At 46.5% G+C, this 144,179-nt stretch overlaps 1 protein-coding gene and 1 pseudogene across 1 annotated transcript; one reads left to right on the forward strand and one right to left on the reverse strand.

The window, feature by feature from the left end:
* Window positions 1-12,555: 12,555 nt before the first annotated feature.
* On the reverse strand, window positions 12,556-96,805 carry LOC149458201 (pulmonary surfactant-associated protein D-like). Its single transcript, XM_089682491.1, has 6 exons — window positions 96,735-96,805; window positions 96,466-96,626; window positions 94,846-94,953; window positions 55,461-55,538; window positions 32,726-32,806; window positions 12,556-13,037 (listed from the first exon to the last, which is right to left on the reverse strand). Exons 2-6 carry the CDS (start codon window positions 96,608-96,610, stop codon window positions 12,652-12,654), a joined length of 798 nt encoding a protein of 265 aa, XP_089538617.1. The 5' UTR covers window positions 96,611-96,626; window positions 96,735-96,805; the 3' UTR covers window positions 12,556-12,651.
* Window positions 96,806-99,056: 2,251 nt separating this feature from the next.
* LOC149458202 (zinc finger protein 862-like) lies at window positions 99,057-100,176 on the forward strand (annotated as a pseudogene).
* The last annotated feature ends 44,003 nt before the right edge of the window (window positions 100,177-144,179 follow it).

Genomic DNA, 144,179 nt, shown 5'->3' on the forward strand with positions numbered 1-144,179 from the left:
TTCTATCTACCTAAGTCTCTATGACAGAGATTTGTGTTCAGGGGTTACCACATCCATTTACCTGTCATAATCATTACTCTGCAGATGATTTCTGTAGGAGAAGTGAGACTTCCTGAGTTTAAGCAGTAGAAGCAAAATTCCTTGGTGGCACTGGAGTATTGGTAACTCTGATAGGCAGATCTCACTGATGGATTCTCTGAGAGACACATGACATTAGTGATTTAGCCTTTATGCTAAAGTATATGTAAACCTTAGCAATAAACCTCTCTTATTTGCTCTATTTCATCTGTTTATTATACAATTGGAAGTATTTTCTTATACAGTATATCTGTTTGATAAGTGCAAAAAGCCTGTTGTTCTGTTGTCAGAAATTCTTAGATGTCCTGTGTCCTGTCCATACTTCCTGTTTTATCTCTATGGTCTTACTGTGGACTACAGAATAATTAACCTTTATGGTGTAGAGCAGCCTTTTCCAACCAGGATGACAAGGCACCCTGAGGTGCCTTCAGGTTTCCTAAGGGATGCCTTGGCAAAATGCCTAAAAATTGCCCAAAAAATTGAATACAAGCTAGTAGATGGATCAAGCCTGCCTTTTATTTACTCAAAGCCACAGTTTTTCATTGCACATCATCACACCTTTCTAGCCACTGGTGACATAACAATCAATTATGTCATCAGTTGATACGAAGGACATTGGGCAACTGCACAACATCCTTGCTTGCCCCTCTCTGTCAGTGCTGGGGTCACATTAGTTGACTGAGAGAGAAACTAAGACAGAAGAATAAAGAATAAATCATCTCTAATGTTGGGATTTATATATTTTGTAACGGGTGCCTCAAAATTGTGGAGAAGTCCAAAGGTTGCCTAGAGATTGTGGAGATTTTGAAAGGGTGCCTCAAGATTGTGCAGAATTTTTAAGGGTGCCTTGAGATTGTACAGGTGTCTTGACTGAAAATAGATTGGGAAACACTGGTGTAGAGTACTAGGAATAGGAGGGGCTGAGTGGTTAATCCAAAAACGCTAAGCAGAGCTGACAACACGCAGTCTACAGCCCACATGCGCAAAAGCTGAGTGCATTTCAGGCAGACCAAAAAGTAAATTTCTGTACATGCAGGGTCTTTAACCACTTGCCTACTGAGCACTTTTACCCCCTTCGTGCCCAGGCCAATTTTCAGCTTTCACTGCAGTTGCACTTTGAATGAGAATTGTGCGGTCATGCAACATTGTACCCGTATGAAATTTTTATGTTTTCACACAAATAGAGCTTTCTTTTGGTGGTATTTAATCTCCACTGGGGTTTTTATTTTTTTGCACTATAAACAAAAAAAGATTAAAAGAATTTGGAAAAAACGTTTTTTCTTTTGTTTCTATTATAAAATGGTGCAAACAGGTAATTTTTCTCCTTCACTGATGTGCGTTGATGAGGCTGCACTGATAGGCGGCACTGATAGGCAGCACTGATGAGGTAGTATGGATAGGCAGCACTGATGGGCACTGATAGGCTGCACTAATGAGGTGGCACTAATGAGGTGGCACTAGTGGACATTGATGAGGAGGCACTGATGATGCTGCACTGATATGCAGCAATGATGGGAACTGATAAGCAGCACTGATGAGCACTGATAAACGGTAATTATGGGCACTGATGGGCGGCACTGACTGACAACACTGACTGGCAGCACTGACAGCACTAATGGGTGGCACTGCTGGGCACCATGGATGGGCACTGATGGGCACAACTGCTGGGTGGCACTGCTGGGCACTGATGGGTGGCACTGCTGTGCACTGGTGGGTGGAACTGCCAGGCACTGGTGGGTGGCACTGCTGGGCACTGTTGGGTGACACTGATGATCGACAGTTTCGACAGTGTTTAACGGATGTTGGTTTGGATGCATCTTTGTATGCTTCACACTCGTTTCGGATAGGGGCTGCTACGGAGGCTGCACAGTGGGGTTTGTCGGATGAGGTGGTAAAACGTATTGGTAGGTGGGATTCACAGAGATTTTGCTTGTACGTTCGTCCGCATCTGTTGGGGGACTAGTGAGTGGGTCCCGTGTTTGTCTCTGGGCTGGGGAGGGGGATTCTGTCCCGTCTCTGTGCTGTTTTGTTCTGGTTGTAGTGATTGTCCTTTTCTTTCAGATGGATCGGTGTGCCTGGTGTGGATCCTGGGTCACTCCTACGTGTTTTGGGGGGCCGGGTTGGCTAATGTGAGGCCTAATGGCAGGCAGCTGGGGTTGGCTAGGCAGGAGGCTTGTGTCCGCTGGATAGGTGTGCCGGGCATGTTGAGGGGTTGGGTGCTACTTGAGGTACAGCGTTTTGCTTGCCTGGATAGACCACCGGATGTTCTGATGCTTCATGCGGGTAGCAACGACTTAGGGGCTAGGTCCATGCGGGAGCTGGTGCGGGATGTAAAGCTGGACTTTCTTCAATTACAAAGGAATTATCCAGGGATAGTAGTGGTGTGGTCAGACATGGTTGCCCGCACCTCTTGGCGTTTGGCGTGGTTGGTGGAGCGGCTCAACAAGGCTCGGATCAAGGTCAACAAGGAGGTGGGGTGCTTTTTTATTTGCAATGGGGGGTTGGTGGTCCGGCACTTGGAGTTGGAGGTAGATACTTGGCGGTATCTTCGGATTGATGGGGTGCATCTGAATGCGGTTGGGACGGATTTATGGTCTCTGGGTCTACAGGACGGAGTTCAGAGGGCAGTTCGTTTGTGGCATGGCACGCATGGGTAAAGGCTTACCCAGCGTGCTGTGGCGGTTGTTGGTCTTTGGAGGCGGTTCTTATCTTGGAGGCACAAATAATGGTGTGGGACCCATCGTTGGTATGGTATGCCCGGGGACATTCCAGTTAACCAAGGTTTAACTGGAAGGTGGTGGTGCTGCGCTGCGGATGGTATGGTTGTCTCCAAGCTGGTTGGTTGCGGCTGGAGGCCTAGTGTTATATGGTTGTCCGCAGGTGCATTTCGGATCGTTTTTGGGGTGCCTTCGAAGACCAACAACAACTCTTTATGTTTCTGTTATAAGGAATGGTTGATGTGTTTAAACTTGATTTGTTAATAAAAGGCCGTGTTGGCCATTTTTACTCCAAAATTGGTATTATGTTTTTTGTAAGTATAATAAGTAAAGGGGATTGCTATGGAAGGGTAATGGTGGTGTAGTGGGGGTTCTGGATGAACCTATCTCGGGTGTACTAGTCAAGACCTTGTAAACGTTCTAATAATTTCCACAGAATGTAACATAGAATCCACATGGAATTAGAGAAGAGCTCTCTATTAAAACAATTGCTAAAAAAAACCATAAAACATGACAAAAAAACATAAAAGTGTTACATTAATAAAAATCAAATAATGAAAAATAAAAAACAAAAAAAAAGATCATGTATTAAATAAAATTATTAATATAGAGGAGCGGTAATGAAAATGCTCATCTAGTGTAATCATAGTGGTACGACAATTAAAAATCCATAATGAACAATACCTCCATCTAGGTAGTAAGATATAGTGAATGCAAGGTCCCGGGTTTAGTATCACTTTAAATAAAAGACATGATGGTATGATCAGTGATATTTTCAATATTAATAGCAAATTTTCACTATTTCTGGTAGTTTATGCAAACTTTGGAGCACAACTATATGATATAAAATTCAGCTATTTTAAAGCCCTGCCTTATCTGATTTTCTTTATTTAGGAGTGTTTTCATATTAACGCTGGTATAGACAAGCAGTTTAAGGGGTTTATTTTACACATTAAAAATGGGTGTGTTTTTCATTTGCTATAAAAATGGACCAAAATAGGTTTTAGTAAGATTTCATTACAGATATGAAAATAACTTATTCTCTTATGTTTGTAGTTCACCTTCTTGTAAAGCTTAGGTTTACTACTTCTTTACTACCACAGTGGCAGAGGGACTGTGCAGAGTGTGCCAGCCTTCACTCTTTCCTCTTCATCACGTGACTCCGCTTTGTAGTTCAGCCACACTTCCTCCAGAACCATAGATCTATGCTGCGGGAAAATACTGAAAAATCCACTATGCACTGATCACGGGACCAACGCTTCATTAGAAAAAAAATGCAATAAATACACATTAAATATAAAAATATATAATCCCCCTGGGCTCCACTGGTATGAACAAACACAACCCCAAATATATACAAGCTGCTACCACATATTCCCAATACCACAGGATGACATAAAAAAACAATATGCACTTTATTGTGGATGCACTTTATTGTGGATTTTACTTTTTACCATTATTCTTACTCATACTGAGTACCTGTCACTTTCAGTTAGAGTGTGCTATGTTATTGTGTATTATTTCTCTGTGCATATATTGTATTTTGGCACGATTTAGTCAGCAAATGCATGACCTGTTTTGCACTTTATTGTGGATTTTACTTTAACCAATATTCATACTCATACTGAGCACTTTTTACTTTCAGTTAGAGTGTGCAATGTTATTGTGTATTATGTATACTGTGCATATATTGCATTTTGGCACGGTCTAGTCAGCAAACGCTTTTTGGGGGATTATTTAGCATTAGTTATCAATACCTTTCAATGCAGTGTGGTCACTTTATATGTATTTTTATATCATTGAACCTACTTATTTAGTTTTTCATGTGAAGCGCTTCACCAATATTGTTGTTTTAATAAATACACATTGATCATGAGAGCAGTGTTGATACATTTTCTACTTTTTTTTTGCAAAAGGCACACTAAGTCTTTAAGAAAGCATACATTTTCAGGTAATCCTATGATATTCCCTTACAAGAGCATTATCTTTACCTCCAAAGTTGACATATTCTGTTCACATTTCTCCCTTCCCAATCTTCTCCCTATAGGTTGACATCCTTTGAGGCTATATGCAAGTCCCGTCCACACTCGCCAGTCTCTTTTATTATATTCTTCTATACTTTCCTTTTAAAATCACCAGTGCAACCATACCAACAGCAGTGGGAGAGTGAGCTAGGGGTGGTGTTGGACCCAGAGGACTGCCAATGCTGTGATGCTTCAGACTGCAATAAAATGTTCTAAAAATGTTTTATGGATAACGCTCGTAAGGTGTTGTACCGTTGGTAAAAATACTACACACCAGCCAGACTGGCTTGATTAGTTTCGAATTACCCTTCCACTTGTTTTATGGGATATCCCTAAGCAAGGGTTATGGCCCACCTATGGTAGACTTGCTCAAAGGTGAGCAGACTATGGATCCAGGTGTATAACATGCTACGTAAGCGTTTCCATTCTAACATCTGGAAAAACCCCTCTGAACCACTACTTTTTAAATCTATTGATTCCCTCCTCTGTTTTGAGCACCAGGGCTGGGACAAGGACAGGGCTGAGTGGGCACCTTCCCAGAAAGGGGATGCTCTAGCGATGCAACTGCTGGTACTGCTCCTCAATAACAGGAGTGATTGCCTTGTCATTCCTAACAGAAGGAGCAGCAGGTGAACTTCTCAAACAACACGAAAGATATAGAACACCCCATGGGTAAGCACTTATCAACGTAAAACGAGCCCTGCCAATGACAACCCAAAAAACGAAAACTGTCCGGATGGACCGGCAACAGCCGGAATGCCGACTCAATATCCGATTTCGCCATGAGCGCTCCGTGCCCATTCCGACGAACCCAGAAAACTGCCGCATCAAAGGATGTGTATGACACTGAACAACTTAGCTGAAACCACCTCAGCATGCTGCAAGGCCGACCGTAAATTCCGAGCTAAAGGAGGAATTAAAGTCAAAGTACACGGGATGCGGAAACCCTCCGAAAACCCTGCCGCCAGCAGCACTGCCGCTGCCCAATCAGGATATCTAGTTAAGAAAGGCCCCATCCTTTCAACCCTCACCGGTGTTGTCCCTCTTACCCGCATGCTCTCTGGGAAGGCCTCTACCCCGCTTGAAACAGCGCGACAAAGGATGGGAGCCACCGCACCCGGAACAGTCGTGCTTAAAATGGCAGGACTATCCAAAACTACAAGTGCCCTCTTGGAACTGCCAGCAGAAACCCCTACGCCTGGAGGCCGATTGTCCCGAGGAGAACGAACCACTGGCCCCGCCCTGAAAAAACGGACCAGGGGCCCTCGCCGGCATCATGAGTCGCATCCAAAGGCCAATGTCCTTATGGTCCCAACTCAATGACGGGCGAACAGCCTTCTGCTGCCTAAACTGCTCATCGTATCAGAGCCACGCGGTCCCCCCGTAAACCCTGTGAGCCTCACTAATGGCGTCAAGGTAACAGAACAGTGCCGAGCAATGTTCAGGAGCCTTCTCCCCAATTACACTGGCCATGATCGCGAACGCCTGCAACCAATTTGCAAAGGTACGCGGGATAAAATGAAAATGCCGCTTCTCCGCTTCCTCCTGCCTGCTCTCGTCAACCCGTGACCCATCGAAAGGAAAATGCTCCAAAGGCAAGAGCGTGAATATATCTACGTACTCCCCTTTCCAAATTTTCTCCCATACGTCCTACTGTAAGTGCGCACCCAAAGGGCCCTCGAAACACACATACACTTTGCCCTTGGCCGAGTCTGCCATGCCGACAGGCCCGGACACCCCCGAACCCTCCCCCAAAACCGCGGAGGGGACCATAGAACCCATAGCACCTGTCTCCGCCGTAACCACCCCTGGCCCATAACCAGGCTGCGAAGAGACCCCCAGGCCCCGCACAACCCCGCTGTCCTGTCCAGGAACCCCGAGCCCGTCTCCACCAGCCAGCGGGAGCCACGCAGAAGCAGGCCCAGGGGCCCAACCACAGCCCCCCTCCAAACGCCGCAACAAGTCCCGCAGACCTGAAATCACATCACAGAGACCCCCACCTATACCCGATGGGGGGACGCTGACATCTGACGCCGCAGAGGCCGCGCCCACAGGGGCAGCCTGACCACCCCCCAACAGGTTCCGTAACGCAGAAGAAAAGGAGACAGACTCAGGAACAGATAACTCACCAGGCTGCCCAGGAGATGCCCCATCAGCCGTGCGCCCCCACTCCACCATTGCAGAGCGGCCAGCCGTCACCCCCGCACCGGGTTCTGACAGCTCGCCCTCCAACCTGTCTTCCTCCTCTCGACGTCTGGATGGCCTCCCGGTCCCAGGAGCCATGGGTCCCGCAGGGCCGTGCCGCTCCCGACTCCGCCTCCTGGCACCAGCCACGCCAGTCGCCGTCCCTGGGCTCCGACCTGCAGCACTCCCAGCTGCACTCCGCCCAGCGCTGATCTTCTTCCTCTGCTGCCGTGGAGCCAGAGCTCCCGACTTCCCAGGGGGCCCACCGGCTGCAGCAGGAGACAGCCCGGCAGCCGCAGCAGTGCGCATCCCACACTGGGCTCCCTCCCTGACCGGCACCTCATCAGCGGAGGAGCCGTTGACATCTCTTCTTCCTCCTCGCCGCGTGGGCAGGGGGGAGGGGCTTCCTCACCGCGAGACCCCGCCCGCCGAGCTCCGCCGGTGACGGGGATTCCTCCCGGCTTCCCCGCGAGCAGAGGCAAGGGAGCGCCCTGCCAGCGGGGCCGGAGGGTCCCGAGTGGGGCTCCCATCTTGGCGCTGAGCTCTCAAAGGGGTTGGGGCTGGGCTAAAGCGCTCCGAAGGCCTAGACCTCCGAGCACGTAGGCGCTCCCGCCCCCCTGCCGCTGGTGACAGGCCCGGGTCCCGCAACAGATCAGAGACCCGGCTCTGCAGCCAGTCCATCCCTCTGTCCTCTGCTGCCTCCTGCAGCCGTGCCAAGAGTCCCTCCATGCCAGCACAACAGGTCCGCTGTAAGGGCAGTCTGTAGCAGGACAAGCTCTTTTTCCCCTCAAGCTCTTTTCCTTCCTAACGTCCAGCTCCAACTGATGCCCCCTCAACAGAACCCCCCACCCTAAGTTGCCGCAGACCCCACCTACACTCAACCTCTGCCAACAAAATACCCCCTCTATCAAATCCCAACCCCCTGGAGCTAATTTTACCCCTTTCCGTTCCCCTTCACCACTCTGGGCCTAGTCATGCATGCCTTGCGCTATTTCCTTCTTTATTTCTGCTACGGGCATTTCTTTTATGGCTGTTTAAAGTGGAACAAAACTGTATATTTTTCCACTGTTTATGGCTATTTAAAGTGGAACAAAATTGTATATGAGCACTACAACTGAAAACACTATTTTATTTGTTTTAATATTCAAAGCAAATTCACCCAGCCATTCATGTCTCCATTATTTTTTTGAGGAGAAGTCACTTTGCAAAACATCGCCCTAGCATTTCTGGCTGTGGCAATCTTGATTATGAGCACGATTCATGGAGCATTTACTTCCTAGTATCCATCTGCCCTTAGCTTAGGCATGTAGGCTGGAGAGTGTGCTTAGCTGGAAAAGCCCCTCCTTCCCTCCTCCAGATGAAAGAAAAAAAAATGCCCATGAAGATTCCTGGGATGTATGACAATTTTGGCCTAGGCCAGAAACCAAGAAGCAACTAAAGAAATATGTAAAAAGATTAAAACAAGAGAATATACTTGTAATATACCATCCATCCTATTTACTAATGTTAGCAGCATAAGGATTAAATATAGTTAATGTTGATTAAGAGAGTTTAGTTCCACTTTAATGTTATTCTTTGTGTCTCAATTGACTCTGTGGACTTTTTTGTAAAGGGACTCATTCACCTCTACTATATGCTTTGGTTTTTTATCTCATATCACAAAGTATGTTACCAATCATTGAATATGCACAGTGGATGTTTTTACAGTGGGTGCTTTTGGCGTATTTTTCTACAGCCAGTAAACTCCCCAGCATGTTATCCTATGTGTTCATGCACACAAAGGCTTTAATCATTTTTTTCGGCAGGGGCTTTTTTTGGCTGGAAAAAAAGCCCAGAACTAGTGGGTTTCTAGAGAAGTTTTTTTAGCTGTAAAAATGCTCTAACACTGAAAAACATGGTAAAACACGGCAAACCAGTGTTTTGGGGGGTTTTTGAGCTAATTTTATTTTTTTGTGTATAGCACGGAAACACGCAGAAAAAAGTGGCTAAACGCTGACTTTTAACGCGACTTTACACAGCTAACAGTACCACAGTTATTAAAATGCCCAGTGTGCATGGAACCTCTAAGGTTATGTAGGTTTAGTACAGCCCACTGAAACTTTGCTGCAAGTCTTTTTAAGGGGACCCCACATAGTTTTGTTAGCCTTGGTTAGAATAGATGAAAACATCCATGATAAAATAACCCTCAGATCATTGGTCGTTGAGCCTGCTATTAAAGCAGGGTAGGGTTGTTCAACATTTATTTTTGATCATCTTAAGCAGTTAAGTATATTCAATGAATGCATCTTTAATAATTTCTTTATCTAGTTATCTATAAAGAATAATCTATGCTTTATTCCCATGCTGCCAATTTTTTGAAAATTCAAACCCCAAGAAATATGCCAAGTGAGGCAATGTCACCAGCATACCATGGATTCCTCAAAATGGGTCCAAATCTTTAATACGTGCTCACATGTTAAACGTAAGGCAACATTTTGGAACCACACAAGGCCCCTTCGTCAGGCAAGTGGCCCTCAAGAAATATTCCAAGACAATATTAAATCCCTAAATGATAGTGAGCGGCTGTAAAAATAAATCTCTGTTCCCAAAATGAACAAACAATATTACAAAAAATAAATATGCTGCGCCATCTCTTATGTCTTATGCAACCTAATATAAATTAAATTAATGAATGCATTGATTACTTCGTGGAGGATATAAGTGAGCAATGTGTGAAGAATTCACAGAACTGCATATTCATTTTGTTTGAAACATTTATGAGCACTTTTTAGAATACCGAAATAACTGCTGGGCACGCTTATGTGAAAATGCATGAAATTTTGTGGGCATGTGGAGAGCAACAATTTCAGATTTTTTAACCTATAACACATTTGTTTATTTCAAAATATATGTATATTTGATTAATTTATATTAGCAGGGACATAAGAGGTGGCACAACATTTTTGTTTTTTGGAATATCTAATTATCTGAGATCTTGTTTATTTCAATAATCACAACAACACCCACAATTTTCCTGAAAAATGATATACATTATAATACATTTAGAAAGTGTTACTATATACACACACTGTGTGGGTGATTGGAACAAAAATCATGTATACACTATATTGCCAAATGTATTTGGGACACCAGTCCAAATCATTGGATTCAGGTGTTCCAATCACCTCCATGGCCACAGATGTATGTAAAATCAAGCACCTAGGCATGCAGACTGCTTCTCCAAAGATTTGTGAAAGAATGGGTCGCTCTCAGGAGCTCAGTGAATTCAAGCGTGGTACCGTAATAGGTTGCCAACTGTGCAATAAGTCCATCCTTGAAATTTCCTTGGTACTAAATATTCCACAGTAAGCTGTTAGTGGTATTATAACAAAGTGGAAGCAACTGGGAATAACAGCAACTCAGCCATGAAGTGGTAGACCATGTAAAATGACAGAACGGGTTCAGCGCATGCTGAAGAGCACAGTGCACAGAAGTTGCCAACTGTCTGCAGCGTCAATAGCTAAAGACCTCCAAACTTCATGCGGCCTTCAGATTAGCACAACAACACTGCATAGAGAGTTTCATGGAATGAGTTTCCATGGCCGAGCAGCTTCATCCAAGCTTTACATTATCAAAAACAATGCAAAGTATAGGATGCAGTGGTGTAAAGCACACCACCACTGGACTCTAGAGCAGTGGAAATGTGTTCTCTGGAGTGAAGAATCGCGGTTCTTTGTCTGGCAATTCAATGGATGTGCCTGGGTTTGGCAGTTGCCAGGAGAACGGTACATGCCTGACTGCATTGTGCCAAGTGTAAAGTTTGGTGAGGGGGGATTATTGTGTGGGGTTGGGCTTGGCCCCTCAGTTCCAGTGAAAAAACTCTTAAGGTGTCAGCATACCAAGACATTTTGGACAATTTTATGCTCCCTACTTTGTGGGAACAATTTAGGGATGGCCCCTTCGTGTTCCAACATGACTGCGCACCAGTGCACAAAGCAAGGACCATAAAGATATGAATAAGTGAGTTTGGCATGGAGGAACTTGACTGGCCTTCTCAGAGTCCTGACTTCAACCTGATAGAACACCTTTGTGATCAATTAGATCGGAGACTGCGAGCCAGGCCTTCTTGTCCAACCTCAGTGCCTGACCTCACAAATGCGCTTCTGCAAGAATGGTCAAACATTCTCATAGACACACTCCTTAACCTTGTGGACGGCCTTCCCAGAATAGTTGAACCTGTTATAGCTGCAAAGGGTGGGCCATCTCAATATTGAACCCTACAGACTGGGATGCCATTAAGGTTCATGTAAAGGCAGGCATCCCAATACTTTTGGCAATATAGTGTATATCTATTTCTTTGCAATTAGAACATTTGTGAATTATTGGGTTGTGTTGACTCAGCAATCTCTAGAAGATACAAGCCATAATTTTCCTGCAGTTGGATGGAATTGATGAATCTCTTAACTATTGGCATTGGTATGGACATGTATAGTTGGATGCAGGACAACTGTTGTTACCATTGTTTATTACGGACAAGCCCATGTATTTATGTTGGACCAGGAACAGGGACTATTTATAGATGGTAGTCAATCTTGAGATGTGTGTTGCTGCAGCAAATCAAAGCACTGAAGTTGGATTGCATCCTCAAAAGAACATTTGTTTAACGCACAAAGTATCACACAAAGCAAGCTATTTTAAATGGTAGTAAACCGCACCAAAGAAGAATAAAAATGGCCCCCCCGGACATACTAGCACATTACAACAGACTTACCTGAAACTGAAGCCTTTCAGCAGTGTGCTGTCACAGGTCACTGCGCTTCCATCTTAACCTGGTCTTCCTTCCGTGTTTGCAGGTTTCAGCCTGAATGACTGAGCCGCGATGACGTCACTCTTGCACATGCATGTGGGAATCACGGCTGTGGCATAGAGCTCTAAAGGAACAGCACAAGTTGCTGCAAAAGTAATTATCTCCTAAACGGTGCACATTTAGGAGATATTTACTATACTTATAAGCAAGCCATATTATAAGCTTACCTATTGGCAATTTTAGGGTAATGATCAAACTACTGTAAAAAAGGCATGGGACTATAAGCATTATAATGGGGTACATGTGCCATTGCAAAAACATTTTTAATAACATACCGTACATACTGGAGAAAGGATCTTTCCATGTGACCTTAAGGGCAACCTTGAATATACATAGATCCTTTAATACCATGCTTAGTGATGCCTTAAAGCTGTACATGGTGTTATGGCACAGTACAATTTTCAAAGACAGTCTCAGCAACAGCATACACACAGCACATGTTTGGCTGTTGAATCGATTTGTTTCTTTTACAATAAGAAGCAGGACAACAATTTCAGTTCAGCAACTGTACAACTTTTTTTCATCAAATGGTAGTAGACCTGATTACTGTATACTGCATCTTAAAAAATAATAGTACCCTAAACGTTCAGCAAACTGGGATGAAAAAACATAATAACTTTAAGGTTAGTTCCTGAAGTGTCCCTATGCAGATAAATGCACTGTACACATGACAGTTTCATTTTTAAAAATCTGTATATGCAGAATCTAATCGTTGATTGTTTTTCTTTTATTTATTTTTCAATTTCTTTAGAAGATGAACATATAGCAATAAAGCTTTTGGATGTCACAGTTTTAATCTGGTTTACTGAAATTCACAGATAACTAGGTGCTTCTCACTGCATGGCATGTCATTCCATTCACCCTTATGATTCATCTCCACGCAGTCTTCATTGTCTTTATAGTTATCTGGCTGTTGGGGCCACCAGTTGGTAAAAATAACCATTTCTCCTGTTGAGTACTTAAATGTCCCTTCTACTTGTGAATCTGATATACCTAGAACAGGATTGGTCCATCCTTTCTTACTGGTTATTATCTCTTTTATCGCATGGTTTTCTTCTGCATTTCTTGGAGCAGCCAAGTTTCCTCCAACTTCTTTACATATATTCTGGGCATTGTCAAAGTTTTCTTCCTGACCATTAGTCACAAATACTTTACCACCAACTTCTGTAAAGCTGTGGAGCAGCAGAACTGAAAAAAACAAACTGAATTAAATGCATGACAAAAATTGTGAAATAGGTATTTGTAGAATACAGATTCTTGTAGAAACCAGCAGATGAAATGAACCCATAAACAAAGTAATGTATGGAATTGTGACTATATTCGCCTTCCAATAGCTTGGTTAAGATGTGCCCCCTCTTTGCTGGAGCCATATATAATTGTGGATAGCAAAGGAGATTCATGGCTATGGTCTTATACTGACACTGGTTTCAGGGATGACCAATGAAAAAATATTTTAAAAACTAAATATACATAGACAGATTTTTTTTTCTGACATTAAGGTGCCCTGGATAGCCAATAGTGATATCTGAACTGATCTGAACCTCATTGAAATCAATGGGTGCCCAACATTCATTTTCAAATGGTATGATATGAACCAGTTCCTGCCCGGCCTATAGTAAAATAATGGCCGGGCAGGACTTTTTTCGATGCAGGTGGATGTCATATGACATCCTCGCGGACCGCCAACTCACACGTGCCCGCAGGGCTGCGCTGTGGTGAGATCTGTCACCGACTGTTTCCAACAGACACAGCTGACGACTGATCTGTGTAATGGCCCCTTGCTGGTACCATGTGACCACTGTGACCAATCACAGCAGGTCACATAACAATTGTAAAGAATGGATGGCTTCCTTTCATGCCATCCATTGTTTAAAATTGTGTTGCTGGCTGTGATTGGTCAAAGTGATCACATGGTACAGACAGGGCCAATCACAGCCCACCTGTGTCATGTGTTTAGCTGTGGCCAATCACAGCTAATCACAACAAAACAAACTGAATGAATCAATTTCATTCAGTAAAATGCTTGCTTATAGCAATGAAATGCATTGCTATAAACAATCATAATGTGTAAAAAAAAAATACTGATCACTTCTCCAGAGTAGTACAATGTTACTATGGTAACATTACACTCATGGGGCCAAACTGTTGGCACTATATAAATCCTATATAATAATAATAATAATTTTATTAGGTACACCTTGCTAGTGCCCAGAAAATATCCTCCACACCGTTATACCACCAACCTGAACCATTGATACAAGGCAGGATGGAGGCATGCTTTCCTTTTGTTTATGCCAAATCCTGACCCTACTGTCTGAATGTTGCAGCTGAAATCGAATGTCCATTCTCCTCTAACCTCTGACATCAACAAGGCATTTTCATCCACACAACTACTACTCACTGGATATTTTCTTTTTTTCGGACCATTCTCTGCAAAACCTAGAGATGGTTGTGCATGGAAGTCCCACTAAATCCACCAATAACCATGCCACACCCAAAGTTAATCCAGAGGGAGGCAAAACAGCAAAGCATGATCCAATTTGGTCCTGCAGGGGAAAAAAATCCTTCCTGATCCCCCAAGAGGCAGTAGGATATTCCCTGGATCAACTTTACCTTTAAATATAAGCAATCCCGTTATATTCTGCGTATCCAAGAAATAATCCAGGCCTTTTTTTAAAACAATCCATTGAGCTGGCCAGAACCAACTCTTGAGGGAGTCTATTTCACATTTTCACAGCTCTTACTTTGAAGAAACCTTTCCATATTTGGAGATTAAATTTCTTTTCCTCCAGACGTAAAGAGTGCCACCTTGTCCTCCGTGAATAACTCTACACCGAGGTCACTATATGAGCCACTAATGTATCCCCCCTTAATCTCCTCTTCTCAAGAGAGAATAAATTCAGTTCCTCTAATCTTTCCTCATAGATGATCTCCTCCATGCCTCGTATCCGTTTAGTTGCCCTTCTTTGTTCTTTCTCCAGTTCCCCAATGTTCTTTTTGTGAATTGGTGCCCAAAATTGAACTGCATATTCCAGATGAGGTATTACTAATGATTTGTACAGGGATAATATGATATCGCTCTCTCTGGAGTCTATAACTCTTTTAATACAAGAGAGGATTTTGCTTGCTTTAGAAACCGCAGCTTTGCATTGCATGCCTTTATTAAGCTTTAATCTACCAGAACCCTCAGATTCTTCTCCACCATTGATTCCCCCAGTTATACTCCTCCTAGTATGTATGATGCATGCATATTCTTTGCCCCCAAGTGCATAACCTTACATTTATCAACATTAAACCTCATTTGCCACATAGTTGCCCAATTAAACAGTGCATTGAGGTCGGCTTGTAAGTTGAAGACATCCTGTAAGGACTTTATTCCACTACAAAGCTTGGTATCATCTGCAAAGACTGAAATGGGATTTATAATCCCAGACCCTATATTGTTTATAAATATATTAAAAAGTAAGGGTCCCAACACTGAACCTTTGGGTACACCACTGACAACCCTAGACCATTCAGAGTATGAATCATTGACCACTACTCTCTGAATACGATCTTTTAGCCAGTTTTCTATCCATTTACTTACTGATTTTCCCAAGCCTGTAGACTTTACCTTACACATTAGCCATGTGTGGGGAACTGTGTTAAACGCTTTTGCAAAATCCAAGTATACCATGTCCACTGCCACCCCTCTGTCCAAGGTTTTGCTCACCTCCTCATAAAAAGAAATCAGATTTGTTTGCCAACTTCTGTCTTTCATGAATCTATGCTGTCTGTTGCTTCAAATATTTTTTTTCAGCAAGAACTCTTCTATGTGGTCTTTTATTAACTCTCCAGTATCTTCCCAACTATAGATTTTAAACTAACAGGTCTATAATTACTTGGTAAAGATTTTGACCCCTTTTTAAATATAGGCACCACATTGGCCTTATGCCAATCCAGTGGTACTATGCCAGTCATTAAAAAGTCCCTAAAAATTAGAAACAATGGCTTTGAATGACAGAGCTTAATTCTTTAAAGGACCCATGGGTGTATGCCATCCAGTCCAGGTGATTTATTCACCTTTATTCTGTCTAAATATTTCTGGATCATATCAATTGTGAGCCAATGTGGATCATCTGGAGCTGAGTCACTACCATGCCCATTATGGACAAGAGCTCCCCATGCTCCTTTGTATACACAGAGCTGAAGAAGGTATTAAATACATTTGCCTTCTCTTTGTCCCCAGTCACCCACTTTAGATTATTTTATAAAGGGCCTACATGCTCGAACCAAACCTTTTTACTATTAATATATTTGAAGAATTTTTGGGGGTTTGTCCTGCTATCTTTTGCAATCTGTCATTTGTTTTCAATTTTTACTGCCTTTATTTCTTTTTTTCATATTCTGTTATATTCTTTGTAATGTTTAAACGATGATAGCGTTCCTTAATTTTTATATTTAATAAAAGCTCTTTTCCTATCTATAGCATTTTTAACTTTGGCCATAAGCCACATAGGTTTGATTTTTAGCCTTTTAAACCTGTTCCCCATGGGAATATATTTTGCAGTGTGTTCACATAAAGTCTTTTTGAAGAACTCTATTTCTGTGTTGTGTTCATTGATGCCAGTATTTCCTCCCAGTCTATGTCTTGGAGAGCAGCTCTCAGCTTTGGAAAGTTAGCTCTCCTAAAGTTGAGCGTTTTTATTTTTCCCGTATGTGCTTGATGTTTACAGCTAACAATAAATTAAATGTTATGATCACTGCTACCCAGATGTTCTTTTATGTGGACATTTGTAATAAGCTCTGCATGGTTTGAGATTAGAAGGTCCAACAGAGCATCATTCCTAGTTGGGGCCTCTATGAACTGTACCATAAAATTGTCCTGTAGTAGGTTTATACATTTTTGCCCTTTAACTGTTCCTGCAGTACCATTACCCCAGTCAGATTCCAAGTAGTTAAAATCCCCCATTATTATCACTGTCCCAGCTCTTGCAGCCCTTTCGATCTGTGCATGGAGTTGAGTCTCCACCTTCTCATGAACACTGGGAGGCCTACAACAAACTCCAATGATTACCTTTGTAGTACGCACCCCCATGTGCAGTTCCACCCATAATGCTTCAGCCTCATCACACTCTCCATCAACTACATACTGGTGACAGTATGTAATAAAAAACATTTGTGAAAAAATATTTAATTTCTTAATTTTCCACAAAATTATGACAAAAAATTACAACTTAAAAAACCTCTCCATGCCTCTTACTAAATACCTCAGACTGTCTACTTTTCAAAAAAGTGGTCATTGGGGGTATTTGTACTGTCCTGGCGTTTTCGGGCCTCAAGAAATGAGATAGGCCATCAGTACAGTTGGATTGATCAATTTTCAGATATATACCATAGTTTGTGGACTTTCCTACACACTAAATAATATACTCTGATTTGGGTTATTTTCACCAAGTAAATATAGCAGAATACAGTTGTGGCCAAAATTATTCAACCCCCAATGCTGTAAAGGGGTTTAGGGACTATAGTGTACATTTGGAATTGTATTCAGAATCAAATCCTACAAGGACGTTGTAACTACCCAAATGCAACTAAAATGACATCAATTGTTTATGTAATACAGTAGTAAATGGTTCTTATGTGGTTTCTTCATTGCCACAATTATTCAACCCCTTAAAGACTACCACTCTGAAGAACAGAGGTTCATACAGGTGCTTTCCATCAGGTATTGAAAACACCTGTGGATGTCACCGAGCAGCAATCAAGCATAATAAGCACCAATTAGGCAGCTTTAAAATGACTGTGATACTCAGCTCCTTCTAGACATTTACTGGTGTGGTTACAAACATGGTGAAGGCAAGAGAATGGTCCAGGAAGACAAGAGAAGAGGTGATTTCTCTTCACAGGAAGGGCAATGGCTATAAGAAGATTGCAAAGATGTTAAACATACCAAGAGACACCTTAGGAAGCATCATTCGCAAATTCAAGGCAAAGGGCACTGTTGAAACGCTACCTGGTCGTGGCAGAAAGAAGATGCTGACTTCGACTGCTGTGCGCTACCTGAAGCGTAGAGTGGAGAGAAGTCCCCGTGTGACTGCTGAGGAACTGAGAAAAGATTTGTCAGATGTGGGTACAGAAGTTTCAGCCCAGACAATAAGACGCACACTGCGTAATGAAGGCCTCCGTGCCAGAACTCCCAGGCGTACCCCCTTGCTGTCTCCAAAGAATAAGAAGAGTCGACTGCAGTATGCCAAAAGCCATGTGGACAAACCACAAAAGTTGTGGGATAGTGTTCTGTGGACTGATGAAACAAAATTAGAACTGTTTGGGCCCATGGATCAACGCTATGTTTGGAGGAGGAAGAACAAGGCCTATGATGAAAAGAACACCTTGCCTACTGTGAAGCATGGTGGAGGGTCAATCATGCTTTGGGGCTGTTTTGCTTCTGCAGGTACAGGGAAGCTTCAGCGTGTGCAAGGTACCATGAATTCTCTTCAGTACCAGGAGATATTGGATGGAAACGTGATGCAGTCCGTCACACACCTGAGGCTTGGGAGACGTTGGACCTTTCAACAGGACAATGATCCCAAGCATACCTCCAAGTCCACTAGAGCATGGTTGCAGAGGAAAGGCTGGAACATTTTGGAGTGGCCATCGCAGTCACCAGACTTAAATCCGATTGAGAACCTCTGGTGGGACTTAAAGAAAGCAGTTGCAGTGCGCAAGCCTAAGAATGTGACTGAACTGGAGGCCTTTGCCCATGAAGAATGGGCGAAGATACCCGTAGATCGCTGCAAGACACTTGTGTCAAGCTATGCTTCACGTTTAAAAGCTGTTATAACTGTAAAAGGATGCTGTACTAAGTACTAAGATTGAATGTCACTTGGGGGTTGAATAAAACTGATAATGCTGTGAGCACAGAAAAGACATTTGTGGTTATTTCATTATAACTGTTATGTTATATTTGTCTGACCTACAAGTGCCTCTTTAATGTAAATGTAAGCAAGATGACTGAATGATCAAAAGCAATGTCAAACTGGCCAAAACACTCAATTTCAGTGGGGGTTGAATAATTTTGGCCACAACTGTATATAATAAGTGAAAAAAATAAAAAAATATATATAATTTATAAAAAAAAGTCCTGTGATGAAAGATGAAAAAGAAATTAAAGTCCGGTGATGAAATAACTTCATGTGAAGAAAAAACTTTAAGGTATAGAAAACCTTGTGTAGTGCCCACTGTGCACCTCCACTCAGGTGTGCACTCACCAGATATTGACTTTATTATAGCATACTCAAGAAGATATCCACTAATATGACCAGGAGGTTCCTCCAAGGACAGCCCACTTAATGATTGATTGCCAGGATAATTCAAAACTTCAGTAGCCTCCCTGTCACACTCTTCTCCACTTCCGTTTCTGGATCCAGAACAGGAAGTGTGTGACAGGGAGGCTACTGAAGTTTTGAATTATCCTGGCAATCAATCATTAAGTGGGCTGTCCTTGGAGGAACCTCCTTGGGATAGAGATTGTAAAGTGTAAATCCAATAATTTCCCTCTCGCATAATCTTTTGAACCTCTCTGATACCGATAATTTGCTGGAAATAGATTTGAGAACCTAAATATGTAGACCATCAGAAGATTTTCCATGGGATTCTGCAGAGTATCTGCAAAGGCTGCATTTATATTACTGTCTTCTACAAACCTTCTATGCTCCCCAAACCTTACACAAAGTTCTCATGGTTCTACCGACATATAACAACCCACATGGGAATGTCAGGCAATATACCACAAATTCAGAGGAGCAATTTAGAAAATAAATTATGGTAAGTGTTTTGCCATTGCCTTGGAATATTTTCATCCTATGTGGCACATGCTTATATGTCAGGCATTTGCGTTTCTTACATTAGTACATGCCATTCAAATTGACCAAAACCAGACATGCAATCTGGCAACATGTTTAGCAGACAGTAATTTTGCTTGGTGTAGTTTTCCCTTTAATATTGAATGCTTTCCTGTAGGAAAACTTGCGCTTACTGGGAATAGTGGATTTTAGATGCCTGTCCTATAGAAGAATGGAGCAATGTTTGTGAAACACTCTTTCTATATACTGGAATTGAGCATGGTATTGGATGACATAATTGATATCTTTGTCATCTTTTTAATTTTTGTTAGCCATCTCCATGCATGATGTGACGAGATAATGTGAATAGGCATCTTGTACCAAATTCTGTGGATAGCTCTTTGTCAAAAAAAAAAACCTGTTTTCAAGAACCAAACTCTGTTCCATGTAATCCTCCCTGCGTGTGCAGTTATGATTGAGTCTACAAAACTGACTCTTCGGTATATTCTAGATACGCCTCGGACGGTGACAACTGGTAGAGTTAAGATATGTTTAAATACATACATTGCTTTAATCCTCAAACTGTGAATAGAAACCAAAAATACTGAACAAACATACATAAAACTGTGCAATATAAAAAACAAGTGCCTCAACACTTACAGTATGTGCAGTTGTCAAATTATAATAACATAAATAAATTAAATCAAGAAAGCAATTATTTAAAGTCTCCAGTACATAAAACAAAGTGCCACGTGCTTGTGCCACATCCACTGTTGTTACTCCCCACTACTGCTCAATAAATTCTAATCAGTGTTCCACTCAATGCCCAAGTTGTGGCTCCACCTCAGAAAACTCACCAGATGGTGTTGACCTTCTTATTGAACCGCTTGTGTGCAGTGGCCGGGTGGGAGCTTTCCTGTTCTGAGTGCACATTCCTGAACGTCCTGTCAGAACGAGGGCCGTGCAGCGGCATGATCCTGTGATGACTGTGTCCCTCGGACACAGCACATAACAGATTGGGACATGGGCGCTGTGATTGGCCCTCCGAATCATGTGATGGCTGTGTCCAATCACATCCATCACTCAGTGTAAAATTAAATCAAAAATTAAATCAAACTTTTGCGAGATGCATTTGTTATGTGAACTAAAGGTGAAAAACATTATTTGTGCTCAACCTGTTACGTGATGTAAAGTACCTAAAAAAACTGAAATAATAGTAAAGAGAAAAAAAGATTGCTGCCAACACCTATCTGTGTAACACACCACAGTATCAAATGTACAAGAAAGAATAGCGGTGTTGCGCAATCATACAAACATGAAAGAAAAGTATATATTGCTGAACAATAAATAACCCCAATGAGCACTTCTATTATCCCTTGAAGTGATCTACATCCCTACAGGTTTTTCTATGAAAAATCGCAATGCTGCAAACAGACCTGACAAAATTGCTAAGTGAAACTTCTTTAAATGATATGACCAAGAATCAAAATTGCATTAGCATATAAACCAATAACTTGCATTAGCATATAAACTGATAAAACGCAAATATATTATAACTCACAATTATGCATCATACACGTTTGTGAATAGGATGTCCACATCCACAGATTTTGTGAATTATGATCCAGGTTACATCAAATCTTCATATGCAAACCTTCACCATTGTCATTCAAAAAAAAAGCTGTGCTCCACCAATCTGTGAGAAGTGGCTGCTCACCTTAATCATTGACCCATATTTGCACACACTGTAGGTCCAAAATTGTTTTAATGCCAAACAACCTCAGGCTATATATTGTGGTCACTCCTCATGTAGACCTCTTCCATGATGTCTTTCTAAATTCTCCCACTGTACTAAAATTTACTCAAATGATGAAGAGACCGCACATGGTGTAGTATATTAAAATACATTTATTGGATAAAAAGAAGAAAGCCAATAAAAGCAATAGTAAAGCATATCTGTGTTCCAGATGCATGTGAATAACCTCCTTCCGGTCTCGGCCGCAACCAGATGTAACGTCACCCGGCTCTGTCCACCAACGCATTGCATCACAACCCATGTGACTTCCTCAGTCTAAACAGAGACACGTGTCTCTGTGTCAGAGCTTCCTGCTGAGCTCAGATAGAGCTCAGTGCGGAAGAGGGGAGAGGGGGATGCTGTACCCTGTGACAGCTCTCTAATAGCTGATGATTTTAGTGTTCAGATAAACAGAGAACATACAGATTGCAGCCATCCCCACACCTTACACCAAGCACCATCTGTCCCTGTCCAAGTGTCACATCAACATCTGTGCCAGTGCCACATCAACATCTGTGCAAGTGCCCCACCAATAAATAAATAAAAAAGATTTAAAGTGCTCTTGTCCCAAAGCTCGCATGCAAAGGTAAATGCACGCATTGGCCCTGTGCATATATGTAAACGGCGATCGCACCACACATGTGTGATATTGCTCCGAATGTCAGAGCAAGAGCAAACATTCTAGCACCAGACCTCCTCTGTAACTCTAAACTGGTAACCTGTAAAGACGATTTTTAAATACCAAAGTTTGGCACCGTTTCACAAGCGTGCTCAATTTTAAACCATGATATGCTTGGTATCTATTTACTCAACCCATCACCATAGTTTATATTTTACCAAATAATTGATTATTATATTGTGTTTGTATACATTAAAATATATTACAGTGTATTTTTGCATTAGTGTGTAAAATTGCATTCGAAAAACCGTTGCGCAAATACATGGCACAAAAATTTGCAAAACCCACCATTTTATTCTCTAGAACCTCTGCTAAAAAATATATAATGTTTGAGGGTTCTAAGTTCTAGCATAATACTGATTTTTACTTGTAAACAAAAAGTGTCAGAAGGCGGCCTGGTCTTAAAGTGGATAACGCTTGAAGGTTCTCTTTGGATGTTGGGCCTCTTTGTGGCTGGCTGTGAAAGTCCCACACATGTGATATTGCCATATTCAGGAGTAGTAGAAAGTGTTTTAGGGTGTAGTTGCAAGTATGCCTATGCCATGTGTGAGAAATAACTTGTTAATATGACATTTGTGGTTGAAAAAACATTTTGTTTCATTTATTTATTTTCCAAAGAATTGTGGAAAAAAATTACAACTTCAAAAAACTTGCCATGCCTTTACTAAATAGCTCAGACTATCTACTTTCCAAAAAGGGGTCATTTGGGAGGTATTTGTACTGTCCTGACATGTTAGGGCCTCATGAAATGAGATAGGCCATTGGTACATCTGGTGTGGTCAATTTTCAATGATTGGTACCATAGCTTAAAATTTTACAACAGAAATTAAGAAAAACACACTTTTTTTCAAAAGTTGTGGTCTTTTTTCGTTTATAGCACAAAAAAACAGTGGTGATTAAATACCACCAAAAAAAAGCTATATCTATCTAAAAAAAAGATAAAAATTTCATATGGGTACAGCATTGCATGACTGAGTAATTATCATTCAAAGTGCAACAGCCTGGGCACGAAGGGGTTGAAAGTGCTCAGTATTGAAATGGTTAAAGAGTGGGTCTACAGGATTGATCAATTTCCAGATATAAAGCATATTTTGTGGACTCTGTAACTTTCCTACCAACTAAATGCTAAACACTGATTTGGGTTATTTTCACCAAAGAAATGTAGCAGAATACATTTTGGCCTACATTTTTGAAGAAAGATTATTGATTTAAAACAGAAATGAAAAAAAGGGTTTTTTTCAACATTTTTGGTCTTTTTTGTTTATAGCGCAAAAGATAAAAAAAAAACCCAGGGGTGATTAAATGCCACCAATAGATATCTCTATTTGTGTGAAAAAAAAATTATACAGATTACATATGGGTACAGTGTTGCATGACCGCAAAAATTGGCCAATTGTGAAAATTGGCCTGGGTAAGAAGGGGGTAAAAGGTGGTTGAGGTGGTTGAGTGACTTCCACACACAGATTATAATTGTTATCTAATTAATTTTCATTAATATCACATGCCAGGGCCTTGAAACCTGTAGCCATTCTTCACACCCACAGGCGTCTGATGTCACACCTGGACTTTCCTCTAATTGTTTGGCTAATCTACACGTCTCCCAAAGCATTTCAAAGCTGGTGGATGCATAGAGCCTCTGGACTGGATTGGTCCCACTGCTATGTGCTATAGGGATCTGATGACAGCCCACAGTGGACGGAATCTGCATTATAGGTGCTTTACCTTTATTATTTTCATTAAACATGAGTTGCTTATTGTTTTACAAACAAATATAAATTTTACTGCACTTAGGTTCACTCTTCTTTTGTCAACTTAGAGATATTTTTGTGGCCTGCAATGAAGAAAGGAGTGGCTTTGGATGAAGCAAAAAAACTGAAGGGTGGTGGGATCTACCAAGTATTTCATCAAAAGCATCAGCTGCAGGAGCTTGGTAACTGCTACTAATCCAAGACTGGTTCATTTTCATGAATGTCAGCCGGTCAACAGTGTCTGTAGACAGATGCAATCAGTAATGGTCCCTCTACTTAATTCCACAAATCCTAGGCTCCTTTTGCAGGTTTTGGAGCAAGAGGGAGCCCATGCGCTGTAATCTACTGGAGACGAAGGGACCTGAGTCCTTGTGGTCACTAAGGATAACATGATCTTCACCTACCTCCCCCCTGCCACATAACACTTCTGCAGTTTGGGAGGCATGAAACCCACCCCAGAAGACCCCTGAAGACTGCCCCTTGTCATCTTCAGCCTCAATGTCCCCACAATCATACTCATTTCCTCCTCCTCTTCTCTGGTGCCTGCTGTGGTCTCATAGGGACAGAGTCTTGATAGAGCAGGCTCTGAGCTGCAAGGAAGTCCTCCTCTTTCACCTGCTGCTCTGCCTCAGGTGCTCTGTCCATGATGCCACACAGTCTGTGCTCCATCAGGAACATGATTTATACAATGTCACCAATGCATGCATTGCTTTTGCTCACCATTCATGTCGTCTTCTAAATGGTTACAATACAGTGCATGCATAATGTATCAGCAGCTGATGGCAAGTGGCTACAAACTTTCTCAAAAGATCTTGTAACCCTGGGTACATATCCAGGAGCTTCTGCTCTATAAGATGGAGAATGTGTGCCAGGAAATGCATGTGTATCAAATTTCCCTGCCGGGAAGGGAGGACATCAAGTTGGTGCAGTTGTTGCACACAACCATTCCTGGCACAAATTGTCATGGGATTATCCACATCTGGGCTTGTGTGGCAACTTTTAGCCTAGAACAGCTTCTTAAATGGTTAATGGAGACTGGTGGATCAGAGGACAATTCAGTAGAAGAGCGAATTGAGAAGGAAGAGGAGGAGGTGGAGGGGCAGCCCTGTTAATGTCACCAGCAGTTATAAGGATATGGCATGGCTGAAGAAGTTCCAGTGGTATACCCTGTCCTGCATCATCTCCAATTGCCAGCAGAGTCACTCAATGGGCCATAAACAATATATAGCACTTGTACCCATACTTGCTGTTCATGTGGACTGCTGTCTGCATGGTCCAGTGATGTGGAAATATTGCCCTCCACATGATGGTGAAGTACAGGAATAGCCTTATGGGCAAAGAAATAGTGGCCAGGAACCTGCCACTGCAATACAGCACAGTCAGAAAACTTCCAAAAGGTGGGGGGGAAGCCATCAACTGGAAAGGCAGAAGTTGTAAAGCCAGCAATTTGGCCAAGCTGGCACTTATGTGCTGGGCATGTGGTTGGCTAGGGGTGAATTTTTGTGTTCTAGCAGCAAAACTTGTTTGTTCAATGCTTCAGCTTGTTGGGAGGTGGTGGGATTGGCAAAATCAGAGCAAGGTTGCAGCCTACAATTGCCCCTAGTCTGCATTGTCACATGCATAAGGCTCTTCCCCTCTGGAGAAGCCATAGGGTAGGCTGACTCTCCTTGATTTGCCATCATCTCTGATACTGGAGGCTGCTGGGAGGGAATCGTGTATTCTGGAGGTAGAGGTGGAAATGGAGGAGCTGGAAGGAGCAGGATGAAAATTTCAGCCCATTTTCTGATGAACAGCATCCTGATGCTGTTCCCACAGAGATTCCTAGTGAGTGGTCAGATGAATCTTCATACAAATGCTAACCAAATTGCTGATAGCATTGCTATTCTTGGTAAGATGGAGGCTGAGACTACAAATAACAATATAAAAAAAAGGAGGGGAGGGGGCAGCAACACAGTAACAGAACCTGCCACTGACACACACACACACACACACACACGCTGGATGCAGGTGGGCTTACACTGTACTCTCCCTAGCCACACAAACTGCAATTCACTACAAAGTATCAGTATCGAATATACAGTATCATAAAAAGCACTGTATATAGCACTGATACCATAAGCACAAAGCAGTAGGACCACAGTACACTACACTATCCAAACCTCTCTCCTTAAAAGCAATAAAACAATGTCATCTGTCCCTCTTTCACTAAACACCCACACATTGACAAATGGCTTCTGAAAGAGCAGCCTTTTATAGAGTGTGAGCTGAAACAGTTCAAAACTTTCACTGGCCAAAGTTTTGCATGGGCAAGACTTTGGCCAATGATGCCTTTGGCAATGTATTATTGGATGTTTGTCAGAAGAATTCTTGCTGAACATCCTCAAAGCTTGAAGGTTTGGTTCAAACTTAGGTTGGTGCAGATGGGTCTGCCTATCCCCTTCTACTACCCTTGAATCTGCCATTACAGTATTTGAAGAGGGTTGGCGTTTCGCACATGGCTTAGGTGGACAAAACAAACAATGGTATGTGTCTTCGATACTGTCTTTGATACTCCTGGTGTTCTCCTGACAAATCAAGGCATTTATTGCCTGTAAAACATATAAGATACCTTTGATCCACTGACACAGTGGAGTTGATTTATTAAAACTGGAGAGTGCAAAATCTGGTCCAATCAGCTTTTAACTTTAGCTTCTTCTATTAAGCTTTGACAAAAAAAAAATTAAATCTGATTGGTTTCTTTGCAGAGCTGCAACAGATTTTGCACTCTCCAGTTTTAGAAAATTAACCCTAGTAATAATCATCAAATTCAAACTGTTCAAATGTAACAAATGTGGCATATAATGTGATATAAAACTAGGATTTATGACCAGTGGATATGTGAGATTTGGCATCTGAAGCTTTTCATCAATTGCTATACGCCTATAGTCAAAACTGTTGGATTGTAAGTGGAGTTTAATAGCGATGTGTTTTAATGTTACTAAATAAAAGTGATCATTTTTTATGACTTCTCATGTTCTGGTGATATTTCTCAATGCAACACAAATGTATAAGTTTCCTAGTGCCACATCCAATGTGTAATGCAAAAAATATCGGACAACATTTGTATGGCCAAGATAGCGGATTTTTTAGGCACACTGAGAGACAAAACAACGTATTAAAAAATAACTTTTCTCTATACAAAAATTATTAAAAAAAAAAATTGAAAAATTGAAATATCATTCAGGAATCCCTCCAAAGCCCGGCCGGGCTTGATTGGCAAGGTCATTCGGGATTGGTATATGGTACAGTTTGATGCAAGTGTTTGTTGTACTCTATTGGATTTTGTAGACATACATATCGGGTGTAAGTTCTGGTACCCCAGTTGGACTACTCCTTACCTGTCTCTATATATGAGGTGAGGTAATGCATTGCTATGTAGATAGTAATATATTGTACCACATAGGGAGGCTAAGGCATCACTCCTATGATTCACTATTCATTCAAGATATTGTAGGATAGACTGGGTCTATGCTCTGCAGGACAATTTTAGTTTTGTAGAAGATGGTGCATGGGATTACATGATATTAATACGTTCATTCACTCCTTTTTGCCTAGCTATCTAGGAAAGTAGATTAATATTTAATATTAACTATGCGCCCAGTTTGTTTGGCACACACATAATGATGATGTGTTGGACTTTTAGAGATATGATCCCCTTTTTGGCCACATCTCTTTTTCTTGTGATATCTTCTGATAGATTACTGCCTTTATAAATTTGGAACATTCTATGATCATCTGTAAGTATTGGCCCACATATTGGGTTGTTAGTATTGGTGCTGTTTTAGCCTTATATCTACCCTTTTTCATTTGAATATAATGTAGTATATAGGAGTCCATTAGTACTCTTGTTTTGATTTTTTTCTATCTATAGGATGACAGACAAATGTGGATCTGTCACTCTGTGCCCTCGTATGGGCAATCCATACTTAAGTCCCCTATGTTTGCCCTCTAGACTGGATTTTATTGGTCCCTGCCACATTTGTGTAAGCCCAATAGTTTCCTGAATATTATATGTATATGTGATATCATATTATGTTATATGAAATTGATATTGTATATTTTTTGTTTTTACATATATAGTAATACTATCTATCTCTACAAAGAATTTACAGTCCTGAAGAAGCCATAACACCGTTCTTAATTGTACAGGAATCTTTTGATTATACAATATTTTTATAATATGGCGATGTGCACTACATATGGTGTAGAGCAGGGGTTTCAAACTAGTGGTCCTCCAGCTGTTGCAAAACTACAAGTCCCATCATGCCTCTGCCTTTGGGAGTCATGCTTGTAACTGTCAGTCTTGCAATGGCTCATGGGATTTGTAGTTTGGCAACAGCTGTAGGGCCACCAGCTTGACACCCGTGGTGTAGAGGGTCAAACCAAGAGTCATCTCCCTCTTTGGAGGGATTCCTCAATGTTATCCCAATTTTAACGTTTTTTTTGTATAAATAAAATGTATTTTTAAATATGTTGTTTGGTCTCTCAGTGTTCATAAAAAATCCACTATATTGGCCATACAAATATTGTCTGGCATTTTTTGCATTTCTCAGTGCAGCTCACTTCAAGGAAGCTGATTTTCAACCTTTATATGTCTATAGTAATGCAATTGCTTAATAAAGTGTTTTTTTCTGATAATACATTTTCATATTGGCAAATGCATACAATTGACTATGAAAGTGCAATAAAAAGTGAATATAGCCCATCAGAGAAAAGGTTGGACAAGGATTGCCTGTGATTACTCTAAATTATTCCTATGCATCTATTTTTCCTGTGAAATAAAGAATAATGGCTAATAGGTATGCAATGTATTTTCCTCTGAATACTTTTGCTGAGAAATGTGTTGAGAAAGACCTTCTATAAGCACTTCTTTAAAATTAAGTTTTAAAAAGGAAAAATGGTTAAATGATCCAAATCACCCTTACAAAAGTGTAATCTGGCTGGCATTTGGAGGTTAATTACTATGTCTGCTAAATATGTGACTTATGCTTTTTAATACTTATTGTATTTTATTTAATTGAATAAAATATTGATAACTAAAATTATAACATGTATAATGTTGGATTACTGGTAAAGTATAATTTGATAGATAGATATATATATTTCTTTTTTTGTGTGAAATTATTTGATGAATGTTTTAAATTCTTATTTTTAACTACCTACAGCACTTCAACTCTGTTCCTTAAAGGCAGAATACAGGCAGAATTTGGGGCAAGTACAATGTCTGAATGTAGTATATTAATTAGTTAAACAACAGTTTGTCTTTTACTAGAATTCTAAGAATACCTACATAGTAATACTAACCAGGGTATTTACCCTATTGTCAATAATCATTGTGTAATAAAGCATACTTTTTGGGAATTATTCTGAGTAACACATTCTGTCCATGATGTAACCACTTTTCTGTGAATCTTTTTTTCACAACCCCTCTTTTTTGTATGCATGTTTTTTGGTTACTGGGCAGAAACCATATATTGGGTGATACAGCATATTTATGAACCTCTACCCTCTCTAATTCTTAGTAATACTAACCTGCCTATTATAAAAATGATCTACATAACATCATAAACACACCTGCATTGAAATGTATTTCTATTGTGATCTGCACATTTTAATTTCGAATTGTAGTTCTTTTTTTTTTAATTGTCTTTGTATTGCTTTGTATCTTGCATTTTTTATGCACTAATAGGTAGTTCCAGGACATGGAAGAAAAAAAAGTACCCCAGAAACCCAGTGTGTATAGATGCACCTTCCCTCTCTGATCCACCCACATCTTACATTTGCCTGTCCTTACTCCTCTGTGATCGTCGCTATAGGGACTACTGGAATTCTTCTATTCAAAGTCTCCCCGCAGGGCTGTGGGCTCTGCTTCTTTCACAAATAGATGTAGCAATCTTCATTTACAGTTTGCAAAGTTAAGGAAACGTGCACTGCTCCAACCCTTTAAGTGCTCCCCTAACATGCTGGAATCAGGTGCTGACTTGGAGTCAGTCATTATTCCATACATGGCTCGGTATCATCCAAAAGACAAGTCTCACACTGATGATGTCTTAATCATTCAACAAGCTTCAGTGCATGGCCCTGCCCCAAGAAGATACATCTCCTTTTATTTCTATAGAAATGCTGTTTATTCCTCATTCCACCTGTGGACATTCTCTCTATAGGAATGAATGCATATCAAAAGGAAGAGGCAGAACCCAACCAAGGAGGCTGGGGGGTACACAACAGGCTAAGCAGAGAAGGTCTCAAGGAAACCAGGCACATAAGTGTAAGACTTTGGGGGGTGCCCTGGGAAGGGAGAGGGGATGGTAGACCTATAAAGGATAACTGTACTAAAAATACAATTATCTTTTTAAGTGTACTGTCTTTGTGTCTCTGGGGTTGACATGCACACAAATGATAATAGAACATAACTATTTTAGTGCACTAAAAAACACAGATATGCATGACTTTATATAAAATAAATACCAACATCTGACTTATTAAACTGCACTCCAAAAGTAATGTCAGCACTGTGAGGGAGATCCAATAAATGAGGGAAGCTGTTCACTGACCTTATTGAATAAGGTGAAGCTGCATTCACTTTAGTCATCCAATCGAATGGAAGCAAAACTATTTTAAAGTTAAGTGCCAGGCAAACAGCTGAATACATGGATGAGATACATATGTGACAGCTGTTGTACCTGCCAAAGGACTCCTATATGTCCATCCAGTTCTAAGATTTGCACAACCATGCCAAAAAGTACAGCCATCATAGTATGGCAGAGCACAAAACCGGAATTTCTCTGTTTTTATTATGTTATACTGTTGTAAAGGTTTTCTCAGTTCCCCAGCCTGTGAGTGAAAATTGAAATGAGAAGCAATAGACTGATGTCACTCTGCCCTATCCTCCTATAAGCATTCCTCCTATTATTACAAATGTGCATTTTAGTTCAATTGACTGACTTGTTTGTTGCTTCTCCCTTCTCCAGTCTGAACTTTATTGTACAAAAACTGCAATATGTTGATACCAAATCTAATTTAGGTACTTGCACTGTTTGCATTAAAAAAATACATTATATTGCCAAAAGTATTGGTCGGGCCTGCCTTTACACATGCATGAACTTTAATGGCATCCCAGTCTTAGTCCGTAGGGTTCAATATTGAGTTGGCCGACCCTTTGCAGCTATAACAGCTTCAACTCTTCTGGGAAGGCTGTCCACAAGGTTTAGGAGTGTGTCTATGGGAATGTTTGACCATTCTTCCAGAAGCTCATTTGTGAGGTCAGGCACTGATATCGGATGAGAAGGCCTGGCTCACAGTCTCTGCTCTAATTTATCCCAAAGGTGTTCTATCGGGTTGAGGTCAGGACTCTGTGCAGGCCAGTCAAGTTCCTCCACCCCAAACTGACTCATCCATGTCTTTATGGTCCTTGCTTTGTGCACTGGTGCGTAGTCATTTTGGAACAGGAAGAGGCCATCTCCAAACTGTTACCGCAGTTGGGAGCATGAAATTGTCCAAAATGTCTTGGTATGCTGACGCCTTAAGAGTTCCCTTCACTGGAACTAAGAGGCCAAGCCCAACCCCTGTTAACCCCACAACATAATCCCCCCCTCCACCAAACTTTACACTTGGCACAATGCAGTCAGGCAAGTACTGTTCTCCTGGCAACCGCAAAACCCAGAAACGTCCATTGGATTGCTAGACAGAGAAGCATGGTTCATCATTCCAGAGAACGTCTCCACTGCTTTAGAGTCCAGTGGTGGCGTGCTTTACACCACTGCATCCAACACTGCATTGCACTTGGTGATGTAAGGCTTGGATGCAGCTGCTCGGTCATGGAAACCCATAATATGATGCTCTCTATGCACTGTTGTTGTGCTAATCTGATGGCAACATGAAGTTTGGAGGTCTTTAGCTATTGACTCTGCAGACAGTTGGTGACTTCTGCGCACTGTGCGCTTCAGCATGCGCTGACCCCGCTCTATAATTTTATTTGGCCTACCACTTGGTGGCTGAGTTGCTGTTGTTTCCAGTTGCTTCCACTTTGTTAGAATACCACTAACAGTTGACCATGGAATATTTACTAGCAAGGAAATATCACAAGTGGACTTGTTGCACAGGTGGCAACTTATCACGGTACCACGCTTGGATTCATTGAGCTCCTGAGAGCGACCCATTCTTTCACAAATGTTTGTAGAAGCAGTCTGCATGCCTAGGTGCTTCATTTTATACACCTGTGGCCATGAAGGTGATTGGAACACCTGAATCCAATGATTTGGAGGGGTGTCCCAATACTTTTGGCATATAGTGTACATTTAATGATATATTAATTAAAATAGGACTTCATTTTTAATTTGTGTCTTTTAAATTTTTGCCTGGAGATTAGCTTTAATGACCCTTGCATACGGTTTGTATTCCAAGAGAACACAGCTTCACCTTAAGTTAGGCGAATGTATACTTTAAGTGAACAGCCTCTACTAATACCTTCCACTAATACATAAAAACCCTAGAGATGTAAAATTTAGACCACATTGTGTAAGTGCTGAGAAGCTATGTATGGTACTCCTATTCTTGGTTAAGTATACTAAACTTAAAGCATGAATACAATGCAAAAAGTAAAGGTGTCAATATGTCCCAACAAGTATGTTTTTATGAGCAACCTGAAACACGGGGTACTCTGCAATCCTAATCTCTACTTGGGGGCCTACCTCAAGCTTCATACATCTCATTCATTCATTCTAATGACTGGTTCACTTTAGGGACAGATTTAAAAAGCACATCCTTATGTCAATGCCAGTATTCACCATTACCTTTTTTTAGCCAGGACCATTTTTTCTGTAAGGAAGCGATTTGACTTTCCAAAGTTGCAATTTTCTTGATGCTCTCCTCATCTATGAAGAAAATGTGTAATACTTTTATCAAAATACAGCATCTAAATTCTGTAGAATGATGTTAAATATCTGCAGAAAATAATCCTATTCATCTCTACGTCTGGTTAAAGTTATTTATATTTTGAATTAAAGTGTATCTATAGCAAAAACATTTTCTTTTAAGCCTGGCTTAAAAACGTTTTTCCCTTGCAGTGGGGCTGTGCCTGCACTGCAAGGGTTAAAGTGTTACTAAACTCACAACAGTAAAATCAATCTGTATATGCAGTAAAGCATGCTTGTTATACTCACTGTGGAACCTAAGGGTTTAAAAGGCTGTTTAATCCTTTCTTCTGTGCCCCTCCTCCTGTTGAAATGACCACCTTATACAGACTGAATCCATAGTCACATGCCATGCTCAGTTTGGTGTGTATTGTTAGAGAGGTTTTTGTTCTTTTCTTGGGAGAATGTATGTGATCAGCACTGGGCCAATTAGCACTGTCCAGGCAGAGGTCAGGGGTTGTGCATTCTCCTTGAGCAGAAAGAAAACTCCTCCTACAAGTTTTAACCATTGCTCTGCTGAAGTCACAAGACTGCTCTAACTGCTGATGAGAAAAGGTATTTAGCAGTTTATATTTACAAAAATAACTGCATTTCCATGTTGTGTGTACTGTGAGAGACCAGATATAGTGAATGCCAGGTCTTGGGTTTAGTAACACTGTAAGTGCTCATTTTGTCCAAAGGAGAAAGCCTTATACTCACCTGATTCTCCACTCCACCTGAAAACAGTGCTCCCCCACGATCCAGTAATGGACTGTTCATGTTGTCCTCATGTCCAAAGCTGGTCTTTGGAGCCTGCTCTTCGGTTCATGATATCAAGACTCCAGACCACTAGAGTGTGGTCTTGCACAGGGCGGATTGGAGAATCAGGCAAGTATACCTCCCCCCTAGACAAAGATTGAGTAATTAACCCTTACAGTCTGGGCACAACCCCACTGCAAGCTAAAACTTTTTTTTGCCCAGAGTTCAGCTTTATGTTTTGGATAGAGTAAGGACGATCAGAACTTCTCTCAGGTTTTACTGTTGTTGGAGGCTCCATTTGGTCAGGTTCCTTCACTTCCTGTCTGATAAAAAGGTTGACAAGGAAATCCCCTCTATTACAGAGATCCTGTCTTGAGTGGAGACACTGCCAACTTTTTTTTATCAAACCCTCTCCTCCACTTAGCGAAGGTTCTGGTTCTCTTTTTCACCTACAGGTTTAGCACAATATTCTATTTGGGGAGGGTCATTTTTCATAACACCTCACAAAAGATGGCTACATTTTTTTTATCACTCCTCTATCTGTTTTCTTCAATGTTCCATTAGCTACTCTCAATATTTGTACTGCATTGAGGCTTTTATTTTATTACATAAAGTGAAAAGGGGAGCATCAATTTGTAGACAAAAGATAACACTGTGCATGTTTTTAGTTCAGCATAAGAAGCGACAAGGACACTGCATTTCTGGCAAGATCAACATGTATCTTCTGTACTTGCTGAAAATGTGAAAAAGTCCAGCACCTGAATCACTAGAAATGAGCTTGGAATTTCATCAAACCTAAAGTACAACTAAAGTCTCTTGTTTGACAGTCTGAACCAGTACCACATCCAGTTCCATTTAAATGTATAAGCAAATGTTTGAACATTCCTTTATTTTTATTGACTGAGCCAAATCCTCCATCATTTGGGTCTCACATGCTCCACCTCCTAGACACTGCAGCTCACAGTGGAAGGGTTTCCATAACACAATCAGTTCTGCCAATCCAAAAGCTGTGGGCAGCACTGTATTTGACCAGGTGCTGAATGATAAGCTACAGACCTGTGAATCAGCAGTGACAATGCTGATATCCACATCCTCTACACCCTTGTTTCATTCCAGCATAGTTCAGGCAGACACCGCCTACAAGAGAAAGGCGACTCTGCTCTTAATTCAGGAGCAGTGCAGCTGTGTTGTCCCTTTATCGCATGAAGATGTATTTTGTGCAGCCATAGCTCAACAGCTTGTTGTAGTACCTTTCAGGGGGACTCGGGGAAAGCTGTGAGTGCAGATGGAATTTTGTACTTCAGTCCCAATGATCCCTTTTTAACTACGTTTCTTTTTTTATTTCATTTACAAAGTTTTGTTAATTTCTTCAATATTTATCAGCAATCTCAATACTTAACGTGCATAGAGGTTTAAAAGGCTTAATATTTTATTACAATGAAAACAAAAAGTGACATTCTTCACAAAAGGTAGTTTTTTTGTCAGCTGTGCATTGAGGGGAACATTTATCAATTCTGTTTCACAGAAGTAAATTCGAAATAGGAGCAGTGGGACAGATTGTGTGACAGATTTAATACAAGGTTGCAGCTTCTACTCTTCTCATAAAGTAGCAATGGGACAAATTAAAACCTGACTCTGACCACCTCTGACCACCAGGGCTGTGGATAAGGGGGTACCACCAGTACTCCTGTATGGGGCCCAGGCCAGCAGGGCAACCCAGACATCTGAGTGAATCAAACGTGGGCAGGGAGGGTGATCGACACAGCGTGGAGTATTACTGGAAACGATCCCTTGTATGGTATTCTCTCTGCAACAGCTGAAAGCTGGCTTCTCTGAGTCCTATCCATTATGCTCCCCAGTCCGCAGATCCGATCCATCCTACGGGGATCGTCGGCTTGCTTTACAACTTACCTTTTCGTGGATCGAGTCCGGTGTCACCCCGTATAGGTTACATGCTGACGATCCTCGCAGGATGGATTGGATCTGCGGATTGGGGAGCATAATGGATCGGACACCGATCCATTATGCTAAATCCGCAGATCCGATCTATTCTGTGGGGATCGTCAGAGGGGGTGTCACCAAGTGTTATCGCACTGGGTGACACCAACCCTAGGGATGCCCCTGAACACATGTCAAGCTGAGCATTCTTAATGAAACCATGTTCTCCTCCTCCCCCTCCTCCCTTTCCTCCATTATCTTTTCTTCCTCTACCTTCATTTCCCTCTATTATCACTCTATTATCATGCCAGTGGCCCATCATCTAGGACCTCTCCACCAAAAAAAAATGTTGACCTGCTATGAGGCATGGATTAGTAACCCAATCCGTGTGTTCCTTCTAGAGCTCACACTGCATGGCATAATAGGTGGGATCACTCACAAAACATTCACTGCAATATTTACAATTTTTTTATTTTTTTGCTTATATTTTGCCCTTGTAGGGTTCTACCTCCCCAAGTCAAGCAAGTATGGGCAGGGATGGCAATTTAATTAATTTTAAAAATCCACTAGGTTTGGTCTGGTACAGCATGAAGTAGGATGCATATGACTAGCTCTACTCATTCTGTTTGGATATCTGGATAACCCATCTCCAGTGTCACCCAGCTACCCCTCCCCGCCACACATGGTAAATATGTCTCTCCCTCTGAGAGCTCCAAACTCAGTGTCTAAACAGGATAAATATCACTTCCAAGATAAAGCATGCACATGGGGAAGATGGTGGACCCTCAGATAAAGCCACATTGGTCTTCCAGGACCTTGAGGCTATTTCAACCTTGACGTCTAAGAATTGAAAGGTCAAGTTAGATATCTCCTTAATCTGTCATGATCTTCGCAATTTCATAGGGTTGAGGAGTTGTAGGTTCAGCTTTGTCAGATGGTAGTCCCACAGCAAAATGCTTCCAGGCAGATGCAATAATGGCTCCATATGATAACCCAGAAGCAAGATGGCTTCAGAAGCAGACTGCAGCACAGTAATATTAGGCTCTTCAGCCTCCCAGAGAGTGCTGAGGGTTCAGATCTTACTACATTCTTGGAATGTCTGCTCACTGACAACTATGGTAAAGGTCATTTCACCTCCACCTTGTGGCAGAGCAGGACCACCATATGGCTGCAAAACCACCTCTTCCAGGGGCATCCTCCAAAATAATGATCACAGTATTACCTGACTTTTTGGCAGAATGCTTGCAGTTTCTGGAAGCCAAGTGGCATCTCAGAGTCCTGCACATCAAGAACTCCATGATGTACAAGAGCAAGGAGATGTACAGTAGATCAGTGTCTAGAAGAAATTTAAGTGACTCCTTCACAAGTATTACAAGTGCAAGGTCAAAATGTGCCAGTAGTTCAAGGTACCCAACTTCTACCAAAGGTAGTTGAAGTTTATACCTTGGAAGAATGGGCAACTCTTCAACTGAAAGACTCTTGACATTGCATAAATGTGGTAATTCCTTTCCAGAAAAAAGTAACCCTCCTATAGAGAGTGGCTTTGGCTTTCGTCCAAAGTGCAACAGTTATCTTCAGGAGTAGGACCACATAGAGATACAGGTGGGAGTATTGCACCAGTGTGCTTGCATCCCCACTGAACAATGAGACATCTATCTGATAGTAGTTCCTCAGTCAACTGCGTTGGGGGTTTTCTAGCTTCTGTATTCTTTCATAGGACAATTTGGTGTGTATCACGTACCTGTATGCAGAGCCTGATATGACAAGGGTCCCCTCTTGCAGAGTTCCCATCCAAGTGCCCCTGGATGTTGAGACAGGGACTGCAGGGGTGAAGGAAAGGCACAAGTACCAAAGTCACAGCACCCTCTCAATCATAAATATGCAAACACATACAGTGTATTCTTAAACTTAATGTGTCGGTAGGGGATGAATGTTGGATATGCACCACATCCCAAAATATATTTCAATAGGTACAGAAAAAATAGTAAAGCATTTTAAAAGGTACAAAGTATCCAATACAAAAAAGGGCTTTTATATAAAACTATATCACAACTTTGTTTCATAATTAAAACATCCATAAAAATGTGTTCACAACAAACGTTCTCTCTGGCATAATTTCTTAGCTGCAACACACACAGGTGTTATTTTTCCAACATGTTATACCAATGAATGGCTTCCTCAGGAGAAGTGCTGTTGTATGCTTAAGCTGAATAAAAATAAATAAAATCCAATATAATTTAATTTATCATACCTGTCACTATATTACATGTGCTTACCAATATATTCAGAAATTAATTTCTCAAAAAAAATGAATTTTACATTCTCTGCCTACGCTTTGCAACTATAACAGCTTCAACTCTTCTGGGAAGGCTGTCCACAAGGTTTAGGAGTTTGTCTATGGGAATGTTTGACCATTCTTCTAGAAGTGAAGGTCAGGCACTGATGTCGGACGAGAAGGCCTGGCTCACAGTATCCACTCTAATTCATCCCAAAGGTGTTCTATCGGGTTAAGGTCAAGACTGTGTGCAGGCCAGTCAAGTTCCTCCACTCCAAACTCCCTCATCCATTTTTTTATGGACCTTGCTTTGTGCACTGGTGCATAGTCATGTTGGAAGAGAAAGGGGCCATCCCCAAACTGTTCCCACAGAGTTTGGAGCATGAAATTGTCCAAAATGTCTTGGTATGCTGACGTCTTAAAGTTACCTTCCTCTGGAATTAAGGGGCCAAGCCCAACCCCTGAAATACAACCCCACACCATAATCCCCCCTCCACCAAACTTTACACTTGGCACAATGCAGTCAGGCAAGTACCTTTCTCCTGAAAAGTGCCAAACCCAGACACATCCATTGGGTTGCCAGACAGAGAAGTGTGCTTCGTCTCTCCAGAGAACTAGAGTCCAGTGGCGGCATGCTTTACATCACTGCATCTGACGCTTTGCATTGCACTTGGTGATGTAAGACTTGGATGCAGCTGCTCGGCCATGGAAACCCATTCTATGAAGCTCTTTATGCACTGTTGATGTGCTAATATGAAGGCCACATGAAGTTTGGAGGTCTTGCCTCTGCAGACATTTGGCGACTTCTGCGCACTGTGCGCTTCAGCATGTGCTTACCCCGCTCTGTCATTTTACGTGGCCCCCCACTTTGTGGCTGAGTTGCTGTTGTTCCCAGTTGCTTCCACTTTGTTATAACACTGCTAACAGTTGCCCGTGGAATATTTAGTAGCAAGGAAATTTTATGGATTGACTTATTGCACAGGTGGCAACTTATCACAGTACCATGGTTGAATTCACTAAGCTCCTGAGAGTGAACCATTCTTTCACAAATGTTTACAGAAGCAGTCTGCATGGCTAGGTGCTTTAATTTATAAATCTGTGCCCATGAAACACCTGAATCCAATGATTTGAAGGGGTGTCCGAATATTTTTGTTAATAAACATTTTTTGTAGCTTGGTCATTTTGTTCCTTCTGCGGATCACCATACTAAAAAACTATCACCACTGATCTCCCATTTCCAAAAGCACAGAGAATGCAAAATTGACTTCTTTTGAGAATGCAAAATTCACTACTTTTGTGAGGTTAATTTCTGAGTAAATTGATAAGCACTTGTAATATAACCGCAGGTATGAGAAATGACATTATATTGGATTGTATAATCAGTATTATATTTATTTATTTAAGCATAGCAGCAGCATTTCTGAGGAAGCTGTGTTGCTGCTAAGAAATTATGGAATATATTCTTAATTACTAAAAAAATATAAAAATAATATGATAATCACATATGTGAGTTAGCACTAAATACACATATGAACATTAAATCATTAACATATCACATAATCTGAAGAAGATGCAAATCAAGTAGTGGCACATGCACAAGATTTGTGGACTATTGATTGGGGACTGTTATTTGTATTCTATTTTCATTCACTACTTGATTTGCATCTTCTTTGGATTATATGATATGTTAATGATTTAATGAGCACATGTGTATTTGGTGGTTACTCACAGATGTGATTATCATACTATTTAATTTATTTATAAGGGTATAATTTATTTTTGTTAGTCATTAAAAATGTACTGTATGTGTTTGCATATTCAATATTGGGGAGTGCTGCACTTATATTATTTTTTTGTGATTTTATGTAAAGTTGTTGTGACGCAATCTAGGGTGTTAGCTGCTCTGTCATTCTATCTGGTATTTGGCAAGCACTGGTACAGCTGGTGATGCACTGTGAAAGCACTAAATCTAGTTGACAGTAGAGTCAGGTCCCACACCTGGTTAAGCGAAAGCTGATTGGAAGGACACCAGGACGTAAGTAGAATCAGTCAAGAACAGACAGAAGTTGGTAACAATTGGGAAAAGGGGTACAGAGTCAATAGGCAGAAGCATGGTCAGTAGCCCAGGCTGGGATTGGTAATGAAGTCATGACAGCAAACATTAGCAGGTAAGGGTAATCCGAGAGCAAGTTCAGAGAGGAAGCCAGGTCAGTAACAGGATGAAGGATGCACATCAAGACTGGATCATAGAAACAAGGTTGAAGATCATAGAGCAAAAAACTAGTGCAGAGTTCAGGTTTAAATAGACCGCTTGGCAGCAGTGGCTGTTCACATGCTCATACATGTGCGCAATGATGAATGTGCAGTCTGTATTCTATGCTCATAGAAATGTGCCTGCATGCATGTGCATTGGCCTGGCAACTGGCACCATGTTCCTGACAGTGTGGATTGCACAGAGGCTCATGTCAGGTGACATTTCCACTGCCCAGGATTGATAGCTTGGGTGCCATGAGTTTGTCAGGAATGTCAGAACTGCGGTCTGTACCTGATGCGCATTGACCAAATCACTCCTTTGGTGAGCTCCATGTTAAACCCTTTGAATTTCTAACTGTGAACTTTTTAACAGTAGCTGAGCTGTCCTCTGGATTTTGTTATGCTCTAGTGTTTGTGGCTCACCTTCCCAAGCTCGTTATAGTGGTTCGTACTCATGGTCAGACTGTGGTCACTACAACCAAGCTGTGCTGCACTCATGATGTACAACTGTATGGTTCTCCAAAGTAAATCTTAGATCAAGTCCCAAGTCTTCACGAAACTATGTCAGCTAAGTGGGAACTGCAAATTACCCAAAACCCCATATCGCTCTCAAACAAATTGATCTGGTAAGCACATTTTTGCACCCTACTTAATATGCTCAGAACACTAGAGGACAGATATCAGGATCAATGGCCCCATCATGTGAGAGAAGTAGTTTGGGCCTACAAGCATTCACACAGCCACTGGCTATATACCCTTCTTCCTGATGTTTGGGTGTAGTGACCACCTGCCTGTGGACTTGTTGCTGAAGACATGAGTGTCTGTGTCCCCTCACACATCAAAAGATTATCTACAGTATCACTGAAATTGTTTTAAAAGTACACAGATCTCCCTCCCAGGTTCCTACTGCGGCTAACTCACAAACACAGCAACTTTTGGTTCTCCTCACTGACACGCTTTAGTGAACGCCTAAAGAGAGTTTAACTCTCGAGTGTGGGATTATACCTACTATTCAGCTCCTAACAATTGCCACACGCGAATAGACTATTTTCTCATTCCTCAAACATTCATTCCGGATGTCCTTCATGTGAAGATTTTGTCCACATCATGGTCTGACCATTTGCCCCTTCTACTTATCTGTAAATCGTTAGCTTCAGCCCCTCAGCACTACTCTTGCATCCCGTAAGAAGAAGGAGAGGGACTCTTGCATAGAATACTTATCTTGCACAGCTGGCAGCTCAATTTAAAGCGTCCCGCTCTGCTTCTTTATGCAAACGGCTGGAAGCTATCAAAGTGGGATTGAATCTTCTTCTTGATGACAAGGCAGAAAAGCAGATTAGATGGTCTTGGCAGTAATATTATGCATGCACCAATAAGCCAGGCCTGATGCTGGCTAACCTTCTCAAAGTACCATACCCAGGACACTAAACCAATCATGTTATGTTTACCTAACAAAGTCATAACAGCTAATCCAAAATTGTGGATGCTTTTACCTCAGTTTTGTCCACATTGTATCAACCCTCGCAACCTTTTCGAAAGGACCTGGCAGATGCCAGGTCCTTTCGAAAAGGCCATCTCCTTGGCCTTTCCCAATTTATGTCTGATAAAATGAAGGCTGATATTACTGTCACTGAAGTCCTTGCAGCAATTAAAACAGTAAAGAAGCAAAAAACCCCTGGACCTGACGGTTTTTTGGCATTATACTACAAAAAATTTTCCAATATCCTTGCTCCCCATCTGACAAACTTACTCAACCACTTATGTTCCCACACTGATCTACATCCGTCGTCAACGACGCCCCAAATAGTCATGAACCTGAAACCTGGGAAGAACACCCAAGACCCCCATAATTTTCGACCCATCTCCATGCTAAATGTCGATATTAAAATTCCTGCCAAAATCCTCGCTATTAGGATATACTCATTCTTGCACCACCTTATTCATAAATATCAGGTGGGTTTCATCTCCTTTAGACAGGCTCTTAATAATACTCACAAAGTAATTCATTTTATCCATTTACTGCATCACAATCAAACCCCCAGTATGGTTCTTGGCCTGGATATGCATAATGCATTTGATTCTCTATCCTGGGAATATATGCGTTGGGTTTTAGATAAATGGGGATTCCCAACCACTTTTACATCTGTCAGCACCTGTGGAACTGAGCCCTTGTAGATAGTCAACGTGGGGTTCCCCAGGGCGCGGAGTCTAAGCCCCAGCCTGCTTCTTTACCAGAGCCCCTGATGGTGGAAATGGACTTGCAGCAAGCTGGGACCAGGTCGTGGCCCCCAGGTACGCCCAGCTGAGGATGAGGAGGCCGCTTGCAGGAGCAGAGTACAAAAGCAGAAACCTGGTACGAGTTCAGGCCCCAATGAATGGAGACAGGTATGTTAAATCGAGGGAAGGTGGCGGAATTCAGGTTCTGGTCTAGATCACCTCCCTCAGAATGACCTAGATCCGAGAGTTTCCTGGACGGACAGAACAGGACTTAATTATATGACCTTCAGCCCCACAGTAAAGGCATAGACCAAATCTTAGGTGCCGCGATCTCTCTTGTGGAGTGAGGTGTGTTCGGCCTAACAGCATAGGCTCTTCAGATGTCGGTACTGTTGCAGAGGTAAGTTGATCAGGGGCTTTCTGGAAAACAGGAGCAAATGAACGCACTGGGGTGTGACGTGGACGAGCCCTTTCCAGATCTTGCTCCTGGAAGCGGATATCGATTTGGATGCTAAGAGTAATCAAGTCATCCAGGGTGGTGGGTATGGTTCTTCCAGCTAGTTCGTCCTTAATACGGGTCTGCTAGACCCTGCCAAAAGGTTGCAGAAAGGGCCTCATTATTTCATACCAGTTCCGAAGCTAAGGTGTGAAACTGAACTGCATATTGTCCAACAGTCATGCTACCTTGATGAAGCCGAAGAAGTGTTCCTGCGGGAGATGAAGTCCTGCCGGGCACATCAAAGGTTTTACGGAAAGCTTGCAGGAAGGATGAGAGGCTGCAAATAGTTGGATCTTGATGCTCCCACAGTGGCGAGGCCCAAGCCAGTTCTTCACCAGAAAGGAGGGAAATCATGTACGCCACCTTGGAACGGTCAGTAAAAAAATGGTGGTCTGCTAGCTCGAAGTGAATTGAGCACTGATTGATGAAGTCCCGACAAGCTTTGGGATCACCAGAGAAGTGAGGCGGTGAAGGCAGCTGGAGTTTCGAAGAACTGTGTTCCACTGGATTAACGGGGGGGTTGGAGCAGCAGGAACCGGAGCAGGAGCCGAAACAAAGGGTGAGGAAGGGGACACAACCTGCAGCTGATCCAACCGGGAGGAAAGTTCCTGCAGACACTGCATAATACATTCCTGATAGGCCTGCTGGACATCGACTCTCTGCACCAAACACTGGAGTTGTTCCAGGAGAGGCTGTGGGGTTTCTGAGGAGCTCATGGCCTAAGAAAACTGTCAGCAGCTGTGGTAGTGAGCCCTTGTAGATAGTCAACTTGGGGTTCCCCAGGGCACGGAGTCTAAGCCCTAGCCTGCTTCTTCACCAGAGCTACTGATGGTGGGGATGGACTTGCACCAAGCTGGGACCAGGTTGCAGCCCCAGGGTACGCCTAGCTGAGGATTAGGAGACTGCTTGCAGGAGCAGAGTACAATGGGAGGAGACAAATGGAAATCCGATAGACTAGCCGAGGTCAGGACGGGTGGAAAACAAGCACAGTCAGAGAACGAAGCCGGGGTCAGTACGCGAGTAGTCAATGCAGGATACAGGCGATAGCAACACACAGGAGCTCTGACAACTAGGAAGTTGCTCAGGCAAAGTGGCCTAGATTTAGCATGTCTTATATAGGCAGGCAAACAAGGAGGCAGGCCAGGAAGTGATGGAAGGGAAGGAAATAAAACCCAGAGAACAGCAGACAACACCCATAGGTGAGCACAGACAAACATACATGTGAAAATGATCAGGAACAGCACTGCAGCAAGGAGGTAAGAATACACAAACAAGAAACTGCAGGCTAATTGTGACAACGTCCTTGCTGGGGGTTCTATATCAAAGGCCTTCTGCCATGGTTCGTTACCTTTCTCGACAATCCCCCTCATTTCCAATTCACAGGGGAACCCGCCAAGGGTGTCCCTTATACCCCATACTTTTCATCCTAGCCTTGGAACCTCTATTACACCTCATTAGATCTAACTCAGATATCAAAGGGGTTACAGTTTCCCAACAATCATTCAAGGTTAGCTCATTTGCAGACGAGATGCTCCTGACCCTGACCCAGTCTTACACTATGCTACCTGTCCTTTTTTCTATCCTTACCCACTTCTCTAATATTTCTGGCCTGGTAGTAAATTAAGACAAATCAATGGCACTTAATATCTCCCTCCCTGAGGCAGAGATCGCCTTGTTGAAACAAAATTATAATTTCACTTGTCACCTGTCTACACCTGTCTACTACCCACTTAGATTATTTAGAGATCCATCTTGCCAAATCCTACCACACCCTTTTTGAGGTTAACTACATCCCAACTTTTTGCTCCCTTTAAACCTTTTATTACATCCTGGTCTTACCACCACCTTTCATGGATTGGCAGAATCAATGCTGTAAAAATGACAATTCTTCCAAAACTTCTATACCTATTCCGAACCCTCCCCATCCCTGTCCACTCTTATGCCCTTAAGTCATTTCATAATTATGTTCTGAGATTTATCTGGTCTAAGAAAGGACTTTGGGTCACCAAACACACCATGCTCATACTTCGGAAACAAGGTGGATTTGGGGTTCCCAACTTTTTCCAGCACTATGTGGTGGCTCAGATTGCATCTATGACCTCTTTGTATGGTGCACAACAAGCCCCTACATGGGTTACTCTGGAAGCGCTCTCTTGCTTTCCGGTCTTCCCCAGCTCACTTTTGTGTCTTCCTCCAAAATTAAGGCCAACAAGCATTTGCCCTTTAATGTCTCACTCGTTACAAGTATGGGACTCCACCAAATATTCCAGTGATTTACTCTACCCTCAACTACCACTTCTCCCCCTTTCAGGCAACCCTCTGTTTTCTCCAAGCCTTGAGTCCCCTAGCACTTTCCACTGGTGGGTTTCCCACAATTTTTATTTTGTCCATTCGTCTCTCACTGGTCATTCTATTTACACCTGGGCAGAAATAAGGGATACATACCAAATTACCCCCACTGAACTCTTCCGATTCCTATAAATCAAACGCTGGCTGACTTCGGTGCTTGGTGATAAAGACCTGACGACTCAACTGTCTTCATTCGAATAGCAGCACAGCCAGGGGTAGCATTGGCAACTATCATCTTGGCTAAAGTAAATGTCTGCAAGCAATATCCATCTGTATTATCCATCTGTACTATCGCCCATGCCATGTATGAATGCTAATTCACCCTGCACTGCTATATGGTAAATGTCTGCGGGCAATATCCATCTGTACTATTGCCCATGCCATGTATGAATGCTAATTCATCCTGCACTGCTATATGGTAAATGTCTGTGAGCAATATCCATCTGTACTATCGCCCATGCCATGTATGAATGCTAATTCACTCTGCACTGCTATATGGTAATCTATACTGCTTTTAAAATTCACCTCAAACTGAAGCTGATTCATAACTATCAATGTTCTTATTGGTAATATTTACTGCTTTAACTCTGGTCCATATTACTGTGGTGTTTATTTTGCTCTTATTGTCTAACCCAAATTTATGAGCTAATCTTTAAAACTCTGCCTTTCTGCTCTCTTGTTGTCTCTTGTAGTCCTCCTTTGGTGTGAAAAGTTTTCCCTGCTAGCCATGTGTCTCTGCTATGCATTCCTAATTGATTAATTGCAATACGCCCACCCAACTCAATTAAAATGTAGGCTTTCCTTAGAGGAGGCACAGCCAGGGGCAACACAGCCAGGGGTAGCATTGGCAACTATCATATTGGCTAAAGTATTCATCTTGGATTAAGTATTGAGCAGTGCACTTCGGGTCTGCGCTTCAGTGAATGCACAAAGTGAGAAGCAGACAACTTCAAATACTAAACAGACTACAGGTGACCTGTTTCCCCATCCAGCTTTCAGCTCTTATCCAGTCTGCTTCTTCATCTCAACACTCTGTAACATGCACTCCCTACTCCTCCTCACAGTTGTAACCCCTCTCTTCCAATTATCTCTCCTTCACCCCTCTTCTCCACCTCACAGCTTATATATATCACCCTCACTCCTGTCTTCACCTTACTACTGTATTCATCAACTCCTGCTACTTCTGAACCCACATTCTAATAAAACCTCCAGGACACTGGAACCTGTCCCTCCATATAAGTCCCATATTACCTCCCTCACCCTTCTGCTTCTCCTAACATCTGGTGACATTTCCCCAAATCCTGGCCACCATCTTTTTCCTTTGAACAACACACCTGGCAATCTTCTAACAGCAGCCGCAATCCACACAATGTAGTTACTATTCCTCTTCTTCCTAGAACCAACCTCCCCTTTTCCTGTGCCGTCTGGAATGCCAGCTCTGTCTGTAACAAACCTACCTCTGTCCATGACCTTTTTATCACAAACTTTTTCAACTTGCTTGCAATTATGGAATCCTGGCTTCATGAATCTGACTTTCCCTCTCCTGCTGCCCTCTCCCATGGTGGTGTCCTCTGGACTCGCTCTCCCAGGCCTAGTAGATGGAAAGGAGGTGGAGTTGGAATCCTCCTATCCCCTCAAAACACTTTTCAGGTCCTTCATTCACCTTCCTCTTTGTCCCTCTCCTCATTTGAAGTTCACTCTATTCGTCTATTTTCTTCAGTTTCTTTAAGAGTTGCTGTGATCTATCGGCCTCCTGGACCAGTATCAAGCTTCCTTGATGACTTTTCTGCCTGGGTGCTTTAATTTCTCTCTTCTGCAATTCCCACAATCATTCTTGGTGACTTTAACATCTCTGTTAATCTTAACACTCCCGCTACCTCTAAACTTCTGAGCCTAACCACTTCTTTTGACCTAAAACAATGAACACATGCTTCTACTCACTCTAATGGTAACTGCCTTGACCATGTATTCTCCCACCTATGCACTCCTTGCAACCTCACCAACTTTCCTTTTCCTCTCTCTGATCACTCCTTTATTAGATTCACTGTCTCCTTGGCTTCCTCCTCCTTGCCTTCCAACTACCGAACAGTTACCCGTTACAGTTATTGTCTCTATGACAAAATCTCAGCCCTGTCCTGCCCCAACCTGGCCACTTCTGTATACAACAGTTCACTGTCATCCACCCTGGATACATTGGCCCCCCTCACTACACACAGAAGTAGGCCCTGACCGCTACAGCCATGGCAAACAGACAATAACAGTTGCCTCAAAAAATGTAGCCGTGCTCTAGAGTATTTATGGTGTAAGACTTAAGACCCACCAATATAAATCTGCCCTTCAAAAATACAATTCTTTTCTCCACACTGCCAAACAGACCTATTTTATCACTCTCATTAATACCCTCTCACGCAGTCCCTGTCAACTCTTTCCTACCTTTATCTCTCTACTTCATCCTTCTTTACCTCCAATCACTAACTCACTCACTGCCCAGGAGATCGCTAATCACTTCAAAAATAAGATTGATACAATTCATGATGAGATCTCCACTGTACAGATATCTCCCTCACCCTACACTCCTTGTCCACCTGCACAATCTATACTTCCCTTGTTTAACCCAGCTACTATAGAGGAGGTTGGTAAATTTTTTTCTAAAGCCCACTTAACCACCTGTCCCCTGGACTCTCTTCCCTTGCAAATACTAGTCACCCTCTGGCTCTATCCTTAATTCTTTAACTCACATCTTCAATCTCTCCCTTTCTACTGGCATCTTCCCCAACTCTCTAAAACATGTGCTAGTCACCCCCATACTTAAAAAGGCCTCACTGGACCCCACCAATCTTAGCAACCTAAGACCCATCTCCTTACTGCCTTTTGCCTCCAAACTCCTTGAATGTATAGTCTACAACTGGCTGAGCTGCCACCTTAGTGGGAATAACCTTCTCGATCCCCTTCAGTCTGGATTTCGCCCACAACAGTCCACAGAAACTGCTCTCCTAAAACTCACAACTTATTAACCGCTAAAACTAATGGTCACTATTCCATACTCTTATTCTTGGACCTCTCCGCTGCCTTTGACACAGTTGACCACCCCTTCCTCCTCAAAAAACTCTATTTTCTTGGTCCCCATGACTGTACTCTCCCTTGGTTTGAATGCTACCTATCTCACTGCACGTTCAGTGTTACTTACAACTCTACTTCCTCCTCTCCTACTCCTCTTACTGTTGGGGTTCCCCAAGGTGGACCACTCCTATTCTTGATCTACACTTCTTCCTTGGGTCAGCTGATAGCTTCCCATGGTTTCCAATACCATTTCTATGCTGATGACACACAAATCTATCTCTCTACTCTTCAGCCCACCTCATCAGTTTCCTCACGTATCACCGATTTACTAACAAACATATCAGACTGGATGTCACACCACTTCCTAAAGCTCAATCTATCCAAAACTGAGCTCATATCATTTCCTCCCCCATGTGCCTCGTCCCCTGATTTCTCAGTCAGAATAAATAGCACCACTATCAACCCATCCCTACATGCCAGGTTGCTAAGGGTAACTCTGGATTCTGAACTGTCCTTTCAGGCCCCCATCCAATCCCTGTCCAAATCATGCTACTTCAACCTCCACAACATCTCCAGAATACACCCTTTTTAACCAATGATACCACAAAGCTCCTAATTCACTCCCTGGTTATCTCTGGCCTCGACTACTGCAACTCCCTCCTCATTGGCTTACCTTTACATAGGTTATCCCCCCTCCAGTCCATCATGAATACTGCTGCCAGGCTTATCCACCTTACCAACTGTTCAGTGTCTGCTACCCCTTTCTTCCAATCCCTCCACTGGCTTCCACTCGCCCAACAAACACAATTCAAAATACTAAGAACAACTTACAAAGCCATCCACAACTATGCCCCCAGCTACATCACCAACCTCATCTCAAAATATCAACCAAACTACTCTCTTTGATTCTCCCAAGACCTTCTGCTCTCTTGTTCCCATGTCACCTCCTCCGATGCTCACCTACAGGACTTCTCCTGAGCTTCTCCCATCCTATGGAACTCCCTACCCCAATCTGTCCGGCTATCTCCTAATCTATCCATCTTTAGACGATCACTGAAAACCTCTCTCTTTAAAGAAACCTATCCTGCTTCTACCTAGTAAACTGCCATTTATTTCCTCCATCAGCTCATCCCCCCACAGCTGTTACCTTTTGTAGCACTCAACCTTTCCTCCTAGATTGTAAGCTCTAAAGAGCAGGGCCCTCTGTTCCTCTTGTACCAAATTGTATTGTAACTGTAATGTCTACTTTCATATTGTAAAGTACTGCTCAACTGTTGGCACTATATAAGTCCTGTATAATAATAATAATAATAATATATATCATCGAACGCCCTCCTCCCCCAAACTTATATTGATTCTTTATTTACAGCTGTATTAAATCCAAACTCCCAACAATCACACTTACGTTTCCAGGTGTGAAATGGACCTTAAAAGTACCAGAGATAGGGGTTGCTGGTCTCAAATTTGGACTACCTTGGCTTTCTGCTCTATTAATATCCTTACTATTGAATTGGTCTTCAAAACTGTCATGAGGTGGTACCTGGTCCCATCCTGCCTGGAGCACCTTCACCCATCAGCCTCCGGCACCTGTTTCCGGGGATGCCTTATTGTGGGAGATATCCTCCATACATGGTGGATGTGTCCTGTGCTTTCCCTGTTTTGGACAAAGGTACTTGAGCTCTGACACTCTTTATTTACCTGTCCCTTCCCAAGGGACCCGTGGCATGTCCTAATACACTTGGATACCCGGGCCTCACCAAACACCAATTTAAACTGGCTACCTATGTACTACTGACGGCAAAACAAACCATAGGGAAATCTTGGAAACAACAGTTCATACCCTTTGCAGAAGTTCACCACCGTCTAGACTTCTTTTTCATCAGTGAAAAAGCTTTCTTTTGGATACCCATGATAAATTTCTTAAAATATGGACTCCATGGATCCAACTTGGGATCCCATCCTTCTATGTCAACAGCCAGTTTGATGCTCAGAAACATCTTTAGTAGAAGCCCGCCTCACCTCTTGACCCTGTCCCCACACAACTCCTCCGGGCACCCTCCCACTCCATCCTACGCTCCCTCACCCACATCTTCAATCTCTCCCTTCTACTGGTGCATTCCCCTCCCCCCTAAAGCACACGCACATCACCCCGCATACTCAAAAAACCCTCCTTGGACCCCACTGACCTGAACAACCTTAGACCCATCTCCCTGCTGGTATTCACTTCCAAGCTCCTTGAGCGCTTAGTCTACAATCGCCTAAGCACCCACCTCACTGACAACAACCTCCCCGATCCACTACAATCTGGCTCTGTCCCCTAAACTCCACCAAAACCGCCCTACTCAAAATCACTAATGACCTGCTAACCGCCAAAGCTAATGGCCACTACTCAGTCCTCTTACTCCTTGACCTCTCCGCGGCCCTCGACACAGTTGACCACCCCCTCCTCCTTGATAGACTACACTCCCTCAGCATCAGAGACTCCGCTCTCTCCTGGCACTCCTCCTATCTCTCCCAACGCTCCTTCAGCATTACCTATAACGCTACCACCTCCCCCTCTCTCCCCCTCCCTGTTGGGGTCCCCCAAGGCTCTGTCCTCAGGCCCCTTCTCTTCTCCATCTACACCTTCTCCCTTGGCAAACTGATACACTCCCATGACTTCAACTATCACCTCTACTCCGATGACACGCAAATTTACCTCTCCACTCCTAAACTCACCCCTTCAGTCTCCACCCGTATCACCCACCTGCTGAACGACATATCAGACTGGATGTTGCTCCACTTCCTTAAACTGAACCTTTCCAAAACCGAGCTCCTAATTTTTCCCCTAGTCCGCGCCCCCCTCCCACCCTCTCCATCACGACCAACAACGCCACCATCAGTCCCACCCCACAAGCCAAAGTCCTAGGTGTCACTCTAGATTCAAACCTGTCCTTCCAACCCCATGTCCAATTGTTAGCAAGCTCATGCAGGCTCCACCTCCACAACATCTCTAAAATACGTACGTTCCTAACCCCAGACACTACTAAACAACTCGTTCACTCCCTTATTATCTCACGTCTGGACTACTGCAACTCCCTCCTCATCGGCCTACCTCATCACAGACTATCCTGAACGCAGCGGTCAGACTCATCCACCTTACCAACCACTCCTCTTCTGGCACCCCTCTCTGTCATTCCCTCCATTGGCTCCCTATTGCCCAACGCATCAAATTCAAAATACTAACACTGACATACAAAGCCATTCATAGTGCTTCCCCAAATGACCTCACCGACCTAATACCCAAATACCACCCAACCCGTAATCCACTTTAAGTTCATTGTGAGATTTGAAGTTTCGCTACAGGAAGTGGGATGAATGACATCATTCTACCTGGAAGAGAGGCTGGGATTTGATCACAGAGCAGTGAGTCTGGGTAACAAATGCCAGAACAAGGGAAAGTAAAACAGTAAGAGCTGCTGATTTATATTATTACTGGTACATGACATTGATTTTTTTTTTCCTTAAGCTGGGTTTTGAGTTTAAACAAGTTTGCTACTTGAACTGGTTTTCCCAGATGTCTCTACTTGTGCTACCACTCTCTATACTCCTATTTTTTAAAAGCACATTTCTTTATTACTTTTTACTTTGTGTTGTTGCTTTTATGTAGCTCTGATTTCATCAAAGTTTCATTAGCTACTCTCACCATTTGTGGTGCATTGAAGCTTTTATATCATTTTTGTTTACCAAAAAAGAAACTTTTACACCTTACAGTGCTGTCCTTTTTGACCTGTAAGGGAGCTGTTATCTGCCTCTGTCTGGAAAAACCCTCTGTTTGAAAAAAGGCAACTTCCCAAAAGAGGGGCATAAGGCATAAACATAAAAAAAAAATAATATTTTAATACAATGTAAATAAATAAAGCTTTACCACATGCCCAGATCTAGGGGGGAGTGCTGGAGAGGGCTATGCCCCCCCCAGATTTTATTTGCGCCCCCCCAAAAGCCAACCTTAACCTGCCATTATACTGGCACTATGCTACCTTAACCTGCCGCTATACTACCCTAACTTGCCACTTTCCTGCCCTAAATTGACAAAATACCACCCTAATCTGATACTTTACCTCCTTAGTTTGACATTATACTGCCCTAGCCTGAGACTATACTGTCCTTGACTGACACTATACTGATCTCAGTTATGCATTATTTGGGGAGGAGGAGCTCTACTACCTGTGCCCAGGATGAATGCAGTGCAGGGATAGGAGCAGAAGCTGTTCCCCTGTCCTCTGCCCTGCCAGCAGTCACCCCTGTCCTCTGCCCTGTTGACCTCCCATCCGCTGCCCCCTGATATTTTTTACTGCACCCCTATATCAGACTGGCTAGATCTGGCCCTGCTTTAACAGCTATACACTGAGAAGAATAATCCGTTTGGAGACAAATCAAGAAAATGCTAAATAGGAGCAGGGAGACAGATTATATGACTGATTAACTTCAGGGTTGCATTTTTATTGATCAATTCCTCCCTCATCTGCTCTAAACTATCACTGGGACTATATAAAGCCTGACCCTGACCACATCTTTCTTGTGTGTCAGTTTAGAGTGAAATTCTATCTCATGTACATTGATAAATCTGCCCCAAACCTGTCTCATCTGGCTGACCATGAAAGCATTTGCAGTGGTCGCAATTACACAAAACTGTAATGTAGATTTTTTTTTTACATATACTATATTTCTTTATTGGGGTAACAAATTATGAGAGGCAGATGTAAAAGAAATAGAACAGTGGCTACTGAGTAAAGCGTTCAAGATAGTGTACAACATCATACCTGTAGCTCCATCAATATACAAAAACAATAGAAAAGTTGCATACAAAAAGGTAAACAAGGCTCAAGAAGAAAAAGGAAAGTAAAATGTCACCACGGGATAAATGAGCTCAAAAGACATACGGTATATCATACAATGGATGCAGTATAGCCAGACAATATGTGAGAGATCAGATAACCTGGCCAACTAATTAAGGTTGGTCAGGATAGAGTAAAAGAGAGTTGGGAGGAAGGTTGAGTAAAGTAGGTTAAAAATAAGATCATGCAACTAGGTCTTGCAACCATACAGTTGTGTCCAAAATTATTCAACCCCCAATGCTGTAAAGGGGTTTAGGGACTATAGTGTACATTTGGAATTGTATTCAGAATCAAATCCTACAAGGACGTTGTAACTACCCAAATGCAACTAAAATGACATCAATTGTTTATGTAATACAGTAGTAAATGGTTCTTATGTGGTTTCTTCATTGCCACAATTATTCAACCCCTTAAAGACTACCACTCTGAAGAACAGAGGTTCATACAGGTGCTTTCCATCAGGTATTGAAAACACCTGTGGATGTCACCGAGCAGCAATCAAGCATAATAAGCACCAATTAGGCAGCTTTAAAATGACTGTGATACTCAGCTCCTTCTAGACATTTACTGGTGTGGTTACAAACATGGTGAAGGCAAGAGAATGGTCCAGGAAGACAAGAGAAGAGGTGATTTCTCTTCACAGGAAGGGCAATGGCTATAAGAAGATTGCAAAGATGTTAAACATACCAAGAGACACCTTAGGAAGCATCATTCGCAAATTCAAGGCAAAGGGCACTGTTGAAACGCTACCTGGTCGTGGCAGAAAGAAGATGCTGACTTCGACTGCTGTGCGCTACCTGAAGCGTAGAGTGGAGAGAAGTCCCCGTGTGACTGCTGAGGAACTGAGAAAAGATTTGTCAGATGTGGGTACAGAAGTTTCAGCCCAGACAATAAGACGCACACTGCGTAATGAAGGCCTCCGTGCCAGAACTCCCAGGCGTACCCCCTTGCTGTCTCCAAAGAATAAGAAGAGTCGACTGCAGTATGCCAAAAGCCATGTGGACAAACCACAAAAGTTGTGGGATAGTGTTCTGTGGACTGATGAAACAAAATTAGAACTGTTTGGGCCCATGGATCAACGCTATGTTTGGAGGAGGAAGAACAAGGCCTATGATGAAAAGAACACCTTGCCTACTGTGAAGCATGGTGGAGGGTCAATCATGCTTTGGGGCTGTTTTGCTTCTGCAGGTACAGGGAAGCTTCAGCGTGTGCAAGGTACCATGAATTCTCTTCAGTACCAGGAGATATTGGATGGAAACGTGATGCAGTCCGTCACACACCTGAGGCTTGGGAGACGTTGGACCTTTCAACAGGACAATGATCCCAAGCATACCTCCAAGTCCACTAGAGCATGGTTGCAGAGGAAAGGCTGGAACATTTTGGAGTGGCCATCGCAGTCACCAGACTTAAATCCGATTGAGAACCTCTGGTGGGACTTAAAGAAAGCAGTTGCAGTGCGCAAGCCTAAGAATGTGACTGAACTGGAGGCCTTTGCCCATGAAGAATGGGCGAAGATACCCGTAGATCGCTGCAAGACACTTGTGTCAAGCTATGCTTCACGTTTAAAAGCTGTTATAACTGTAAAAGGATGCTGTACTAAGTACTAAGATTGAATGTCACTTGGGGGTTGAATAAAACTGATAATGCTGTGAGCACAGAAAAGACATTTGTGGTTATTTCATTATAACTGTTATGTTATATTTGTCTGACCTACAAGTGCCTCTTTAATGTAAATGTAAGCAAGATGACTGAATGATCAAAAGCAATGTCAAACTGGCCAAAACACTCAATTTCAGTGGGGGTTGAATAATTTTGGACACAACTGTAGGTACTATTGCTGGACAATTTTTGGAGTAGTGATATGGGACTAAACAAATAAAAACTCATACAGTAGTTGCCCATTCAGTGTTTGAATGACCATGAGCAGAGAAGGTGGGTCTATAGTGTGCCATCGTCTTATCATTTAAAGCCTTGCTGCTGTTAGAGTGAGGGTTAAAAAGGTACGGGAACAGGAAGGCCAAATATTGATCCCTACTCCCAATAAGGCAAGTTTAGTATCAGGCACACAGGAAATATGGGTGACAGAGACAATAATGTAAATATAGTTTGGCAAAAGCTTTTAAGACAGGGCTGTGCCACCAGACATGTGTGATCGCCATGTAGATTTTACTGAGTGGAATCCTGGTTTGCATCTGAAAGTGTCTCTAATTTTCTTGTAAATGTTCCCCTCAGATGACTACAGTTCAATAAGATATAAGACATATAGTTTGTAGGTCAGAGTTAAATATTATTTATGTACAGTAATTTATGTTCAAGCACTTCAGTAAGTCCTCGTTTTAGGGCTAACAGCCAATCTCTACTTTTAGTCCCCTTTATATTTAATCACTTCTACTGGTTTTCATTAATTACCTGGGCTCCCTTTCTCTCCTTTTTGTCCTTGTTCTCCAGGTGAACCAATTCCTCTTTCACCTTTATATCCAGTTGGACCTATGGAAAGAAATATTATTGAGATGTTATGATAAACAAATAGCGGTAACAACTTTATTGTTAAACTATTAATTCTATAATAAATACACATAAACATTCTGGGCAATTCAATCTTTAGGTGCATATAAACCCCAAAATAAAAATGTAATTTATTACATCTCAATAGTTATTAAATGTGAGGGCTGCATTCCCTTTATTTCCTTTATGATTTTTTCCTTTACTCTACCCTAATATTCTTGGAAATGACACACTTTTTAGCTATACTCACTTACTCCACTGCGTTTATAGAGTGACCTATGGTTGCCACCCAGGCTTCAAACATGTCTTCCTCTGTTTATCACTAGGGGGATTATTAGTTTACAGATGGAAGATGTAGCACCCATCCCCTAAAGGGCCACTGAATTTTTGGGTCCCCCTAAGCTCTGCACGTCTCGGCAACACACATTTTCACTCAGAGCCAGTAAAATCATTGTGTATCTTCTGCACTTACTGAAAATGTGAAAATACCCAGCACCATCATTAAGGAGGAACCTGACATTTCATCAAACTTAAAGTATAACTAAAGGCTCCTGTCTTACAGTCTAAACCAGTACCAAAGCCAATTCTACTGCATTAGTAAAAAAAAAAAAAAAAAAATCTCTGTTGTCTCTGACTCTGACTGAGCCCAATACTTCATTATTTGTATCTCCTGTGCTTCCTATCCTAGAATCTACAGCTCACAGTGGGAGGGTTTCTGCAGCATATTTAGTTCTGACAATCCAGAAAGCAATGGGCAGTATTGGGTTTGGCCAGGTGTTGATTGAGAAGCTACAGGCATGTGAATCATCGACAATGCTGATAGCCACAACCCCTACAACCTTTCTTCATCTCACTGCAATGCAATAATGCAAGCAGACAAAGCCTTCCTTAGAGTAAGAAAAAAATAATTCCTAATGATCAGCCACCATCCCCAAAATATTAGGCAAATGTAGGAGACCCCCCCCCCCCCCAATTTAAATGGGACTTTTAAGGCATTGAAGGATTACAAATTATATGAAATCTTTATTTTCCATCAAATTTTCACAAATAAAAAAAAACATAAAATGACAACTATTTTCCAAAGGTCATAATATATCATTACATCACCATCATAAGATAGTGTTTAGTTACAGAAATTATTTTATAACTGACGCGTTTCAGAGTACTTCTACTCCTTCCTCAGGGAAAAGACTGCACAAAGATTATATAATCTGTGAGATTAGTGAAACATTTATTTAGAACATAATGTGTGTCCATATAGTAAATGGATGATATACTCACAATATCGGAGAATAAAAAAACAAAAAAATCTTCAGCCAAGTTTATAAACAAGATTAGAGTTTGCTGCTACTTCCCAAACATTCTGGTGAGCCTCAGATATCCAGGCCCTCCCAATTAAAACACAGAGGCCACCCAAATCACTGCAATCGAGGATATTAAAACATTGGCGAGAAGCTTTGCATCACATAAGGCGTGAGCTCACCATTTTTCTGGAAATTTTTGGATGTCCACAACTATAATGGTGGATTCACCCCTTATGTGATGCAATGATTGTCTCCAATTTCTGTAACAAAACAATATCTTATAATAGTGATGTAATGATATATTATGACCTTTGGAAAATAGTTGTCATTTTATGTTTTGTATATATGTGAAAATTTGATGGAAAAAGATTTCATATATTTTTAAGCTTTCAATGCCTTAAAAATCTACTAAGTGCTCAAAGGGGTTCCAATCTTCTTTTTTTCTTAACGGCTTTGGGAGGTTCCCTATAAAGTGTTTCAATTGACCATATCGCCATTCGTCCATCCTGGAAAATATTTCCCTCTTACTTTCTATTTCACTAAGTGTACTTATTTCCCCTCCCTTCATTATATCTCTTAATTGGACATCTTTCTTCTTTATCCATTTTCCTGTGATAATTTCTTTACCCGGTGGAAAAAACTCTGTGGATCTGAGGGGCATTAACAGTGAATTATATTCCCATCTTACTTGTTTAAGCAAAGCATCCCAAACTCTTAGAACTAGAGATGAGCGAAGAAATGAAAAATTCGATTCGACTGATTCGGCGAATTCGTGGACAATATTCGATTCGAGTCGAATAAATTCGCTGTGAATTTAACTTAAAAAAGGGTGTTTCTAGGCTTCAGAGAGACTTAATATTAGTGCAGAACACTGTACCTTTAATTTAAATGCCCTTGGAGTCTGCTGGGGAAGAGAAATAATACTGTCAGTCAGTATGACATGCAGATGAGTGCCGTCGATCTTAGAATCACCGCACACTTCACTCATTTGGGCAGTCACGGGGCCAAAACCAGAGTGTGGAGCCACAGTGTGGCGGTGGAGGCAGCAGCAATGGGAGGCCATACAGCACCCTATGACAAAAATGGAAACCACCAGCAGTGTGAGGAGACCTGAAAGTGGCACATGGCAGAGTGTGGCGATAGAGACAGCAGCAATGGGAGGCCGTACAGGGACCCATGACACACTCTGGACCTGGCAGCAGCATGAGGAGGCGGTACAGGGGCCCATGACAGATTACGGGCCTGGCAGCAGCATGAGGAGTCGGTACAGGGGCCCATGGCAGATTACGGGCCTGGCAGCAGCAATGGGAGGCCGTACAGGGACCCATGACACACTCTGGACCTGGCAGCAGCATGGGGAGGCGGTACAGGGGCCCATGACAGATTACGGGCCTGGCAGCAGCATGAGGAGTCGGTACGGGGGCCCATGACACACTCTGGACCTGGCAGCAGCATGAGGAGGCGGTACAGGGGCGCATGACAGATTACGAGCCTGGCAGCAGCAACTTGGACAGGAGGACGTTCAGCTTCTGCACCGTCGGGTGCGTGCTCGCAAACTGTTGTCTCTTGGAAACGGATTCCAAGAAAGACTGCTGACGGAATCCGTGAAGAGGAGTAGCAGGAGAAGGAGCATCTGAACGAGCGGAATATGCCAACAAGCGACAACAGGGGCCCATGACAGATTACGGGCCTGGCAGCAGCATGAGGAGTCGGTACGGGGGCCCATGGCAGATTACGGGCCTGGCAGCAGCTATGGGAGGCCCGTAATCTGCCAGCACCCTATGACAAAAAATGGAACCCACCAGCAGTGTGAGGAGACCTGAAAGTGGCACATGGCAGAGTGTGGCGATGGAGACAGCAGCAATGGGAGGCCGTACAGGGACCCATGAGAGACTCTGGACCTGGCAGCAGCATGAGGAGGCGGTATAGGGGCCCATGGCAGATTAGGGGCCTGGCAGCAGCTATGGGAGGCCCGTAATCTGCCAGCACCCTATGACAAAAAATGGAACACACCAGCAGTGTGAGGAGACCTGAAAGTGGCACATGGCAGAGTGTGGCGATGGAGGCAGCAGCAATGGGAGGCCGTACAGGGACCCATGAGAGACTCTGGACTTGGCAGCAGCATGAGGAGGCGGTATAGGGGCCCATGGCAGATTAGGGGCCTGGCAGCAGCTATGGGAGGCCCGTAATCTGCCAGCACCCTATGACAAAAAATGGAACACACCAGCAGTGTGAGGAGACCTGAAAGTGGCACATGTTTGGGGCATGATTCATGGCGGATTTAGTCAGTTGTGTCAGGAACTGGTGGTTTGAAATCCAGACTAATCCACGCCTGATTCATTTTCACAAACGTGAGTCTCTCCACACTTTGGGTGGACAGTCGTGTCCTCCGCGGAGTTGCAATACCTCCTGCCGCACTAAACACGCGCTCCGATGCCACGCTACTGGCCGGGCATGACAGCCTTTCAAGGGCAAATTCAGCTAGTTGGGGCCAAAGGTCAAGTTTCGTTGCCCAGTAGTCAAGGGGATTGTCTACCTCGGTTGGCAGGGTGCTGTCCAAGTAGGCCTAAGCCTGTTGTTTGAGGTCCTGCTCCAGGTCCACCTGATGCTGCTGCTGCTGCTGCGGCTGGTTAGTAGTTTCCTCACTGCGCTGGTGAAGAAAGCTACTCATCATCGACTGCAGACTGAGGCAGCCGCTGCTGGTGGAGCTGCCACTGCTCCTACCACCCCACCCCTCCCCTGCTGCCATGGCAGCGGAACACGAGCGCACAGGGCCCACAGTGTCTGAGGATGGACGTTGGCGCAGACAGGCAGAGACCAGCTGACTACATAGGTGTTTTTTATAGTACGTTATTTTGGCCTCCCTCTCAGCAGGTGTGAAAAAGGCCACCATTTTTGAACGGTAGCGAGGGTCCAACAAGGTGGACAGCCAAAAGTCATCCCTCTGTCTGATGGTTATTATTCGGCTGTCGCTACGCAAGCAAGCGAGCATGCTATGGGCCATTTGTGCCAAGGAATGCGAGGGACTCCCTGCCTCCATCTCCACAGCATACTGCCACGGTGCGTCTAGGTCCTCTGTCTCCTCTTCCTCCTCCTCTACCAGATGCTCCTGCTCCTCCACTCCTGTCCGCTGAGTGGAAAAACCACCCATTTCACTCAATAATTCCTGAGCACCAATGTCCTCCTCTACCTCCTCCTCTTCTTCCAGTCCTGCCCCCACAGGGGCCATGTGGCGTTGAGATCTGTGCGCCACGTCTACCGCACCCTGACCAGCCATTGTTAACAGCATTTGTTCCAGGACGTGCAACAGAGGAATGACGTCGTTCATCCCATAGTCCTGCCGACTCACGAATAGCGTGGCCTCCTCAAAGGGCCTGAGCAAGCGCAGGTGTCACGCATGAGCTGCCAATGGCTGACATCTAAGTTACACAGGGAGTACCTTTATCTGCTTTTAACATCAGGAAATCTGTGATGGCCTTTTGCTGTTCGTAAAGGCGGTCTAACATATGTAGGGTTGAATTCCACCTTGTTGCAACGTCACAGCATGAGGAGTCGGTATAGGGGCCCATGGCAGATTAGGGGCCTGGCAGCAGTTATGGGAGGCCCATAATCTGCCAGCACCCTATGACAAAAAATGGAACACACCAGCAGTGTGAGGAGACCTGAAAGTGGCACATGGCAGAGTGTGGCGATGGAGACAGCAGCAATGGGAGGCCGTACAGGGACCCATGAGAGACTCTGGACCTGGCAGCAGCATGAGGAGGCGGTATATAGGGGCCTACGGCAGATTAGGGGCCTGGCAGCAGCTATAGGAGGCCCGTAATCTGCCAGCACCCTATGTCAAAAAATTCAACACACCAGCAGTGTGTGAGGAGACCTGAAAGTGGCACATGGCAGAGTGTGGCGATGGAGACAGCAGCAATGGGAGGCCGTACAGGGACCCATGACAGACTCTGGACTTGGCAGCAGCATGAGGAGGCGGTATATAGGGGCTTATGGCAGATTAGGGGCCTGGCAGCAGCTATAGGAGGCCCGTAATCTGCCAGCACCCTATGTCAAAAAATTCAACACACCAGCAGTGTGAGGAGACCTGAAAGTGGCACATGGCAGCAGAGTGTGGCGATGGAGACAGCAGCAATGGGAGGCCGTACAGGGACCCATGACAGACTCTGAACTTGGCAGCAGCATGAGGAGGCGGTATATAGGGGCCCATGGCAGATTAGGGGCCTGGCAGCAGCTATAGGAGGCCCGTAATCTGCCAGCACCCTATGTCAAAAAATTCAACACACCAGCAGTGTGTGAGGAGAAATGAAAGTGGCACATGGCAGAGTGTGGCGATGGAGACAGCAGCAATGGGAGGCCGTACAGGGACCCATGACAGACTCTGGACTTGGCAGCAGCATGAGGAGGCGGTATATAGGGGCCTATGGCAGATTAGGGGCCTGGCAGCAGCTATGGGAGGCCCGTAATCTGCCAGCACCCTATGTCAAAAAATTCAACACACCAGCAGTGTGTGAGGAGACCTGAAAGTGGCACATGGCAGAGTGTGGCGATGGAGACAGCAGCAATGGGAGGCCGTACAGGGACCCATGAGAGACTCTGGACCTGGCAGCAGCATGAGGAGGCGGTATATAGGGGCCTATGGCAGATTAGGGGCCTGGCAGCAGCTATAGGAGGCCCGTAATCTGCCAGCACCCTATGTCAAAAAATTCAACACACCAGCAGTGTGTGAGGAGAAATGAAAGTGGCACATGGCAGAGTGTGGCGATGGAGACAGCAGCAATGGGAGGCCGTACAGGGACCCATGACAGACTCTGGACTTGGCAGCAGCATGAGGAGGCGGTATATAGGGGCCTATGGCAGATTAGGGGCCTGGCAGCAGCTATGGGAGGCCCGTAATCTGCCAGCACCCTATGTCAAAAAATTCAACACACCAGCAGTGTGTGAGGAGACCTGAAAGTGGCACATGGCAGAGTGTGGCGATGGAGACAGCAGCAATGGGAGGCCGTACAGGGACCCATGAGAGACTCTGGACCTGGCAGCAGCATGAGGAGGCGGTATATAGGGGCCTATGGCAGATTAGGGGCCTGGCAGCAGCTATAGGAGGCCCGTAATCTGCCAGCACCCTATGTCAAAAAATTCAACACACCAGCAGTGTGAGGAGACCTGAAAGTGGCACATGGCAGAGTGTGGCGATGGAGACAGCAGCAATGGGAGGCCGTACAGGGACCCATGACAGACTCTGAACTTGGCAGCAGCATGAGGAGGCGGTATATAGGGGCCCATGGCAGATTAGGGGCCTGGCAGCAGCTATGGGAGGCCCGTAATCTGCCAGCACCCTATGTCAAAAAATTCTACACACCAGCAGTGTGTGAGGAGACCTGAAAGTGGCACATGGCAGAGTGTGGCGATGGAGACAGCAGCAATGGGAGGCCGTACAGGGACCCATGACAGACTCTGAACTTGGCAGCAGCATGAGGAGGCGGTATATAGGGGCCCATGGCAGATTAGGGGCCTGGCAGCAGCTATGGGAGGCCCGTAATCTGCCAGCACCCTATGTCAAAAAATTCTACACACCAGCAGTGTGTGAGGAGACCTGAAAGTGGCACATGGCAGAGTGTGGCGATGGAGACAGCAGCAATGGGAGGCCGTACAGGGACCCATGACAGACTCTGGACTTGGCAGCAGCATGAGGAGGCGGTATATAGGGGCCCATGGCAGATTAGGGGCCTGGCAGCAGCTATGGGAGGCCCGTAATCTGCCTGCACCCTATGTCAAAAAATTTAACACACCAGCAGTGTGAAGAGACCTGAAAGTGGCACATGGCAGCAGAGTGTGGCGATGGAGACAGCAGCAATGGGAGGCCGTACAGGGACCATGACAGACTCTGGACTTGGCAGCAGCATGAGGAGGCGGTATATAGGGGCCCATGGCAGATTAGGGGCCTGCCAGCAGCTATGTGAGGCCCGTAATCTGCCTGCACCCTATGTCAAAAAATTTAACACACCAGCAGTGTGAAGAGACCTGAAAGTGGCACATGGCAGAGTGTGGCGATGGAGACAGCAGCAATGGGAGGCCGTACAGGGACCCATGAGAGACTCTAGACTTGGCAGCAGCATGAGGAGGCGGTATATAGGGGCCCATGGCAGATTAGGGGCCTGGCAGCAGCTATGTGAGGCCCGTAATCTGCCTGCACCCTATGTCAAAAAATTAAACACACCAGCAGTGTGAAGAGACCTGAAAGTGGCACATGGCAGAGTGTGGCGATGGAGACAGCAGCAATGGGAGGCCGTACAGGGACCATGACAGACTCTGGACTTGGCAGCAGCATGAGGAGGCGGTATATAGGGGCCCATGGCAGATTAGGGGCCTGGCAGCAGCTATGTGAGGCCCGTAATCTGCCTGCACCCTATGTCAAAAAATTAAACACACCAGCAGTGTGAAGAGACCTGAAAGTGGCACATGGCAGAGTGTGGCGATGGAGACAGCAGCAATGGGAGGCCGTACAGGGACCATGACAGACTCTGGACTTGGCAGCAGCATGAGGAGGCGGTATATAGGGGCCCATGGCAGATTAGGGGCCTGCCAGCAGCTATGTGAGGCCCGTAATCTGCCTGCACCCTATGTCAAAAAATTAAACACACCAGCAGTGTGAAGAGACCTGAAAGTGGCACATGGCAGAGTGTGGCGATGGAGACAGCAGCAATGGGAGGCCGTACAGGGACCCATGAGAGACTCTAGACTTGGCAGCAGCATGAGGAGGCGGTATATAGGGGCCCATGGCAGATTAGGGGCCTGGCAGCAGCTATGTGAGGCCCGTAATCTGCCTGCACCCTATGTCAAAAAATTAAACACACCAGCAGTGTGAAGAGACCTGAAAGTGGCACATGGCAGAGTGTGGCGATGGAGACAGCAGCAATGGGAGGCCGTACAGGGACCATGACAGACTCTGGACTTGGCAGCAGCATGAGGAGGCGGTATATAGGGGCCCATGGCAGATTAGGGGCCTGCCAGCAGCTATGTGAGGCCCGTAATCTGCCTGCACCCTATGTCAAAAAATTTAACACACCAGCAGTGTGAAGAGACCTGAAAGTGGCACATGGCAGCAGAGTGTGGCGATGGAGACAGCAGCAATGGGAGGCCGTACAGGGACCCATGAGAGACTCTGGACTTGGCAGCAGCATGAGGAGGCGGTATATAGGGGCCCATGGCAGATTAGGGGCCTGCCAGCAGCTATGTGAGGCCCGTAATCTGCCTGCACCCTATGTCAAAAAATTTAACACACCAGCAGTGTGAAGAGACCTGAAAGTGGCACATGGCAGCAGACTGTGGCGATGGAGACAGCAGCAATGGGAGGCCGTACAGGGACCATGACAGACTCTGGACTTGGCAGCAGCATGAGGAGGCGGTATATAGGGGCCCATGGCAGATTAGGGGCCTGGCAGCAGCTATGTGAGGCCCGTAATCTGCCTGCACCCTATGTCAAAAAATTTAACACACCAGCAGTGTGAAGAGACCTGAAAGTGGCACATGGCAGCAGAGTGTGGCGATGGAGACAGCAGCAATGGGAGGCCGTACAGGGACCCATGAGAGACTCTGGACTTGGCAGCAGCATGAGGAGGCGGTATATAGGGGCCCATGGCAGATTAGGGGCCTGGCAGCAGCTATGTGAGGCCCGTAATCTGCCTGCACCCTATGTCAAAAAATTTAACACACCAGCAGTGTGAAGAGACCTGAAAGTGGCACATGGCAGCAGAGTGTGGCGATGGAGACAGCAGCAATGGGAGGCCGTACAGGGACCCATGAGAGACTCTGGACTTGGCAGCAGCATGAGGAGGCGGTATATAGGGGCCCATGGCAGATTAGGGGCCTGGCAGCAGCTATGTGAGGCCCGTAATCTGCCTGCACCCTATGTCAAAAAATTTAACACACCAGCAGTGTGAAGAGACCTGAAAGTGGCACATGGCAGCAGAGTGTGGCGATGGAGACAGCAGCAATGGGAGGCCGTACAGGGACCCATGAGAGACTCTGGACTTGGCAGCAGCATGAGGAGGCGGTATATAGGGGCCCATGGCAGATTAGGGGCCTGGCAGCAGCTATGTGAGGCCCGTAATCTGCCTGCACCCTATGTCAAAAAATTTAACACACCAGCAGTGTGAAGAGACCTGAAAGTGGCACATGGCAGCAGAGTGTGGCGATGGAGACAGCAGCAATGGGAGGCCGTACAGGGACCCATGAGAGACTCTGGACTTGGCAGCAGCATGAGGAGGCGGTATATAGGGGCCCATGGCAGATTAGGGGCCTGGCAGCAGCTATGTGAGGCCCGTAATCTGCCTGCACCCTATGTCAAAAAATTTAACACACCAGCAGTGTGAAGAGACCTGAAAGTGGCACATGGCAGCAGAGTGTGGCGATGGAGACAGCAGCAATGGGAGGCCGTACAGGGACCCATGACAGACTCTGGACTTGGCAGCAGCATGAGGAGGCGGTATATAGGGGCCCATGGCAGATTAGGGGCCTGCCAGCAGCTATGTGAGGCCCGTAATCTGCCTGCACCCTATGTCAAAAAATTTAACACACCAGCAGTGTGAAGAGACCTGAAAGTGGCACATGGCAGCAGACTGTGGCGATGGAGACAGCAGCAATGGGAGGCCGTACAGGGACCATGACAGACTCTGGACTTGGCAGCAGCATGAGGAGGCGGTATATAGGGGCCCATGGCAGATTAGGGGCCTGGCAGCAGCTATGGGAGGCCCGTAATCTGCCAGCACCCTATGTCAAAAAATTCTACACACCAGCAGTGTGTGAGGAGACCTGAAAGTGGCACATGGCAGAGTGTGGCGATGGAGACAGCAGCAATGGGAGGCCGTACAGGGACCCATGACAGACTCTGGACTTGGCAGCAGCATGAGGAGGCGGTATATAGGGGCCCATGGCAGATTAGGGGCCTGGCAGCAGCTATGGGAGGCCCGTAATCTGCCTGCACCCTATGTCAAAAAATTTAACACACCAGCAGTGTGAAGAGACCTGAAAGTGGCACATGGCAGCAGAGTGTGGCGATGGAGACAGCAGCAATGGGAGGCCGTACAGGGACCATGACAGACTCTGGACTTGGCAGCAGCATGAGGAGGCGGTATATAGGGGCCCATGGCAGATTAGGGGCCTGCCAGCAGCTATGTGAGGCCCGTAATCTGCCTGCACCCTATGTCAAAAAATTTAACACACCAGCAGTGTGAAGAGACCTGAAAGTGGCACATGGCAGAGTGTGGCGATGGAGACAGCAGCAATGGGAGGCCGTACAGGGACCCATGAGAGACTCTAGACTTGGCAGCAGCATGAGGAGGCGGTATATAGGGGCCCATGGCAGATTAGGGGCCTGGCAGCAGCTATGTGAGGCCCGTAATCTGCCTGCACCCTATGTCAAAAAATTAAACACACCAGCAGTGTGAAGAGACCTGAAAGTGGCACATGGCAGAGTGTGGCGATGGAGACAGCAGCAATGGGAGGCCGTACAGGGACCATGACAGACTCTGGACTTGGCAGCAGCATGAGGAGGCGGTATATAGGGGCCCATGGCAGATTAGGGGCCTGGCAGCAGCTATGTGAGGCCCGTAATCTGCCTGCACCCTATGTCAAAAAATTAAACACACCAGCAGTGTGAAGAGACCTGAAAGTGGCACATGGCAGAGTGTGGCGATGGAGACAGCAGCAATGGGAGGCCGTACAGGGACCATGACAGACTCTGGACTTGGCAGCAGCATGAGGAGGCGGTATATAGGGGCCCATGGCAGATTAGGGGCCTGGCAGCAGCTATGTGAGGCCCGTAATCTGCCTGCACCCTATGTCAAAAAATTAAACACACCAGCAGTGTGAAGAGACCTGAAAGTGGCACATGGCAGAGTGTGGCGATGGAGACAGCAGCAATGGGAGGCCGTACAGGGACCATGACAGACTCTGGACTTGGCAGCAGCATGAGGAGGCGGTATATAGGGGCCCATGGCAGATTAGGGGCCTGCCAGCAGCTATGTGAGGCCCGTAATCTGCCTGCACCCTATGTCAAAAAATTTAACACACCAGCAGTGTGAAGAGACCTGAAAGTGGCACATGGCAGCAGACTGTGGCGATGGAGACAGCAGCAATGGGAGGCCGTACAGGGACCCATGAGAGACTCTGGACTTGGCAGCAGCATGAGGAGGCGGTATATAAGGGCCCATGGCAGATTAGGGGCCTGCCAGCAGCTATGTGAGGCCCGTAATCTGCCTGCACCCTATGTCAAAAAATTTAACACACCAGCAGTGTGAAGAGACCTGAAAGTGGCACATGGCAGCAGACTGTGGCGATGGAGACAGCAGCAATGGGAGGCCGTACAGGGACCATGACAGACTCTGGACTTGGCAGCAGCATGAGGAGGCGGTATATAGGGGCCCATGGCAGATTAGGGGCCTGGCAGCAGCTATGTGAGGCCCGTAATCTGCCTGCACCCTATGTCAAAAAATTTAACACACCAGCAGTGTGAAGAGACCTGAAAGTGGCACATGGCAGCAGAGTGTGGCGATGGAGACAGCAGCAATGGGAGGCCGTACAGGGACCCATGAGAGACTCTGGACTTGGCAGCAGCATGAGGAGGCGGTATATAGGGGCCCATGGCAGATTAGGGGCCTGGCAGCAGCTATAGGAGGCCCGTAATCTGCCTGCACCCTATGTCAAAAAATTTAACACACCAGCAGTGTGAGGAGACCTGAAAGTGGCACATGTTTGAGGCATGATTCATGGCGGATTTAGTCAGTTGTGTCAGGAACTGGTGGTTTGAAATCCAGACTAATCCACGCCTGATTCATTTTCACAAACGTGAGTCTCTCCACACTTTGGGTGGACAGTCGTGTCCTCCGCGGAGTTACAATACCTCCTGCCGCACTAAACACGCGCTCCGATGCCACGCTACTGGCCGGGCATGACAGCCTTTCAAGGGCAAATTCAGCTAGTTGGGGCCAAAGGTCAAGTTTCGTTGCCCAGTAGTCAAGGGGATTGTCTACCTCGGTTGGCAGGGTGCTGTCCAAGTAGGCCCAAGCCTGTTGTTTGAGCTCCTGCTCCAGGTCCACCTGATGCTGCTGCTGCTGCTGCGGCTGGTTAGTAGTTTCCTCACTGCGCTGGTGAAGAAAGCTACTCATCATCGACTGCAGACTGAGGCAGCCGCTGCTGGTGGAGCTGCCACTGCTCCTACCACCCCACCCCTCCCCTGCTGCCATGCCAGCGGAACGCGAGCGCACAGGGCCCACAGTGTCTGAGGATGGACGTTGGCGCACAAAGGCAGAGACCAACTGACTACATAGGTGGTTTTTATAGTACGTAATTTTGGCCTCCCTCTCAGCAGGTGTGAAAAAGGCCACCATTTTGGACCGGTAGCGAGGGTCCAACAAGGTGGACAGCCAAAAGTCATCCCTCTGTCTGATGGTTATTATTCGGCTGTCGCTACGCAAGCAACCGAGCATGCTATGGGCCATTTGTGCCAAGGAATGCGAGGGACTCCCTGCCTCCATCTCCACAGCATACTGCCACGGTGCGTCTGGGTCCTCTGTCTCCTCCTCCTCCTCCTCTACCAGATGCTCCTGCTCCTCCACTCCTGTCCGCTGAGTGGAAAAACCACCCATTTCACTCAATAATTCCTGAGCACAAATGTCCTCCTCTACCTCCTCCTCTTCTTCCTGTCCTGCCCCCACAGGGGTCATGTGGCGTTGAGATCTGTGCGCCACGTCTACCGCACCCTGACCAGCCATTGTTAACAGCATTTGTTCCAGGACGTGCAACAGAGGAATGACGTCGTTCATCCCATAGTCCTGCCGACTCACGAATAGCGTGGCCTCCTCAAAGGGCCTGAGCAAGCGGCAGGTGTCACGCATGAGCTGCCAATGGCTGACATCTAAGTTACACAGGGGAGTACCTTTATCCGCTTGTAACATCAGGAAATCGGTGATGGCCTTTCGCTGCTCGTAAAGGCGGTCTAACATGTGTAGGGTTGAATTCCACCTTGTTGCAACGTCGCAGATCAGGCGATGCTGTGGAATTCCGTTCTGCCGCTGCAGCTCAATGAGGGTGTTCTTTGCGGTGTAGGAATGGCTGAAATGCATGCACAGTTTACGTGACATTTTAAGGATGTCTTGCAGTGGGATGGTGGATTTTAGGAACCGCTTGACAACCAGATTGAACACGTGAGCCATGCATGGCGCATGGCACAACCTTCCTTGACGCAGAGCAGACACCATGTTCTTTCCGTTGTCAGTCAACATGGTTCCGATTTTTAGTTTGCGCGGAGACAGCCATCTGTCGATTTCTCTGTTCATTACACTCAGCAGTTCCTCCCCTGTGTGACTACGTTCGCCAAGGCATACCAGGTGCAGCACAGCGTGACACCGTTGCGCCCTGCACATGTGATATGCCGGTCGGGTAATGGGACTTGGCACGGGGGTGGCGGCTGAGGACACGGCGGAAAAAGAGGTGGTAGAGGCGGACATGCTTGCTGGACCAAGGACGTGCAAACGTGGAGGCAAAAGCGTCGTGACCTGTCCAAGTTGCTGGTGCGGCTGTGCCGGCACCACGTTCACCCAGTGGGCCGTAAATGACATGTACTGTCCCTGACCGTAGTTACAGCTCCACACGTCGGCGCTGCCGTGCACTTTGGCAGAGACCGACATGCTCAAAGACTGGCCCACCATCTCTTCTACATGTGAATGCAGGGCTGGCACTGCCTTTTGGGCAAAGAAATGACGGCTTGGCACTCTCCACCGCGGCGCGGCACAAGCCATCATTTCTCGGAAAGGTGCTGAGTCCACCAGTTGGAAAGGGAGGGACTGCAGCACCAGCAACTTGGACAGGAGGACGTTCAGCTTTTGCACCGTCGGGTGCGTGCTCGCAAACTGTTGTCTCTTGGATACGGATTCCAAGAAAGACTGTTGACGGAATCCGAGAAGAGGAGTAGCAGGAGAAGGAGCATCTGAACGAGCGGAAGATGCCAATGAGCGACAACTCCCCTCAGCAGAGGTGTTGGAGCCTTGACTGGCTGATAGAGGGCGATTGACGACGTCGGGTGACGGAGCAAGTAACGGAGCGGGTGATGGAGCGGGGGCTGGGGCAGGCAGAACCGCCGTATGTTTATCACGGTTTTCCCAGGCCACCGAATGGTGACGCTGCATATGCTGACGCAACGCTGTAGTCCCAACATGGGCCCCCTGGCCACGCTTGCATTTCTGGCCACATAGTCGACATACGGCTACGTTTACTTCCTCGGGCGGCTTGAGGAAAAATTGCCACACCACCGAGTAGGAAACTTTGCCCCCGCTACTCTTCACTGGCTGACTGCTACTTCCTCCGTGCGCACCGGCACCACTACTGGCCGTGGTGGTAGGCTGCAGTGGAGCTGGTGCTCTACTCCGTGGACGTTTGGCTCCACTGACACTGATGCGACCCTGCTGCTGTCTCCTGGGCAACCCACCGACTGTTTTGCTCGCTGCCAAGCTGCCACCCTCTTCTCCTGATGATGCGGAAGAAATTGCCTGATGACGACGAGGCTGCCAAGTGCGATCAACCTCCTCATCATCAAGTAGGGTCTCCGCCTCACTACTAGCCCCCTCGGCTGCGTCTGGGTCAGGAGACAGACCTGTCTCTAGACCGGCTACCGAGCCACTCTCCTCACCAGTACTTGTTCGCTTGGCTGCTGAAAAGGCCGATGTCTCCCCCCGTTCCTGACCGCCCTCTGTTAGCTCTTCCTCACTGTACAGTGGGGCTGAGCCCACAGCATGCGATACTTCGCTTGGTGAGGGAACAGCAAAGGACAGGGGCAGGTAGAGGACACGTGATTTCAGTGGGCTTGGTCCCGGGCCATGCCAACTAACGGTTGTGTCTGACGTACCCACCGACCGTTGGCTGTAGGTGTCAGAGGTGACCTGGGAAGAGGAAGACGACCGAGCCAACCAATCAATGACGGCAGGGTTGTCGGTGGAGACACGACCGCTGGATGACACCGGGAGCACTGGCCTCTGGCTGCGAATACTGCTGCCTCGACCCCTTCCTCTGCTGCCACGTCTGCTCGCTCCTAAAACATTGCCTCCTCTGCCACTCCTCTGCATGTTGTCTGACATACTATTTAATTCAACGATTAGGTGTCCCTGAGTAACAATTCTCTGGCACTCAGTAACAATTCTGTCTGTCCCTGAGTAACAATTCTCTGGCACTCAGTAACAATTCTGTCTGTCCCTGAGTAACAATTCTCTGGCACTCAGTAACAATTCTGTCTGTCCCTGAGTATGAATTCTGTGGCCCTGAGTAACAATTCTGTGTCTGTGCGAGTAACAATTCTGTGTCTGTGCAAGTAACAATTTTGTGTCTGTGCGAGTAACAATTCTCTGGCACTCAGTAACAATTCTGTCTGTCCCTGAGTAACAATTCTCTGGCACTCAGTAACAATTCTGTCTGTCCCTGAGTAACAATTCTCTGGCACTCAGTAACAATTCTGTCTGTCCCTGAGTATGAATTCTGTGGCCCTGAGTAACAATTCTGTGTCTGTGCGAGTAACAATTCTGTGTCTGTGCAAGTAACAATTTTGTGTCTGTGCGAGTAACAATTCTCTGGCACTCAGTAACAATTCTGTCTGTCCCTGAGTAACAATTCTCTGGCACTCAGTAACAATTCTGTCTGTCCCTGAGTAACAATTCTCTGGCACTCAGTAACAATTCTGTCTGTCCCTGAGTATGAATTCTGTGGCCCTGAGTAACAATTCTGTGTCTGTGCGAGTAACAATTCTGTGTCTGTGCAAGTAACAATTTTGTGTCTGTGCGAGTAACAATTCTCTGGCACTCAGTAACAATTCTGTCTGTCCCTGAGTAACAATTCTCTGGCACTCAGTAACAATTCTGTCTGTCCCTGAGTAACAATTCTCTGGCACTCAGTAACAATTCTGTCTGTCCCTGAGTAACAATTCTCTGGCACTCAGTAACAATTCTGTCTGTCCCTGAGTAACAATTCTCTGGCACTCAGTAACAATTCTGTCTGTCCCTGAGTAACAATTCTCTGGCACTCAGTAACAATTCTGTCTATCCCTGAGTATGAATTCTGTGGCCCTGAGTAACAATTCTGTGTCTGTGCGAGTAACAATTCTGTGTCTGTGCAAGTAACAATTTTGTGTCTGTGCGAGTAACAATTCTCTGGCACTCAGTAACAATTCTGTCTGTCCCTGAGTAACAATTCTCTGGCACTCAGTAACAATTCTGTCTGTCCCTGAGTAACAATTCTCTGGCACTCAGTAACAATTCTGTCTGTCCCTGAGTAACAATTCTCTGGCACTCAGTAACAATTCTGTCTGTCCCTGAGTAACAATTCTCTGGCACTCAGTAACAATTCTGTCTATCCCTGAGTATGAATTCTGTGGCCCTGAGTAACAATTCTGTGTCTGTGCGAGTAACAATTCTGTGTCTGTGCAAGTAACAATTTTGTGTCTGTGCGAGTAACAATTCTCTGGCACTCAGTAACAATTCTGTCTGTCCCTGAGTAACAATTCTCTGGCACTCAGTAACAATTCTGTCTGTCCCTGAGTAACAATTCTCTGGCACTCAGTAACAATTCTGTCTGTCCCTGAGTATGAATTCTGTGGCCCTGAGTAACAATTCTGTGTCTGTGCGAGTAACAATTCTGTGTCTGTGCAAGTAACAATTTTGTGTCTGTGCGAGTAACAATTCTCTGGCACTCAGTAACAATTCTGTCTGTCCCTGAGTAACAATTCTCTGGCACTCAGTAACAATTCTGTCTGTCCCTGAGTAACAATTCTCTGGCACTCAGTAACAATTCTGTCTGTCCCTGAGTAACAATTCTCTGGCACTCAGTAACAATTCTGTCTGTCCCTGAGTAACAATTCTCTGGCACTCAGTAACAATTCTGTCTGTCCCTGAGTAACAATTCTCTGGCACTCAGTAACAATTCTGTCTATCCCTGAGTATGAATTCTGTGGCCCTGAGTAACAATTCTGTGTCTGTGCGAGTAACAATTCTGTGTCTGTGCAAGTAACAATTTTGTGTCTGTGCGAGTAACAATTCTCTGGCACTCAGTAACAATTCTGTCTGTCCCTGAGTAACAATTCTCTGGCACTCAGTAACAATTCTGTCTGTCCCTGAGTAACAATTCTCTGGCACTCAGTAACAATTCTGTCTGTCCCTGAGTATGAATTCTGTGGCCCTGAGTAACAATTCTGTGTCTGTGCGAGTAACAATTCTGTGTCTGTGCAAGTAACAATTTTGTGTCTGTGCGAGTAACAATTCTCTGGCACTCAGTAACAATTCTGTCTGTCCCTGAGTAACAATTCTCTGGCACTCAGTAACAATTCTGTCTGTCCCTGAGTAACAATTCTCTGGCACTCAGTAACAATTCTGTCTGTCCCTGAGTATGAATTCTGTGGCCCTGAGTAACAATTCTGTGTCTGTGCGAGTAACAATTCTGTGTCTGTGCAAGTAACAATTTTGTGTCTGTGCGAGTAAGAATTCTCTGGCACTCAGTAACAATTCTGTCTGTCCCTGAGTAACAATTCTCTGGCACTCAGTAACAATTCTGTCTGTCCCTGAGTAACAATTCTCTGGCACTCAGTAACAATTCTGTCTGTCCCTGAGTAACAATTCTCTGGCACTCAGTAACAATTCTGTCTGTCCCTGAGTAACAATTCTCTGGCGCTCAGTAACAATTCTGTCTGTCCCTGAGTATGAATTCTGTGGCCCTGAGTAACAATTCTGTGTCTGTGCGAGTAACAATTCTGTGTCTGTGCAAGTAACAATTTTGTGTCTGTGCGAGTAACAATTCTCTGGCACTCAGTAACAATTCTGTCTGTCCCTGAGTAACAATTCTCTGGCACTCAGTAACAATTCTGTCTGTCCCTGAGTAACAATTCTCTGGCACTCAGTAACAATTCTGTCTGTCCCTGAGTATGAATTCTGTGGCCCTGAGTAACAATTCTGTGTCTGCGCGAGTAACAATTCTGTGTCTGTGCAAGTAACAATTTTGTGTCTGTGCGAGTAACAATTCTCTGGCACTCAGTAACAATTCTGTCTGTCCCTGAGTAACAATTCTCTGGCACTCAGTAACAATTCTGTCTGTCCCTGAGTAACAATTCTCTGGCACTCAGTAACAATTCTGTCTGTCCCTGAGTAACAATTCTCTGGCACTCAGTAACAATTCTGTCTGTCCCTGAGTAACAATTCTCTGGCACTCAGTAACAATTCTGTCTGTCCCTGAGTAACAATTCTCTGGCACTCAGTAACAATTCTGTCTGTCCCTGAGTAACAATTCTCTGGCACTCAGTAACAATTCTGTCTGTCCCTGAGTAACAATTCTCTGGCACTCAGTAACAATTCTGTCTGTCCCTGAGTAACAATTCTGTCTGTCCCTGAGAATGAATTCTGTGGCCCTGAGTAAGAATTCTCTGGCACTCAGTAACAATTCTGTCTGTCCCTGAGTAACAATTCTCTGGCACTCAGTAACAATTCTGTCTGTCCCTGAGTAAAAATTCTGTGGCCCTAATAACGTTTCTGTGGCCCTAAGTAACAATTCTCTGGCACTGAGTAACAATTCTGTCTGTCCCTGAGTATGAATTCTGTGGCCCTAACTAGCGTTTCTTTGTCCCTAAATAACGATTCTGTGGCCCTCATTAACAAGTCTGTGTCCCTGAGTAATGGTTCTCTGTCCCTAAGTAACTTCTCTCTGTCCCCAATTCTCGTTTCTGTGGCCCTAACTCTGTCCCTGTCCCTAGTACAGAGCGGTCTGCCTCTGTTCAATGACTGCAGGCAAATGAAGATTTCCAAAATGGCCGCTATATATACCTCGACCATTACACAGTGCTGGCTGGCTGGCTGCTGATTGGCTGATGCGATCACATGTCGTTGAGGAATGCATTATGGGGCAGCGCGCCTTGTCTGCGCGCCTTCCCCGACATCCCCGCTCCGTCGCCGCACATGTCAGCCGCCATTTTCGGAAAAATTTCGATTCGCGCGTCCGAATTAGGCTGTTTTTCGGATTCGGCACGAATCGAAATTTTTCCGATATTCGACTCGAATTCCACTTCGGATACTTCGATTCGCTCATCTCTACTTAGAACATTACGTGTAAACAAACTTGTGCTTTCTGTTAATCCATGATATTGAGGGGGAATCCAAATAATTCTACTAAAATTCGTGTGACTTAGAGTGTTTTCAATTTTTTCTCAACTTTTCTCCTGTGCATTAAATGTCCAATCATAAATTCTCGCCAAAATTACTGAGTTATAATATCTTTTCAGATCTGGCACTCCCAAGACACTTTTCTCTTTATCTCTACTCAGAATTTCATAACTTATTCTAGGCTTCTTACTCCTCCATATAAATCTTGTTAAAATGTTTTTTATTATTCTAAAATACCCCTCCGGTAACCTGATTGGTATCATTTGAAATTTGTATAAGATTTTTGGAACAATTATCATTTTTATCAGATTTATCCGTCCCACCCATGACTGACATCCCCATCCTAGTTTCTTTATTTCATCCTTAATCTCATTTAATAACGGGATGTAATTTATTCTGCATAAGTTCTTTGGAGATGCAGTTAATTTTATACCTAGATATTTTAATTCTCTTTCTTTCCAAACAAAGGGGAATTCCTCCTGTAACTTTTTTTTCTCTGTCTGTAAAAGGTTTATATTTAAAATCTCTGTTTTAGTTGGATTCATTTTTAGATTTGACACCTCGCCATATTCTTTTAAAGATTTCATTAAACATGGCAATGTTATCCTTGGGTTTCCTACATAGAACAGCATATTGTCTGCATAAGCTGCCACCTTATGCTCCATCTCTCCTACCCAGATTCCTTTTATATCTATATTATTCCAGATGTTAGCCAAGAGCGATTCCAGAGATAGTACATATAACAGTGGAGACAAAGGGCACCCTGTCTAGTTCCGTTCTGCATCCTAATGTATTCTGATAACTCCCCATTAATCATGATTGCTGCAGAGGGTTGACTATATAATTTCCCTATCCATTCTTTCATTCTAGGTCCCATTCCCAGCACTTCCAAAGTATCCAACATAAATCCCCAATATACTATATCAAATGCCTTTTCGGCATCTATCGAAAGAACCACCACAGGTGTTTTTTCCTTCCTACTTTTTTGTATAAGACACAGTGATCTTAATCTGTTGTCTCTACCCTCCCTCCCTGGGACGAACCCCACTTGATCTATATGTATCCATTCCGGCATTAAGTCTTTCAGTCTATTTGCCAAAACTTTTGCATATAATTTACTATCTATATTTAATAAGGAAATCGGTCTAAAGCTTGAACAGTGAGTGACGTCTTTGCCTTCCTTATGTATGAGTACCACATGAGCTTGTAGGGATTCCCTTCTCATTTCCATTTCTCCTCCCAAAGCATTCATATGCTTTTCGGGTAGTAATATTTCTTCATATTTTTTATAATATCTCACTGTGTATCCGTCGGGTCCTGGACTTTTCCCAGCAGCAGTACTTTTTAATGCTATGTGTATTTCTTCCTGAGTTATTGGTATTTCAAGGGATATTAGCTGTTTGTCACTTAATTTCGGCAATCCCGCCTTTTTTATATATGCCTGTCTTATTTCTGTTTTTCTTACTTCCTCCTCTCCTATGGTATCATGGGGTTTAATATTATATAGCTTATTATAGTATTCTTTAAACACTTTTACTATATCTTTAGTTGAATACACTAATTCTCCTTTGTTATCTCTTATTTTCTCAATATAATTCCTAGATTTTTTCTTCCTCTGAGTCCTCATTAAATACTTTCCTGGTCTATCTCCCCATCTATACCTCTCAGTTGCCATTTTGTTGTACATTCTCCTCTTATCTTCTTCCAGGAAATCATTTAATTCTTCTCTTTTATTTATTATCTTCTGCATTATCTCTTTTTTACTCTATTTTTACGTATCTGCTCTAAATCAGAGTTCACCCAAAAGCGCATTTATTTTATCTCTTCTTTCTCTCTTCTTTTCTGCTCCTATCACCATTAGGATTCCTCTAATATAGGCCTTATGAGCCTCCCACACCGTGGCTATCATCAAATCCTCAGATTCATTTTCCTCAAAAAATGTATCTATTTTCTTCTTCACCTTCTGATCCGTCTCCTGATCCTGTAAAAGTGTCTCATTTAGCCTCCACATTTTTCCTCTCCTCTGCTCATTTCCCCATAGTAATTGCATTGTGACCAGAGCATGATCAGAAATTGACATGGCTTCAATATTTACTTTAATCAAAGATTCAAGAAGTCTATGGTCTACCATTATATAATCCAATCTTGAATACATCTCATGTGCAGGAGAGTAAAATGTATAGTCTCTGTCCCTCAGATGCTCAATTCTCCAACTATCCACAAGTTGGCATTGAAATAGCATCTTTTTTAACCTTTTCAAAGATCTACTACTCTCTCTCTCTGCAGGAGAGGCCACATCCATCTGTGGGTCCATATAAAAATTGAAATCTCCTGCCACAATCAGATTACCTTTTTTAAAATCCAATAATTTCCTCAAAACATTTTTAAATATACCTCCGGTTTCTTATTCGGGCAATAAATATTTGCTAATGTATACTCTATTTCCTGCAGTCTTCCCCTCCAGAAACAGGAATCTCCCCTCCGGATCTGCCAATCTATCCTCCACCTTAAACCTTATGTTTTTCGCAAATCCTATTGCCACACCCTTTGCTCGTTTAATTGGGGAGTCTGCATAGAACCACTCAGGATAATATCTAAACTGTAGCTTCACATTATTTTCCTGTAATAAATGTGTTTCTTGTAGGAACACCACTGAAGAGAATATATGCTGTAGTTCTTTGAGTATCCTAAATCTCTTCCCCGGGCTATTTAACATTATAAGTCACAAAATGAATCTCTTCCATTCTTTTCTCACTTCCTCTCATCCTTCTTTTCCCTTCTTCTTTCTCACTCTCTCTTCTCCTTCTCTTCCCCTTTGTTCTCTAAAGCTTCTCCAGACTAATTTACCCCTTATTATCCTGCATAATCTCAAGCCGCCCTCTCCCTCCCCCCCTTTTAGGCCTTTAATTTACCTATTAATCATTTATGGTCAATGTCCCACCTCTGATTCTACCATAGAGTGGAGCTCTGACCATATACACCTCACCAGTTTGAGTGTCTCCTCCCTCCGATGTCCCGCCATATTCTGATCTCTCAAAAAAAAAACAAAAACAAAAACAAAAGTCTAGGGAAGATGATGAGTGGGCAAAGAGAGGAGAAAAAAAACAACCCACGGTATTCCCCCTCTCCTCTTACCTTCTCCGCCCGACCCCTCCACTCTCTATTCCCAATTTCAGGGGGCCCTCCCTCTCTCTTTTCCTGTCACCTATCTCCCCTTCATCTTCCTGCCAACCTGGAATAACTAACTTCTGTATTTCTAGTCTCTCACAGAAGTCTCTTAAATCTTCAGGAAACCTCAGTCTTGCTGATATACTATTTTTCCAACCGATTAAACAGGCTGGAAATCTCCATCTGTATCGAACGTTATGCTTTTTCATTTGTTCTAGTAATGGCTTCAACATTCTTCTTCTTGTTAATGTCTCTGCTGCTAGATCTGCAAATATCTGTATATTTATTTCACCATATTTTATTATTGTCACAAGTGTAATAAAAGCGCCACACCCTTAATACTTTAAAGCAGCAATTCCACCTCAAAGAAACCAAATAAATTTCTTAGTGCTATAACTTAAATCAAGGAATATATATATCTATTATCAATTAATATCAAAAAATATCAAAATTATGTGCAAAACATAAGTAATTTAAATAATTAAATTTGTGAATATAAAAAAACAAAAATGTCCAATTCTGAATTTCTTCAAATGTCCAAACAAATCCTTTTCAAATTCAGGTGCTCTCAAAGAAATTGTGCCAAAATCCACCACCAAAAGTAAAGTTGGGTAACTCACCAGAGCTCCATGCTGATCAATCTCTAGATCAGCAAAAAACGCTTTTTGCTCTGGGAGCAGATGCAATGAATCAACTTCTCAGGTGTGATGATCAATAGCTACACATTCATCCATAAGGTAGGTATCCACCACTCAATATAATGGTTCCAGGAGCATTATATCACTCTCTCTTTTTATATCTCTCCACCGAGGTCATGTTTGGGAATGAAAGAGAAAAATCATGGTGCAGCCAGTTTTTTTATAAAAGTATCCAACAATTTAATAAAGATTTACACTCACAAAAAGGGTGTCTTCACACTCACTACAGCGCTCGTGACTTAATTTTCTCCACAAACGTCAGCATCCAGTAAGCCCAGGGCTTACTGGATGCTGACGTTTGTGGAGAAAATTAAGTCACGAGCGCTGTAGTGAGTGTACGGGGAACAGGAGACTGTTATACCATTTGCTGTTTTATGCTGTTATACTGGTGTCGGTGAAGACACCCTTTTTGTGAGTGTAAATCTTTATTAAATTGTTGGATACTTTTATAAAAAAACTGGCTGCACCATGATTTTTCTCTTTCATTCCCAAACATGACCTCGGTGGAGAGATATAAAAAGAGAGAGTGATATAATGCTCCTGGAACCATTATATTGAGTGGTGGATACCTACCTTATGGATGAATGTGTAGCTATTGATCATCACACCTGAGAAGTTGATTCATTGCATCTGCTCCTAGAGCAAAAAGCGTTTTTTGCTGATCTAGAGATTGATCAGCATGGAGCTCTGGTGAGTTACCCAACTTTACTTTTGGTGGTGGATTTTGGCACAATTTCTTTGAGAGCACCTGAATTTGAAAAGGATTTGTTTGGACATTTGAAGAAATTCAGAATTGGACATTTTTGTTTTTTTATATTCACAAATTTAATTATTTAAATTACTTATGTTTTGCACATAATTTTGATATTTTTTGATATTAATTGATAATAGATATATATATCTTTTGCACTAATGTTTCTACACTAAATTAGGAATAGTTTGTGGTTTTAGCGCATTCCTTGATTTAAGATATTTTATTATTGCTCTTCCTTTTATCTTCTTCCAGATCTTTTCTTTATCTTGATAGTAATGAAATTGTACAATTCAGGTTTCCCTTTCTTCCATCTTGCTGTTGTAATCTTCTGATTCTATGAGCTCCATCAATTTTAAAGGGCTCTAATGCAGATCTATCCATTACTATATCCAACATTTCTTTTATTGTTTCCATCAGATTTACTCCTTGGGGAGTCTCTGGGAGACCACGTATTCTTTAGCTGCATCTTCTGTCCCTATTTTCCTGATCTTCCATTTTGTATAGCAGATTTCTTTGCTCTTTTCTCATTTCCGTCATCTGTTTTTCTAATATCTGTATGGCCTGGGCATGTTTGTGTCTATTTTTCTTCTGTTTCTTCCACTCTAGAAAGTATCTGCCCCAAGTCATTATGAAGTTTCGCTATTTCTTGTTTTATAGATTTTTCTAGTCCTTTAAAAATTTCTGCTATTTCTATTTTAGTGGGCCACTGTGTGCTCCTTTCTTGTTCTCCTGTGCTCTCCCGAATCTCCATTTTTCCGTATCTCCATCTTCTGTGATTTGGCTAATATTAGCCATTCCTAGAGATATTCTAGAATACTGTCCCTTATTATTTTCAATTTTACCTCCTCCATTTATTCCTGATTGTCTCTCTGGTGTCCCTTTTACTTGTGGGGATATACATTTTTCAATTGTACTTGTTTGGGAGACTTTTGCCCCTCCCCTTTTGTCGATTTATTCTTCATATCCTTTTTCTTTTTCTCTTCTCTCTCCTCCTACACCCTCCTCCCCTCCCTGCTGAATCCCAAGGGATAAACACTTAAATGTTCATCTCTTCAAAGGAAAAGTCCTTTCTTATCTTCTCCCCTTCTATCAAAGTCAACAACTCCTTTAGCTTTTTTTTTTTTTTCCTTCCTTCTTAGTTTTTCCTCTTGCCACTTCTTACTTAATAATTTCTTTTTTACTGGGAACCTCCTACATGCACCTTTCCTCTAATTAACTATTGCACAGTTCCAGTTCATATTCCAATATATTTATGACAATACAGTTCATCTGCCATACTCACTCATCCTCTTGACTCCTTTTCCATCCTAAGCAGGTGAGGCAGCATCAATGTTCTTTCTCCTGGGGGATTGCAAATTTCAGTGTTTCCTCAGTAGGCACTTTCAGGGGGGGCTTCTCCCATGTTTCCCCGCAGAGTCTCAGTGTCTCCCACAGCCATCCAATGTCCCAGTACTCCTCTGCTCCGGGTCACATGACCTCCCAGCATCCTCCCGAATCCACTCCGGCTGCAAGGGATCTCCGCTCTCCTCCTCCAGATCAGCTCCGTCTGTCCCCGACTCCACACAACAGCAGAGCCCGCGGGACTCACACAGCTCCAGGGGGGCTTGTCCAGGTGAGCTATAGTAGGGGTTCCTGCAGGGATTCCTTGGGTATATTTCCATTCATACGGCAGGACCCTGGAGGTGTCTGGTGTTGGGAGATCTCACATTGATCTCCCGTTTGGCGTCATGTTCAGGCTCCTCCTCCTATTCGCTGACAGGTGTCCATATTTAATTAGTTTAAATTAAAATTTAATTAGTTTACTGGTTTTCATGAATTACCTGGGTTTCCTTTCTCTCCTTTTTTCCCTTGTCCTCTGACTTTAGGGAACCGCCTCTTCCTTTCTATTACTCCTCCTCTTACTCCTTCAGCTCCCTCTCTACCTTTTCTTCCCTTTATGAGAATATGGCATGAGGAGAAGCTCTGGGAAGTTTTCACAATGCCAATGGATCATCATCCAGGCACCATTTTTGCCTCTTTGGAAGATGCAAATAAAATGTGCTGCGATAAGGTAGGAATTCATGACATGATCTTTGTGTTCCTCCTAGAGCACACGCTGGATGGCTTAATAGATGAGGCCACTCACAAAACATTCACTGCAACTTCTCCCATATTTAGCACAAAGCACCTGTCCTTTGCCAACCCACATTAGCATATTCCCACCCCATCACTTTTTTTTTACACTTTCATAATTTTTATTTATTTATATTTTCCTTGTAGGCCCTCTCTTCCCAGGTCAAGCAAATATGGACAGGGACAGCAATTTAATTTATTTAAAATCTACAAAATCTACATGGCCATGAAAGTTATTCACATGTACACCATATATTCATGTATCCATCACTTCATTCCTTTGTTTCCCAATGTAAGATTTTATCTGTCTTGTTAGACTATCAATGTGAGGGACCGCTGAGCGGCACCACTAGCACTCCACTGGTCAGGCGTGCCCAGAGCGCGGAGTCTAAGCCCCAGGGTACTTGTTCACCAGAGCCCCTGATGGTGGGGATGGACTTGGAGTACCCCGGGACCAGGTCGCCACTACTGAGCACACCTGTCAGTGGTAGGGGTGTTCGCCAGGGGCTCCAACCAGGGAGAGCCATATGTGAGGAGGTCGGGTGACCCCGATGGGATGGATGGATGACTGAGCAAGTGCGAAGTCAGACGGGCCGAGTTGGTAACGTAGAGGACGGTATGGTACAAGGGAGCGGGCAGAGAATCGTCGGGTCACACTCCAGGTCAGCAACAGCAGGTCAGATCTAATGAGGGGCATTCAGAAAGAGAGGTCAGGCAAAGCAAGGGTCTGGGCAGGAGAAATCAGCAGGTCTAGAGCAATCCGGGTCAAATAACTTACTAGGCACAGGTTCAGATTCGCAGGATACAGGTAGGACCAGAAGGCACTGAAGGACAGCTCAGGGGCATTTAAATATCCTGCCCTGTGCTGCCATTGGTGCCCAGCGGGCGGCCGCGGCTTCTACTGCGCGTGCGCGAACTCGAACGCCGCGGCCGGCCCGGACCTAGTGCCCGTGTCCCTGCACAGGGCGGTGCACTGCGCCTGCGCCGGGACCATCGCGGCGGGGATCGAGGGAATCCCTTACATTGCCCCCCCTTACGGGCAACCTCCGGATGCCCACCCGATCTCTCCACCACGGGTGGTCACAAAGAAACCTCCGGACAAGTCTGGGTGCATGGACATTATGGGCTGGTTCCCAAGAATTGTCCTCAGGGCCAGAGCCCTTCCACTTGATAAGAAATTGGGTCTGGCCCCCCCTTCGTCGGCACTTCAGGATTGTTTCCACCTCAAATTCTTCTTCCTCTTCAACTGTTATGGCTTCCGGGGGCCTGGATTCTCGTTCCGAGAAGGCATCAGGGACTACCGACTTCAGCAGGGACACGTGGAAGACTGAGTGGATCTTGAGTGTCTCAGGGAGAGCAAGTTCATAGGCCACTTCATTGACCATCTGCTTAATGCAAAAAGGGCCTATAAATTTAGGTCCCAACTTTTTTGAAGGGCAGAGTATCTTCAAGTTAGATGTAGCCAGCCAAACCTTCTCTCCGGGCCGCAACACCAGATCTCCTCTTCGTTTCCTATTAAAAGCCCTTTTGTAATCTTCTTGGGCCTGACTGATGGCTTCCTGTAGTTTCTTATTGTTCGAATAGAAAAAAGTTAGTGCATCCTGTATTGCTGGAATTGGGCATTCTGGGACCAAATCCGGGAGGAAGACAGGGTGAAACCCATAGTTGGAGAAGAACGGGGACTGCCCTGTTGCTGAATGGCAAGCGTTGTTATACGCGAATTCCGCCAGAGGGAGAAGTGGCACCCAATCGTCCTGAGTAAAAGATGTGTAGCATCGCAAGTATTGCTCCAGGTTCTGATTGGTCCTTTCGGTCTGTCCATTGGTCTGAGGGTGAAATGCCGAAGAAAGGGATAGTTTGATATCCAGGGCTTTGCACAATGCCCTCCAAAATCTCGAGGTAAATTGAACGGTCCACGGTCCACGACCACGAGAATTGCTGTGTGGTCAAGTGAAGGTGGAAGCTCGACTATGCAATCCATAGAGATCTTCTGCCAAGGCCGTTCAGGGATGGGTAGTGGACGTAGCAGACCCCACGCCTTATTCCTTGAAGGCTTGTTCCGCTGGCAGATGACACAGGAGCCCACGTAGCTCTTACAATCCTTGGCCATGTCTGGCCACCAGAAGGAACGTCGGAGAAGTTCCAGGGTCTTGACCGGGCCAAAATGTCCTGCCATCGGGTGGTCGTGGCAATGTCCCAAGACTAGGGTTCGGGCTTCCTCCGGCACCACAATCCGGTCCTCCCTCCATAGGAGTCCCCCCTTGTTCTGGAGGGGCGCCCCATCAGAGGTAGACATGGCTGTGGATGCTCTCATTATCTCGGAGCGAAGGTTCGTCTGGAGGACCAAGAAGTTTCCTGCAGGCAGAATAGCGTCAGGTACTGGGATCTCCTTGGCGTCCTCATACATGCGCGACAATGCGTCTGGCTTCATGTTTTTGATCCCGGCCTGTATGTGATGTGGAAATGGAACCTCGAGAAAAACAATGCCCATCTCGCTTGTCGTGGGCGCAAACGTTTGGCGGTCCTCAGATATTCCAGGTTCTTGTGGTCTGTGAATATCAGGATGGGGTGTGAGGCACCTTCCAGCAAGTACCTCCATTCCTCTAATGCGGTCTTGATAGCCAGTAGTTCTCGATCGCCAATGTCGTAGTTCTTCTCCGCAGGGGTAAGTTTCCATGAGAAGAATGCTACTGGGTGAAGTAATTCCTTGGCGCCCTTTCGCTGGGAAAGCATGGAGCCAACCGCGTTCTCTGACGCATCTACTTTTAAGATGTAGGGCAGGGAGGTGTCAGGGTGACCCAGAATGGGTGCCGAGGTGAATAACTTCTTTATTGCTTCAAAAGCTTCCTGTGCCTCTGGCGTCCATCTGAATCGTGTCCCAAGCTTGGTTAACTGAGTGATGGGGGAGACCAGACCCGAGAAGTTCTTGATGAACTTCCGGTAGAAGTTTGCGAACCCGATAAATCGTTGGACGCTTTTCCTGTCCGTGGGTTCAGGCCAATCTAGGATCGCAGAGACTTTCTGAGGGTCCATTGCGACCCCCGCGGTGGAGATAATCAGGCCCAGAAATGTAATGCTAGACTGTTCAAAGCAACATTTCTCTGCTTTAGCGTATAACCCATGCTGCCGCAACCGCCCCAACACCTTTGTTACATGTACCCTGTGCTCCCCCAGGGAGGATGAGAAAATCAAAATGTCGTCTAAGTAGACGATGACAAAGATATCCAGGAAGTCCCTAAAGATGTCGCTTACAAAGTGCTGGAAGGTCGCCAGTGCATTGCACAACCCGAAAGGCATGACCAGGTATTCGAAACGGCCAAAACGGGTGCGGAAGGCCGTTTTCCACTCATCCCCCTCCCTTATGCGAACCAAGTTGTAGGCTCCCCTTAAGTCCAGCTTGGTAAACACTACTGCAGCCTTTAAGCTCTGGAATAATTCCGGTACCAGTGGTAATGGGTAACGATTCTTGATTGTGACCCTATTCAGTTCCCGATAGTCAATACATGGCCTCAAAGTCTTGTCCTTTTTTTCGACAAAAAAGATCCCTGCACCTGCTGGAGAAGTGGAGGGACGGATGAATCCCTTCCGGAGGCTGTCCTCAATATAGTCCTTCAGGGCCCCTAATTCCAGCTCAGAAAGGGGAAAAATTTGCCCAAAGGGAATTTCTGAACCAGGTAACAGGTCAATAGGACAGTCATACGGGCGGTGGGGGGGTAGAGTATCTGCTCCCCGTTCACTGAACACATCAAGAAACTCATGATAGGCTGCAGGAATCACTTGTTTTAGGCTGGCATCCCCTTTTTTAGGCTGGACCTGGGGGACCTCCGGGCCCGAAGTTTGGCACAGTTCCTGACAGTATGGGGAAGGGAACGAGACAACCCCAGTTTCCCAGTCAATTTGGGGGTTATGGGCCCGCAACCATAGGAGCCCCAGAATGACTGGGAAAAGGGGTGATGCAATAGCATCCAGGCGGAGGAGCTCCCGGTGTTGGCCGGCAATGGAAGTAACAATGGAAGGGGTCTCCTGGTTAACCACCCCTGATTTTATCCGGGAACCATCAGCCAAAAAGATGTGAAACCCTTTCTCCTTTGGATGGAGGGGGATACCCTGCCGGTGAGCAAAATTTATATCCACAAAACAGCTGCATGCCCCCAAATCAACTATGGCCGTCACCTCCACGGTCCTTTCTGAAAGCTGAAAGGAGAGGGGCACAACTAAGTATTGGGACGGATTCATATTGCCAATAGATAAAGAAGATGAGGTGAACTTACTCAGTTTCTGCGGGCAGGAACGTGCCATGTGACCAGCTTCACCGCAGTAGAGACACAGGTTCTGGGAGCGTCTACGCTGGCGTTCGTCTAGCGGTAGCTTAGGCCGTGGCAGGCCTAGCTTCATGGGTTCGGGAGCATCCTCTAATGTCTCGGGCACCTCCACCCGGGCGAGCTCGTCTTTCAGAGCCTCTGATAGGCCCATACGGAACTGGTGCAAGAGCGCAAACTCGTTCCAGCGAGTGCCCCCCATCCAATGCCTAAAGTCAGAGGTGTATTCCTCAGCCGCTCGCCGACCTTGTCGGAGTGCGTATAATGTGGCCTCGGCCGAGGCTGCCAGTTGTGGATCATCGTATAAGATGGCCATAGCATTAAAAAAGTTGTCAACTGAAACCAGATGGGGATCATTATTTCTTCTTAGTCGGTGGGCCCAGTCTTGGGGTTCCCCCTGCAACAGGGAGATAACAAACCCCACTTTCACTGATTCCATCAGAAAAGTCCATCAGTTCAAAATAGAGCAGGCAGGAGTCACGGAATGACCGGAAGCGTGTGCAATCCCCGTGGAAGCGCTCGGGTAAGGGTACTCGGGGTTCCGCCATAGGGAGTGATGCGGAAGGCCCGGGAGCCGGCTCATGGGCTGCTGCGACCGGGGGTGCAGGAGCCGGGGCCTGTGAAACAGGAGCAGATATGGTGCAGGCCTGGAACCGATTCTCAATCTGCAAACATCTGTCCTGTAACACGTTTACTGCTTGCGTCAGGGTAGCATCGAGGAGGGTCCTCCTCGAGGCTCAGTCATGGCCTTCTGGTACTGTGAGGGACCGCCGAGCGGCACCACTAGCACTCCACTGGTCAGGCGTGCCCAGAGCATGGAGTCTAAGCCCCAGGGTACTTGTTCACCAGAGCCCCTGATGGTGGGGATGGACTTGGAGTACCCAGGGACCAGGTCGCCACTACTGAGCACACCTGTCAGTGGTAGGGATGTTCGCCAGGGGCTCCAACCAGGGAGAGCCATATGTGAGGAGGTCGGGTGACCCTGATGGGATGGATGGATGGCTGAGCAAGTGCGAAGTCAGACGGGCCGAGTTGGTAACGTAGAGGATGGTATGGTAGAAGGGAGCGGGCAGAGAATCGTCGGGTCACACGCCAGGTCAGCAACAGCAGGTCAGATCTAATGAGGGGCATTCAGAAAGAGAGGTCAGGCAAAGCAAGGGTCTGGGCAGGAGAAATCAGCAGGTCAAGAGCAATCCGGGTCAAATAACTTACTAGGCACAGGTTCAGATTCGCAGGATACAGGTAGGACCAGAAGGCACTGAATGACAGCTCAGGGGCATTTAAATATCCCGCCCTGCGCTGCCATTGGTGCCCAGCGGGCGGCCGCGGCTTCTACTGCACATGCGCGAACTCGAACGCCGCGGCCGGGCCGGACCTAGTGCCCGTGTCCCTGCACAGGGCGGTGCACTACGCCTGCGCCGGGACCATCGCGGCGGGGATCGAGGGGATCCCTGACAATCAACCTGTATAACTTTTTTTCTAACTTGTGGATGAAACAGCTAATTTTCACTGATGTTTGTGAATCCTTACTCGGTGATGATTCTTTCCTCAAGTCTATTGAACAGGAAGTTGTAAAATCCTTTCAAAATATTAATTCATAAGATATGCTACCAGTTGTGCATCTCATAAAACTATTTTTGATAAAATAATAAGATGCCAATGCCGCAATTAAAGGTAACAAAAAAATTCCACTGGAAGCACATCAGGTGACTCCCGAAGAGAATTCCAGGTGGGGAAGGACCGAGCAGTCAAAAAGTCTCGCACCTGCAAAAAACCATTGGCCACCCACCAAGAAAACGCCCTTGGTTGATCTAAACCAGGTGGGAAGAGAGGGTTGTTAGTAAATAGGAGCAAAGGCAGGAAAGGTGACATCCGGCCAATGGAGTAACGTACCGAGTCCCACACTTGTAAGCCATGGAGCAAAATCGGACTCAGTGCCCTAGGGCGCTGGGCAGGTGGAAGCCATAGAAGCATCAATGTTGCAATAGATGCACATTTAGGTAGTTCCAGCAGGACCCAGAGAGGAATGTCTGAGGAAGCGTACAACATCTGGGCAATCTGGCTCGCCTGATAATACTTAGTTACATTAGGCACCCTAAGACCACCCAGGAGTCTATGAACAAAAAGTGTATTTCTAGAGACTCTGGGGCACTTATTGGCCCAGATAAAACGTATAATCTTTGCCTGAATCAACCTAAGAAAATGAGGAGGAACCCGCACGAAAATAGTATAACAATTTCGGCAAGATGGTCATTTTCACTGAATTAATGTCCTATCCAAGACAGGTGCAGAAATTGCCAAGGATGCATAAGAGAGGACACAGAGCGAAGTAATGGATAATAATTTGCAGCAAACAATGAGTCATAGGCAGGGGTCAAGCAAATGCCTAGGTATTCAAGAGGAAGCCCATTTGTAAGGAAAGTGGGACTGTAGGAGCGAAACCAAATCTGAGGCCAAAGTAATATTTAGAGCGACGGTCTTATCCAAATTAATACGGAGACGCGAAATCAAAGAGAAGCACTCAAGAACCTGTTGCAAATTTGGAAGCGTCGTCAGGGGATTAGTGAGAGTCAAGAGGGCATCGTCCGCAAATAGGTTCAACTTGAACTCCTGTTCCGCATATGGAACCCTCAATACATTACAATCGGTCTGAAGCACTAAAGCCAGCTGCTCAAGCGCCAGGACAAAGAGCACAGGGGACAGGGGGCAGCCCTGTCTCGCCCCTTGCCAAATAGGAAAGGGATCTGAGAAATACCCAGGGTATTTATCGGAAGCCGAAGGGGAAGAATACAAGGCTTGAATCCTAGAAAGAATAGAATCCCCAAAACCCCAATGAGACAGCACAAACCACAGATATTTCCAGGATAGAGAATCAAAGGCTTTATATATATCTAAGAACAGTAAGAATCCCGGAATGTTCCACTGTTGTAGAAAATGTATCAGATGGACCACTTTACGAATGTTATCACTCGCCTGCCTCCCAAGGACAAAGCCTACTTGGTCCCTGTGGACCAGACTATGCAAATATTTATTGATCCGAAGACTAAGAATCTTGCCCAATATCTTTAAGTCTTCATTAAGAAGAGAAATGGGCCGGAAGGCTTGCGGTTCCTGAACATAATCGGTCGTTATAAGAATCATGGAGATATGAGCTCTAAATGCGTCCAGAGAGGGCAAAGAGCCCTGTCGTAACTCATTAAAATAGTCGGCAAAGAAGGGTGCTAACAGGGTTGCAAATTTCTTATAATAAAGACCAGAGAAGCCATCGGGACCTGGGGCCGCAGTGGACCGTAGAGATTTGATAACTTGGAGCACTTCCGATACGGTGACACCGGCGTTGAGGGCCATCTGCGCTGCCTCGAATAATACAGGAAGTCAAAGATCTTGGAAGAATGCCTCTGCCTGAGCCACAGGGAAGGGATCTAGTTTAGCGTAAAGGCGTGAAAGGAAGGCTGTGAAATGGGAGACAATCTGCTGGGGATTAGAAGTACAGCCACCCTCGGGAAGTCGCAATCGGATCAATTTATGGAGTTTCCCCACAGAATTGAGTTTCCTGGCCAGCATCGGACCCGGCTTATTATCACAGGAATAAAATTTGTGTTTGGCCCAACGCAGGGCCTGTTCCACCTCTGAAGAGGCAAGTAGGTCCAACTCTGCCACCAGAGTGTCCCGTGCGTGTTTATGGGCCGCAGATGGAAATGACTTCCAACGAGCATCCACAGAGGCCAGTAGAGAATGAAGCTCCAAAAGTCGGTGCTCCCGCTTCCAAACCGCCACCAGCTTTATAACATGACCCTGCACCGTGGCTTTATGCACTTCCCTGACCAAGGGAAGCTGCTGGACCTGCATGAATATATGGTCAATTCTACAAAAACTGTCATGAGGATTGGAATAGAATGTAAAGTCGTGTCAGTTGGGTGAAGTTCCCTCCAGACATCCGCCAGCCCCGCCATCTGCAAGAGAGCGTGCATACGTTCCTCTAGCACTAAGGGGCCGCCCCCTGGGCATATCGCCTATCCAATGTGGAATCCAACGTAACATGTGAATCTCCCAACTGAAGAAGAAGACCCTTGGAGTGTCGGGAAACAATAGTGCAAAGATGAGAAAAGAATTTATGCTGAAAGCAATTGGGCGCGTAGTAAGAGACAAAAGTAACCTCCTGGTTCCAGAGGGAGCCCTGCAGAAGCAAATAGCTGCATGTGGGGTCCGCTATATTCCGAGCACAAACAAAGAAAGATTACGTTTGAAAGCTATCAGTACACCCCGGCGTTTGTTAAGACCGAGGCCGTGTAAAAGGTGGGATAATGAGACGAAAGATACCGTGGAGCGAAGGACTAAGAAAACCTTGTCTCCTGTAAACATACCACATCACTTTGTTGCGATTTGAGGTGATGAAAAACTTTAGCCTGCTTCTGAGGCGAATTGAAGCCTTGAACATTTCGTGAGTGTACTTTCAGAAGGGGTGAGGCCATGGCGGCATCAGCACAGCACGCTCAACAGAAAAAGCATGTCAGCCAACAATTTCCACTCCCAATGGCGAACGGATCATGGCGTCCCAAAACCCTGCATAAAACAAAAACAGAAAAACCAGAGAAGAAAAGAAAACCAGAAAAGAAAAAAAGAAAATGACACGAGAAGTATGTACAACGTAACGCCAATGGTGACGTGCATCCTCCTACACTTGAAGGATACCAGTTGGGGGTGGGTCTACCTCCGGACACATGGCTGAAAATGAAAACATCAAAAACATAAGCCCTCAGGGGACAAAAAGGCAATAAACACAATATAACGGGGTACCAAAGTAATAAAAATATGAGTCCCAGAAGTGAGTACATCCGCGGCAACCTATCCATAGAAACCCAGCTAAACTTGGGGGCCAATCCCCTCCAGGAGGACGACTGCAGGCCGCTGTGGTACCCCACAACACAGCCCAAGTGGTCCCCCACCAACCTCCCTGTAGGACCGACACCCAACCTGGGCCTACCAGGCCAACCTCCCACCCCAGAGCCCGAGGGAACTATCACCCCATTCCACCAACGGGAACCCGAGCAATGTCACCTGGACCCATGGTAGACTGCAACAGCAAAAAGTCATAATCCTTAAGTCTAGAAGGAGACCCCCCCACTCAGGGATGGAACCCAAGGTAACAGGCTAGATCAGGCCCAACCTGAAATGCTAACAAACTGGGAAAGACCTAAGGGCCAAACTCACGGTCCCGTCAGGAAAGTCCAACGGTGAAACACAACGTGGGAGGTCCAAGATACATCTTCAGCCCGGAAAAGAGCAGGACGGACTTGACTGTAGAGGTGTCTGAGAGAGGGCCCTCTTCCTTTTGGACGACCGCTCCTATAGGCGGCCCAGAGGAAGCAGCCTCTCCGGGGATCCAAATGAATGAGCTGGGCTCTGAGTAGCAGCTTCCGGCGAAAGAAGGTGTAAAGATTCCAGGAGAGAGTGGGCCACCTCCGGCATGGCAACAGAGTGGCTGCGGCCCTGGTAGTTGAAGGTGAGGCAGAACGGAAAGCCCCAGGCATATTTAATTCTACGGTTCACCAGGACCGAAGTGAAGGGCTTCAACTGGCGGCGCTTCTGAAGAGTGGTCAGGGAGAGGTTCGCGAAGAATTGGTAGCGATGCCCCTGGAATCTGAGGTCTGAGTTGTTTCTGGCCACCAAGAGAATAGCTTCCTTAGTTCGATAGTAAGTGAACTTGATGATAATGTCCCTCGGGGGCCCAATCCAGTCGTCTGTGGCCCAATGCAGTGTATACGGTCAAATTTGAGCCGGTCAATGGGAATGGCGGGTGTCAGCTCCTGAAACATAGCAGTAGCGGTGGAGGTAAGATCTGTGACCATTTCTGGGATACCCCTTAATTGCAAATTGCCACAGCGGGAACGGTTTTCAAAATCCTCGTCCGCCAATTCTTGCTTGAGGTCACACAAATCCTGTTTGTGACTTTTAATGACCATGGCCACAGAGTCCATTTTATCTTCGAGATCGTTCGTCCGATTGCCCAACTCCCAAATTTCTCGCAACAGACGGACGGCCAGCTTGGAGGTAGCGGAGAACAATTCCAACTGCAGCATGGACTTGAAGCGGCGCAGGAGCTCAGCATCCCTCGGAGCTGGAATGGGAGACTGCAGGGATGCCTCTGATGCCAGGTCGTCATTACCTCTGGGATCTGATTCACCCGCGGGTAGTGGCGGCGGGGGATCTGAAATCGAGGCCGGGGCTTCAGCTGTGGACTTTGGCAGAACACGCAAATTCACGGCTAGGGCCTTGAATGCTTCCGGTGGTGGACCCGAAATCGAGGTCGCGGCTTCAGATGCGGCCTCCGGAGGGTAGGCAGCAAATTCCGGCACGACCCACTGGGTGCTGGAGGAGCGGGCGGCCACTGATTTCTTGCTCATCGGGGCACTGGGGGACAGGGGGCTAGGAGGGGATGGAGGGAAGGCAGATGACACCCTGCCCCCCCCTCCCCCCCGAGGGCTAGAAATCGGCCAATGTGTCCAGTGGCCAAGGAGCAGGTCTACAATGCGGCCATCCTGAATGCTGCACACGAACACCCCCCCAAAGTTTTTTGTTTTTTAACCTAAGAAATAAAATGGAAAAACTTCTAGCCTGAAAACTGAATTCTAGACCTAATATTTCCTAAATTGCTTCATTCTAACAGAATTTTAATACAAAAATCCCAATTGATTACTGAACAATTTTAAAAACATGAATACATCACTTTACTCAAAACCAGAAAATGCTCCCACAAAATTGAAAAAATGGTTTGCACAGTTTAAATATACCAGTCTTTCCTTTTTCTCATAAATCAACAGTTAATAGTCCATTTTCAATTGAACAATTCAAATTAGTTATAAAACAATTTAACTTTTCCAATGGATTCTCTGGCATATATACAGTTGCAAGAAAAAGTATGTGAACCCCTTGGGATTACGTGGAGTTTTGCATGAATTGGGCATAAAATGTGCTCTGAACATCATCTAAGTCACAACAATAGAAGAACACAGTCTGCTGAACATAATACTACATACTAAACAAACATTAGATGTTGCACATAACATGTAAACATTCACAGTGCAGGGAGGAAAAAGTATGTGAACCTTTGGACTTAAGAACTGGTTGACCCTCCTTTGGCAGCAATAACCTCAACCAAACGTTTCCTGTAGTTGCAGATCAGACCTGCACAATGATCTGGAGTAATTTTGGACCACTCCTCTTCACAAAACTGTTTCAGTGTACAATATTCTTGGGATGTCTGGTGTGAATCGCTCTCTTAAGGTCATGCCACAGCATTTCAATCGGGTTGAGGTCAGGACTCTGACTGGGCCACTCCAGAAGGCGTATTCTGTGCTGTTGCAGCCATTGTTTTGTTGAATTACTTGTATGCTTTGGGTCATTGTCCTGTTGCATCACCCATCCTCTGCGGAGCTTCAGTTGGCGGACAGAAGGTCGTACGTTTTCCCGCAAAATGTCTTGATAAGTTCTGGAATTCATTTTCCCATCAATGACAACAATCCGTCCAGGCCCTGAGGCAGCAAAGCAGCCCCAAACCATGATGCTCCCTCCGCCATGTTTTACAGTGGGGATGAAGTTTTGATGCGCTGTGCTCTTGCAGTTATTTTTACAGGATGACCACGCCTAGGGAGAGTAGCAACAGTCCTAAACTTTCTCCCTTTGTGGACAGTCTGTCTTTCTGTGGACACATGAACATCAAGGGTTTTGGAGATACTTTTGTAACCCTTTCCAGCTTCATGTAAGTCAACAATTCTTGATTGTAGGTCTTCTGAGAGCTCTTTTCTGCGAGGCATGGTTCACATCAGACAGTGCTTCTTGAAACCAGTAAACCCAAAACAGGTGTGTGTTTTTTAAGGGCAGGACAGCTGTCAGCAACACATCCAATATCATCACACTGATCGGAGTCAATGTTGGCTCACTCCTGGCTCCAATTAGCTCTGGGAGAAGTCATTAAGCTAGGGCCTCACATACTTTTGCCTCCCTGCAATGTGAATGTTTACATGTTATGTGCAATTAAACCATGGCAACATCAAATGTTTGTATAGTATTATGTTCAGCAGACTGTGTTCTTGTATTGTTGTGACTTAGATGACGTTCAGAGCACATTTTATGCCCAATTCATGCAAAACTCCACGTAATCTCAAGGGGTTCACATACTTTTTCTTGCAAATATATATATATATATATTTATATATATATAAGAATTTGCAGATATTCTAGCTCTACATCTCTGATTATTTCATTAGCAATTGGAATTTTATTCATCCAGCAGATAATTTGTGTTATATACCCATTTTCCCAAAGGAAAAAAAAAACTGTTGAAAACATTAGTACTCCTCTCAAGAAGAGTTATGCTAAAATCATGAAGCCTTGATGGGTAGAAGTCAATTTGTAGGTGTGGGCACTCCTAGGAAGGATGTATTTACATGCAGACTGCCATAGGCAATTTTCACATAAGATGCTAAGTCTCCATGATAGAAAAAAACTATAAGACAATGAATCAGAAGGGTGAGAGAGGTTCTGGGGAGGACATTCTCCACCATGCAAATAGGGTGGGCTGTAGCCACTGGAATGTATCAAATATAAATTCTCTCATTTCTATGAAGAATGCTGGGCACAGGTACAAGAGACGGTATAGCAAACCCTAGTGCCTATTATACTTGTCCTTGCTCTGTCTCACACAGAAATGTAGATTAATTTGCTGATATATTCAGACGGACAATCTTACCTGCAACTCCATTGTTTCCTTTTTCTCCTGGATTACCCTTTGGTCCTGCTTTCCCTGGAGGACCTGGGATTCCTCTTTCACCTAGAATTCCAGGCTCTCCACGCACACCTCAAGAAAACATGTAACAATAATATTGACAGTTTGCAATCTGTATGCTCTAGCAATAAATGAAATATATCATGTTTTAAGTATATCTAAAGCCAAACCTTTATTTTTTAGTTTTGGATAAAGTGGAGAGGGATTAGAACGATTGCCCGTTTTTATTCCTGTGCCCCGTTAGGGAGATTCATCCTCTCTATTTGTCCTGGTTACCATTATCATTGAAAGTGAAAGTGGGGAAATCTTCCAATTGTGACCTGGGGGTCCCAAAGGAATTCCCTTAATTTGCATGGATTTCCTCTCGCCTCCTGTTCTGTCTATGGACATGGAGTTAGGGGAAATCTTTGCAATAGAAGACAGATGGTAAAAAAAAAAACTGACAGGGGTCAAAGGAACACCTTCCCTTGTTCTATTCAATATGAAAAAAAGTTTTTCCTATAGTTCTACTTTAATCTTAATACATTAATACAAAATTAAACATCTCCATTATAAAGTAATGGCCACTGATATAAGGTTTCTGCCCCCATTTGTTTACAGGAGTGTGGTCAACTTTTTTGATTAAGGGGCCCTCAAGTGTTACATCATTAAGGGATGCACATAACAAAATAAACGGGAAGGACAGCACAGAAAAAAGTATAAAAGTATGTACAAAATTGGAAGACCATTTAAGAATGATGAAAACTAAACAAAAGTACATTTTAATTTTTGTCAATTGACAAAAACTGACAAAAAACAATTTGAATTTTCATCAACAAAATTAAAATGTAAGGGAGGGACGTTTCTTGTAATGAACATTTTACTTATAAAGATGTTATATAACAGGTAAATCTGTGTAGTTTGTTCAAATGAATACCATTAATAATAAAATGTTATTAAATTTTTACTCCAGGAGTATATAATGAGTTTATAATTTCTAGAAAAATGCTTAAAAAATGCATTACAATTTACCTAAACCCATTATATTTCAGTAGACTAAAATGTACTGGGGATTTTAGTCGGCTAAAATATAACTAAAACTAAAATAATTCAGATGACTAAAGTATGACTAAAACTATAATGGCATTTTAGTCAAAAGTCTATGACGTAAGCTAAACAAATTTTGAAGTCAAAATAAACACTGATGTCTAGCTGGGAGTAGAGGTTGTCAGAAATATTCTACAATATAAGACTCTTGAGTCCTAGGGCTAAAAGCAATATTGAAATGCACAGCACTGAATATTATCAGTAAGGTCCATAAAGGCATTGTTCTCAGTCAGCTGGAAACTATGTATTATCTTGGCAAAATACGTTCATATATTTTTCCAGTGCAGTCATTTTAAAAAGTGGAATGATTTATCCTGTCTCTTTCTGTACAATGTACCTGTAAAAACGGACACATTTGTATTAAGCATTTCATTTCCCGACAGCCTGATAAATGATAATGTAACACTACTGCATGGAAATAACTAATACAGGTATCAATTACAGGTATTTCAAAAAAAAGTTGACAATAAAGACAAAGTAAAAAATAATAAAACTCACCTGGGTCGCCCTTTGGGCCACTAGCCCCATCTCTTCCATCTCTACCATTTAAGCCTGGACACATGGCTGGTATTTCTGAATTACCCAGGGAAAAAACCACAGCCATAACAACTAGGATGCATACATATTTTGTAAGGGGATTCATAGTTCAGCCTTTCAGCCTGTGAGAAAATAAGAGATTGATTCCCCTTATGTATTACGCATATTTATTGTTCAATGCTATAGTCATGAAATGGATGACTAAGCTAACGTGATAAAATAATACTTGCCTAATTATTGTAGTAATTCGGTTTTCCTTAGTGTCTGAATCTCCTTCCAACCAAACTGATATCACAAATAACCAGCTCTACGGCGTCTGGTCATTTTATTTGCAAGGATATCGATTATTTTGGATAGCTTGGAACTTTGTACCTGGTGAAAGAGGTCAGTGCCTATATCTTTGGAATGTGTTTCCTAGTTTACTAAAAGGTTTACTACTACTGCAGATAAAATATGTTAAAAAATGAGGTGTTGGTGATCATATAGACTCCCCCATAACAGTATTAGAAGAATAGGAGTCCTTGTGTAATACCCCCTTTTGCTAGGAAACTAATATATATATATATATATATATATATATATATATATATATATATACTTAATTTTGTTACAGTGAAATATTATTCAAGAATAGTTCAGTAAACCTTAATAGTTCTGGTAATTCTGCCTATCCGAAGCTAAGAAGGTAATTATATATCATTTTTAACAAATTCACAATCCCTTACACTTGTATCTTGAAATGTTCACAGCCATAACTCCACATCCAAAATATAATTGATTTTTGATTACATGAAACAATATAAACTGCACATACCGGTAATTTAAGTACATAGACCTTAAACAGTCAAATATTCTGTATCTTAGTTGCTTTAAAAGGTTCTTCAGTCTTAAAGAGAGAAATCCTTGGGTATACATCTAAATAGGGTTAAAACACACCTACTTGATTGTAGGATCCTCATACCTACAATCCAGATTATTAGATATACCATATCAAATCTTGATATTCCTCCCCTTTCAATAGTGTACACACTATGGGGGAGTATTCATCACAGAGAAAGCTAAAACTGCTGTTGAAAAAACATATATAGGAAACTCTGAACCAAAACTATTAAATACAGCCCTTATGCACATCTTGAGGGAACTCATAAGAAAACAACTGCAAGAAATGTTTTCAAACTTGGAGACAGAAATTGGTGTCTCCTGGTCTACTTAGCAAGGCCTGAGTATACCCCCATGGCTATAGCTAGACTACATATTGAACTAGATAATGCTGTTCACACAAATGATGAAATAATCAAAAAATAGCTACTTATTCCAAATACTAATTCCTCACAAAAAGGCCTTCTAAAGACACCACTCACAGTTGAAAACATTAACAGAGCTATTATGTCCATAGGTCAATCAAAATGGATGGATTATGAATGATATCAGAGCACTATTAGCTATACCATTCAGCAACCAGCAATATATTATTATTTAGGGTGCTTAAACCTCTCCATAGTGTATCTGTAATATGTAATATGACCTAATTCTTGTTCCCAGTTCTGTTTACATGGAGCTGGATGAAATTTAGATAAAGGTTGCTCACAAAGCTCTGAAATGAGGCCCTTTGAATCACAGATTCCAACAATTTTATCAAATTATAGAGTATCTACAACTGAGACGTTGAGGGAGCCGTTTTGAGGCATGTCTGATTTGCAGATATTGATAGATCTTTTGTCTGAAGAAATCTCTAATTGCAACTGCTGAAATGATTTGAAAAATTGATTTTCACATACTGTAGATGGGAAATTGTCAGATGCCACTTCTGGCCCAAGCCTGAAGCCCCTGAAACTTCCTAAATTCAGGAATTAAATCATTAGACCATATAGAAGTAAACCTGGTATAACAAATAATACCAAGTAACTCCATCACAGATGCCCAGACATGTCCTATCAAACAAACAGTAGGGAGCTGTGATGGAGATTTGAGATATGCTGAAGACTCCAAGGTGTGTAGTGGACATACCCCTTTAAACAGCTTCTTAATCAATTTGTAAGAGATTTTTTGTGGAGGAGCAGCTTTCCCAACCATTCAAATGTTAGAGTTGTGTTTCCAAAAAGTACAACCATGGATTTGATACTGCCAGGCCTCCAATATCCCTGAGGTATTGAAAACATTTTAGTCTAATCCTAGGTGGTTTCTTCTTCCAAATAAAATCTCTAAAGATACCAGACACAATTTTAGGGGAATCAAACAAGGGGAGTTATGCAATATACATATATATTAGCTGAGGCATCCAAATCATCTTAATCATATTGTTATGTCCCACCATAGGGATTGGTAACTTACACCAGGACATAAGCTGTGACCTGAAACATGAAATCAATTGAACCAGGTTAAGGGTAATATAATCAACTATTTTAGGAGAGATCGTAATACCTAGATATTTAAACTGAGAAACAACCTTAATATGGGCAAATAGACATGTTAAGGTTACTGGAAGGAATCTAGAAGGAGAAGAGTAGACTTCTCCCAATTAATTTTTGATACTGAATAATCTCCATATGGTAATGAGGGACTTAGCCTCTTGGAATGAGGATTGTGTATTGTTTGGGAATTCAGAACAAATGAAACATGCAGTAAAAGCTGTGATGCCAGAAGATGCGAAGCATCTTTACAAATTTCTATGCAAAGACATGTTCGGAAAGTGCAGAGCAATATGTTACTGCAGAATCAAACTGCACAAGAGAACAACCAGCAGAGGAGTCCCCTTCAACAAGTCACTCAAATTGCTGGAAGAAGGAAGTTTAAGCAAGCTTGGTGCAAGGAATTTGACCATAACACAGGTGTAGCCATATGTGAGATTTGTGCCTCCTTTCCTGACATTGCTGACCACAAATCAAAGATTGTGAAAGGGTTTTCAGGACCATTTAAACTGGAAACCTTTAGAAAACACATGGAAAGTCTATACAGCACATAAAATGTGTAAAGTCCAAACATGCCTCGTTGGCTCCAGAAGCTACGCCACTGGCTGCATGTGTTAAGAAATCGGATCGAGGGATGTTCAACCACATGAAAGTTCTATTTAATGTGGCCTATTATATTGCAAAAAACAGCAAGTTATATACAGACTTTGAAGGTTTGTTAGAGTTGAAGGGAAAACTAGGGGTTTCTTAGAGAGAGGAGTATGCAAGAGATGCGAGGATTTCATCTTACATATTGCAACTGTAATCCGGAAAGAACTCATCTGCAAGCTAAAAGAGGCAAAATATATTAGTTTGATGCTAGTTGGATAGACTAACAAAGGAGGAGTAGAAGAGTTAATATTCAATGTCCGATACGTCAAGAACAATAGGATCAAAGTATTTCTATCAGTCCTACCTCTTGCAATGGCTACTGTAGATGGGGTACTTAGATCCATTACTAAAGAACTGAAGACACATAGTCTTTTAGACTAGCTTTCTTAAAGCCAGCTGATTGAAATTGGTAAAGATGGTGCTGAAAGCATGATTGGAGCTGAAAATGGACTGGTACAGAAATCTCAGTCATGTAATTGGCATTCACTGTGTTGCATATAGATTACATTTAAGTGCATTTATCTCTGTGAAAGAGGGAAAATGCATTGGTGACCTCAACTCTGCTTTGACCAACCAGAAAATTGTCTCCTCTGGGACTTTAATGCAGTCATGACACCATAAATTACTTATAAAAGAAACAGTAAAACCAATTGATGTATCTTTTGCATATTTATTTCCAGTCTGTACCTTTATACAATATTAAGTAAAAGATAAACAGGCCCTATTCTACAATAAATGACTGTGATTATTTTTATCCCCAACATGTTTTCAATTACATATGATATTATCTTCATCAGGGGGAGCTTATACAAAAGGTACATATATTGCCAGAAAATAAGCAAGGTCATTAGAAAGTTGGCCTGGGGACCTCCATGGACCCCACAGATCGACACCCAACCCCCAGAGAGCAAAAAAGAGCCACCCTAGGTAAGGTGGATGGGGCCTTTTCTGCAATACCTATGTAGTAAAGTTGCTGATGACAATGAGTGCAGGAGAGGGAAGGAAGTATTCAATCCTGGAAAAAGCTCATGCTGGATTGATTGATTTAGATGTAATAGATATATAATGATGAGAGTATTGCTACACAGCGTGGATCTAACAACTCTTGCTGTACCGATCCTTCAACCTCAGTAGCTTCTTGGGAAGAGACCCAGTAGACGTTCCTGTTGGAGCAGCTGGACCTTAAAAGACTTCTCCTTATCTCAACAGAGACTTCTCCATCAGCTATTAGACAAGCACTTATTGGTGTTTGACACCAGCCCTGAGGACTACTGGTCATGAGTTACGAAGTCATTGACCACCCTATTCATATGGGGGAAACCCCGCCTATCCGGGAGTGGTACCATCACATCCCCCCCCCCATATTGCGCCAGGAGGTCAAGGAATTATTTTGCAATATGTTGCAAAGTGGGGTTATCCAGGAAAGCTGCAGTCCATGTTGGATTTTGCACATACTGAAAATAGACAGAATGTCAAGGTCCTACCTTTTTACCAGAGGTTATGTTACTCCATGTGCTGGCATCCATCTTGGATTTCTGTAGAGCATGGTGGGAATCTTTTATGCCTTCAGGTCTCTGAGGTCCATCCCCCAGAGGGGTGTGGCTGATGACATATAAGCCTGTGTTCTGCACATGCTCTTTGCACTTGTGTCTTTGTGTTGCTGTTACTCTGTTCTGACTCTCGTAACTCTCCTGGAATCTGACTCGGCTTGTGACCTGACCATTCTTTGTGTTCTCCTTTGATCTGACCCTCCGTTGCTGAACCCGGCTTGTGACCTGTGATTCTCGTCTGCTGTCCTGTACCATTTTTGTCTCGTTGTTGTTGACCCGGCCTGTCTGACTACTCTATTGTCTTTACCACTAGCTACACGCTATTGGCGGCGGCCATTACTGCAGCTGGGGTGCCTCGGGGGCCGCGACCTGGTTCCTGGCTGCGTCAAGTCCATCCCCACCATCAGGGGCCCTGGTGAAGGGCAGCCTGGGACTTAGACTCCGCGCCCTGAGGGACTTCGGTCTGTGGGTGGTGGTTGTCGTCAGCCTGTGCGTTACATTGATATTAGGCCTGCCTGTCCGTTTCCCAGCTCCTGCCCTGACATTACACAAGTGCCGCCCACCACCTCGGCTGCTGCGTCATTGGCGGCACCCAGAGGTATGACTGGTTCTGCCCCTCTTCCACAGTGCTTTGGGGGTGAGCCGAGTCAGTGTCGTGGGTTCCTCAACCAGGTGGGCATTTATTTTGAGCTAATACCCTACGCCTTTCCATCTGAGAGGTCAAAGGTAGGGTTCCTAATATTGCTGCTCTCAGACAAGGCCTTGGCCTGGGCAAATCCCTTATGGGAGAGGAACGACCCAATGATTCAAAATTTTTCCAGTTTTCTCGATGCCTTCCGTAGGGTATTCGACGTACCAGCTCGTTCCGCCTCGGCGGCCAAGCTGCTCATGACCATGCATCAGGGTTCACAGACCGTGGCCGAGTACGCCATAGAGTTTCGTACCCTGGCGGCAGAGGTGGGTTGGAACAATGAGGCTCTGGTGGCTGCGTTTTCCCATGGTCTTTCTGACGCATTGAAGGACGAGATTGCAGCTAAGGAACTGCCTGTGGAGTTGGAGGAGCTCATCTCTTTCCTGATCCTGATTGACACCAGGCTCAGGGAAAGGCCTTCACTCAAGGAACGCCTGCGGAGGCCTTCCAATCGACTGGCACCTGCGTTTTCTGTCCCTCCCGTTCCTCCCTCTCCTCCCACACCTCCTGGGGATAGCTTGTCTGGAGGTGAGCCCATGCAGCTGGGGTTTGCTCGCCTTTCCGAGGGAGAACGGGTCGCTCGGCGTCAGGAGGGTCGCTGCCTGTACTGTGGCCTCAATGGGTACTTTCGTCGGTCTTGTCTGGTCCGTCCGGGAAACGCTCGCACCTGAGATCCTGTCGGGGACAGATCTTGGGTGGAGTTTCGTTGTCCCCAGGGTGCCACAAGGATAAACCACTGATCACCGTTGTCCTCTCTTGGAAGGAGGGCTCGGTGACGGCCCAGGCATTGATAGATTCTGGGGCCGGTGGGTTGTTCTTGGACAGCTCGTTTGCTGCGCAGCACTCCATTCCCCTGCAGGCTCGTGCCACCCCATTGGTTCTCGAAGCAATTGATGGCAGGCCCCTGCAACCGCTGCAGGTTACCCACGAGACTCTGCCAGTTGAGGTAGCTAGTGGGGCTGTTCACAGGGAGTTGGCCTGTTTTCAGGTTATTTCTTCCCCACACTATTCGGTGGTTTTGGGGTATCCTTGGCTCCAGAGGCACAATCCAACCTTCAATTGGCGAACAGCCGAGATCCTCTCATGGTCTCCACAGTGTGGGGCCGGCTGCATCCGGGGGCCGGTTAAGGTGTTGTGTGCCTCCTCGGATGCTGCGTTGCCCACCAACTATGGGGAGTACCTGGACGTCTTTGATAAGGTACGCGCTGGTGCCTTACCTCCGCATCGTCCTTACGACTGTGCCATATCCTTGCAACCCGGTGCCACTCCTCCACGTGGCAGGGTGTATCCTCTCTCGGTTGCGGAGAATAAGGCCATGGAGGAGTACGTTCTCGGGGGCACATTTGTAAGTCTACCTCTCCAGCAGGAGCAGGTTTTTTTTTTGTAAAGAAGGGTGGGGAATTGAGGCCTTGCATCGATTATAGGGGTCTCAATCGGATCACCATCAAGAATGCCTATCCAATTCCTTTGATTTCTGAGTTGTTCGACCGCCTTAAAGGAGCAACAGTTTTTACCAAACTCGACCTCAGGGCAGCGTACAACCTCATACGGATCAAACAGGGGGATGAGTGGAAGACCGCGTTTAACACCAGAACCGGGCATTATGAATACCTGGTGATTTTCTTCGGGTTGTGTAACGCGCCTGCGGTTTTTCAGGAATTCATAAATGTTGTCCTTCGTGACTTGTTGCAGCAGTGCGTGGTGGTTTACCTGGATGACATCCTGGTTTACTCTACCTCCATGGAGTCCCATATCCAGGATGTCAAGCGGGTGCTGCAACAATTACGGGAGAACAAACTCTTTTGTAAGCTCGAGAAGTGCGAGTTCCATCGATCCCAAGTTGCCTTTTTGGGCTACATCATCTCCGCGGAGGGATTCTCTATGGACCCTCAGAAGGTTGCGGTGGTTCTGCAGTGGCCTCGTCCCAATGGTCTTCGGCCCATTCAGCGCTTTCTGGGTTTTGCCAACTACTATCGGAAGTTCATCAGGAACTTCTCCACGTTGGTGAAACCTCTCTCTGATTTTACCAAAAAGGGGAGTAACCCTCACGAGTGGCCACCCGAAGCCATCTCAGCCTTCGAGGCCCTGAAGTCCACCTTCGTTTCGGCCCCGATTCTGTCTCATCCCAATCCTGGGTTGCCTTTTGTCCTCGAGGTTGATGCATCTGAGACGGGAGTGAGAGCCCTCTTGTCTCAGTGTCGGTCACCCGAGAGACCCCTACTTCCTTGTGGGTTCTACTCCAAGAAGCTTTCCTCCGCAGAGTGCAACTACCAGATCGGGGACAGGGAGTTGTTGGCCATTATTCTGGCTCTCAAGGAATGGAGGCATCTGCTTGAGGGTTCTGTGGTTCCGGTCCTAGTTCTCACTGACCACAAGAACCTCACATATCTCTCGGAGGCTAAGAGGTTGACGCCTCGTCAGGCCAGATGGGCCTTGTTCTTGTCACGCTTCAACTATGTGGTGTCCTATTTGCCTGGTTCCAAGAATGTCAGGGCTGATGCGTTATCACGGCAATACTCGGCGTTGTCCAGGGAGGACTCTGAGCCAACCTCGGTTATACCTCCGGATCGGATCCTGGCTGCCATTCGCACCAGTCTGACTTCTCCTCTTGGGGAGCAGATCTTGGCGGCTCAAACTGACGCTCCTCCCGAGAGACCGGAGGGTAGATGCTTCGTACCTGAGGAATTGCGCACCCACCTGCTGCGTACATACCACAACTCCAAAACGGCCGGGCATCCGGGGAGGAACCAGTTGTTCTGGGTCGTCCCTCGCTTATTCTGGTGGCCAACGCTCCATGCCGATATTGCTTCGTATGTAGCGGCATGTTTGATCTGCGCCCAGAATAAATCTCCACGGCATCTCCCATTGGGTCTCCTGAAACCCATTCCCAATGGGGAGCGTCCTTGGTCACACCTGGGTATGGACTTTATTGTAGAGCTCCCGGTGTCTCGGGGCCATACAGTCATTCTCATGGTCGTCGATCGTTTTTCCAAAATGTGCCATTGCTGTCAGGAATGGACTGGCCAGCAATGGTGGGACTCGCCTGCCTTATGGGCTGCAGTACCAGGGCTGGCCAGCGGGTGCTCCCAGCAATCAGAGACTCAACCTTGCAGCCAGCTAAACACCTGAAACTGCTTATACTGGTGTATTTAAGGGATGGCCAGACCTGCAGACTCTACCTTGGTGTGTGTTTTTCCTGGGCCCTGTATCCTGTTCCTGCATCCTGTTCCTGTTCCTGTCTTGTTGCTGACCCTGCCTGATCTGACCTCTGCTGACTTCTCCTGCTCTGACCCCGGCTCGTTCCTGACCATCCCTCTGCCTGACCCTCTGTACCACGCTACCTGCTGAACCTGGCTTGTGACCCCGACCATTCTCCGCTTGCTCCCCCTGTACCTACCTGCCCCATTGATATTGACCCGGCCTGCCTGGCGACGCTTGCATTGTATGTACTGTTATCTGTGGGTGGTTGGTTTGGTTTGTTTGCACTGTGTTATGTTTTAGTATTGCACTGCGTTTATGTTTGTATTGTTAGTGTCAATAAATTATATTGTTTATAACAGTGTTTTTCAACCTTTTTTGTGCAAAGGCACACTTTTTTCATGAAAAAAATCAGGAGGCACACCACCATTAGAAAATGTTAAAAACATTTATCTCTGCGCCTATATTGACTATATATAAAGTAATTCTCTTGAATAGGAATCAAACACAAAGAAATTATTTTATAATTACTTTATTATGAAATAATAAAGTATTTTATAATTGGACCCGGGGGCCGGACAAAGAGTAGATGAATGATGTGTATGTGTCATCCATAGTAAGTATAGTAATATTCCCCCATAGTAAGCATAGTAATTAATCCCCCATATAGTAATTCATCCCCCATAGTAATTCATCCCCCATATAGTAATTCATCCCCCATAGTAATTCATCCCCCATAGTAATTAATCCCCCATATAGTAATTCATCCCCCATAGTAATTCATCCCCCATAGTAATTAATCCCCCATATAGTAATTCATCCCCCATAGTAATTCATCCCCCATATAGTAATTCATCCCCCATAGTAATTCATCCCCCATATAGTAATTCATCCCCCATAGTAATTAATCCCCCATAGTAATTAATCCCCCATATAGTAATTCATCCCCCATAGTAATTCATCCCCCATATAGTAATTCATCCCCCATAGTAATTCATCCCCCATATAGTAATTCATCCCCCCATAGTAATTCATCCCCCATAGTAATTCATCCCCCATATAGTAATTCATCCCCCATAGTAATTAATCCCCCATAGTAATTCATCCCCCATAGTAATTCATCCCCCATAGTAATTCATCCCCCATAGTAAGTCATCCCCCATATAGTAATTCATCCCCCATAGTAATTCATCCCCCATATTAATTCATCCCCCATATTAAGTCCCCAAGCCCCCCCTGTGTCAATTCACTTACCTTTGCTCCGCGCGTTCCTCTCGCCGTCTTCCCGCGCCGTTCCGGTGTAGCATGAAAATCTGTCTCCTATGAGGATCTGTCCCCCTCGACGTATCTGCGCATGTGCCAGTTTCAGGCATTAGCAGCCGATCGGCGATCTCCAGCACATGCGCAGATACGTCGAGGGGGACAGATCATCCTGACAGTATCACGCTCCGCGGGCCGGATTAAAAGGTCTATGTTACGGATGAAATTGCAATTTTTCCCACGGCACACCAGACAATATCTCACGGCACACTAGTGTGCCGCGGCACAGTGGTTGAAAAACGCTGGTTTATAACATATCTGAAGTCTGCGTTTCCCTGCGTCAGTCACACACCTCTGATCATACCCGGGAGCCCTGACATTACACCAAGGCCAATCCTGACCAGAAGTGGCTGCACAGGGAAGCCATCTTGGTTTGTTGATGGGAAGGATGGATCTTGATGAGGTTGTGTATTTATATCTGCTAGTGTTTGATGACAGAGAGTATGCTTATCAAACACTGAAGGAGTATCCCCGGGATGAACTGCTAGAATGTATACGGCTCGCTCATGTTCTAGTAGATCAGGGCACAGAATTCTCTGAGGTGCAGCCATTGATTCAGATTTGTGCGGAGTTGGTTTCATCTGGTACCCCCGAATGCAGGGATGAATTTTTGCCGCCATTTAGTGCCGACCAGGTAGAGTCCCTGGTATGGTTATTTGAGGATGATGTGGATTGCTTCTTGGAGCATTATGCTGCATGTTCACCACAGGTACTAAGAGATTGTATAAACGCAGTGCAGTCTTTGTTCAGACAGGCTTTGTGTAAGCTCAGCTTTGTTCAACCCATACTGCAGACATGGACAGATTTGTTGCACCCAGCCTCAGTCAGCTTACAAAAACCCAGTCCTGCTTCTAATCTATTTCCTCAAAGCTCTATTCCTGCATTCCCAACAGCTCCTCCTGCCCTGCTATCTACCGTATGTCAGTACCCTGTTCCCACTCGCTGCACCTATCCTGCCTTTAACCCTGTAAAAAAGCCCTCTGTAGCAACTGCTCCCTCCCCTGTTCCATCCTCCAGCTCTTCTCTGTCTCCAGCTGCTCCATTCGTTTGCAGACCTGCGTTTACTTGCAGTGCTCCAGTAGTTAAAACCAGAAAAAAGCGGAAATTCTTTCCAACCAATACCATCCTGCCAGTATCCAAACCGGTGAGCCTGCCGTCTGAGAACCTGCCTTCCGTGGTTCAACCTGGTGCCTCGGCACCCGCACTTCAACCTGATGTCTGTACCCGGCCTGATGCCTGTACCCGGCCTGATGCCTGTACCCAGCCTGATGCCTGTACCCAGCCTGATGCCTCTATTCAGCCTGATGCCTCTATTCAGCCTGATGCCTCTACTCAGCCTGATGCCTCTCTTCAGCCTGATGCCTCTCTTCAGCCTGATCCTTCTCTTCAGCCTGATGCTTCTCTTCAGCCTGATGCCTCTACTCAGCCTGATGCCTCTACTCAGCCTGACGCCTCTACTCAGCCTGACGCCTCCACTCAGCCTGATGCCTCTACCCAGCATGATGAACTGATCCAGCCTGATGATCCTATTAGGCCAGTTGACTCGATGCCCGCTGTTGATCCAGATGATCCGGTACCTGATCCGGTGCCCGCTGTCGTGCCAATTGACTCAGAGCCCGCTGTCGTACCTGGTGACTCGGTGCCCACTGCCTTGCCAGATGACGCTGTGCCCGCTGGCGAGCCAAATGACCTGATGCCTGGTGACCCAGTGCCCGCTGTCATACCTGGTGACCCGATGCCCGTTGTCGAGTCAGACGATCCAATGCCTGGTGACCCGGTGCCCACTGCCTTGCCAGATGACGCGGTGCCCGCTGGCAAGCCAAATGACCTGATGCCTGGTGACCCAGTGCCCGCTGTCATACCTGGTGACCCGATGCCCGCTGTCGAGCCAGACAATCCGGTACCTGATGACCCGGTGCCCGCTGTCGTGCCAATTGACTCAGAGCCCACTGTCGTGCCTGGTGACTTGGTGCCCACTGTCTTGCCAGATGATGCGGTGCCCGCTGTTGAGCCAAATGACCTGATGCCTGGTGACCCGATGCCCGCTTTCCAGCCAGACAATCCAATGTCTGACCCAGTGCCCGCGGTCATACCAGTTGACTCGGAGCCCACTGCCTTGCCAGATGACGCGGTGCCCGCTGTCGAGCCAAATGACCTGATGCCTGGTGACCCGATGCCCGCTGTCCAGCCAGACGATCCAATGTCTGACCCAGTGTCCGCGGTCATGCCAGTTGACTCGGAGCCCACTGCCTTGCCAGATGACGCGGTGCCCGCTGTCGAGCCAAGTGACCTGATGCCTGTCTTGCCAGATGACGCGGTGCCCGCTGTTGAGCCAAATGACCTGATGCCTGGTGACCCGATGCCCGCTTTCCAGCCAGACGATCCAATGTCTGACCCAGTGTCCGCGGTCATGCCAGTTGACTCGGAGCCCACTGCCTTGCCAGATGACGCGGTGCCCGCTGTCGAGCCAAGTGACCTGATGCCTGGTGACCCGATGCCCGCTGTCCAGCCAGACGATCCATTGTCTGACCCAGTGCCAGCGGTCATGCCAGTTGACTCGGAGCCCACTGTCGTGCCTGGTGACCCGGTGCCTGTCGCTCCGCCTGGGGGTCCGGCGCCCGCCGCTCCGCCTGGGGGACCGAGACCTGTCGCTCCGCCTGGGGGTCCGGCGCCCGCCGCTCCGCCTGGGGGCCCGAGACCTGTCGCTCCGCCTGGGGGTCCGGCGCCCGCCGCCCCGCCTGGGGGCCTGAGACCTGTCGCTCCGCCTGGGGGTCCGGCGCCCGCCGCTCCGCCTGGGGGCCCGAGACCTGTCGCTCCGTCTGGGGGTCCGGCGCCCGCCGCTCCGCCTGGGGGCCCGAGACCTGTCGCTCCGCCTGGGGGTCCGTCACCCGCCGCTCCGCCTGGGGGCCCGAGACCTGTCGCTCCGCCTGGGGGTCTGGCGCCCGCCGCTCCGCCTGGGGGCCTGATGCCTGTCGCCCCGTCTGGGGGCCCAATGCCTGTTGCCCAGTCTGGGGACCCGATGCCTGTCGCCCCGTCTGGGGGCCCGATGCCTGTCGCCCCTCCTGGGGGCCCGGCGCCTGCCGCTCCGCCTGGGGGCCCGATGCCTGTCGCCCCGTCTGGGGGCCCGATGCCTGTCGCCCCGCCTGGGGGCCCGGTGCCTGTCGCCCCGCCTGGGGGCCCGGTGCCTGCTGCTCCGCCTGGGGGCCTGGGGCCTGCTGCTCCACCTGGTGGCCCGCTGCCTGCTGCTTCGCCTGGTGATCCGATGTGCCTCTGCCCGGAGTCCAGCCCGATGTGCCTCTGCCCGGAGTCCAGCCCGATGTGCCTCTGCCCGGAGTCCAGCCCGATGTGCCTCTGCCCGGAGTCCAGCCCGATGTGCCTCTGCCCGGAGTCCTGCCCGATGTGCCTCTGCCCGGAGTCCTGCCCGATGTGCCGCTGCCCGGAGTCCAGCCCGATGTACCGCTGCCCGGGGTCCAGCCCGATGTGCCGCTGCCCGGAGTCCAGCCCGATGAGCCGCTGCCCGGTGTGCCACTGCCCGATGTGCCTCTGCCCGGAGTTCTCCCGATGTGCCTCTGCCCGGTGTGCCGCTGCCCGATGGGCCGCTTCCCGGAGTGCTGCCCGGTGTGCCGCTGCCCGGAGTCCTGCCCGGTGTGCCAGTCTTTGATATCCCGCCAGTTACCAGACCCGGGCGGTGGAACATTTTGCCCAGCTAGGACTGTTTGGAGCGTCCTGAGGCTGCTCCTTGAGGGGGGGGTACTGTCAGGAATGGACTGGCCAGCAATGGTGGGACTCGCCTGCCTTATGGGCTGCAGTACCAGGGCTGGCCAGCGGGTGCTCCCAGCAATCAGAGACTCAACCTTGCAGCCAGCTAAACACCTGAAACTGCTTATACTGGTGTATTTAAGGGATGGCCAGACCTGCAGACTCTGCCTTGGTGTGTGTTTTTCCTGGGCCCTGTATCCTGTTCCTGCATCCTGTTCCTGTTCCTGTCTTGTTGCTGACCCTGCCTGATTTGACCTCTGCTGACTTCTCCTGCTCTGACCCCGGCTCGTTCCTGACCATCCCTCTGCCTGACCCTCTGTACCACGCTGCCCGCTACCTGCTGAACCTAGCTTGTGACCCCGACCATTCTCCACTTGCTCCCCCTGTACCTACCTGCCCGATTGATATTGACCCGGCCTGCCTGACAACGCTTACATTGTATGTAGTTGTCTGTGGGTGGTTGGTTTGGTTTGTTTGCACTGTGTTATGTTTTAGTATTGCACTGCGTTTATGTTTGTATTGTTAGTGTCAATAAATTATATTGTTTATAACATATCTGAAGTCTGCGTTTCCCTGCGTCAGTCACACACCTCTGGTCATACCCGGGAGCCCTGACATTTGCATTCCACTCAAAAAATTACCAACAGCGCAAGAACTGGCCACAGTCTTTTCCAGGGAGCTTTTTCACCTGCATGGGTTGCCCAAGGTGATTGTCTCGGACCGCGGGAGTCAGTTCGTGTCCAGGTTCTGGCGCGCTTTCCGTTCCCAGTTGGGTATTAGGCTCTCCTTTTCTTCAGCCTACCACCCGCAGTCCAATGGGGCTGCGGAGCATTCCAATCAGGCTCTAGAGCAATTCCTTCATTGTTACATCTCGGACCATCAGGACGATTGGGCCGATCTTCTGCCTTGGGCAGAGTTTGCCAGGAACTCGGCGGTAAACTCCTCCTCCGGGATGTCTCCCTTCATGGCCAACTATGGGTTCCAACCCGCAGTATTACCTGAGAGGTTCTCACTAGAGATGAGCGAAGTATTCAAAAATTCGATTCGACTGATTCGGCGAATTCGTGGAAAAATTTCGATTCGAGTCGAATATATTCGCTGTGAATTTAACTTAAAAAAGGGTGTTTCTAGGCTTCAGAGAGACTTAATATTAGTGCTGAACACTGTACCTTTAATTTAAATGCCCTTGGAGTCTGCTGGGGAAGAGAAATAATACTGTCAGGCAGTATGACATGCAGATGAGTGCCGTCGATCTTAGAATCACCGCACACTTCACTCATTTGGCCAGTCACGGGGCCAAAACCAGAGTGTGGAGCCACAGTGTGGCGGTGGAGGCAGCAGCAATGGGAGGCCATACAGCACCCTATGACAAAAATGGAAACCACCAGCAGTGTGAGGAGACCTGAAAGTGGCACATGGCAGAGTGTGGCTATAGAGACAGCAGCAATGGGAGGCCGTACAGGGACCCATGACACACTCTGGACCTGGCAGCAGCATGAGGAGGCGGTACAGGGGCCCATGGCAGATTACGGGCCTGGCAGCAGCATGAGGAGTCGGTACGGGGGCCCATGGCAGATTACAGGCCTGGCAGCAGCAATGGGAGGCCGTACAGGGACCCATGACACAATCTGGACCTGGCAGCAGCATGGGGAGGCGGTACAGGGGCCCATGACAGATTACGGGCCTGGCAGCAGCATTTGGAGTCGGTACGGGGGCCCATGACACACTCTGGACCTGGCAGCAGCATGAGGAGGCGGTACAGGGGCGCATGACAGATTACGAGCCTGGCAGCAGCAACTTGGACAGGAGGACGTTCAGTTTCTGCACCGTCTGGTGCGTGCTCGCAAACTGTTGTCTCTTGGAAACGGATTCCAAGAAAGACTGCTGACGGAATCCGTGAAGAGGAGTAGCAGGAGAAGGAGCATCTGAACGAGCGGAATATGCCAACAAGCGACAACAGGGGCCCATGACAGATTACGGGCCTGGCAGCAGCATGAGGAGTCGGTACGGGGGCCCATGGCAGATTAGGGGCCTGGCAGCAGCTATGGGAGGCCCGTAATCTGCCAGCACCCTATGACAAAAAATGGAACCCACCAGCAGTGTGAGGAGACCTGAAAGTGGCACATGGCAGAGTGTGGCGATGGAGACAGCAGCAATGGGAGGCCGTACAGGGACCCATGAGAGACTCTGGACCTGGCAGCAGCATGAGGAGGCGGTATAGGGGCCCATGGCAGATTAGGGGCCTGGCAGCAGCTATGGGAGGCCCGTAATCTGCCAGCACCCTATGACAAAAAATGGAATACACCAGCAGTGTGAGGAGACCTGAAAGTGGCACATGGCAGAGTGTGGCGATGGAGACAGCAGCAATGGGACGCCGTACAGGGACCCATGAGAGACTCTGGACTTGGCAGCAGCATGAGGAGGCGGTATAGGGGCCCATGGCAGATTAGGGGCCTGGCAGCAGCTATGGGAGGCCCGTAATCTGCCAGCACCCTATGACAAAAAATTGAACACACCAGCAGTGTGAGGAGACCTGAAAGTGGCACATGTTTGGGGCATGATTCATGGCGGATTTAGTCAGTTGTGTCAGGAACTGGTGGTTTGAAATCCAGACTAATCCACGCCTGATTCATTTTCACAAACGTCAGTCTCTCCACACTTTGGGTGGACAGTCGTGTCCTCCGCGGAGTTGCAATACCTCCTGCCGCACTAAACACGCGCTCCGATGCCACGCTACTGGCCGGGCATGACAGCCTTTCAAGGGCAAATTCAGCTAGTTGGGGCCAAAGGTCAAGTTTCGTTGCCCAGTAGTCAAGGGGATTGTCTACCTCGGTTGGCAGGGTGCTGTCCAAGTAGGCCTAAGCCTGTTGTTTGAGGTCCTGCTCCAGGTCCACCTGATGCTGCTGCTGCTGCTGCTGCTGCGGCTGGTTAGTAGTTTCCTCACTGCGCTGGTGAAGAAAGCTACTCATCATCGACTGAAGACTGAGGCAGCCGCTGCTGGTGGAGCTGCCACTGCTCCTACCACCCCACCCCTCCCCTGCTGCCATGGCAGCGGAACGCGAGCGCACAGGGCCCACAGTGTCTGAGGATGGACGTTGGCGCAGACAGGCAGAGACCAGCTGACTACATAGGTGGTTTTTATAGTACGTTATTTTGGCCTCCCTCTCAGCAGGTGTGAAAAAGGCCACCATTTTTGAACGGTAGCGAGGGTCCAGGTGGACAGCCAAAAGTCATCCCTCTGTCTGATGGTTATTATTCGGCTGTCGCTACGCAAGCAACCGAGCATGCTATGGGCCATTTGTGCCAAGGAATGCGAGGGACTCCCTGCCTCCATCTCCACAGCATACTGCCACGGTGCGTCTGGGTCCTCTGTCTCCTCCTCCTCCTCCTCTACCAGATGCTCCTGCTCCTCCACTCCTGTCCGCTGAGTGGAAAAACCACCCATTTCACTCAATAATTCCTGAGCACCAATGTCCTCCTCTACATCCTCCTCTTCTTCCTGTCCTGCCCCCACAGGGGTCATGTGGCGTTGAGATCTGTGCGCCACGTCTACCGCACCCTGACCAGCCATTGTTAACAGCATTTGTTCCAGGACGTGCAACAGAGGAATGACGTCGTTCATCCCATAGTCCTGCCGACTCACGAATAGCGTGGCCTCCTCAAAGGGCCTGAGCAAGCGCAGGTGTCACGCATGAGCTGCCAATGGCTGACATCTAAGTTACACAGGGAGTACCTTTATCCGCTTTTAACATCAGGAAATCGGTGATGGCCTTTCGCTGTTCGTAAAGGCGGTCTAACATATGTAGGGTTGAATTCCACCTTGTTGCAACGTCACAGCATGAGGAGTCGGTACGGGGGCCCATGGCAGATTACGTGCCTGGCAGCAGCAATGGGAGGCCCGTAATCTGCCAGCACCCTATGTCAAAAAATTCAACACACCAGCAGTGTGAAGAGACCTGAAAGTGGCACATGGCAGAGTGTGGCTATGGAGACAGCAGCAATGGGAGGCCGTACAGGGACCCATGACACACTCTGGACTTGGCAGCAGCATGAGGAGGCGGTATATAGGGGCCTATGGCAGATTAGGGGCCTGGCAGCAGCTATGGGAGGCCCGTAATCTGCCAGCACCCTATGTCAAAAAATTCTACACACCAGCAGTGTGAGGAGACCTGAAAGTGGCACATGGCAGAGTGTGGCGATGGAGACAGCAGCAATGGGAGGCCGTACAGGGACCCATGAGAGACTCTGGACCTGGCAGCAGCATGAGGAGGCGGTATATAGGGGCCTATGGCAGATTAGGGGCCTGGCAGCAGCTATAGGAGGCCCATAATCTGCCAGCACCCTATGTCAAAAAATTCAACACACCAGCAGTGTGAGGAGACCTGAAAGTGGCACATGGCATGAGACACTGTGGACCTGGCAGCAGCATGAGGAGGCGGTATATAGGGGCCCATGGCAGATTAGGGGCCTGGCAGCACTATGGGAGGCCCGTAATCTGCCAGCACCCTATGTCAAAAAATTCAACACACCAGCAGTGTGTGAGGAGACCTGAAAGTGGCACATGGCAGAGTGTGGCGATGGAGACAGCAGCAATGGGAGGCCGTACAGGGACCCATGAGAGACTCTGGACCTGGCAGCAGCATGAGGAGGCGGTATATAGGGGCCTATGGCAGATTAGGGGCCTGGCAGCAGCTATGGGAGGCCCGTAATCTGCCAGCACCCTATGTCAAAAAATTCTACACACCAGCAGTGTGTGAGGACACCTGAAAGTGGCACATGGCAGAGTGTGGCGATGGAGACAGCAGCAATGGGAGGCCGTACAGGGAACCATGAGAGACTCTGGACCTGGCAGCAGCATGAGGAGGCGGTATATAGGGGCCTATGGCAGATTAGGGGCCTGGCAGCAGCTATAGGAGGCCCATAATCTGCCAGCACCCTATGTCAAAAAATTCTACACACCAGCAGTGTGTGAGGAGACCTGAAAGTGGCACATGGCAGAGTGTGGCGATGGAGACAGCAGCAATGGGAGGCCGTACAGGGACCCATGACAGACTCTGGACCTGGCAGCAGCATGAGGAGGCGGTATATAGGGGCCTATGGCAGATTAGGGGCCTGGCAGCAGCTATAGGAGGCCCGTAATCTGCCAGCACCCTATGTCAAAAAATTCTACACACCAGCAGTGTGAGGAGACCTGAAAGCGGCACATGGCAGAGTGTGGCGATGGAGACAGCAGCAATGGGAGGCCGTACAGGGACCCATGAGAGACTCTGGACCTGGCAGCAGCATGAGGAGGCGGTATATAGGGGCCTATGGCAGATTAGGGGCCTGGCAGCAGCTATAGGAGGCCCGTAATCTGCCAGCACCCTATGTCAAAAAATTCTACACACCAGCAGTGTGTGAGGAGACCTGAAAGTGGCACATGGCAGAGTGTGGCGATGGAGACAGCAGCAATGGGAGGCCGTACAGGGACCCATGAGAGACTCTGGACCTGGCAGCAGCATGAGGAGGCGGTATATAGGGGCCTATGGCAGTTTAGGGGCCTGGCAGCAGCTATGGGAGGCCCGTAATCTGCCAGCACCCTATGTCAAAAAATTCTACACACCAGCAGTGTGTGAGGAGACCTGAAAGTGGCACATGGCAGAGTGTGGCGATGGAGACAGCAGCAATGGGAGGCCGTACAGGGACCCATGACAGACTCTGGACCTGGCAGCAGCATGAGGAGGCGGTATATAGGGGCCTATGGCAGATTAGGGGCCTGGCAGCAGCAATGGGAGGCCCGTAATCTGCCAGCACCCTATGTCAAAAAATTCTACACACCAGCAGTGTGAGGAGACCTGAAAGCGGCACATGGCAGAGTGTGGCGATGGAGACAGCAGCAATGGGAGGCCGTACAGGGACCCATGACACACTCTGGACTTGGCAGCAGCATGAGGAGGCGGTATAGGGGCCCATGGCAGATTAGGGGCCTGGCAGCAGCAATGGGAGGCCCGTAATCTGCCAGCACCCTATGTCAAAAAATTCTACACACCAGCAGTGTGAGGAGACCTGAAAGTGGCACATGGCAGAGTGTGGCGATGGAGACAGCAGCAATGGGAGGCCGTACAGGGACCCATGAGAGACTCTGGACCTGGCAGCAGCATGAGGAGGCGGTATATAGGGGCCTATGGCAGATTAGGGGCCTGGCAGCAGCTATAGGAGGCCCGTAATCTGCCAGCACCCTATGTCAAAAAATTCTACACACCAGCAGTGTGAGGAGACCTGAAAGTGGCACATGGCAGAGTGTGGCGATGGAGACAGCAGCAATGGGAGGCCGTACAGGGACCCATGAGAGACTCTGAACCTGGCAGCAGCATGAGGAGGCGGTATATAGGGGCCTATGGCAGATTAGGGGCCTGGCAGCAGCTAAAGGAGGCCCGTAATCTGCCAGCACCCTATGTCAAAAAATTCTACACACCAGCAGTGTGAGGAGACCTGAAAGTGGCACATGGCAGAGTGTGGCGATGGAGACAGCAGCAATGGGAGGCCGTACAGGGACCCATGACAGACTCTGGACCTGGCAGCAGCATGAGGAGGCGGTATATAGGGGCCTATGGCAGATTAGGGGCCTGGCAGCAGCTATGGGAGGCCCGTAATCTGCCAGCACCCTATGTCAAAAAATTCTACACACCAGCAGTGTGAGGAGACCTGAAAGTGGCACATGGCAGAGTGTGGCGATGGAGACAGCAGCAATGGGAGGCCGTACAGGGACCCATGAGAGACTCTGGACCTGGCAGCAGCATGAGGAGGCGGTATATAGGGGCTTATGGCAGATTAGGGGCCTGGCAGCAGCTATAGGAGGCCCATAATCTGCCAGCACCCTATGTCAAAAAATTCAACACACCAGCAGTGTGAGGAGACCTGAAAGTGGCACATGGCATGAGACACTCTGGACCTGGCAGCAGCATGAGGAGGCGGTATATAGGGGCCTATGGCAGATTAGGGGCCTGGCAGCAGCTATGGGAGGCCCGTAATCTGCCAGCACCCTATGTCAAAAAATTCTACACACCAGCAGTGTGTGAGGAGACCTGAAAGTGGCACATGGCAGAGTGTGGCGATGGAGACAGCAGCAATGGGAGGCCGTACAGGGACCCATGAGAGACTCTGGACCTGGCAGCAGCATGAGGAGGCGGTATATAGGGGCCTATGGCAGATTAGGGGCCTGGCAGCAGCTATGGGAGGCCCGTAATCTGCCAGCACCCTATGTCAAAAAATTCTACACACCAGCAGTGTGTGAGGAGACCTGAAAGTGGCACATGGCAGAGTGTGGCGATGGAGACAGCAGCAATGGGAGGCCGTACAGGGACCCATGACAGACTCTGGACCTGGCAGCAGCATGAGGAGGCGGTATATAGGGGCCTATGGCAGATTAGGGGCCTGGCAGCAGCTATGGGAGGCCCGTAATCTGCCAGCACCCTATGTCAAAAAATTCTACACACCAGCAGTGTGAGGAGACCTGAAAGTGGCACATGGCAGAGTGTGGCGATGGAGACAGCAGCAATGGGAGGCCGTACAGGGACCCATGACAGACTCTGGACCAGGCAGCAGCATGAGGAGGCGGTATATAGGGGCCTATGGCAGATTAGGGGCCTGGCAGCAGCTATAGGAGGCCCGTAATCTGCCAGCACCCTATGTCAAAAAATTCTACACACCAGCAGTGTGAGGAGACCTGAAAGTGGCACATGGCAGAGTGTGGCGATGGAGACAGCAGCAATGGGAGGCCGTACAGGGACCCATGAGAGACTCTGGACCTGGCAGCAGCATGAGGAGGCGGTATATAGGGGCCTATGGCATATTAGGGGCCTGGCAGCAGCTATAGGAGGCCCGTAATCTGCCAGCACCCTATGTCAAAAAATTCTACACACCAGCAGTGTGTGAGGAGACCTGAAAGTGGCACATGGCAGAGTGTGGCGATGGAGACAGCAGCAATGGGAGGCCGTACAGGGACCCATGAGAGACTCTGGACCTGGCAGCAGCATGAGGAGGCGGTATATAGGGGCCTATGGCAGACTAGGGGCCTGGCAGCAGCTATGGGAGGCCCGTAATCTGCCAGCACCCTATGTCAAAAAATTCTACACACCAGCAGTGTGTGAGGAGACCTTAAAGTGGCACATGGCAGAGTGTGGCGATGGAGACAGCAGCAATGGGAGGCCATACAGGGACCCATGACAGACTCTGGACCTGGCAGCAGCATGAGGAGGCGGTATATAGGGGCCTATGGCAGATTAGGGGCCTGGCAGCAGCTATGGGAGGCCCGTAATCTGCCAGCACCCTATGTCAAAAAATTCTACACACCAGCAGTGTGAGGAGACCTGAAAGTGGCACATGGCAGAGTGTGGCGATGGAGACAGCAGCAATGGGAGGCCGTACAGGGACCCATGACAGACTCTGGACCTGGCAGCAGCATGAGGAGGCGGTATATAGGGGCCTATGGCAGATTAGGGGCCTGGCAGCAGCTATAGGAGGCCCGTAATCTGCCAGCACCCTATGTCAAAAAATTCTACACACCAGCAGTGTGAGGAGACCTGAAAGTGGCACATGGCAGAGTGTGGCGATGGAGACAGCAGCAATGGGAGGCCGTACAGGGACCCATGAGAGACTCTGGACCTGGCAGCAGCATGAGGAGGCGGTATATAGGGGCCTATGGCAGATTAGGGGCCTGGCAGCAGCTATAGGAGGCCCGTAATCTGCCAGCACCCTATGTCAAAAAATTCTACACACCAGCAGTGTGTGAGGAGACCTGAAAGTGGCACATGGCAGAGTGTGGCGATGGAGACAGCAGCAATGGGAGGCCGTACAGGGACCCATGAGAGACTCTGGACCTGGCAGCAGCATGAGGAGGCGGTATATAGGGGCCTATGGCAGATTAGGGGCCTGGCAGCAGCTATGGGAGGCCCGTAATCTGCCAGCACCCTATGTCAAAAAATTCTACACACCAGCAGTGTGTGAGGAGACCTGAAAGTGGCACATGGCAGAGTGTGGCGATGGAGACAGCAGCAATGGGAGGCCGTACAGGGACCCATGACAGACTCTGGACCTGGCAGCAGCATGAGGAGGCGGTATATAGGGGCCTATGGCAGATTAGGGGCCTGGCAGCAGCTATGGGAGGCCCGTAATCTGCCAGCACCCTATGTCAAAAAATTCTACACACCAGCAGTGTGAGGAGACCTGAAAGTGGCACATGGCAGAGTGTGGCGATGGAGACAGCAGCAATGGGAGGCCGTACAGGGACCCATGAGAGACTCTGGACCTGGCAGCAGCATGAGGAGGCGGTATATAGGGGCCTATGGTAGATTAGGGGCCTGGCAGCAGCTATAGGAGGCCCGAAATCTGCCAGCACCCTATGTCAAAAAATTCTACACACCAGCAGTGTGAGGAGACCTGAAAGTGGCACATGGCAGAGTGTGGCGATGGAGACAGCAGCAATGGGAGGCCGTACAGGGACCCATGACAGACTCTGGACCTGGCAGCAGCATGAGGAGGCGGTATATAGGGGCCTATGGCAGATTAGGGGCCTGGCAGCAGCTATAGGAGGCCCGTAATCTGCCAGCACCCTATGTCAAAAAATTCTACACACCAGCAGTGTGAGGAGACCTGAAAGTGGCACATGGCAGAGTGTGGCGATGGAGACAGCAGCAATGGGAGGCCGTACAGGGACCCATGAGAGACTCTGGACCTGGCAGCAGCATGAGGAGGCGGTATATAGGGGCCTATGGCAGATTAGGGGCCTGGCAGCAGCTATGGGAGGCCCGTAATCTGCCAGCACCCTATGTCAAAAATTCTACACACCAGCAGTGTGTGAGGAGACCTGAAAGTGGCACATGGCAGAGTGTGGCGATGGAGACAGCAGCAATGGGAGGCCGTACAGGGACCCATGACAGACTCTGGACCTGGCAGCAGCATGAGGAGGCGGTATATAGGGGCCTATGGCAGATTAGGGGCCTGGCAGCAGCTATGGGAGGCCCGTAATCTGCCAGCACCCTATGTCAAAAAATTCTACACACCAGCAGTGTCAGGAGACCTGAAAGTGGCACATGGCAGAGTGTGGCGATGGAGACAGCAGCAATGGGAGGCCGTACAGGGACCCATGACAGACTCTGGACCAGGCAGCAGCATGAGGAGGCGGTATATAGGGGCCTATGGCAGATTAGGGGCCTGGCAGCAGCTATAGGAGGCCCGTAATCTGCCAGCACCCTATGTCAAAAAATTCTACACACCAGCAGTGTGAGGAGACCTGAAAGTGGCACATGGCAGAGTGTGGCGATGGAGACAGCAGCAATGGGAGGCCGTACAGGGACCCATGAGAGACTCTGGACCTGGCAGCAGCATGAGGAGGCGGTATATAGGGGCCTATGGCAGATTAGGGGCCTGGCAGCAGCTATAGGAGGCCCGTAATCTGCCAGCACCCTATGTCAAAAAATTCTACACACCAGCAGTGTGTGAGGAGACCTGAAAGTGGCACATGGCAGAGTGTGGCGATGGAGACAGCAGCAATGGGAGGCCGTACAGGGACCCATGAGAGACTCTGGACCTGGCAGCAGCATGAGGAGGCGGTATATAGGGGCCTATGGCAGACTAGGGGCCTGGCAGCAGCTATGGGAGGCCCGTAATCTGCCAGCACCCTATGTCAAAAAATTCTACACACCAGCAGTGTGTGAGGAGACCTGAAAGTGGCACATGGCAGAGTGTGGCGATGGAGACAGCAGCAATGGGAGGCCATACAGGGACCCATGACAGACTCTGGACCTGGCAGCAGCATGAGGAGGCGGTATATAGGGGCCTATGGCAGATTAGGGGCCTGGCAGCAGCTATGGGAGGCCCGTAATCTGCCAGCACCCTATGTCAAAAAATTCTACACACCAGCAGTGTGAGGAGACCTGAAAGTGGCACATGGCAGAGTGTGGCGATGGAGACAGCAGCAATGGGAGGCCGTACAGGGACCCATGACAGACTCTGGACCTGGCAGCAGCATGAGGAGGCGGTATATAGGGGCCTATGGCAGATTAGGGGCCTGGCAGCAGCTATAGGAGGCCCGTAATCTGCCAGCACCCTATGTCAAAAAATTCTACACACCAGCAGTGTGAGGAGACCTGAAAGTGGCACATGGCAGAGTGTGGCGATGGAGACAGCAGCAATGGGAGGCCGTACAGGGACCCATGAGAGACTCTGGACCTGGCAGCAGCATGAGGAGGCGGTATATAGGGGCCTATGGCAGATTAGGGGCCTGGCAGCAGCTATAGGAGGCCCGTAATCTGCCAGCACCCTATGTCAAAAAATTCTACACACCAGCAGTGTGTGAGGAGACCTGAAAGTGGCACATGGCAGAGTGTGGCGATGGAGACAGCAGCAATGGGAGGCCGTACAGGGACCCATGAGAGACTCTGGACCTGGCAGCAGCATGAGGAGGCGGTATATAGGGGCCTATGGCAGATTAGGGGCCTGGCAGCAGCTATGGGAGGCCCGTAATCTGCCAGCACCCTATGTCAAAAAATTCTACACACCAGCAGTGTGTGAGGAGACCTGAAAGTGGCACATGGCAGAGTGTGGCGATGGAGACAGCAGCAATGGGAGGCCGTACAGGGACCCATGACAGACTCTGGACCTGGCAGCAGCATGAGGAGGCGGTATATAGGGGCCTATGGCAGATTAGGGGCCTGGCAGCAGCTATGGGAGGCCCGTAATCTGCCAGCACCCTATGTCAAAAAATTCTACACACCAGCAGTGTGAGGAGACCTGAAAGTGGCACATGGCAGAGTGTGGCGATGGAGACAGCAGCAATGGGAGGCCGTACAGGGACCCATGAGAGACTCTGGACCTGGCAGCAGCATGAGGAGGCGGTATATAGGGGCCTATGGCAGATTAGGGGCCTGGCAGCAGCTATAGGAGGCCCGTAATCTGCCAGCACCCTATGTCAAAAAATTCTACACACCAGCAGTGTGAGGAGACCTGAAAGTGGCACATGGCAGAGTGTGGCGATGGAGACAGCAGCAATGGGAGGCCGTACAGGGACCCATGACAGACTCTGGACCTGGCAGCAGCATGAGGAGGCGGTATATAGGGGCCTATGGCAGATTAGGGGCCTGGCAGCAGCTATAGGAGGCCCGTAATCTGCCAGCACCCTATGTCAAAAAATTCTACACACCAGCAGTGTGAGGAGACCTGAAAGTGGCACATGGCAGAGTGTGGCGATAGAGACAGCAGCAATGGGAGGCCGTACAGGGACCCATGACAGACTCTGGACCTGGCAGCAGCATGAGGAGGCGGTATATAGGGGCCTATGGCAGATTAGGGGCCTGGCAGCAGCTATGGGAGGCCCGTAATCTGCCAGCACCCTATGTCAAAAAATTCTACACACCAGCAGTGTGAGGAGACCTGAAAGTGGCACATGGCAGAGTGTGGCGATAGAGACAGCAGCAATGGGAGGCCGTACAGGGACCCATGAGAGACTCTGGACCTGGCAGCAGCATGAGGAGGCGGTATATAGGGGCCTATGGCAGATTAGGGGCCTGGCAGCAGCTATAGGAGGCCCATAATCTGCCAGCACCCTATGTCAAAAAATTCAACACACCAGCAGTGTGAGGAGACCTGAAAGTGGCACATGGCATGAGACACTGTGGACCTGGCAGCAGCATGAGGAGGCGGTATGTAGGGGCCCATGGCAGATTAGGGGCCTGGCAGCAGCTATGGGAGGCCCGTAATCTGCCAGCACCCTATGTCAAAAAATTCTACACACCAGCAGTGTGTGAGGAGACCTGAAAGTGGCACATGGCAGAGTGTGGCGATGGAGACAGCAGCAATGGGAGGCCGTACAGGGACCCATGACAGACTCTGGACCTGGCAGCAGCATGAGGAGGCGGTATATAGGGGCCTATGGCAGATTAGGGGCCTGGCAGCAGCTATGGGAGGTCCGTAATCTGCCAGCACCCTATGTCAAAAAATTCTACACACCAGCAGTGTGAGGAGACCTGAAAGTGGCACATGGCAGAGTGTGGCGATGGAGACAGCAGCAATGGGAGGCCGTACAGGGACCCATGAGAGACTCTGGACCTGGCAGCAGCATGAGGAGGCGGTATATAGGGGCCTATGGCAGATTAGGGGCCTGGCAGCAGCTATAGGAGGCCCATAATCTGCCAGCACCCTATGTCAAAAAATTCAACACACCAGCAGTGTGAGGAGACCTGAAAGTGGCACTTGGCATGAGACACTGTGGACCTGGCAGCAGCATGAGGAGGCGGTATATAGGGGCCCATGGCAGATTAGGGGCCTGGCAGCAGCTATGGGAGGCCCGTAATCTGCCAGCACCCTATGTCAAAAAATTCAACACACCAGCAGTGTGTGAGGAGACCTGAAAGTGGCACATGGCAGAGTGTGGCGATGGAGACAGCAGCAATGGGAGGCCGTACAGGGACCCATGAGAGACTCTGGACCTGGCAGCAGCATGAGGAGGCGATATATAGGGGCCTATGGCAGATTAGGGGCCTGGCAGCAGCTATGGGAGGCCCGTAATCTGCCAGCACCCTATGTCAAAAAATTCTACACACCAGCAGTGTGTGAGGAGACCTGAAAGTGGCACATGGCGGAGTGTGGCGATGGAGACAGCAGCAATGGGAGGCCGTACAGGGAACCATGAGAGACTCTGGACCTGGCAGCAGCATGAGGAGGCGGTATATAGGGGCCTATGGCAGATTAGGGGCCTGGCAGCAGCTATAGGAGGCCCATAATCTGCCAGCACCCTATGTCAAAAAATTCAACACACCAGCAGTGTGAGGAGACCTGAAAGTGGCACATGGCATGAGACACTGTGGACCTGGCAGCAGCATGAGGAGGTGGTATATAGGGGCCCATGGCAGATTAGGGGCTGGCAGCAGCTATGGGAGGCCCGTAATCTGCCAGCACCCTATGTCAAAAAATTCAACACACCAGCAGTGTGTGAGGAGACCTGAAAGTGGCACATGGCAGAGTGTGGCGATGGAGACAGCAGCAATGGGAGGCCGTACAGGGACCCATGAGAGACTCTGGACCTGGCAGCAGCATGAGGAGGCGGTATATAGGGGCCTATGGCAGATTAGGGGCCTGGCAGCAGCTATGGGAGGCCCGTAATCTGCCAGCACCCTATGTCAAAAAATTCTACACACCAGCAGTGTGTGAGGAGACCTGAAAGTGGCACATGGCAGAGTGTGGCGATGGAGACAGCAGCAATGGGAGGCCGTACAGGGACCCATGACAGACTCTGGACCTGGCAGCAGCATGAGGAGGCGGTATATAGGGGCCTATGGCAGATTAGGGGCCTGGCAGCAGCTATGGGAGGTCCGTAATCTGCCAGCACCCTATGTCAAAAAATTCTACACACCAGCAGTGTGAGGAGACCTGAAAGTGGCACATGGCAGAGTGTGGCGATGGAGACAGCAGCAATGGGAGGCCGTACAGGGACCCATGAGAGACTCTGGACCTGGCAGCAGCATGAGGAGGTGGTATATAGGGGCCTATGGCAGATTAGGGGCCTGGCAGCAGTTATAGGAAGCCCATAATCTGCCAGCACCCTATGTCAAAAAATTCAACACACCAGCAGTGTGAGGAGACCTGAAAGTGGCACTTGGCATGAGACACTGTGGACCTGGCAGCAGCATGAGGAGGCGGTATATAGGGGCCCATGGCAGATTAGGGGCCTGGCAGCAGCTATGGGAGGCCCGTAATCTGCCAGCACCCTATGTCAAAAAATTCTACACACCAGCAGTGTGTGAGGAGACCTGAAAGTGGCACATGGCAGAGTGTGGCGATGGAGACAGCAGCAATGGGAGGCCGTACAGGGACCCATGACAGACTCTGGACCTGGCAGCAGCAAGAGGAGGCGGTATATAGGGGCCTATGGCAGATTAGGGGCCTGGCAGCAGCTATGGGAGGTCCGTAATCTGCCAGCACCCTATGTCAAAAAATTCTACACACCAGCAGTGTGAGGAGACCTGAAAGTGGCACATGGCAGAGTGTGGCGATGGAGACAGCAGCAATGGGAGGCTGTACAGGGACCCATGAGAGACTCTGGACCTGGCAGCAGCATGAGGAGGCGGTATATAGGGGCCTATGGCAGATTAGGGGCCTGGCAGCAGCTATAGGAGGCCCATAATCTGCCAGCACCCTATGTCAAAAAATTCAACACACCAGCAGTGTGAGGAGACCTGAAAGTGGCACATGGCATGAGACACTGTGGACCTGGCAGCAGCATGAGGAGGCGGTATATAGGGGCCCATGGCAGATTAGGGGCCTGGCAGCAGCTATGGGAGGCCCGTAATCTGCCAGCACCCTATGTCAAAAAATTCTACACACCAGCAGTGTGTGAGGAGACCTGAAAGTGGCACATGGCAGAGTGTGGCGATGGAGACAGCAGCAATGGGAGGCCGTACAAGGAACCATGAGAGACTCTGGACCTGGCAGCAGCATGAGGAGGCGGTATATAGGGGCCTATGGCAGATTAGGGGCCTGGCAGCAGCTATAGGAGGCCCATAATCTGCCAGCACCCTATGTCAAAAAATTCTACACACCAGCAGTGTGTGAGGAGACCTGAAAGTGGCACATGGCAGAGTGTGGCGATGGAGACAGCAGCAATGGGAGGCCGTACAGGGACCCATGAGAGACTCTGGACCTGGCAGCAGCATGAGGAGGCGGTATATAGGGGCCTATGGCAGATTAGGGGCCTGGCAGCAGCTATGGGAGGCCCGTAATCTGCCAGCACCCTATGTCAAAAAATTCTACACACCAGCAGTGTGTGAGGAGACCTGAAAGTGGCACATGGCAGAGTGTGGCGATGGAGACAGCAGCAATGGGAGGCCGTACAAGGAACCATGAGAGACTCTGGACCTGGCAGCAGCATGAGGAGGCGGTATATAGGGGCCTATGGCAGATTAGGGGCCTGGCAGCAGCTATAGGAGGCCCATAATCTGCCAGCACCCTATGTCAAAAAATTCTACACACCAGCAGTGTGTGAGGAGACCTGAAAGTGGCACATGGCAGAGTGTGGCGATGGAGACAGCAGCAATGGGAGGCCGTACAGGGACCCATGACAGACTCTGGACCTGGCAGCAGCATGAGGAGGCGGTATATAGGGGCCTATGGCAGATTAGGGGCCTGGCAGCAGCTATGGGAGGCCCGTAATCTGCCAGCACCCTATGTCAAAAAATTCTACACACCAGCAGTGTGAGGAGACCTGAAAGTGGCACATGGCAGAGTGTGGCGATGGAGACAGCAGCAATGGGAGGCCGTACAGGGACCCATGAGAGACTCTGGATCTGGCAGCAGCATGAGGAGGCGGTATATAGGGGCCTATGGCAGATTAGGGGCCTGGCAGCAGCTATGGGAGGCCCGTAATCTGCCAGCACCCTATGTCAAAAAATTCTACACACCAGCAGTGTGTGAGGAGACCTGAAAGTGGCACATGGCAGAGTGTGGCGATGGAGACAGCAGCAATGGGAGGCCGTACAGGGACCCATGACACACTCTGGACTTGGCAGCAGCATGAGGAGGCGGTATATAGGGGCCTATGGCAGATTAGGGGCCTGGCAGCAGCTATGGGAGGCCCGTAATCTGCCAGCACCCTATGTCAAAAAATTCTACACACCAGCAGTGTGAGGAGACCTGAAAGTGGCACATGGCAGAGTGTGGCGATGGAGACAGCAGCAATGGGAGGCCGTACAGGGACCCATGAGAGACTCTGGACCTGGCAGCAGCATGAGGAGGCGGTATATAGGGGCCTATGGCAGATTAGGGGCCTGGCAGCAGCTATGGGAGGCCCGTAATCTGCCAGCACCCTATGTCAAAAAATTCTACACACCAGCAGTGTGTGAGGAGACCTGAAAGTGGCACATGGCAGAGTGTGGCTATGGAGACAGCAGCAATGGGAGGCCGTACAGGGACCCATGACAGACTCTGGACTTGGCAGCAGCATGAGGAGGCGGTATATAGGGGCCTATGGCAGATTAGGGGCCTGGCAGCAGCTATGGGAGGCCCGTAATCTGCCAGCACCCTATGTCAAAAAATTCTACACACCAGCAGTGTGAGGAGACCTGAAAGTGGCACATGGCAGAGTGTGGCGATGGAGACAGCAGCAATGGGAGGCCGTACAGGGACCCATGAGAGACTCTGGACCTGGCAGCAGCATGAGGAGGCGGTATATAGGGGCCTATGGCAGATTAGGGGCCTGGCAGCAGCTATAGGAGGCCCGTAATCTGCCAGCACCCTATGTCAAAAAATTCTACACACCAGCAGTGTGAGGAGACCTGAAAGTGGCACATGGCAGAGTGTGGCGATGGAGACAGCAGCAATGGGAGGCCGTACAGGGACCCATGAGAGACTCTGGACCTGGCAGCAGCATGAGGAGGCGGTATATAGGGGCCTATGGCAGATTAGGGGCCTGGCAGCAGCTATAGGAGGCCCGTAATCTGCCAGCACCCTATGTCAAAAAATTCAACACACCAGCAGTGTGTGAGGAGACCTGAAAGTGGCACATGGCAGAGTGTGGCGATGGAGACAGCAGCAATGGGAGGTCTCCCATTGTCCCAACATGGCCCAAATAGTCCCAACATGGGCCCCCTGGCCACGCTTGACTTTCTGGCCACATAGTCGACATACGGCTACGTTTACTTCCTCGGGCGGCTTGACGAAAAATTGCCACACCGCCGAGTAGGAAACTTTGCCCCCGATACTCCTCACTGGCTGACTGCTGCTTCCTCCGTGCACACCGGCACCACTACTGGCCGTGGTGGTGGGCTGCAGTGGAGCTGGTGCTCTACTCCGTGGCCGTTTGGCTCCACTGACACTGCTTCCACTGACACTGCTGCGACCCTGCTGCTGTCTCCTGGGCAACCCACCGACTGTTTCGCTCACTGCCAAGCTGCCACCCTCTTCTCCTGATGATGCGGAAGAAATTGCCTGATGACGACGAGGCTGCCAAGTGCGATCAACCTCCTCATCATCAAGTAGGGTCTCCGCCTCACTACTAGCCCCCTCGGCTGCGTCTGGGTCAGGAGACAGACCTGTCTCTAGACCGGCTACCGGGCCACTCTCCTCGCCACTACTTCTTCGCCTAGCTGCTGAAAAGGCGGATGTCTCCCCCCGTTCCTGACCGCCCTCTGTTAGCTCTTCCTCACTGTACAGTGGGGCTGAGCCCACAGCATGCGATACTTCGCTTGGTGAGGGAACACCAAAGGACAGGGGCAGGTAGAGGACACGTGATTTCAGTGGGCTTGGTCCCGGGCCATGCCAACTAACGGTTGTGTCTGACGTACCCACCGACCGTTGGCTGTAGGTGTCAGAGGTGACCTGGGAAGAGGAAGACGACCGAGCCAACCAATCGATGACGGCAGGGTTGTCGGTGGAGACACGACCGCTGGATGACACCGGGAGCACTGGCCTCTGGCTGCGAATAGTGCTGCCTCGACCCCTTCCTCTGCTGCCACGTCTGCTCGCTCCTAAAACATTGCCTCCTCTGCCACTCCTCTGCATGTTGTCTGACATACTCTTTAATTAAACGATTATGTGTCCCTGAGTAACAATTCTGTGTCCCTGAGTAACAATTCTGTGTCTGTGCGAGTAACAATTCTGTGGCCCTAAGTAACAGTTCTGTGGCCCTCAGTAACAATTCTGTGTCCCTGATTAACGTTTCTATGGCCCCAAGTAACAGTTCTGTGGCCCTCAGTAACAATTCTGTGTCTGTGCGAGTAACAATTCTGTGTCTGTGCGAGAAACAATTCTGTGGCCCTAAGTAACAGTTCTGTGGCCCTCAGTAACAGTTCTGTTTCCCTGAGTAACAATTCTGTGTCTGTGCGAGTAACAATTCTGTGGCCCTAAGTAACAGTTCTGTGGCCCTCAGTAACAGTTCTGTGTCCCTGAGTAACAATTCTGTGTCTGTGCGAGTAACAATTCTGTGTCTGTGCGAGTAACAATTCTGTCTGTGCGAGTAACAATTCTGTGGCCCTAAGTAACGGTTCTGTGGCCCTCAGTAACAGTTCTGTGTCCCTGTGTAACAATTCTGTGTCTGTGCGAGTAACAATTCTGTGGCCCTAAGTAACAGTTCTGTGGCCCTCAGTAACAATTCTGTGTCCCTGATTAACGTTTCTGTGGCCCCAAGTAACAGTTCTGTGGCCCTCAGTAACAATTCTGTGTCTGTGCGAGTAACAATTCTGTGTCTGTGCGAGTAACAATTCTGTGTCTGTGCGAGTAACAATTCTGTGGCCCTAAGTAATGGTTCTGTGGCCCTCAGTAACAGTTCTGTGTCCCTGTGTAACAATTCTGTGTCTGTGCGAGTAACAATTCTGTGGCGCTAAGTAACAGTTCTGTGGTCCTCAGTAACAATTCTGTGTCTGTGCGAGTAACAATTCTGTGGCCCTAAGTAACAGTTCTGTGGCCCTCAGTAACAATTCTGTGTCTGTCCCTGAGTAACAATTCTGTGGCCCTAACTAAAGTTTCTGTGGCCCTAAGTAACAATTCTCTGGCACTCAGTAACAATTCTGTCTGTCCCTGAGTAACAATTCTGTGGCCCTAATAACGTTTCTGTGGCCCTAAGTAACAATTATCTGGCACTCAGTAACAATTCTGTCTGTCCCTGAGTAACAATTCTCTGGCACTCAGTAACAATTCTGTCTGTCCCTGAGTAAAAATTCTGTGGCCCTAAGTAAAGTTTCTGTGGCCGTGAGTAACAATTCTCTGGCACTCCGTAACAATTCTGTCTGTCCCTGAGTAACAATTCTCTGGCACTCAGTAACAATTCTGTCTGTCCCTGAGTAAAAATTCTGTGGCCCTAAGTAAAGTTTCTGTGGCCCTGAGTAACAATTCTCTGGCACTCCGTAACAATTCTGTCTGTCCCTGAGTAACAATTCTCTGGCACTCAGTAACAATTCTGTCTGTCCCTGAGTAAAAATTCTGTGGCCCTAATTAAAGTTTCTGTGGCCCTAAGTAACAATTCTCTGGCACTCAGTAACAATTCTGTCTGTCCCTGAGTAACAATTCTCTGGCACTCCGTAACAATTCTGTCTGTCCCTGAGTAACAATTCTCTGGCACTCAGTAACAATTCTGTCTGTCCCTGAGTAAAAATTCTGTGGCCCTAAGTAAAGTTTCTGTGGCCCTGAGTAACAATTCTCTGGCACTCCGTAACAATTCTGTCTGTCCCTGAGTATGAATTCTGTGGCCCTAACTAGCGTTTCTTTGTCCCTAAGTAACAGTTCTGTGGCCCTGAGTAACAATTCTGTGTCTGTGCGAGTAACAATTCTGTGGCCCTAAGTAACAGTTCTGTGGCCCTCAGTAACAGTTCTGTGTCTGTGCGAGTAACAATTCTGTGTCTGTGCGAGTAACAATTCTGTGGCCCTAAGTAAAGTTTCTGTGGCCCTCAGTAACAGTTTTGTGTCTGTGCGAGTAACAATTCTGTGTCTGTGCGAGTAACAATTCTGTGGCCCTAAGTAAAGTTTCTGTGGCCCTAAGTAACAATTCTCTGGCACTCCGTAACAATTCTGTCTGTCCCTGAGTAACAATTCTCTGGCACTCAGTAACAATTCTGTCTGTCCCTGAGTAAAAATTCTGTGGCCCTAAGTAAAGTTTCTGTGGCCCTGAGTAACAATTCTCTGGCACTCCGTAACAATTCTGTCTGTCCCTGAGTATGAATTCTGTGGCCCTAACTAGCGTTTCTTTGTCCCTAAGTAACAGTTCTGTGGCCCTGAGTAACAATTCTGTGTCTGTGCGAGTAACAATTCTGTGGCCCTAAGTAACAGTTCTGTGGCCCTCAGTAACAGTTCTGTGTCTGTGCGAGTAACAATTCTGTGTCTGTGCGAGTAACAATTCTGTGGCCCTAAGTAACAGTTCTGTGGCCTTCAGTAACAATTCTGTGTCTGTGCGAGTAACAATTCTGTGTCTGTGCGAGTAACAATTCTGTGGCCCTAAGTAAAGTTTCTGTGGCCCTAAGTAACAATTCTCTGGCACTCAGTAACAATTCTGTCTGTCCCTGAGTAACAATTCTCTGGCACTCAGTAACAATTCTGTCTGTCCCTGAGTAAAAATTCTGTGGCCCTAAGTAAAGTTTCTGGGGCCCTGAGTAACAATTCTCTGGCACTCAGTAACAATTCTGTCTGTCCCTGAGTAACAATTCTCTGGCACTCAGTAACAATTCTGTCTGTCCCTGAGTAAAAATTCTGTGGCCCTAAGTAAAGTTTCTGTGGCCTTGAGTAACAATTCTCTGGCACTCCGTAACAATTCTGTCTGTCCCTGAGTAACAATTCTCTGGCACTCAGTAACAATTCTGTCTGTCCCTGAGTAAAAATTCTGTGGCCCTAAGTAAAGTTTCTGTGGCCCTGAGTAACAATTCTCTGGCACTCCGTAACAATTCTGTCTGTCCCTGAGTAACAATTCTCTGGCACTCAGTAACAATTCTGTCTGTCCCTGAGTAAAAATTCTGTGGCCCTAATTAAAGTTTCTGTGGCCCTAAGTAACAATTCTCTGGCACTCAGTAACAATTCTGTCTGTCCCTGAGAATTCGCGCGTCCGAATTAGGCTATTTTTCGGATTCGGCACGAATCGAAATTTTTCCGATATTCGACTCGAATTCCACTTCGGATACTTCGATTCGCTCATCTCTAGTTCTCACCCCAGGACATTCCGGCTGTGGAGAACCATCTTGCTGCTCTGCGTTCTTCATGGGGGCAGATCCAGAGGGCCTTGAGGGACTCAGCTCAGCGCCAGAAGTTCCAGGCTGATCGCAGATGGCTGCCCGCCCCTTCATATCAGGTCGGCGATCGGGTGTGGTTGTCTACTTGCAACCTCAATCTTCGGGTGCCCACACCCAAACTAGCCCCCCGTTTTGTTGGTCCTTTTCGCATTCTCCGCAAGGTGAATCCAGTGGCCTATGCCTTAGCCCTTCCTCCTGGGATGCGGATCTCCAATACCTTCCATGTATCCCTGTTGAAACCTCTGGTCTGCAATCACTTCACTACCTCTCTGCCTCGGCCCCGTCCCATCCGGGTTGACGGTCATGAGGAGTATGAGGTGAGCCGGATCCTGGACTCTCGATTGGTGCGCGGTCGGTTTCAGTTCCTGGTCCATTGGCGTGGTTGTGGTCCCGAGGAACGTTCCTGGGTTCCTTCCGCGGATGTCCATGCTCCTGCCCTCCTCCGAGCTTTTCATACCCGCTTTCCTCAGAAACCTTTTGTTGAGCCGCGGAGGGGGAGGGGCCCTAGAGGAGGAGGTACTGTCAAGGTCCTACCTTTTTACCAGAGGTTATGTTACTCCATGTGCTGGCATCCATCTTGGATTTCTGCAGAGCATGGTGGGAATCTTTTATGCCTTCAGGTCTCTGAGGTCCATCCCCCAGAGGGGTGTGTCTGATGACATATAAGCCTGTGTTCCGCACATGCTCTTTGCACTTGTGTCTTGTTTCTTTGTGTTGCTGTTACTCTGTTCTGACTCTCGTGACTCTCCTGGAATCTGACTCGGCTTGTGACCTGACCATTCTTTGTGTTCTCCTTTGATCTGACCCTCCATTGCTGAACCCGACTCGTGACCTGTGATTCTTGTCTGCTGTCCTGTACCGTTTTTGTCTCGTTGTTGTTGACCCGGCCTGTCTGACTACTCTATTGTCTTTACCACTAGCTACATGCCATTGGCGGCGGCCATTACCGCAGCTGGGGTGCCACGGGGGCCGTGACCTGGTTCCTGGCTGCGTCAAGTCCATCCCCACCATCAGGGGCCCTGGTAAAGGGCAGCCTGGGACTTAGACTCCGCGCCCTGAGGGACTTCGGTCTGTGGGTGGTGGTTGTCGTCAGCCTGTGCGTTACATTGATATTAGGCCTGCCTGTCCATTTCCCAGCTCCTGCCCTGACACAGAAGAACGTCACTAGAATATCAGAAACTGATGAGCAATCAGCAACTGTCCAAACAGAGCTCCACCTAAAAGGGGAAGGTAGGCTTTAAGGCCTCCTTCCCCACTCCTGTTAAAGAATTTGACAGGTACCTTCTCCCACTTCTGCTCCAGGCGATTGGAAGCAGATGTTCTCCTCCCTGCAGTCTTCTGCGTCACATGACAGTTCCCAGAAGACTGTGGGACCTTTCACAATGCACATGCGCAGTGGAAGCATGCGCAGTGGCAGTGTGACAGTTTGCGGCTCCATAGCCGGGTGCCTACAGTTAAGATTCTGGCGGGTGAGCATATTACTGGATCCTGGTACAGGTAAGTGTCTGAATATTTAAAGTCAGCAGCTACAGTATTTGTAGTTGCTGACTTTTAATTTTTCAGAAAACCAACTGGAGTTCATCTTTAAGAAAATGAATACTTAGGTCAGAAGTATGTAATGTATGCCCAAGAAACAGCACTAAGAAGAATGGTTCTCACCTTTTTGTAATAGTCATGACTTTTAATCTTATATTTCAATTTTATAGCTCATTTATGATATATTTTTTATAGTATTTCTTACAGTATTATCTTTATATGGATGTATATAAATGACTCTCTTGTACAGTTTGTATACACATTGTTTTGAGTCAGGCTGTACCTTTAGCATAGAAACAGCCCTAAAGCATATGTTTCCACCCATGCTTGACTGTAGGGATGGTGTTCTTAGGGTTATAGTCAGTTTTTTGTTTCCTCCAAACACGGCGAGTCAAGTTAATGCCAAAGAGCTCAATTTTGGTCTCATTTAGCCACAGCACGTTCTCCCAATCCTTCTCTGAATCATTTAGATGTTTATTGACAAACTTCAGATGGGCCTGTACATGTGCCTTCTTGAGGAAGGGGACCTTGCAGGTGCTGTAGGATTTCAATCCATGGTGGTGTATTGTGTTGCCAATGTTTTTGTCAGGAATGGACTCAGCACTGGTGGTGGGACTCACCTGCTGTGTGGGCTGCAGTACCAGAGCTGACCAGCGTGTGCTCTCAGCAGCCAGAAGCTCACTTCTGCAATCAGCCAAACCTGGGGCTGATTGCAGAAGGTGTATTTAAGGGATGACCAGGCATGTGATCTGGGCCTTGGTGTATGTTTTCCCATGAGCCCCTGTACCTGGTATCCTGTGTTCCTGCTTCGTTGCTGACCCTGCTTGATCCTGACCTCTGCTGACTGTCTCCTGTTGAACCCCTGGCTTGCCTGACCATCCTTCTGCCTGATCCCCTGTACCGCGCTGCCCGTGAGTTACTGAACTCAGCTTGTGACCCTGACCATTCTCTGCCTGCTCCTTTGGTACCTTGCTGCCCGCATATTGCTGACCTGGCCCGTCTGACCACGCTAACTACTCTGCCATCCATCCATCCTGCACGGATCCAGCCGTCCCTGCTCACACCTTCTGCCTCTTCACATCAGGCTTTCTACCTGTACATACCTCTGGCGGATCCCTCTACCACTAGCAGGTGTACTCAGGGGCCGCGACCTGGTTCCTGTCTGCTCCAAGTCCATCCCCACCATCAGGGGCCCTGGTGAATAAGCAGACTGGGACTTAGACTCCGTGCCCTGGGGAATCCTGTCCTGGGGACCGCTAGAGGTACCACCAAACGGTCATTACAGAACCCTACGGCCGGCCTGACCGTTCCACCTCTCCAGCCCTGACTACGCCTGTATTCCTGCACCTCCTAAGATTAGTGGAAGGTTGGTTTGCTCACTGTGCGTTTATATATATATATATATATCTGGGTGGCTAATAATAAACTGTATTATACTGTACCTGAGGCCTGCGTTTCCCTGTGTCAGTCCACACCTTTCTGGTCACTCCTAGATTCCTGACAGTTTTTTTGGTAACTGGACCCAACTGCCTTGAGATCATTCACAAGCTCCAGTGTAGTTCTGGGTTGACCCCTCACTTTTCTCAAGATCATCCTTACCCCATAAGGTGGAAACATGCGCGGAGCTCCAGACGGAGGGCGATTGATGGTTATTTTGTATTTCTTCCATTTGCGTATAATTGCACAGTTGTCTCCTTCTCACCAAGCTTCTTGATGATGGTCTTGTAGCCATCTCCACCCTTGTGCTGCTCTACAATCTTGTCTCTGATGTCCTTTGACAGCTCTTTGGTCTTGCCCATGGTGGTGACCAAGAAAGAGATTCTGTGGACAGGTATCTGTAATGGAATTCCTGTACAGCGACTGGCGCATAGAAATGCACATGCACGCAACATCACACAAAGAAATAAACACAAGCACATTGCTAATAAGAATGAGCATAGGCTTGCGCATGCATGAAAGAATGCATGCACATGGGTGCATGCATATGGCAGCGTGACCACAGTTCCTATTTCCAGATGGACTATTTAAAGGAGGCACTTACTCTCTGTCAGTGCTGACTGGTCTTCAGCTATTTCCTTAAGTCCTGCTGTAACCTGAGTGTTACCTGTTACTGACCCGGCCTTCCATTCACCTGATCTTGGATCCTGTTTATGCTTCTGCTCATTGGTTTGTGATCTTGGCTGCATCCTGACCACGTCCCTATCTGATATTCTAGTACCTCATTGCCTGCTCATTGCTGACCCTATCTATTACTCTGACTATGCTTCCGGCTCCAGTTCGGCTCTACAGTCCTGCTGAGTGCTTACCCTGGCTATCTATTATATCAGCTTCGGTAGTCATGGTGTGTTCCAGCCTTATGCTTGTTAGAAGTTCCAGCAAGCCACTCACCCAGTTCCAGTGGAGTGCTTCCTTAACCCCAGCTGGTTGTTCCTGCATCTCCTCTATTGCTGACCAGATGCCCTGCTTGATTTACCGAGTTTACACCTCCAGCCGCAAGTTCTGAAATCAACATCTGCAGGTTCTTCCTATCCACGGCACCATCTGTTTCACCTTCAGTGGAGTCTGGGCTGGAGATACAAGAGAGGCCGGCCTCGTCAATTCAGATTTCTATCAGTTACGTGACAGTGCCTTTTATATACACAACGAGTTGTCGTTAGGGGAACCTTCTTAAATTGACAGGACTAATCTGTACCACATGAGCACATAGCCAGTCTGTTGGAGCCAGAATTATTGTGAGTTGATCAAATACTTATTTTACTCACTGAACTACAACTCAATTTTATAACATTTGCAGCGTGTGTTTTTTCTGGATTTTTGGTTGATATTCTGTCTCTATCATTTAAAATACACCTATGGTAAAAAAATGATAGACCCTTAATTTCTTTGCAAGTGGGCAAACTTACAAAATCTGCAGGGGATCAAATAAATATTTTCCCCACTGTAAAATGCCACTGACCATGAATGTTTTGTGATTGTTTTTGAGAAAGGGGTTTATGTTGCACTGACCACCAATGATGGGGTTGGGTGGGGAGGATGGGGGGGGAGGTGATTGTTGGATTGCTTTAGAAATGGTTTAACCAATTCTGACATTTCTCACATACATGTAAAAATCTACATCTTTTTGCTAGAAAATGACGTGGAACCCCTAAACATTATTTTTATATATTTTTTAGCATAGGCCATATGGAATAAGCTGATAGTCTTTGCCATTTGTTATGTTCTACGGTATTTGCACAGTGGTTTTTCCAAACACAATTTTTTTTTTTTAAATACGCTTTAATGAATTTTATTGCACACAAACACAACATAATACCCAATATTCTGATAAAATGTAAAAGACAATGATACACTGAGTAAACAGATACCTAACATGTTACACTTTAAAATTGCGTACACCCGTGGAATGGTACCAAACAAAAGTACTTGAAATTCCCCATAGGCCGCGCTTTAAATGCCTTTACAGGCTACCAATTTAGAGTTACACAGGAGGTCTAGCAGTGATATTATTGCCTTGCTCTGACGTTCATGATGATACCTCATAAGTGTGGTGTGATGATTGTTTACATATGCATGCATGAGTTTGCATTTGTGAGTAAGCAATGGGGGATGGGGCACTTTAAATTTAAAAAAATGTCTAATATTTATTTTATCTAAAAACATTTTTACCCCAAATCTCTCCTCTGGCTTCCAATGCAGACACAGATTGGTCTGATCGGCTGCTTTCCTGGCCACTAACGGCCAGGTAAACAAAGAGCCAAAACAGGAAGTGACGAAATTCACAGAGAGGGAGGAACAACATCAGTTCCTTTCTCTCTGTGTACTGCCACTGTCACCGCCGGTCCCAGCGCTCCCAAGCTTCTCGATCAGATGGGAAAGCCTGGTAAAAAGGCGGCAGAGGGGGACCACCTGCCGCCTACACAAGTGATCGAATGGCTGTTTAGGCATTCAAATAACATCTGCAAATTTTAATACCTGGATGATGCCTGTAGCTGCAGACATCATCCTGATTGTGTTTGGGTTTATCTATGACATCTACCCATACACAATGTAATTTCAGTGCAAAATTTCGTCCTCTATGGGACTGAGTGAAAACTTGCACTTGGCCTCACTGGGTGACTTGTAGGGCTAAGCATGACTAATTCTATCTTTTAACCACCTCAAAACCAGCATGTTTCTTCATTTCCAAAAATTGTGGCATAAAATAAGATCACTTTGGGGTATTCAATTTCCAAAAATGTAGATACCACAAAATACCTGTTATACCTCTGTTAGCCAGAAAATCTTCCTCCGTACCCTGTGTGATCTTTATTAACTGGTTGCCGTCCAGCCGCAGTGTTTATACTGCGGCAGGACTGCACCACTGCGCAGAATCACGTTTTAAAACAGGTAGGGGTGCGTGCCCGCCCTACCCGCGCTGCCAATCGCGGCCGCGGGTGTCAATCACCGGGTCCCGGCCGGTCATTACCCGCCGGGTCCCGGCAATCACTGACAGGGAGCACGGCTGCAGTCTTTACACTCCAGCTCTGCTCCCTGTCAGTTCCGAGTACACTGATCCTGAGAGAGGAGTTTATCTCTGGGGATCACTGTGTTCCTGTGAAGCACACCCCCCCCACCTTTCACCTCACACAGTTAACCCTTTCATTGCCTAAATAAAGTTAACCTCTTCCTCCCCAGTGCCATTAGTACAGTGTCAGTGTTTTTTTTTTTTGCACTGATCACTGTATTGGTGACACTGGGGATGTCAGTGACCCCAAGTCAGTTCCCCCCAGCGTTAGAATATCCGCCGCAGTCCCGCAGTCTCACCATAAGTCGCTGATCGCCGCCATTATTAGTATAAAAAAAATTAAAAATCCAGCATCTATACCACCATTTGCAAATGCTATAACTTTCACGTAAACCAATTAATTTACACGTATTGGGATTTTTTTTAGCAAAGACATGTCACAGAATACGTTTTGGGTGAAATTTATGACGAAATTTGATTTTTACATTTTTTTATTGGACATGTTTTATAGCAAAAAGTCCAAAATATTGTTTTTTTTTCTCAAAATTGTCAGCCTTTTTTTTTATAGCGCAAAAAACAAAAAAATGCACAGGCAATCAAATACCACCAAAAGAAAGCTCAATTTGTGGGGAAAAAAGGAAGTAAATTTAATTTGGGTGAAGTGTTGCATAACCGTGAAATTGTCAGTTAAAGTAACGCAGCGATATAACACAAACCGCTTCTGTAACCGCTTCCTGACCGCCCTATAGCAGAAATACTGCTAGAGGGTGGCATGGGTGCACAAAATCACATATATATATATATATATATATATATATATATATATATATATATATATATATACACATACATGATTCACGCTCCCGCGATGTTCACACCCCTCCCAGATAGCGCCTGATTGCTCGTCAGCAAGTGTACAATCCAAATGCACACGTTCCTGCGTTAAAAATGGCTGTGTGTATAAGTGGGTGCTGCAGTGACCGTCTGCTGGAGCCGAACAAAATCAGCAAGGAAAAATGTCACCAGCACCCCAAGGATCACCAATATGGGTCCAAAGGTTTTAATAAACGATCATATAGTTACAGCAAGGCAACGTTTTGGAGTCTCACAGGACCCCTTCGTCAGGCATGTGACAAATTGTGATAGAAACTGGAGAACTATTTATGAAAACCACCCACCAATCAGAGTGAAGTGAAATGAGCTTGGCCCCACCCCATGATGTCATGTTCCCTCCAAAAATGCATTAAAATCAATGTAAACAGAAACATTACAAACTGCAAAAATAAATAAAACAATAATCAGATGTGCATAAACTGCATTCCCGGGGATATAAACATTGTGGTCACATGTGTATTATGGTACTCCCCGGATTGTAATAAAGTGTCAGCTGAAAGCAGCGCTGGGTTTTGGAAACAACGATTAGCAGCATATATGTCCCTGACAGAAGATAAAGACTGTTGCCTAGAGATGTGGGGGGGTGTCTCCGATTGCCAAGTGAGCTGCAATAGGGACACACCTACAGTGGTCCTATTAGTGCAGCGGCCGACAGTTTCATAGCGACGCATGTCACCTGCATGCACCATGAGAGTTTACTACTCACGCATGCGCTCAAAGATATTCCTGCACCGGTCACCATTATCATGGAAATCCATGATGTCGGCGCCGGGAAGGACAAGGCGGAGGCAAGTCGCCGGCATCATAAAAACACATGGTGCCGACACCACACAAACCGGTGGGTGGGCGGGGTTGCAGAGATGAGCTGTGAAGAAAAAAGGACAGAAAGGAAACAGATTGAGGGCTAGTTCACACCACATGCGTTTCAGTTACTTTTCATCTGCATCCAAAGATAAAGTAGTATACTATACATGGTTGTCAATGTCATAGTTCACATCAGTGCTTGTAGTTCCAGTGCGTTTCAACTGCAGATAAAAAGCAGAACAGGCCACATCTCACTCATACAAAGCTGCACTGGAACGCGGCAAAAAGCATCAAAACGCACCGGAGCGCACCAAAAATGCACCGTAGCAAACATGCCCCATCTAAATTGAAAAAAGAGAGTAGAAAAAAACGGACTAGAATGCATAAAAACGCTTTGGAATGCATAAAAACACAACAAAAACACACCAGATATGTAAAAAACCGTGTCAAAACGCACAGGCAAAACACATCCGGAATGCATCTCGACTACGTCTTCATAGTGAGAACCAGCCCTGAGAATGATAATCAGTCCATAAATGGAGCTGGGGAGAAGTGGAAGAAAAGGGAGTGATAAAATCGGAAAAGAGGCTAGACATGGAAAAAAAAGGAATGTGTAGGGGTGACACAGCTCACCTGCTTACAAGGAGAAAGAGAGAAAACCGATGTGAATAGTGCAAATGTGAAAAATCTAAACCAAAAGCTATCTACAAAACTATATACACTTCAATCATGAGGAATCATCATAACCAAAGTGCATCTGCGATCCAAAAAGCACAAATATGATGTGTTAGCATTAAGTCCCCTCGGTTGTGTTGTGTGGAGGTTATGGATCCAATAAGCTTCACGACGGAGGAGGACATTATCACGATCTCCTCCTCTCGCCGATCGACTGACGTGTTTGATGGTCATGCCCCTCAATTCATATACCTGGTGTCCTGCCGAAATAAAATGGACTGCTATGGGTTTGCTCAAATCAATGGGTTCACCTATGGTACTCTTGACTAGAGCTGTCCTAATGTCACTCCTGTGTTTTTGAAATCTCCGCTTAAAGGGATCTTTTGTTTTGCCCACATAAACTAGTGAGCATGGGCATTTCATAATATAAACGCAGTAATCAGCGTTACAGTTCAGGTAACCCTGTATCTGGTAAGGTTTCCCACTGTGGGGATGTGTGAAATATTCCCCACAGATCAATGAGTTGCATACATTACAATTGTAACACTTATAGCAACCCTGTCTTTCTGAGAACTTAAATACTGCCTTAGCGTATTTGGTCCTAGGGTCTGCTTGAACTAATAAGTCACGTAGGGATCTACCTCGCTTATGTGCCATTAATGGTGGATTCTTTAAGTCGGGTGATAGAGTGTCATCAGCTCTAAGGATGTTCATGTTACGCATGACTGCTTGTTTAATACGCTCAGATGCCTGATTGAAGCCGTGTATAAAGAGCGGCCTGTTGGCCGCCCTAGGGCTGCCTTCAAAATCTGCCATAGCTCTCGCTAATGCCTAGTCAAGTACTCGAGTAGGATAACCTCGTTCCACAAATTTTCTATACATGGCCTCAAGTTGTTCTATCCTGTCACTCATACAGGCACAAATGCGTAACACCCTCTTGAACTGTGAGATAGGCAGGCTATCACGAAGATGCTTGGGATGTGCGCTCTGGTAATGTAGTAGGGTGTTCCTGTCTGTTGGTTTTGAGAACACAGATGTCTGGAGTGTACCCTGATTGTTAGTGATCCTCACATCAAGATGTTGGGGGATATCTCGGGGTTGAAAATGATACCAGGAAAGATGCCGTTAAGCTGATCAACAAACTCATAAAAAAATAGATGTTTCCCCTTTCCAAATAAGGAAGATATCATCTATATATTTTAGCCAGCATTTGACATGATCAATGAACAAAGGCATGAGATAAATGTTGTGCTCCTCCATATACCCAACAAACAAATTTGCAAAGGAGGGGGCAGCAGAACTGCCCATGGCAGTGCTGCGTATTTGGGCATAGATGGTCCCCTCAAATGCAAAAAAATTGCTTTCAAGTACAAAACGTAAACAATCAATAAGATATTCATACAGGAGATTCTGGGCTTTCGATTCAGACCAGAAATGTCTAACCGCCACCAAACCTGCTTCATTAGGTATGCTTGTATACAAGGATGAAATGTCCATTGTTGCTAATTTCCAATTTACATCAAATGCCGAGAATCCCCCAAGTTTATCCAAAAAATCCTGTGTCCCTGACATATGCCGGCAAGTTCTGAACCAATGGTTGAAGATGGAAGTCCAGTAGCTGAGCCAAAGGTTGGGTGATTGACCCTGTGCCAGAAACAATTGGCCTAAATTTTAAAGGGTTTGTGAATGTTACGTAACCCATATATCACAGGTAGTTTTGGGTGGTTGTCCATCAAGAATTCAGCTGTCTCATTAGAGATCCAGCCGTTGACTTGGCCGATGATGATGAGAGAATTTAGAGTGTTTATGAGGCCTTGTGTAAGATCCACAGTGAGTTGTAGGTAACTGTTAGTATCAGCTAACATTGATAACATGCCCTCCCTATATTTTTTATAGTCCATGATCACAATAGCACCGCCCTTAACCGCGGTTTGGGCATGCCAGAGAGAACATCGTGTTTCAGAGTGCGTATGTAGCAATCAATGGATTGGTACTGTCTAGGGGGCATGAATTTGCTTTTAAGTTTGAACGAATGACCTGTGGACAAAGGCATAGTTCATGGTTGTGTATAAAAAAACTGTTTGATTTTCAATGTCCTCTCAAACTTGAACATTTCTATTTCAAAATTGAAGTCATTAAACCTTGGCACAGGACAGAATGGCAGACCTTTAGATAAGAGACAGGACTCACCCTTTGTGATGTGTCGGGATGATAGATTAACTACCGGACTCGTCTGCCCGTGCGTTGGCGTTTGCTGCGTGTTTGGTACCTCTTGTTGCCCTTCCTGGTTTTGTGCCGTCTCCGACCCTTTGAAAAAGGGGTGTGCTACTGTCAGCAACTAGGGCTGTGGAGCGACCAGATGTGCCGACTTTGCTGTCTGTAGAAGGATTCTCGGTTAGTTGCTCGCTCTCAGATGAAATCTGGGGGCTTCCTTTTGTTGGCTTCTGGGGTAGAGGTCGAGTACGTAATCTCCTCATGGGCCTAGAGATCCCGGTTAGCCATGGGTAAACTCTACCTTCTTGGTAATCCTGGTTTACCTGTTTAAATTTGTCCCTTTTAGACTGTTTCTTTCTTATGGTGTATGTGGTAATCGCGTTGTCAATCTCCTGCAAGGCAGAGGTCTGATTTTCTGTATCTTATGTTGGTGATTCCAACACTGCAAGTTCACGTTTCACTTGTCATAGCTGAACCTTGACCTATTCAATAACTAGTAACATATAGTTCAGTGAGTTCTGAGTGGAAACCTCACACCATTTTTCACAGAAATCTCGTTTATGACGTCCGATGGTGGGCTGATTTCTAATCCGGAAACCCCTCAGAATTAATTTTGCTCTGTAGTACTTAGAGTCTGGCCATGCAGCTCCAGATCAACTTGTCTTTTCTTCAAGCATTTGATTTCCCTTAATCGATCAGTGGCTGTTTCCGATCCAAATGCTTTTTCAGTGTCAGGTGGGAAGAGGATTGCATCAATCTCTTCCTGATTGTGAATGCATCCAAAATTGCTGGATGATGCGATATCCTCAGATGCCATTTGGTTATAGACAATCCTCACGATTGGATCAATCGGTGAATGTGATGTCCCGGTTATCTACAGAAACATCTAGTACATACCCTCATGGTGGGCAGCCAGCAGGGGTGCTGTATGGGAAGCCAGTCCAGAATGCAAGTGTACAATCCAAGCGCACACGTTCCTGTGTTACAAATGGCTGTGTGTATAAGTGGGTGCTGCAGCGACCGTCGGCTGGAACCAAACAAAATCAGCAAGGAAAAAAATGTCACCAGCACACCAAGGATCACCAATATGGATCCAAGATTGCCCATCAGTACACCAGTCATCACATTTAACCCCTTGATTGCCAGGAAAACGCTCATGCACAATAAACCTCCATTGCTTGTATAGTGTCTGAACGGATCATTATCTTTGATCAGATCAGCACTATACCAGCGTTCACATTAGTATAGTGTCCCCAAAAATGCAGCGTTAGCGGGATCAGCCCCAGCACCTGCCAGCACCTGCGTTTAGCCCCTACACTTGCCCCCCCTTTTCCCCCAGGAAGTGCAGTGTCAGTAGGTCACTGTCACTTGATACATTACACACAAAACCGCAGTGTTCGCAGAATCAGGCCTGATCTCTGTTAGCACTTGTCAGTAAATTTTGATGACTCTCATGTGCAGCAGAGTGCCAGTACTAGTGCCACGCTACCTTTTGGTGAACTGGCGAGTACTAATGGCCTAGTACATCCTGGTCTTTCACATATCTCTTAGATTGTAAGCTCCCAGGATCAGGCCCTCCTAACCCTCTTGTATTGAACTGTATTGTTCTGTATTGTCTCCTGTTATATTGTAGCGCTGAGCAAACTATTGGCGCCATAAATGCTGTATAATAATAATACCAGCACTGCAGTATGACTTAGCGACTTGGTGAGTCCCGTAAGTGCAGTACAAGCT

Source organism: Staurois parvus, unplaced genomic scaffold, assembly GCF_062004578.1.
Source record: "Staurois parvus isolate SC_StPar_1 unplaced genomic scaffold, SC_StPar_1.0 ptg000291l, whole genome shotgun sequence".
Classification (NCBI taxonomy): domain Eukaryota; kingdom Metazoa; phylum Chordata; class Amphibia; order Anura; family Ranidae; genus Staurois; species Staurois parvus.

Bases quoted from the DNA above. Each gene is read 5' to 3' on its own strand.
- LOC149458201 (XM_089682491.1), bottom strand. From the start codon at position 96,610: ATGAATCCCCTTACAAAATATGTATGCATCCTAGTTGTTATGGCTGTG. The intron at 32,807-55,460 runs GTAATTAATGAA...TTTTCTTCATAG, and splicing joins AGGAGAGAAAGGGAGCCCAG to ATGAGGAGAGCATCAAGAAA. The intron at 13,038-32,725 runs GTAATGGTGAAT...TGTTTTTTTCAG, and splicing joins ATGGTCCTGGCTAAAAAAAG to TTCTGCTGCTCCACAGCTTT.